Below are 143,431 nucleotides of genomic sequence, written 5' to 3'. Positions count from 1 at the left end.
CAGTATGAAAAGAAAGCGAGCCGGGGGAATGGTTTGGAAAATGTGAGGAACCGTGGGGAAAACTGCAGAACAGAGTTGAGACAAAGGAGCAGGGGGAACAAATTGGAAAAAGTGGGGAACCGTGGGGAACACTGCAGAACAGAGGGGAACCAAGAGGAGAAGGGGCAACGGATTGCAAAAAGTTGGGAACCGTGCAGAACACGGAAGGACAGAGGGGAACAGCGGGAACAGGTTGGAAAAAGTGGTGTCCCCTGGGTAACACTGCAAGGCAGAGGGGAACAATAGGGAGCAGGGGGTACAGTATGTAAAGAAATGTGTAGAATCATGGGGAACACTGTAGAATAGAGGGGAACCAAAGGGAGCAGGGGGAACGGATTGGAAAAAGTGGGGAAGCGTCGGGAACACTGCAGAACAGAGGAGAACCAAAGGGAGCAGGGGGAACAGATTGGAAAAAGTCGGGAACCGATTGGAAAAAGTAGGGAACCGTGTGGAAAAATGCAGAAAGGTGGAGAACCAAAGGGAGCAGGGGGAATGAATTGGAAAAGGTGGAGAACTGTGGGGAACACTGCAGAACAGAGGGGAACCAAAGGGAGCAGAGGGAACGGATTGGAAAAAGTGGGGAACCGTGGGGCACACTGCATGACAGAGGGGAACCAAAGGGATCAGGGGGAACAGATAGGAAAAAATTGGGGAACTGTGAAAACACTGCATGACAGAGGGGAACCAAAGGGAACAGGAGGTACAGGTTGGAAAAAGTGGGGAACCGTGGAGGACACTGCAGAACAGAGGGGAACCAGAGGGAGCAGGGGAAACAGATTGGAAAAAGTGGGGAACTGTGGGAAACACTGCAGAACAGAGGGGCACCAAAGGGAGCAGAGGGAACGCATTGGAAAAAGTGGGGAACCGTTTGGAACACTGCACGACAGAGGTGAAGCAAAGGAAGCAGGGGGAACGGATTGTAAAAAGTGGGGCCCATGGGGAACACTGCAGGACAGAAGGGAATCAAAGGCAGCAGGGGGAACTGATTGGAAAAAGTGGGGAACTGTGGGGAACACTGCAGAACAGAGGGGAAACAAATGGAGCAGGGGGAATGGATTGCAAAATGTGTGGAACCATGGGGAAAACTGCAGAACAGAGTGGAGCCAAAGGAGCAGGGTGAACAGATTGCAAAAAGTGGGGCCCATGGGGAACACTGCAGGACAGAGCGGAATCAAAGGGAGCAGGGGGAACTGATTTGAAAAAGTGGGGAATCGTGCAGAACACTGCGGGACAGAGGGGAACCAAAGGGAGCAGGGGGAACGGATTAGAAAAAGTGGGGAACCATGGGGAATACTGCAGGGCAGAGGGGAGCCAAAGGGAGCAGGGGCTACAGGTTGGAAAAAATGTGGAGAACCGTGAGGAACACTGCAGAACAGTGAGGAACCAAAGGGAGCAGGGGGAACAGATTGGACAAAGTGGGGAACCGTGTGGAAAAATGCAGAACAGTGGGGAAACAAACAGAGCAGGGGGAATGGATTGCAAAAAGTTGGGAAGCGTGGAGGACATTGCAGAACAGCGGGGAACCAAAGGGAGCAGGGCGAACAGATTGTAAAATAGTGGGGAACCATGGGGAACGCTGCAGAACAGTATGAAACCAAAGGGAATAGCGGGAACGGATTAGAAAAAGTGGGGAACCATGGGGAATACTGCAGGGCAGAGGGGAGCCTTAGGGAGCAGGGGCTACAGGTTGGAAAAAATGTGGAGAACCGTGAGGAACACTGCAGAACAGTGAGGAACCAAAGAGAGCAGGGGGAACAGATTAGAAAAAGTGGGGAACCGTGTGGAAAAATGCAGAACAGTGGGGAAACAAACAGAGCAGGGGGAATGGATTGCAAAAAGTTGGTAAGCGTGGAGGACATTGCAGAACAGAGGGGAACCAAAGGGAGCAGGGCGAACAGATTGTAAAATAGTGGGGAACCGTGGGGAACGCTGCAGAACAGAATGAAACCAAAGCGAGCCGGGGGAATCGTTTGGAAAATGTGGGGAACCTTGGGGAAAACTGCAGAACAGAGTGGAGCCAAAGGAGCAGGGGGAACAGATTGGAAAAAGTGGGGAACTGTGGGGAACACTGGAGAACAGAAGAGAACCAAAGGGAGCAGGGGGAACAGATTGGAAAAAGTGGGGAACCGATTGGAATAAGTAGGGAACCGTGTGGAAAAATGCAGAAAGGTGGGGAACCAAAGGGAGCAGGGGGAAAGAATTGGAAAATGTGGAGAACTGTGGGGAACACTGCAGAACAGAGGGGAACCAAAGGGAGCAGAGGGAACGGATTGGAAAAAGTGGGGAACCGTGGGGAACACTGCACGACAGAGGGGAACCAAAGACATCAGGGGGAACAGATAGGAAAAAATTGGGGAACTGTGAAAACACTGCATGACAGAGGGGAACCAAAGGGAGCAGTAGGTACAGGTTGGAAAAAGTGGGGAACCGTGGGGAACACTGCAGAACAGTTTGAAACCAAAGCGAGCAAGGGGAACAGTTTGGAAAATGTGGGGAACCGTAGGGAACACTGCAGAACAGAGGGGAACCAATAAGAGCAGGGGAACGCATTGGAAAAAGTGGGGAATAGTGGGGAACACTGCAGAACAGTGAGGAACCAAAGGGAGCAGGGGGAACAGATTGGAAAAAGTGGGGAACCGTGTGGAAAAATGCAGAACAGTGGGGAAACAAAGGGTGCAGGAGGAACAGATTAGAAGAAGTGGGGTAGCGTGTGGAAAAATGCACAACAGTGGGGAACCAAAGGGAACAGTGGGTATAGGATGGAAAAAAATGTGGAGAATCGTGGGGAACACTGCAGAATAGAGTTGAACCAAAGGGAGCAGGGGGAATGGATTGGAAAAAGTGGGGAAGCGTCGGGAACAATGCAGAACAGAGGCGAACCAAAGGGAACAGGGGGAATTGATTGGAAAAAGTGGGGAACCATGGGGGACACTGCAGGGCAGAGGAGAACCATAGGGAGCAGGAGGTACAGGTTGGAAAAATGTGGAGAACCGTGAGCAAAACTGCAGAACAGTGAGGAACCAAAGGGAGCAGGGGGAACAGTTTTGAAAAAGTGGGGAACCGTGGGCAAAAATGCAGAACAGTGGGGAACAAAAGGGAGCAGGAGGAACAGATTGGAAAAAGTTGAGAACAGTGGGGAAAACTGCAGAACAGAGCGGAACCAAAGGGAGCACGGGGAACAGCTCGGAAAAGTGGGGACCCGTGGGGAACAATGCAGAACAGAGAGGAACCAAAGGGAGCAGGGGGAACAGATTGGAAAAAGTGGGGAACCGAGTCGAAAAATGCAGAACAAAGGGGAACCAAAGGGAGCTGGGGGAACAGATTGGAAAAAGTGGGGATTCGTGGAGAGATCTGCAGAAGAGAGGTGAACCAAACGAAGCAGGGGGAACGGATTGGAAAAAGTGGGGAACTGTGGGGAACACTGCAGAACTGAGGGCAAACAAACGGAGCAGGGGAATGGATTGCAAAAAGTTGGGAACCGTGGAGGACAATGCAGGACAGAGGGGAAACAAACAGAGCAGGGGGAATGGATTGCAAAAAGTTGGTAAGCATGGAGGACACTGCAGAACAGAGGGGAACCAAAGGGAGCAGGGCGAACAGATTGTAAAAAAGTGGGGAACCGTGGGGAATGCTGCAGAACAGTATGAAACCAAAGCGAGCCGGGGGAATCGTTTGGAAAATGTGGGGAACCTTGGGGAAAACTGCAGAACAGAGTGGAGCCAAAGGAGCAGGGGGAACAGATTGGAAAAAGTGGGGAACTGTGGGGAACACTGGAGAACAGAAGAGAACCAAAGGGAGCAGGGGGAACAGATTGGAAAAAGTGGGGAACCGATTGGAATAAGTAGGGAACCGTGTGGAAAAATGCAGAAAGGTGGGGAACCAAAGGGAGCAGGGGGAAAGAATTGGAAAATGTGGAGAACTGTGGGGAACACTGCAGAACAGAGGGGAACCAAAGGGGGCAGAGGGAACGGATTGGAAAAAGTGGGGAACCGTGGGGAACACTGCACGACAGAGGGGAACCAAAGACATCAGGGGGAACAGATAGGAAAAAATTGGGGAACTGTGAAAACACTGCATGACAGAGGGGAACCAAAGGGAGCAGTAGGTACAGGTTGGAAAAAGTGGGGAACCGTGGAGGACACTGCAGGACAGAGGGAAACCAAAGGGAGCAGGGCGAACAGATTGTAAAAAAGTGGGGAACCGTGGGGAACACTGCAGAACAGTTTGAAACCAAAGCGAGCAGGGGGAACAGTTTGGAAAATGTGGGGAACCGTAGGGAACACTGCAGAACAGAGGGGAACCAATAAGAGCAGGGGAACGCATTGGAAAAAGTGGGGAATCGTGGGGAACACTGCAGAACAGTGAGGAACCAAAGGGAGCAGGGGGAACAGATTGGAAAAAGTGGGGAACCGTGGGCAAAAATGCAGAACAGTGGGGAACAAAAGGGAGCAGGAGGAACAGATTGGAAAAAGTTGAGAACAGTGGGGAAAACTGTAGAACAGAGCGGAACCAAAGGGAGCAGGGGGAACAGATTGGAAAAAGTGGGGAACCGAGTCGAAAAATGCAGAACAAAGGGGAACCAAAGGGAGCTGGGGGAACAGATTGGAAAAAGTGGGGATTCGTGGAGAGATCTGCAGAAGAGAGGTGAACCAAACGAAGCAGGGGGAACGGATTGGAAAAAGTGGGGAACTGTGTGAAAAAATGCAGAACAGAGGGGAACCAGAGTTAGCAGGGGAAACAGATTGGAAAAAGTGGAGAAATGTGGGGAACACTGCAGAACAGAGGGCAAACAAACGGAGCAGGGGAATGGATTGCAAAAAGTTGGGAACCGTGGAGGACAATGCAGGACAGAGGGGAAACAAACAGAGCAGGGGGAATGGATTGCAAAAAGTTGGTAAGCGTGGAGGACACTGCAGAACAGAGGGGAACCAAAGGGAGCAGGGCGAACAGATTGTAAAAAAGTGGGGAACCGTGGGGAACGCTGCAGAACAGTATGAAAAGAAAGCGAGCCGGGGGAATGGTTTGGAAAATGTGAGGAACCGTGGGGAAAACTGCAGAACAGAGTTGAGACAAAGGAGCAGGGGGAACAAATTGGAAAAAGTGGGGAACCGTGGGGAACACTGCAGAACAGAGGGGAACCAAGCGGAGCAGGGGCAACGGATTGCAAAAAGTTGGGAACCGTGGACAACACGGAAGGACAGAGGGGAACAGCGGGAACAGGTTGGAAAAAGTGGTGTCCCCTGGGTAACACTGCAAGGCAGAGGGGAACAATAGGGAGCAGGGGGTACAGTATGTAAAGAAATGTGTAGAATCATGGGGAACACTGTAGAATAGAGGGGAACCAAAGGGAGCAGGGGGAACAGATTGGAAAAAGTGGGGAAGCGTCGGGAACACTGCAGAACAGAGGAGAACCAAAGGGAGCAGGGGGAACAGATTGGAAAAAGTCGGGAACCGATTGGAAAAAGTAGGGAACCGTGTGGAAAAATGCAGAAAGGTGGAGAACCAAAGGGAGCAGGGGGAATGAATTGGAAAAGGTGGAGAACTGTGGGGAACACTGCAGAACAGAGGGGAACCAAAGGGAGCAGAGGGAACGGATTGGAAAAAGTGGGGAATCGTGGGGCACACTGCATGACAGAGGGGAACCAAAGGGATCAGGGGGAACAGATAGGAAAAAATTGGGGAACTGTGAAAACACTGCATGACAGAGGGGAACCATAGGGAACAGGAGGTACAGGTTGGAAAAAGTGGGGAACCGTGGAGGACACTGCAGAACAGAGGGGAACCAGAGGGAGCAGGGGAAACAGATTGGAAAAAGTGGGGAACTGTGGGGAACACTGCAGAACAGAGGGGCACCAAAGGGAGCAGAGGGAACGCATTGGAAAAAGTGGGGAACCGTTTGGAACACTGCACGACAGAGGTGAAGCAAAGGAAGCAGGGGGAACGGATTGTAAAAAGTGGGGCCCATGGGGAACACTGCAGGACAGAAGGGAATCAAAGGCAGCAGGGGGAACTGATTGGAAAAAGTGGGGAACTGTGGGGAACACTGCAGAACAGAGGGGAAACAAATGGAGCAGGGGGAATGGATTGCAAAATGTGTGGAACCATGGGGAAAACTGCAGAACAGAGTGGAGCCAAAGGAGCAGGGGGAACAGATTGCAAAAAGTGGGGCCCATGGGGAACACTGCAGGACAGAGCGGAATCAAAGGGAGCAGGGGGAACTGATTTGAAAAAGTGGGGAATCGTGCAGAACACTGCGGGACAGAGGGGAACCAAAGGGAGCAGGGGGAACGGATTAGAAAAAGTGGGGAACCATGGGGAATACTGCAGGGCAGAGGGGAGCCATAGGGAGCAGGGGCTACAGGTTGGAAAAAATGTGGAGAACCGTGAGGAACACTGCAGAACAGTGAGGAACCAAAGGGAGCAGGGGGAACAGATTGGCAAAGTGGGGAACCGTGTGGAAAAATGCAGAACAGTGGGGAAACAAACAGAGCAGGGGGAATGGATTGCAAAAAGTTGGGAAGCGTGGAGGACATTGCAGAACAGCGGGGAACCAAAGGGAGCAGGGCGAACAGATTGTAAAATAGTGGGGAACAATGGGGAACGCTGCAGAACAGTATGAAACCAAAGCGAGCCGGGGGAATGGTTTGGAAAATGTGGGGAACCTTGGGGAAAACTGCAGAACAGAGTGGAGCCAAAGGAGCAGGGGGAACAGATTGGAAAAAGTGGGGAACTGTGGGGAACACTGCAGAACAGAGCAGAACCAAAGGGAGCAGGGGGAACAGATTGGAAAAAGTGGGGAACCGATTGGAAAAAGTAGGGAACCGTGTGGAAAAATGCAGAAAGGTGGGGAACCAAAGGGAGCAGGGGGAAAGAATTGGAAAATGTGGAGAACTGTGGGGAACACTGCAGAACAGAGGGGAACCAAAGGGAGCAGAGGGAACGGATTGGAAAAAGTGGGGAACCGTGGGGAACACTGCACGACAGAGGGGAACCAAAGACATCAGGGGGAACAGATAGGAAAAAATTGGGGAACTGTGAGAACACTGCATGACAGATGGGAACCAAAGGGAGCAGGAGGTACAGGTTGGAAAAAGTGGGGAACCGTGGAGGACACTGCAGGTCAGAGGGGAACCAAAGGGAGCAGGGCCAACAGATTGTAAAAAAGTGGGGAACCGTGGGGAACACTGCAGAACAGTATGAAACCAAAGCGAGCAGGGGGAACAGTTTGGAAAATGTGTGGAACAGTGGGGAACACTGCAGAACAGAGGGGAACCAATAGGAGCAGGGAAACGCATTGGAAAAAGTGGGGAATCGTGGGTAACACTGCAGAACAGTGAGGAACCAAAGGGAGCAGGAGGAACAGATTGGAAAAAGTGGGGAACCGTGTGGAAAAATGCAGAACAGTGGGGAAACAAAGGGTGCAGGAGGAACAGATTAGAAGAAGTGGGGTTCTTTGGCTTGGCTTCGCGGACGAAGATTTATGGAGGCGGTAAAAAGTCCACGTCAGCTGCAGGCTCGTTTGTGGCTGACCAGTCCGATGCGGGACAGGCAGACACGATTGCAGCGGTTGCAAGGGAAAATTGGTTGGTTGGGGTTGGGTTTTTCCTCCTTTGCCTTTTGTCAGTGAGGTGGGCTCTGCGGTCTTCTTCAAAGGAGGCTGCTGCCCGCCAAACTGTGAGGCGCCAAGATGCACGGTTTGAGGCGTTATCAGCCCACTGGCGGTGGTCAATGTGGCAGGCACCAAGAGATTTCTTTAGGCAGTCCTTGTACCTTTTCTTTGGTGCACCTCTGTCACGGTGGCCAGTGGAGAGCTCGCCATATAATACGATCTTGGGAAGGCGATGGTCCTCCATTCTGGAGACGTGACCCATCCAGCGCAGCTGGATCTTCAGCAGCGTGGACTCGATGCTGTCGACCTCTGCCATCTCGAGTACCTCGACGTTAGGGGTGTGAGCACTCCAATGGATGTTGAGGATGGAGCGGAGACAACGCTGGTGGAAGCGTTCTAGGAGCCGTAGGTGGTGCCGGTAGAGGACCCATGATTCGGAGCCGAACAGGAGTGTGGGTATGACAACGGCTCTGTATATGCTTATCTTTGTGAGGTTTTTCAGTTGGTTGTTTTTCCAGACTCTTTTGTGTAGTCTTCCAAAGGCGCTATTTGCCTTGGCGAGTCTGTTGTCTATCTCATTGTCGATCCTTGCATCTGATGAAAGTGGGGTAGCGTGTGGAAAAATGCACAACAGTGGGGAACCAAAGGAAGCAGGGGGTACAGGATGGAAAAAAATGTGGAGAATCGTGGGGAACACTGCAGAATAGAGGGGAACCAAAGGGAGCACGGGGAACGGATTGGAAAAAGTGGGGAAGTGTCGGGAACACTGCAGAAATGAGGCGAACCAAATGGAACAGGGGGAATGGATTGGAAAAAGTGGGGAATCATGGGGGACACTGCAGGGCAGAGGAGAACCATAGGGAGCAGGGGGTACAGGTTGGAAAAATGTGGAGAACCGTGAGGAAAACTGCAGAACAGTGAGGAACCAAAGGGAGCAGGGGGAACAGTTTTGAAAAAGTGGGGAACCGTGTGCAAAAATGCAGAACAGTGGGGAACCAAAGGGAGCAGGAGGAACAGATTGGAAAAAGTTGAGAACAGTGGGGAAAACTGCAGAACAGAGCGGAACCAAAGGGAGCAGGGGGAACAGCTCGGAAAAGTGGGGACCCGTGGGGAACAATGCAGAACAGAGAGGAACCAAAGGGAGCAGGGGGAACAGATTGGAAAAAGTGGGGATTCGTGGAGAGATCTGCAGAACAGAGGTGAACCAAAGGAAGCAGGGGGAACGGATTGGAAAAAGTGGGGAACAGTGTGGAAAAATGCAGAACAGAGGGGAACCAGAGATAGCAGGGGAAACAGATTGGAAAAAGTGGGGAACTGTGGGGAACACTGCAGAACAGAGGGCAAACAAACGGAGCAGGGGAAATGGATTGCAAAAAGTTGGGAACCGTGGAGGACAATGCAGGACAGAGGGGAAACAAACAGAGCAGGGGGAATGGATTGCAAAAAGTTGGTAAGCGTGGAGGACACTGCAGAACAGAGGGGAACCAAAGGGAGCAGGGCAAACAGATTGTAAAAAGAGGGGAACCGTGGGGAACGCTGCAGAACAGTGAGGAACCAAAGGGAGCAGGGGGAACAGATTGGACAAAGTGGGGAACCGTGTGGAAAAATGCAGAACAGTGGGGAAACAAAGGGTGCAGGAGGAACAGATTAGAAGAAGTGGAGTAGCGTGTGGAAAAATGCACAACAGTGGGGAACCAAAGGGAACAGGGGGTATAGGATGGAAAAAAATGTGGAGAATCGTGGGGAACACTGCAGAATAGAGTTGAACCAAAGGGAGCAGGGGGAATGGATTGGAAAAAGTGGGGAAGCGTCGGGAACAATGCAGAACAGAGGCAAACCAAAGGGAACAGGGGGAATTGATTGGAAAAAGAGGGGAACCATGGGGGACACTGCAGGGCAGAGGAGAACCATAGGGAGCAGGGGGTACAGGTTGGAAAAATGTGGAGAACCGTGAGGAAAACTGCAGAACAGTGAGGAACCAAAGGGAGCAGGGGGAACAGTTTTGAAAAAGTGGGGAACCGTGGGCAAAAATGCAGAACAGTGGGGAACCAAAGGGAGCAGGAGGAACAGATTGGAAAAAGTTGAGAACAGTGGGGAAAACTGCAGAACAGAGCGGAACCAAAGGGAGCACGGGGAACAGCTCGGAAAAGTGGGGACCCATGGGGAACAATGCAGAACAGAGAGGAACCAAAGGGAGCAGGGGGAACAGATTGGAAAAAGTGGGGAACCGAGTCGAAAAATGCAGAACAAAGGGGAACCAAAGGGAGCTGGGGGAACAGATTGGAAAAAGTGGGGATTCGTGGAGAGATCTGCAGAACAGAGGTGAACCAAACGAAGCAGGGGGAACGGATTGGAAAAAGTGGGGAACAGTGTGAAAAAATGCAGAACAGAGGGGAACCAGAGTTAGCAGGGGAAACAGATTGGAAAAAGTGGAGAACTGTGGGGAACACTGCAGAACAGAGGGCAAACAAACGGAGCAGGGGAATGGATTGCAAAAAGTTGGGAACCGTGGAGGACAATGCAGGACAGAGGGGAAACAAACAGAGCAGGGGGAATGGATTGCAAAAAGTTGGTAAGCGTGGAGGACACTGCAGAACAGAGGGGAACCAAAGGGAGCAGGGCGAACAGATTGTAAAAAAGTGGGGAACCGTGGGGAACGCTGCAGAACAGTATGAAAAGAAAGCGAGCCGGGGGAATGGTTTGGAAAATGTGAGGAACCGTGGGGAAAACTGCAGAACAGAGTTGAGACAAAGGAGCAGGGGGAACAAATTGGAAAAAGTGGGGAACCGTGGGGAACACTGCAGAACAGAGGGGAACCAAGAGGAGAAGGGGCAACGGATTGCAAAAAGTTGGGAACCGTGCAGAACACGGAAGGACAGAGGGGAACAGCGGGAACAGGTTGGAAAAAGTGGTGTCCCCTGGGTAACACTGCAAGGCAGAGGGGAACAATAGGGAGCAGGGGGTACAGTATGTAAAGAAATGTGTAGAATCATGGGGAACACTGTAGAATAGAGGGGAACCAAAGGGAGCAGGGGGAACGGATTGGAAAAAGTGGGGAAGCGTCGGGAACACTGCAGAACAGAGGAGAACCAAAGGGAGCAGGGGGAACAGATTGGAAAAAGTCGGGAACCGATTGGAAAAAGTAGGGAACCGTGTGGAAAAATGCAGAAAGGTGGAGAACCAAAGGGAGCAGGGGGAATGAATTGGAAAAGGTGGAGAACTGTGGGGAACACTGCAGAACAGAGGGGAACCAAAGGGAGCAGAGGGAACGGATTGGAAAAAGTGGGGAACCGTGGGGCACACTGCATGACAGAGGGGAACCAAAGGGATCAGGGGGAACAGATAGGAAAAAATTGGGGAACTGTGAAAACACTGCATGACAGAGGGGAACCAAAGGGAACAGGAGGTACAGGTTGGAAAAAGTGGGGAACCGTGGAGGACACTGCAGAACAGAGGGGAACCAGAGGGAGCAGGGGAAACAGATTGGAAAAAGTGGGGAACTGTGGGAAACACTGCAGAACAGAGGGGCACCAAAGGGAGCAGAGGGAACGCATTGGAAAAAGTGGGGAACCGTTTGGAACACTGCACGACAGAGGTGAAGCAAAGGAAGCAGGGGGAACGGATTGTAAAAAGTGGGGCCCATGGGGAACACTGCAGGACAGAAGGGAATCAAAGGCAGCAGGGGGAACTGATTGGAAAAAGTGGGGAACTGTGGGGAACACTGCAGAACAGAGGGGAAACAAATGGAGCAGGGGGAATGGATTGCAAAATGTGTGGAACCATGGGGAAAACTGCAGAACAGAGTGGAGCCAAAGGAGCAGGGTGAACAGATTGCAAAAAGTGGGGCCCATGGGGAACACTGCAGGACAGAGCGGAATCAAAGGGAGCAGGGGGAACTGATTTGAAAAAGTGGGGAATCGTGCAGAACACTGCGGGACAGAGGGGAACCAAAGGGAGCAGGGGGAACGGATTAGAAAAAGTGGGGAACCATGGGGAATACTGCAGGGCAGAGGGGAGCCAAAGGGAGCAGGGGCTACAGGTTGGAAAAAATGTGGAGAACCGTGAGGAACACTGCAGAACAGTGAGGAACCAAAGGGAGCAGGGGGAACAGATTGGACAAAGTGGGGAACCGTGTGGAAAAATGCAGAACAGTGGGGAAACAAACAGAGCAGGGGGAATGGATTGCAAAAAGTTGGGAAGCGTGGAGGACATTGCAGAACAGCGGGGAACCAAAGGGAGCAGGGCGAACAGATTGTAAAATAGTGGGGAACCATGGGGAACGCTGCAGAACAGTATGAAACCAAAGGGAATAGCGGGAACGGATTAGAAAAAGTGGGGAACCATGGGGAATACTGCAGGGCAGAGGGGAGCCTTAGGGAGCAGGGGCTACAGGTTGGAAAAAATGTGGAGAACCGTGAGGAACACTGCAGAACAGTGAGGAACCAAAGAGAGCAGGGGGAACAGATTAGAAAAAGTGGGGAACCGTGTGGAAAAATGCAGAACAGTGGGGAAACAAACAGAGCAGGGGGAATGGATTGCAAAAAGTTGGTAAGCGTGGAGGACATTGCAGAACAGAGGGGAACCAAAGGGAGCAGGGCGAACAGATTGTAAAATAGTGGGGAACCGTGGGGAACGCTGCAGAACAGAATGAAACCAAAGCGAGCCGGGGGAATCGTTTGGAAAATGTGGGGAACCTTGGGGAAAACTGCAGAACAGAGTGGAGCCAAAGGAGCAGGGGGAACAGATTGGAAAAAGTGGGGAACTGTGGGGAACACTGGAGAACAGAAGAGAACCAAAGGGAGCAGGGGGAACAGATTGGAAAAAGTGGGGAACCGATTGGAATAAGTAGGGAACCGTGTGGAAAAATGCAGAAAGGTGGGGAACCAAAGGGAGCAGGGGGAAAGAATTGGAAAATGTGGAGAACTGTGGGGAACACTGCAGAACAGAGGGGAACCAAAGGGAGCAGAGGGAACGGATTGGAAAAAGTGGGGAACCGTGGGGAACACTGCACGACAGAGGGGAACCAAAGACATCAGGGGGAACAGATAGGAAAAAATTGGGGAACTGTGAAAACACTGCATGACAGAGGGGAACCAAAGGGAGCAGTAGGTACAGGTTGGAAAAAGTGGGGAACCGTGGGGAACACTGCAGAACAGTTTGAAACCAAAGCGAGCAAGGGGAACAGTTTGGAAAATGTGGGGAACCGTAGGGAACACTGCAGAACAGAGGGGAACCAATAAGAGCAGGGGAACGCATTGGAAAAAGTGGGGAATAGTGGGGAACACTGCAGAACAGTGAGGAACCAAAGGGAGCAGGGGGAACAGATTGGAAAAAGTGGGGAACCGTGTGGAAAAATGCAGAACAGTGGGGAAACAAAGGGTGCAGGAGGAACAGATTAGAAGAAGTGGGGTAGCGTGTGGAAAAATGCACAACAGTGGGGAACCAAAGGGAACAGTGGGTATAGGATGGAAAAAAATGTGGAGAATCGTGGGGAACACTGCAGAATAGAGTTGAACCAAAGGGAGCAGGGGGAATGGATTGGAAAAAGTGGGGAAGCGTCGGGAACAATGCAGAACAGAGGCGAACCAAAGGGAACAGGGGGAATTGATTGGAAAAAGTGGGGAACCATGGGGGACACTGCAGGGCAGAGGAGAACCATAGGGAGCAGGAGGTACAGGTTGGAAAAATGTGGAGAACCGTGAGCAAAACTGCAGAACAGTGAGGAACCAAAGGGAGCAGGGGGAACAGTTTTGAAAAAGTGGGGAACCGTGGGCAAAAATGCAGAACAGTGGGGAACAAAAGGGAGCAGGAGGAACAGATTGGAAAAAGTTGAGAACAGTGGGGAAAACTGCAGAACAGAGCGGAACCAAAGGGAGCACGGGGAACAGCTCGGAAAAGTGGGGACCCGTGGGGAACAATGCAGAACAGAGAGGAACCAAAGGGAGCAGGGGGAACAGATTGGAAAAAGTGGGGAACCGAGTCGAAAAATGCAGAACAAAGGGGAACCAAAGGGAGCTGGGGGAACAGATTGGAAAAAGTGGGGATTCGTGGAGAGATCTGCAGAAGAGAGGTGAACCAAACGAAGCAGGGGGAACGGATTGGAAAAAGTGGGGAACTGTGGGGAACACTGCAGAACTGAGGGCAAACAAACGGAGCAGGGGAATGGATTGCAAAAAGTTGGGAACCGTGGAGGACAATGCAGGACAGAGGGGAAACAAACAGAGCAGGGGGAATGGATTGCAAAAAGTTGGTAAGCATGGAGGACACTGCAGAACAGAGGGGAACCAAAGGGAGCAGGGCGAACAGATTGTAAAAAAGTGGGGAACCGTGGGGAATGCTGCAGAACAGTATGAAACCAAAGCGAGCCGGGGGAATCGTTTGGAAAATGTGGGGAACCTTGGGGAAAACTGCAGAACAGAGTGGAGCCAAAGGAGCAGGGGGAACAGATTGGAAAAAGTGGGGAACTGTGGGGAACACTGGAGAACAGAAGAGAACCAAAGGGAGCAGGGGGAACAGATTGGAAAAAGTGGGGAACCGATTGGAATAAGTAGGGAACCGTGTGGAAAAATGCAGAAAGGTGGGGAACCAAAGGGAGCAGGGGGAAAGAATTGGAAAATGTGGAGAACTGTGGGGAACACTGCAGAACAGAGGGGAACCAAAGGGGGCAGAGGGAACGGATTGGAAAAAGTGGGGAACCGTGGGGAACACTGCACGACAGAGGGGAACCAAAGACATCAGGGGGAACAGATAGGAAAAAATTGGGGAACTGTGAAAACACTGCATGACAGAGGGGAACCAAAGGGAGCAGTAGGTACAGGTTGGAAAAAGTGGGGAACCGTGGAGGACACTGCAGGACAGAGGGAAACCAAAGGGAGCAGGGCGAACAGATTGTAAAAAAGTGGGGAACCGTGGGGAACACTGCAGAACAGTTTGAAACCAAAGCGAGCAGGGGGAACAGTTTGGAAAATGTGGGGAACCGTAGGGAACACTGCAGAACAGAGGGGAACCAATAAGAGCAGGGGAACGCATTGGAAAAAGTGGGGAATCGTGGGGAACACTGCAGAACAGTGAGGAACCAAAGGGAGCAGGGGGAACAGATTGGAAAAAGTGGGGAACCGTGGGCAAAAATGCAGAACAGTGGGGAACAAAAGGGAGCAGGAGGAACAGATTGGAAAAAGTTGAGAACAGTGGGGAAAACTGCAGAACAGAGCGGAACCAAAGGGAGCAGGGGGAACAGATTGGAAAAAGTGGGGAACCGAGTCGAAAAATGCAGAACAAAGGGGAACCAAAGGGAGCTGGGGGAACAGATTGGAAAAAGTGGGGATTCGTGGAGAGATCTGCAGAAGAGAGGTGAACCAAACGAAGCAGGGGGAACGGATTGGAAAAAGTGGGGAACTGTGTGAAAAAATGCAGAACAGAGGGGAACCAGAGTTAGCAGGGGAAACAGATTGGAAAAAGTGGAGAAATGTGGGGAACACTGCAGAACAGAGGGCAAACAAACGGAGCAGGGGAATGGATTGCAAAAAGTTGGGAACCGTGGAGGACAATGCAGGACAGAGGGGAAACAAACAGAGCAGGGGGAATGGATTGCAAAAAGTTGGTAAGCGTGGAGGACACTGCAGAACAGAGGGGAACCAAAGGGAGCAGGGCGAACAGATTGTAAAAAAGTGGGGAACCGTGGGGAACGCTGCAGAACAGTATGAAAAGAAAGCGAGCCGGGGGAATGGTTTGGAAAATGTGAGGAACCGTGGGGAAAACTGCAGAACAGAGTTGAGACAAAGGAGCAGGGGGAACAAATTGGAAAAAGTGGGGAACCGTGGGGAACACTGCAGAACAGAGGGGAACCAAGCGGAGCAGGGGCAACGGATTGCAAAAAGTTGGGAACCGTGGACAACACGGAAGGACAGAGGGGAACAGCGGGAACAGGTTGGAAAAAGTGGTGTCCCCTGGGTAACACTGCAAGGCAGAGGGGAACAATAGGGAGCAGGGGGTACAGTATGTAAAGAAATGTGTAGAATCATGGGGAACACTGTAGAATAGAGGGGAACCAAAGGGAGCAGGGGGAACAGATTGGAAAAAGTGGGGAAGCGTCGGGAACACTGCAGAACAGAGGAGAACCAAAGGGAGCAGGGGGAACAGATTGGAAAAAGTCGGGAACCGATTGGAAAAAGTAGGGAACCGTGTGGAAAAATGCAGAAAGGTGGAGAACCAAAGGGAGCAGGGGGAATGAATTGGAAAAGGTGGAGAACTGTGGGGAACACTGCAGAACAGAGGGGAACCAAAGGGAGCAGAGGGAACGGATTGGAAAAAGTGGGGAATCGTGGGGCACACTGCATGACAGAGGGGAACCAAAGGGATCAGGGGGAACAGATAGGAAAAAATTGGGGAACTGTGAAAACACTGCATGACAGAGGGGAACCATAGGGAACAGGAGGTACAGGTTGGAAAAAGTGGGGAACCGTGGAGGACACTGCAGAACAGAGGGGAACCAGAGGGAGCAGGGGAAACAGATTGGAAAAAGTGGGGAACTGTGGGGAACACTGCAGAACAGAGGGGCACCAAAGGGAGCAGAGGGAACGCATTGGAAAAAGTGGGGAACCGTTTGGAACACTGCACGACAGAGGTGAAGCAAAGGAAGCAGGGGGAACGGATTGTAAAAAGTGGGGCCCATGGGGAACACTGCAGGACAGAAGGGAATCAAAGGCAGCAGGGGGAACTGATTGGAAAAAGTGGGGAACTGTGGGGAACACTGCAGAACAGAGGGGAAACAAATGGAGCAGGGGGAATGGATTGCAAAATGTGTGGAACCATGGGGAAAACTGCAGAACAGAGTGGAGCCAAAGGAGCAGGGGGAACAGATTGCAAAAAGTGGGGCCCATGGGGAACACTGCAGGACAGAGCGGAATCAAAGGGAGCAGGGGGAACTGATTTGAAAAAGTGGGGAATCGTGCAGAACACTGCGGGACAGAGGGGAACCAAAGGGAGCAGGGGGAACGGATTAGAAAAAGTGGGGAACCATGGGGAATACTGCAGGGCAGAGGGGAGCCATAGGGAGCAGGGGCTACAGGTTGGAAAAAATGTGGAGAACCGTGAGGAACACTGCAGAACAGTGAGGAACCAAAGGGAGCAGGGGGAACAGATTGGCAAAGTGGGGAACCGTGTGGAAAAATGCAGAACAGTGGGGAAACAAACAGAGCAGGGGGAATGGATTGCAAAAAGTTGGGAAGCGTGGAGGACATTGCAGAACAGCGGGGAACCAAAGGGAGCAGGGCGAACAGATTGTAAAATAGTGGGGAACAATGGGGAACGCTGCAGAACAGTATGAAACCAAAGCGAGCCGGGGGAATGGTTTGGAAAATGTGGGGAACCTTGGGGAAAACTGCAGAACAGAGTGGAGCCAAAGGAGCAGGGGGAACAGATTGGAAAAAGTGGGGAACTGTGGGGAACACTGCAGAACAGAGCAGAACCAAAGGGAGCAGGGGGAACAGATTGGAAAAAGTGGGGAACCGATTGGAAAAAGTAGGGAACCGTGTGGAAAAATGCAGAAAGGTGGGGAACCAAAGGGAGCAGGGGGAAAGAATTGGAAAATGTGGAGAACTGTGGGGAACACTGCAGAACAGAGGGGAACCAAAGGGAGCAGAGGGAACGGATTGGAAAAAGTGGGGAACCGTGGGGAACACTGCACGACAGAGGGGAACCAAAGACATCAGGGGGAACAGATAGGAAAAAATTGGGGAACTGTGAGAACACTGCATGACAGATGGGAACCAAAGGGAGCAGGAGGTACAGGTTGGAAAAAGTGGGGAACCGTGGAGGACACTGCAGGTCAGAGGGGAACCAAAGGGAGCAGGGCCAACAGATTGTAAAAAAGTGGGGAACCGTGGGGAACACTGCAGAACAGTATGAAACCAAAGCGAGCAGGGGGAACAGTTTGGAAAATGTGTGGAACAGTGGGGAACACTGCAGAACAGAGGGGAACCAATAGGAGCAGGGAAACGCATTGGAAAAAGTGGGGAATCGTGGGTAACACTGCAGAACAGTGAGGAACCAAAGGGAGCAGGAGGAACAGATTGGAAAAAGTGGGGAACCGTGTGGAAAAATGCAGAACAGTGGGGAAACAAAGGGTGCAGGAGGAACAGATTAGAAGAAGTGGGGTTCTTTGGCTTGGCTTCGCGGACGAAGATTTATGGAGGCGGTAAAAAGTCCACGTCAGCTGCAGGCTCGTTTGTGGCTGACCAGTCCGATGCGGGACAGGCAGACACGATTGCAGCGGTTGCAAGGGAAAATTGGTTGGTTGGGGTTGGGTTTTTCCTCCTTTGCCTTTTGTCAGTGAGGTGGGCTCTGCGGTCTTCTTCAAAGGAGGCTGCTGCCCGCCAAACTGTGAGGCGCCAAGATGCACGGTTTGAGGCGTTATCAGCCCACTGGCGGTGGTCAATGTGGCAGGCACCAAGAGATTTCTTTAGGCAGTCCTTGTACCTTTTCTTTGGTGCACCTCTGTCACGGTGGCCAGTGGAGAGCTCGCCATATAATACGATCTTGGGAAGGCGATGGTCCTCCATTCTGGAGACGTGACCCATCCAGCGCAGCTGGATCTTCAGCAGCGTGGACTCGATGCTGTCGACCTCTGCCATCTCGAGTACCTCGACGTTAGGGGTGTGAGCACTCCAATGGATGTTGAGGATGGAGCGGAGACAACGCTGGTGGAAGCGTTCTAGGAGCCGTAGGTGGTGCCGGTAGAGGACCCATGATTCGGAGCCGAACAGGAGTGTGGGTATGACAACGGCTCTGTATATGCTTATCTTTGTGAGGTTTTTCAGTTGGTTGTTTTTCCAGACTCTTTTGTGTAGTCTTCCAAAGGCGCTATTTGCCTTGGCGAGTCTGTTGTCTATCTCATTGTCGATCCTTGCATCTGATGAAAGTGGGGTAGCGTGTGGAAAAATGCACAACAGTGGGGAACCAAAGGAAGCAGGGGGTACAGGATGGAAAAAAATGTGGAGAATCGTGGGGAACACTGCAGAATAGAGGGGAACCAAAGGGAGCACGGGGAACGGATTGGAAAAAGTGGGGAAGTGTCGGGAACACTGCAGAAATGAGGCGAACCAAATGGAACAGGGGGAATGGATTGGAAAAAGTGGGGAATCATGGGGGACACTGCAGGGCAGAGGAGAACCATAGGGAGCAGGGGGTACAGGTTGGAAAAATGTGGAGAACCGTGAGGAAAACTGCAGAACAGTGAGGAACCAAAGGGAGCAGGGGGAACAGTTTTGAAAAAGTGGGGAACCGTGTGCAAAAATGCAGAACAGTGGGGAACCAAAGGGAGCAGGAGGAACAGATTGGAAAAAGTTGAGAACAGTGGGGAAAACTGCAGAACAGAGCGGAACCAAAGGGAGCAGGGGGAACAGCTCGGAAAAGTGGGGACCCGTGGGGAACAATGCAGAACAGAGAGGAACCAAAGGGAGCAGGGGGAACAGATTGGAAAAAGTGGGGATTCGTGGAGAGATCTGCAGAACAGAGGTGAACCAAAGGAAGCAGGGGGAACGGATTGGAAAAAGTGGGGAACAGTGTGGAAAAATGCAGAACAGAGGGGAACCAGAGATAGCAGGGGAAACAGATTGGAAAAAGTGGGGAACTGTGGGGAACACTGCAGAACAGAGGGCAAACAAACGGAGCAGGGGAAATGGATTGCAAAAAGTTGGGAACCGTGGAGGACAATGCAGGACAGAGGGGAAACAAACAGAGCAGGGGGAATGGATTGCAAAAAGTTGGTAAGCGTGGAGGACACTGCAGAACAGAGGGGAACCAAAGGGAGCAGGGCAAACAGATTGTAAAAAGAGGGGAACCGTGGGGAACGCTGCAGAACAGTATGAAAAGAAAGAGAGCCGGGGGAATGGTTTGGAAAATGTGAGGAACCGTGGGGAAAACTGCAGAACAGAGTTGAGAAAAAGGGGCAGGAGGAACAGATTGGAAAAAGTGGGGAACCGTGGGGAACACTGCAGAACAGAGGGGAACCAAGCGGAGCAGGGGCAACGGATTGCAAAAAGTTGGGAACCGTGGAGAACACGGAAGGACAGAGGGGAACCAAAGGGAACAAGGGGAACAGGTTGGAAAAAGTGGTATCCCATGGGTAACACTGCAAGGCAGAGGGGAACCATAGGGAGCAGGGGGCACAGTATGTAAAAAAATGTGGAGAATCGTGGAGAACACTGTAGAATAGAGGGGAACCAAAGGCAGCAGGGGGAACGGATTGGAAAAAGTGGGGGTGTTTCGGGAACACTGCAGAACAGAGGAGAACCAAAGGGAGCAGGGGGAACAGATTGGAAAAAGGGGGGAACCGATTGGAAAAAGTAGGGAACCGTGTGGAAAAATGCAGAAAGGTGGGAAACCAAAGGGAGCAGGGGGAACGAATTGGAAAAGGTGGAGAACTGTGGGGAACACTGCAGAACAGAGGGGAACCAAAGGGAGCAGAGGGAACGGATTGGAAAAAGTGGGGAACCGTGGGGCACACTGCATGACAGAGGGGAACCAAAAGTATCAGGGGGAACAGATAGGAAAAAATTGGGGAACTGTGAAAACACTGCATGACAGAGGGGAACCAAAGGGAACAGGAGGTACAGGTTGGAAAAAGTGGGGAACCATGGAGGACACTGCAGGACAGAGGGGAACCAAAGGGAGCAGGGCGAACAGATTGTAAAAAAGTGAGGAACCGTGGGCAACACTGCAGAACAGTATGAAACCAAAGCGAGCCGGGGGAACAGTTTGGAAAATGTGGGGAACCGTGGAGATCACTGCAGAACAGAGGGGAACCAAAGGGAGCACGGGAACGGATTGGAAAAAGTGGGGAACCGTGGGGAACACTGAACAATAGAGGGGAACCAAAGGGAGCAGGGGAAATGGATTGGAAAAAGTGGGGAACCGTGGGAAACACTGCAGAACCAAAGGGAGCAGGTGGAACAGTTTGGAAAAAATGTGGAGAACAATAGCGAAAACTGCAGAACAGAGTGGAGCGAAAGGAGCAGGGGGAACAGATTGGAAAAAGTGGGGTCCCATGGGGAACACTGCAAGGCAGAGGGGAACCATATGGAGCAGGGAGTACAGGATGGAAAAAAATGTGGAGAAACGTGGGGAACAATGCAGAATAGAGGGGAACAAAAGGGAGCAGGGGGAACGTATTGGAAAATGTGGGGAAGCGTCGGGAACACTGCAGAACAGAGGCAAACAAAAGGGAACAGGGGGAACGGATGGGAAAAAGTGGGGAACCATGGGGGACACTGCAGGGCAGAGGGGAACCATAAGGAGCAGGGGGTGCTGGTTGGAAAAAATGTGGAGAACAGTGAGGAATCAAAGGGAGCAGGGGGAACAGATTGGAAAAAGTGGGGAACCGTGTGGAAAAATGCAGAACAGTGGGGAACCAAAGGGAGCAGGGGGAACAGATTGGAAAAGTGGGGATTCGTGGAGAGATCTGCAGAACAGAGGTGAACCAAAGGAAGCAGGAGGAACGGATTGGAAATAGTGGAGTAGCGTGTGGAAAAATGCACAACAGTGGGGAACCAAAGGGAACAGGGGGTATAGGATGGAAAAAAATGTGGAGAATCGTGGGGAACACTGCAGAATAGAGTTGAACCAAAGGGAGCAGGGGGAATGGATTGGAAAAAGTGGGGAAGCGTCGGGAACAATGCAGAACAGAGGCAAACCAAAGGGAACAGGGGGAATTGATTGGGAAAAGTGGGGAACCATGGGGGACACTGCAGGGCAGAGGAGAACCATAGGGAGCAGGGGGTACAGGTTGGAAAAATGTGGAGAACCGTGAGGAAAACTGCAGAACAGTGAGGAACCAAAGGGAGCAGGGGGAACAGTTTTGAAAAAGTGGGGAACCGTGGGCAAAAATGCAGAACAGTGGGGAACCAAAGGGAGCAGGAGGAACAGATTGGAAAAAGTTGAGAACAGTGGGGAAAACTGCAGAACAGAGCGGAACCAAAGGGAGCATGGGGAACAGCTCGGAAAAGTGGGGACCCATGGGGAACAATGCAGAACAGAGAGGAACCAAAGGGAGCAGGGGGAACAGATTGGAAAAAGTGGGGAACCGAGTCGAAAAATGCAGAACAAAGGGGAACCAAAGGGAGCTGGGGGAACAGATTGGAAAAAGTGGGGATTCGTGGAGAGATCTGCAGAACAGAGGTGAACCAAACGAAGCAGGGGGAACGGATTGGAAAAAGTGGGGAACATTGTGAAAAAATGCAGAACAGAGGGGAACCAGAGTTAGCAGGGGCAACAGATTGGAAAAAGTGGGGAACTGTGGGGAACACTGCAGAACAGAGGGCAAACAAACGGAGCAGGGGAATGGATTGCAAAAAGTTGGGAACCGTGGAGGACAATGCAGGACAGAGGGGAAACAAACAGAGCAGGGGGAATGGATTGCAAAAAGTTGGTAAGCATGGAGGACACTGCAGAACAGAGGGGAACCAAAGGGAGCAGGGCGAACAGATTGTAAAAAAGTGGGGAACCGTGGGGAACGCTGCAGAACAGTATGAAAAGAAAGCGAGCCGGGGGAATGGTTTGGAAAATGTGAGGAACCGTGGGGAAAACTGCAGAACAGAGTTGAGACAAAGGAGCAGGGGGAACAGATTGGAAAAAGTGGGGAACCGTGGGGAACACTGCAGAACAGAGGGGAACCAAGCGGAGCAGGGGCAACGGATTGCAAAAAGTTGGGAACCGTGGAGAACACGGAAGGACAGAGGGGAACCAAAGGGAACAGCGGGAACAGGTTGGAAAAAGTGGTGTCCCATGGGTAACACTGCAAGGCAGAGGGGAACAATAGGGAGCAGGGGGTACAGTATGTAAAGAAATGTGGAGAATCATGGGGAACACTGTAGAATAGAGGGGAACCAAAGGGAGCAGGGGGAACGGATTGGAAAAAGTGGGGAAGCGTCGGGAACACTGCAGAACAGAGGAGAACCAAAGGGAGCAGGGGGAACAGATTGGAAAAAGTCAGGAACCGATTGGAAAAAGTAGGGAACCGTGTGGAAAAATGCAGAAAGGCGGAGAACCAAAGGGAATAGGGGGAATGAATTGGAAAAGGTGGAGAACTGTGGGGAACACTGCAGAACAGAGGGGAACCAAAGGGAGCAGAGGGAACGGATTGGAAAAAGTGGGGAACCGTGGGGCACACTGCATGACAGAGGGGAACCAAAGGGATCAGGGGGAACAGATAGGAAAAAATTGGGGAACTGTGAAAACACTGCATGACAGAGGGGAACCAAAGGGAACAGGAGGTACAGGTTGGAAAAAGTGGGGAACCGTGGAGGACACTGCAGAACAGAGGGGAACCAGAGGGAGCAGGGGAAACAGATTGGAAAAAGTGGGGAACTGTGGGGAACACTGCAGAACAGAGGGGCACCAAAGGGAGCAGAGGGAACGCATTGGAAAAAGTGGGGAACCGTTTGGAACACTACACGACAGAGGTGAAGCAAAGGAAGCAGGGGGAACGGATTGTAAAAAGTGGGGCCCATGGGGAACACTGCAGGACAGAGGGGAATCAAAGGCAGCAGGGGGAACTGATTGGAAAAAGTGGGGAACTGTGGGGAACACTGCAGAACAGAGGGGAAACAAATGGAGCAGGGGGAATGGATTGCAAAATGTGTGGAACCATGGGGAAAACTGCAGAACAGAGTGGAGCCAAAGGAGCAGGGGGAACAGATTGCAAAAAGTGGGGCCCATGGGGAACACTGCAGGACAGAGCGGAATCAAAGGGAGCAGGGGGAACTGATTTGAAAAAGTGGGGAATCGTGCAGAACACTGCGGGACAGAGGGGAACCAAAGGGAGCAGGGGGAACGGATTAGAAAAAGTGGGGAACCATGGGGAATACTGCAGGGCAGAGGAGAGCCATAGGGAGCAGGGGCTACAGGTTGGAAAAAATGTGGAGAACCGTGAGGAACGCTGCAGAACAGTGTGAAAAGAAAGCGAGCCGGGGGAATGGTTTGGAAAATGTGGGGAACCGTGGGGAAAACTGCAGAACAGAGTGGAGCCAAAGGAGCAGGGGCAACAGATTGGAAAAAGTGGGGAACCGTTTGGAACACTGCACGACAAAGGGGAACCAAAGGAAGCAGGGGGAACGGATTGTAAAAAGTGGTGTCCCATGGGTAACACTGCAAGGCAGAGGGGAACAATAGGGAGCAGGGGGTACAGTATGTAAAGAAATGTGGAGAATCATGGGGAACACTGTAGAATAGAGGGGAACCAAAGGGAGCAGGGGGAACGAATTGGAAAAGGTGGAGAACTGTGGGGAACACTGCAGAACAGAGGGGAACCAAAGGGAGCAGAGGGAACGGATTGGAAAAAGTGGGGAACCGTGGGGCACACTGCATGACAGAGGGGAACCAAAAGTATCAGGGGGAACAGATAGGAAAAAATTGGGGAACTGTGAAAACACTGCATGACAGAGGGGAACCAAAGGGAACAGGAGGTACAGGTTGGAAAAAGTGGGGAACCGTGGAGGACACTGCAGGACAGAGGGGAACCAAAGGGAGCAGGGCGAACAGATTGTAAAAAAGTGAGGAACCGTGGGCAACACTGCAGAACAGTATGAAACCAAAGCGAGCCGGGGGAACAGTTTGGAAAATGTGGGGAACCGTGGAGATCACTGCAGAACAGAGGGGAACCAAAGGGAGCACGGGAACGGATTGGAAAAAGTGGGGAACCGTGGGGAACACTGAACAATAGAGGGGAACCAAAGGGAGCAGGGGAAATGGATTGGAAAAAGTGGGGAACCGTGGGAAACACTGCAGAACCAAAGGGAGCAGGTGGAACAGTTTGGAAAAAATGTGGAGAACAATAGCGAAAACTGCAGAACAGAGTGGAGCGAAAGGAGCAGGGGGAACAGATTGGAAAAAGTGGGGTCCCATGGGGAACACTGCAAGGCAGAGGGGAACCATATGGAGCAGGGAGTACAGGATGGAAAAAAATGTGGAGAAACGTGGGGAACAATGCAGAATAGAGGGGAACAAAAGGGAGCAGGGGGAACGTATTGGAAAATGTGGGGAGGCGTCGGGAACACTGCAGAACAGAGGCAAACAAAAGGGAACAGGGGGAACGGATGGGAAAAAGTGGGGAACCATGGGGGACACTGCAGGGCAGAGGGGAACCATAAGGAGCAGGGGGTGCTGGTTGGAAAAAATGTGGAGAACAGTGAGGAATCAAAGGGAGCAGGGGGAACAGATTGGAAAAAGTGGGGAACCGTGTGGAAAAATGCAGAACAGTGGGGAACCAAAGGGAGCAGGGGGAACAGATTGGAAAAGTGGGGATTCGTGGAGAGATCTGCAGAACAGAGGTGAACCAAAGGAAGCAGGAGGAACGGATTGGAAATAGTGGAGTAGCGTGTGGAAAAATGCACAACAGTGGGGAACCAAAGGGAACAGGGGGTATAGGATGGAAAAAAATGTGGAGAATCGTGGGGAACACTGCAGAATAGAGTTGAACCAAAGGGAGCAGGGGGAATGGATTGGAAAAAGTGGGGAAGCGTCGGGAACAATGCAGAACAGAGGCAAACCAAAGGGAACAGGGGGAATTGATTGGGAAAAGTGGGGAACCATGGGGGACACTGCAGGGCAGAGGAGAACCATAGGGAGCAGGGGGTACAGGTTGGAAAAATGTGGAGAACCGTGAGGAAAACTGCAGAACAGTGAGGAACCAAAGGGAGCAGGGGGAACAGTTTTGAAAAAGTGGGGAACCGTGGGCAAAAATGCAGAACAGTGGGGAACCAAAGGGAGCAGGAGGAACAGATTGGAAAAAGTTGAGAACAGTGGGGAAAACTGCAGAACAGAGCGGAACCAAAGGGAGCATGGGGAACAGCTCGGAAAAGTGGGGACCCATGGGGAACAATGCCGAACAGAGAGGAACCAAAGGGAGCAGGGGGAACAGATTGGAAAAAGTGGGGAACCGAGTCGAAAAATGCAGAACAAAGGGGAACCAAAGGGAGCTGGGGGAACAGATTGGAAAAAGTGGGGATTCGTGGAGAGATCTGCAGAACAGAGGTGAACCAAACGAAGCAGGGGGAACGGATTGGAAAAAGTGGGGAACATTGTGAAAAAATGCAGAACAGAGGGGAACCAGAGTTAGCAGGGGAAACAGATTGGAAAAAGTGGGGAACTGTGGGGAACACTGCAGAACAGAGGGCAAACAAACGGAGCAGGGGAATGGATTGCAAAAAGTTGGGAACCGTGGAGGACAATGCAGGACAGAGGGGAAACAAACAGAGCAGGGGGAATGGATTGCAAAAAGTTGGTAAGCATGGAGGACACTGCAGAACAGAGGGGAACCAAAGGGAGCAGGGCGAACAGATTGTAAAAAAGTGGGGAACCGTGGGGAACGCTGCAGAACAGTATGAAAAGAAAGCGAGCCGGGGGAATGGTTTGGAAAATGTGAGGAACCGTGGGGAAAACTGCAGAACAGAGTTGAGACAAAGGAGCAGGGGGAACAGATTGGAAAAAGTGGGGAACCGTGGGGAACACTGCAGAACAGAGGGGAACCAAGCGGAGCAGGGGCAACGGATTGCAAAAAGTTGGGAACCGTGGAGAACACGGAAGGACAGAGGGGAACCAAAGGGAACAGCGGGAACAGGTTGGAAAAAGTGGTGTCCCATGGGTAACACTGCAAGGCAGAGGGGAACAATAGGGAGCAGGGGGTACAGTATGTAAAGAAATGTGGAGAATCATGGGGAACACTGTAGAATAGAGGGGAACCAAAGGGAGCAGGGGGAACGGATTGGAAAAAGTGGGGAAGCGTCGGGAACACTGCAGAACAGAGGAGAACCAAAGGGAGCAGGGGGAACAGATTGGAAAAAGTCAGGAACCGATTGGAAAAAGTAGGGAACCGTGTGGAAAAATGCAGAAAGGTGGAGAACCAAAGGGAATAGGGGGAATGAATTGGAAAAGGTGGAGAACTGTGGGGAACACTGCAGAACAGAGGGGAACCAAAGGGAGCAGAGGGAACGGATTGGAAAAAGTGGGGAACCGTGGGGCACACTGCATGACAGAGGGGAACCAAAGGGATCAGGGGGAACAGATAGGAAAAAATTGGGGAACTGTGAAAACACTGCATGACAGAGGGGAACCAAAGGGAACAGGAGGTACAGGTTGGAAAAAGTGGGGAACCGTGGAGGACACTGCAGAACAGAGGGGAACCAGAGGGAGCAGGGGAAACAGATTGGAAAAAGTGGGGAACTGTGGGGAACACTGCAGAACAGAGGGGCACCAAAGGGAGCAGAGGGAACGCATTGGAAAAAGTGGGGAACCGTTTGGAACACTACACGACAGAGGTGAAGCAAAGGAAGCAGGGGGAACGGATTGTAAAAAGTGGGGCCCATGGGGAACACTGCAGGACAGAGGGGAATCAAAGGCAGCAGGGGGAACTGATTGGAAAAAGTGGGGAACTGTGGGGAACACTGCAGAACAGAGGGGAAACAAATGGAGCAGGGGGAATGGATTGCAAAATGTGTGGAACCATGGGGAAAACTGCAGAACAGAGTGGAGCCAAAGGAGCAGGGGGAACAGATTGCAAAAAGTGGGGCCCATGGGGAACACTGCAGGACAGAGCGGAATCAAAGGGAGCAGGGGGAACTGATTTGAAAAAGTGGGGAATCGTGCAGAACACTGCGGGACAGAGGGGAACCAAAGGGAGCAGGGGGAACGGATTAGAAAAAGTGGGGAACCATGGGGAATACTGCAGGGCAGAGGAGAGCCATAGGGAGCAGGGGCTACAGGTTGGAAAAAATGTGGAGAACCGTGAGGAACACTGCAGAACAGTGTGAAAAGAAAGCGAGCCGGGGGAATGGTTTGGAAAATGTGGGGAACCGTGGGGAAAACTGCAGAACAGAGTGGAGCCAAAGGAGCAGGGGCAACAGATTGGAAAAAGTGGGGAACCGTTTGGAACACTGCACGACAAAGGGGAACCAAAGGAAGCAGGGGGAACGGATTGAAAAAAGTGGTGTCCCATGGGTAACACTGCAAGGCAGAGGGGAACAATAGGGAGCAGGGGGTACAGTATGTAAAGAAATGTGGAGAATCATGGGGAACACTGTAGAATAGAGGGGAACCAAAGGGAGCAGGGGGAACAGATTGGAAAAAGTCGGGAACCGATTGGAAAAAGTAGGGAACCGTGTGGAAAAATGCAGAAAGGTGGAGAACCAAAGGGAGCAGGGGGAATGAATTGGAAAAGGTGGAGAACTGTGGGGAACACTGCAGAACAGAGGGGAACCAAAGGGAGCAGAGGGAACGGATTGGAAAAAGTGGGGAACCGTGGGGCACACTGCATGACAGAGGGGAACCAAAGGGATCAGGGGGAACAGATAGGAAAAAATTGGGGAACTATGAAAACACTGCATGACAGAGGGGAACCAAAGGGAACAGGAGGTACAGGTTGGAAAAAGTGGGGAACCGTGGAGGACACTGCAGAACAGAAGGGAACCAGAGGGAGCAGGGGAAACAGATTGGAAAAAGTGGGGAACTGTGGGGAACACTGCAGAACAGAGGGGCACCAAAGGGAGCAGAGGGAACGCATTGGAAAAAGTGGGGAACCGTTTGGAACACTGCACGACAGAGGTGAAGCAAAGGAAGCAGGGGGAACGGATTGTAAAAAGTGGGGCCCATGGGGAACACTGCAGGACAGAGGGGAATCAAAGGCAGCAGGGGGAACTGATTGGAAAAAGTGGGGAACTGTGGGGAACACTGCAGAACAGAGGGGAAACAAATGGAGCAGGGGGAATGGATTGCAAAATGTGTGGAACCATGGGGAAAACTGCAGAACAGAGTGGAGCCAAAGGAGCAGGGGGAACAGATTGCAAAATGTGGGGCCCATGGGGAACACTGCAGGACAGAGCGGAATCAAAGGGAGCAGGGGGAACTGATTTGAAAAAGTGGGGAATCGTGCAGAACACTGCGGGACAGAGGGGAACCAAAGGGAGCAGGGGGAACGGATTAGAAAAAGTGGGGAACCATGGGGAATACTGCAGGGCAGAGGAGAGCCATAGGGAGCAGGGGCTACAGGTTGGAAAAAATGTGGAGAACCGTGAGGAACACTGCAGAACAGTGAGGAACCAAAGGGAGCAGGGGTAACAGATTGGACAAAGTGGGGAACCGTGTGGAAAAATGCAGAACAGTGGGGAAACAAATAGAGCAGGGGGAATGGATTGCAAAAAGTTGGGAAGCGTGGAGGACATTGCAGAACAGCGGGGAACCAAAGGGAGCAGGGCGAACAGATTGTAAAATAGTGGGGAACCATGGGGAACGCTGCAGAACAGTATGAAACCAAAGCGAGCCGGGGGAATGGTTTGGAAAATGTGGGGAACCTTGGGGAAAACCGCAGAACAGAGTGGAGCCAAAGGAGCAGGGGGAACAGATTGGAAAAAGTGGGGAACTGTGGGGAACACTGCAGAACAGAGCAGAACCAAAGGGAGCAGGGGGAACAGATTGGAAAAAGTGGGGAACCGATTGGAAAAAGTAGGGAACCGTGTGGAAAAATGCAGAAAGGTGGGGAACCAAAGGGAGCAGGGGGAAAGAATTGGAAAATGTGGAGAACTGTGGGGAACACTGCAGAACAGAGGGGAACCAAAGGGAGCAGAGGGAACGGATTGGAAAAAGTGGGGAACCATGGGGAACACTGCACGACGGAGGGGAACCAAAGGGATCGGGGGAACAGATAGGAAAAAATTGGGGAACTGTGAAAACACTGCATGACAGAGGGGAACCATAGGGAGCAGGAGGTACAGGTTGGAAAAAGTGGGGAACCGTGGAGGACACTGCAGGACAGAGGGGAACCAAAGGGAGCAGGGCGAACAGATTGTAAAAAAGTGGGGAACCGTGGGGAACACTGCAGAACAGTATGAAACCAAAGCGAGCAGGGGGAACAGTTTGGAAAATGTGGGGAACCGTGGGGATCACTGCAGAACAGAGGGGAACCAAAGGGAGCAGGGGAACGCATTGGAAAAAGTGGGGAACCGTGGGGAACACTGCAGAACAGTGAGGAACCAAAGGGAGCAGGGGGAACAGATTGGACAAAGTGGGGAACCGTGTGGAAAAATGCAGAACAGTGGGGAAACAAATAGAGCAGGGGGAATGGATTGCAAAAAGTTGGGAAGCGTGGAGGACATTGCAGAACAGCGGGGAACCAAAGGGAGCAGGGCGAACAGATTGTAAAATAGTGGGGAACCATGGGGAACGCTGCAGAACAATATGAAACCAAAGCGAGCCGGGGGAATGGTTTGGAAAATGTGGGGAACCTTGGGGAAAACCGCAGAACAGAGTGGAGCCAAAGGAGCAGGGGGAACAGATTGGAAAAAGTGGGGAACTGTGGGGAACACTGCAGAACAGAGCAGAACCAAAGGGAGCAGGGGGAACAGATTGGAAAAAGTGGGGAACCGATTGGAAAAAGTAGGGAACCGTGTGGAAAAATGCAGAAAGGTGGGGAACCAAAGGGAGCAGGGGGAAAGAATTGGAAAATGTGGAGAACTGTGGGGAACACTGCAGAACAGAGGGGAACCAAAGGGAGCAGAGGGAACGGATTGGAAAAAGTGGGGAACCATGGGGAACACTGCACGACGGAGGGGAACCAAAGGGATCGGGGGAACAGATAGGAAAAAATTGGGGAACTGTGAAAACACTGCATGACAGAGGGGAACCATAGGGAGCAGGAGGTACAGGTTGGAAAAAGTGGGGAACCGTGGAGGACACTGCAGGACAGAGGGGAACCAAAGGGAGCAGGGCGAACAGATTGTAAAAAAGTGGGGAACCGTGGGGAACACTGCAGAACAGTATGAAACCAAAGCGAGCAGGGGGAACAGTTTGGAAAATGTGGGGAACCGTGGGGATCACTGCAGAACAGAGGGGAACCAAAGGGAGCAGGGGAACGCATTGGAAAAAGTGGGGAACCGTGGGGAACACTGCAGAACAGTGAGGAACCAAAGGGAGCAGGGGGAACAGATTGGAAAAAGTGGGGAACCATGTGGTAAAATGCAGAACAGTGGGGAAACAAAGGGTGCAGGAGGAACAGATTAGAAGAAGTGGGGTACCGTGTAGAAAAATGCAGAAGAGTGGGGAACCAAAGGGAGCAGGAGGGACAAATTGGAAAAAGTTGAGAACAGTGGGGAAAACTGCAGAGCAGAGAGGAACCAAAGGGAGCAGAGGGAACAGCTCGGAAAAGTGGAGACCCGTGGGGAACAATGCAGAACAGAGAGGAACCAAAGGGAGCAGGGGGAACAGATTGGAAAAAGTGGGGAACCGTGTGGAAAAATGCAGAACAAAGGGGAACCAAAGGGAGCAGGGGGAACAGATTGGAAAAAGTGGGGATTCGTGGAGAGATCTGCAGAACAGAGGTGAACCAAATGAAGCAGGGGGAACGGATTGGAAAAAGTGGGGAACAGTGTGGAAAAATGCAGAACAGAGGGGAACCAGAGGTAGCAGGGGAAACAGATTGGAAAAAGTGGGGAACTGTGGGGAACACTGCAGAACAGAGGGCAAACAAACGGAGCAGGGGAAATGGATTGCAAAAAGTTGGGAACCGTGGAGGACAATGCATGACAGAGGGGAAACAAACAGAGCAGGGGGTATGGATTGCAAAAAGTTGGTAAGCGTGGAGGACACTGCAGAACAGAGGGGAAACAAAGGGAGCAGGGCGAACAGATTGTAAAAAAAGTGGGGAACCGTGGGGAACTCTGCAGAACAGTATGAAAAGAAAGCGAGCCGGGGGAATGGTTTGGAAAATATGAGGAACCGTGGGGAAAACTGCAGAACAGAGTTGAGACAAAGGAGCAGGGGGAACAGATTGGAAAAAGTGGGGAACCGTGGGGAACACGGAAGGACAGAGGGGAACCAAAGGGAACAAGGGGAACAGGTTGGAAAAAGTGGTGTCCCATGGGTAACACTGCAAGGCAGAGGGGAACCATAGGGAGCAGGGGGTACAGTATGTAAAAAAATGTGGAGAATCGTGGGGAACACTGTAGAATAGAGGGGAACCAAAGGGAGCAGGGGGTACGGATTGGAAAAAGTGGGGAAGCGTCGGGAACACTGCAGAACAGAGGAGAACCAAAGGGAGCAGGGGGAACGAATTGGAAAAAGTTGGGAAGCGTCGGGAACACTGCAGAACAGAGGGGAACCAAAGGGAGCAGAGGGAACGGATTGGAAAAAGTGGGGAACCGTGGGGCTCACTGCATGACAGAGGCGAACCAAAGGGATCAGGGGGAACAGATAGGAAAAAATTGGGGAACTGTGAAAACACTGCATGACAGAGGGGAACCTAAGGGAACAGGAGGTACAGGTTGGAAAAAGTGGGGAACCGTGGGGAACACTGCAGAACAGTATGAAACCAAAGCGAGCCGGGGGAACAGATTGGAAAAAGTGGGGAACCGTGTGGAAAAATGCAGAACAGTGGGGAAACAAAGGGTGCAGGAGGAACAGATTAGAAGAAGTGGGGTAGCGTGTGGAAAAATGCACAACAGTGGGGAACCAAAGGGAGCAGGGGGTACAGGATGGAAAAAAATGTGGAGAATCGTGGGGAACACTGCAGAATAGAGGGGAACCAAAGGGAGCAGGGGGAACGGATTGGAAAAAGTGGGGAAGCGTCGGGAACACTGCAGAACAGTGGCGAACCAAATGGAACAGGGGGACCGGATTGGAAAAAGTGGGGAATCATGGGGGACACTGCAGGGCAGAGGAGAACCATAGGGAGCAGGGGGTACAGGTTCAAAAAAGTGGCATCCCATGGGTAACACTGCAAGGCAGAGGGGAACCATAGGGAGCAGGGGGTACAGTGTGTAAAAAAATGTGGAGAATCGTGGGGAACACTGTAGAATAGAGGGGAACCAAAGGCAGCAGGGGGAACGGATTGCAAAAAGTGGCGGTGTTTCGGGAACACTGCAGAACAGAGGAGAACCAAAGGGAGCAGGGGGAACGAATTGGAAAAAGTAGGGAACCGTGTGGAAAAATGCAGAAAGGTGGGAAACCAAAGGGAGCAGGGGGAACGAATTGGAAAAGGTGGAGAACTGTGGGGAACACTGCATGACAGAGGGGAACCAAAGGGATCAGGTGGAACAGATAGGAAAAAATTGGGGAACTGTGAAAACACTGCATGACAGAGGGGAACCAACGGGAACAGGAGGTACAGGTTGGAAAAAGTGGGGAACCGTGGAGGACACTGCAGGACAGAGGGGAACCAAAGGGAGCAGGGCGAACAGATTGTAAAAAAGTGGGGAACCGTGGCCAAAACTGCAGAACAGTATGAAACCAAAGCGAGCCGGGGGAACAGTTTGGAAAATGTGGGGAACCGTGGAGATCACTGCAGAACAGAGGGGAACCAAAGGGAGCACGGGAACGGATTGGAAAAAGTGGGGAACCGTGGGGAACACTGAACAATAGAGGGGAACCAAAGGGAGCAGGGGAAATGGATTGGAAAAAGTGGGGAACCGTGGGAAACACTGCAGAACCAAAGGGAGCAGGTGGAACAGTTTGGAAAAAATGTGGAGAACCATAGCGAAAACTGCAGAACAGAGTGGAGCGAAAGGAGCAGGGGGAACAGATTGGAAAAAGTGGGGTCCCATGGGGAACACTGCAAGGCAGAGGGGAACCATAGGGAGCAGGGAGTACAGGATGGAAAAAAATGTGGAGAAACGTGGGGAACAATGCAGAATAGAGGGGAACAAAAGGGAGCAGGGGGAACGTATTGGAAAAAGTGGGGAAGCGTCGGGAACACTGCAGAACAGAGGCAAACAAAAGGGAACAGGGGGAACGGATGGGAAAAAGTGGGGAAACATGGGGGACACTGCAGGGCAGAGGGGAACCATAGGGAGCAGGGGGTGCTGGTTGGAGAAAATGTGGAGAACAGTGAGGAATCAAAGGGAGCAGGGGGAACAGATTGGAAAAAGTGGGGAACCGTGTGGAAAAATGCAGAACAGTGGGGAACCAAAGGGAGCAGGGGGAAAAGATTGGAAAAAGTGGGGAATCGTGGGGAGTTCTGCAGAACAGAGGTGAACCAAAGGAAGCAGGGGGAACAGATTGGAAAAAGTGGGGAACAGTGTGGAAAAATGCAGAACAGAGGGGAACCAGAGGTAGTAGGGGAAACAGATTGGAAAAAGTGGGGAACCGTGGGGTACACAGCAGAACAGAGGGGCACCAAAGGGAGCAGAGGGAACACATTGGAATAAGTGGGGAACTGTGGGGAATACTGCACGATAGAGGGGAACCAAAGGAAGCAGGGGGAACGGATTGTAAAAAGTTGGGCCCATGGGGAACACTGTAGGACAGAGGGGAATCAAAGGGAGCAGGGGGAATTGATTGCAAAAAGTTGGGAACCGTGGAAGACAATGCAGGACAGAGGGGAAACAAACAGAGCAGGGGTAATGGATTGCAAAAAGTTGGTAAGCGTGGAGGACACTGCAGAACAGAGGGGAACCAAAGGGAGCAGGGCGAACAGATTGTAAAAAAGTGGGGAACCGTGGGGAACGCTGCAGAACAGTGTGAAAAGAAAGCGAGCCGGGGGAATGGTTTGGAAAATGTGGGGAACCGTGGGGAAAACTGCAGAACAGAGTGGAGCCAAAGGAGCAGGGGCAACAGATTGGAAAAAGTGGGGAACCGTTTGGAACACTGCACGACAAAGGGGAACCAAAGGAAGCAGGGGGAACGGATTGTAAAAAGTGGGGCCCATGGGGAACACTGCAGGACAGAGGGGAAACAAAGGGAGCAGGGGGAATGGATTGCAAAATGTGGGGAACCATGCGGAAAACTGCAGAACAGAGTGGAGCCAAAGGAGCAGGGGGAACGGATTGCAAAAAGTGGGGCCCATGGGGAACACTGCAGGACAGAGCGGAATCAAAGGGAGCAGGGGGAACAGATTGGAAAAAGTGGGGAACCGTGTGGAAAAATGCAGAACAGTGGGGAAACAAACAGAGCAGGGGGAAACAGATTGGAAAAAGTGGGGAACCGTGGGGTACACTGCAGAACAGAGGGGCACCAAAGGGAGCAGGGCGAACAGATTGTAAAATAGTGGGGAACCGTGGGGAACGCTGCAGAACAGTATGAAACCAAAGCGAGCCGGGGGAATGGTTTGGAAAATGTGGGGAACCTTGGGGAAAACTGCAGAACAGAGTGGAGCCAAAAGAGAAGGGGGAACAGATTGGAAAAAGTGGGGAACTGTGGGGAAAACTGCAGAACAGAGCAGAACCAAAGGGAGCAGGGGGAACAGATTGGAAAAAGTGGGGAACCGATTGGAAAAAGTAGGGACACGTGTGGAAAGATGCAGAAAGGTGGGGAACCAAAGGGAGCAGGGGGAAAGAATTGGAAAATGTGGAGAACTGTGGGGAACACTGCAGAACAGAGGGGAACCAAAGGGAGCAGAGGGAACGGATTGGAAAAAGTGGGGAACCGTGGGGAACACTGCACGACAGAGGGGAACCAAAGGGATCGGGGGAACAGATAGGAAAAAATTGGGGAACTGTGAAAACAGTGCATGACAGAGGGGAACCATAGGGAGCAGGAGGTACAGGTTGGAAAAAGTGGGGAACCGTGGAGGACACTGCAGGACAGAGGGGAACCAAAGGGAGCAGGGCGAACAGATTGTAAAAAAGTGGGGAACCATGGGGATCACTGCAGAACAGAGGGGAACCAAAGGGAGCAGGGGAACGCATTGGAAAAAGTGGGGAACCGTGGGGAACACTGCAGAACAGTGAGGAACCAAAGGGAGCAGGGGGAACAGATTGGAAAAAGTGGGGAACCGTGTGGAAAAATGCAGAACAGTGGGAAAACAAAGGGTGCAGGAGGAACAGATTAGAAGAAGTGGGGTACCGTGTGGAAAAATGCAGAAGAGTGGGGAACCAAAGGGAGCAGGAGGAACAGATTGGAAAAAGTTGAGAACAGTGGGGAAAACTGCAGAGCAGAGCGGAACCAAAGGGAGCATGGGGAACAGCTCGGAAAAGTGGAGACCCGTGGGGAACAATGCAGAACAGAGAGGAACCAAAGGGAGCAGGGGGAACAGATTGGAAAAAGTGGGGTCCCATGGGGAACACTGCAAGGCAGAGGGGAACCATAGGGAGCAGGGAGTACAAGATGGAAAAAAATGTGGAGAATCATGGGGAACACTGTAGAATAGAGGGGAACCAAAGGGAGCAGGGGGAACAGATTGGAAAAAGTCGGGAACCGATTGGAAAAAGTAGGGAACCGTGTGGAAAAATGCAGAAAGGTGGAGAACCAAAGGGAGCAGGGGGAATGAATTGGAAAAGGTGGAGAACTGTGGGGAACACTGCAGAACAGAGGGGAACCAAAGGGAGCAGAGGGAACGGATTGGAAAAAGTGGGGAACCGTGGGGCACACTGCATGACAGAGGGGAACCAAAGGGATCAGGGGGAACAGATAGGAAAAAATTGGGGAACTGTGAAAACACTGCATGACAGAGGGGAACCAAAGGGAACAGGAGGTACAGGTTGGAAAAAGTGGGGAACCGTGGAGGACACTGCAGAACAGAAGGGAACCAGAGGGAGCAGGGGAAACAGATTGGAAAAAGTGGGGAACTGTGGGGAACACTGCAGAACAGAGGGGCACCAAAGGGAGCAGAGGGAACGCATTGGAAAAAGTGGGGAACCGTTTGGAACACTGCACGACAGAGGTGAAGCAAAGGAAGCAGGGGGAACGGATTGTAAAAAGTGGGGCCCATGGGGAACACTGCAGGACAGAGGGGAATCAAAGGCAGCAGGGGGAACTGATTGGAAAAAGTGGGGAACTGTGGGGAACACTGCAGAACAGAGGGGAAACAAATGGAGCAGGGGGAATGGATTGCAAAATGTGTGGAACCATGGGGAAAACTGCAGAACAGAGTGGAGCCAAAGGAGCAGGGGGAACAGATTGCAAAAAGTGGGGCCCATGGGGAACACTGCAGGACAGAGCGGAATCAAAGGGAGCAGGGGGAACTGATTTGAAAAAGTGGGGAATCGTGCAGAACACTGCGGAACAGAGGGGAACCAAAGGGAGCAGGGGGAACGGATTAGAAAAAGTGGGGAACCATGGGGAATACTGCAGGGCAGAGGAGAGCCATAGGGAGCAGGGGCTACAGGTTGGAAAAAATGTGGAGAACCGTGAGGAACACTGCAGAACAGTGAGGAACCAAAGGGAGCAGGGGGAACAGATTGGACAAAGTGGGGAACCGTGTGGAAAAATGCAGAACAGTGGGGAAACAAATAGAGCAGGGGAAATGGATTGCAAAAAGTTGGGAAGCGTGGAGGACATTGCAGAACAGCGGGGAACCAAAGGGAGCAGGGCGAACAGGTTGTAAAATAGTGGGGAACCATGGGGAACGCTGCAGAACAGTATGAAACCAAAGCGAGCCGGGGGAATGGTTTGGAAAATGTGGGGAACCTTGGGGAAAACTGCAGAACAGAGTGGAGCCAAAGGAGCAGGGGGAACAGATTGGAAAAAGTGGGGAACTGTGGGGAACACTGCAGAACAGAGCAGAACCAAAGGGAGCAGGGGGAACAGATTGGAAAAAGTGGGGAACCGATTGGAAAAAGTAGGGAACCGTGTGGAAAAATGCAGAAAGGTGGGGAACCAAAGGGAGCAGAGGGAACGGATTGGAAAAAGTGGGGAACCATGGGGAACACTGCACGACGGAGGGGAACCAAAGGGATCGGGGGAACAGATAGGAAAAAATTGGGGAACTGTGAAAACACTTCATGACAGAGGGGAACCATAGGGAGCAGGAGGTACAGGTTGGAAAAAGTGGGGAACCGTGGAGGACACTGCAGGACAGAGGGGAACCAAAGGGAGCAGGGCGAACAGATTGTAAAAAAGTGGGGAACCGTGGGGAGCACTGCAGAACAGTATGAAACCAAAGCGAGCAGGGGGAACAGTTTGGAAAATGTGGGGAACCGTGGGGATCACTGCAGAACAGAGGGGAACCAAAGGGAGCAGGGGAACGCATTGGAAAAAGTGGGGAACCGTGGGGAACACTGCAGAACAGTGAGGAACCAAAGGGAGCAGGGGGAACAGATTGGAAAAAGTGGGGAACCATGTGGTAAAATGCAGAACAGTGGGGAAACAAAGGGTGCAGGAGGAACAGATTAGAAGAAGTGGGGTACCGTGTAGAAAAATGCAGAAGAGTGGGGAACCAAAGGGAGCAGGAGGGACAAATTGGAAAAAGTTGAGAACAGTGGGGAAAACTGCAGAGCAGAGAGGAACCAAAGGGAGCAGGGGGAACAGCTCGGAAAAGTGGAGACCCGTGGGGAACAATGCAGAACAGAGAGGAACCAAAGGGAGCAGGGGGAACAGATTGGAAAAAGTGGGGAACCGTGTGGAAAAATGCAGAACAAAGGGGAACCAAAGGGAGCAGGAGGAACAGATTGGTAAAAGTGGGGATTCGTGGAGAGATCTGCAGAACAGAGGTGAACCAAATGAAGCAGGGGGAACGGATTGGAAAAAGTGGGGAACAGTGTGGAAAAATGCAGAACAGAGGGGAACCAGAGGTAGCAGGGAAAACAGATTGGAAAAAGTGGGGAACTGTGGGGAACACTGCAGAACAGAGGGCAAACAAACGGAGCAGGGGAAATGGATTGCAAAAAGTTGGGAACCGTGGAGGACAATGCATGACAGAGGGGAAACAAACAGAGCAGGGGGAATGGATTGCAAAAAGTTGGTAAGCGTGGAGGACACTGCAGAACAGAGGGGAAACAAAGGGAGCAGGGCGAACAGATTGTAAAAAAAGTGGGGAACCGTGGGGAACTCTGCAGAACAGTATGAAAAGAAAGCGAGCCGGGGGAATGGTTTGGAAAATATGAGGAACCGTGGGGAAAACTGCAGAACAGAGTTGAGACAAAGGAGCAGGGGGAACAGATTGGAAAAAGTGGGGAACCGTGGGGAACACGGAAGGACAGAGGGGAACCAAAGGGAACAAGGGGAACAGGTTGGAAAAAGTGGTGTCCCATGGGTAACACTGCAAGGCAGAGGGGAACCATAGGGAGCAGGGGGTACAGTATGTAAAAAAATGTGGAGAATCGTGGGGAACACTGTAGAATAGAGGGGAACCAAAGGGAGCAGGGGGTACGGATTGGAAAAAGTGGGGAAGCGTCGGGAACACTGCAGAACAGAGGAGAACCAAAGGGAGCAGGGGGAACGAATTGGAAAAAGTTGGGAAGCGTCGGGAACACTGCAGAACAGAGGGGAACCAAAGGGAGCAGAGGGAACGGATTGGAAAAAGTGGGGAACCGTGGGGCTCACTGCATGACAGAGGCGAACCAAAGGGATCAGGGGGAACAGATAGGAAAAAATTGGGGAACTGTGAAAACACTGCATGACAGAGGGGAACCTAAGGGAACAGGAGGTACAGGTTGGAAAAAGTGGGGAACCGTGGGGAACACTGCAGAACAGTATGAAACCAAAGCGAGCCGGGGGAACAGATTGGAAAAAGTGGGGAACCGTGTGGAAAAATGCAGAACAGTGGGGAAACAAAGGGTGCAGGAGGAACAGATTAGAAGAAGTGGGGTAGCGTGTGGAAAAATGCACAACAGTGGGGAACCAAAGGGAGCAGGGGGTACAGGATGGAAAAAAATGTGGAGAATCGTGGGGAACACTGCAGAATAGAGGGGAACCAAAGGGAGCAGGGGGAACGGATTGGAAAAAGTGGGGAAGCGTCGGGAACACTGCAGAACAGTGGCGAACCAAATGGAACAGGGGGACCGGATTGGAAAAAGTGGGGAATCATGGGGGACACTGCAGGGCAGAGGAGAACCATAGGGAGCAGGGGGTACAGGTTCGAAAAAGTGGTATCCCATGGGTAACACTGCAAGGCAGAGGGGAACCATAGGGAGCAGGGGGTACAGTGTGTAAAAAAATGTGGAGAATCGTGGGGAACACTGTAGAATAGAGGGGAACCAAAGGCAGCAGGGGGAACGGATTGCAAAAAGTGGCGGTGTTTCGGGAACACTGCAGAACAGAGGAGAAACAAAGGGAGCAGGGGGAACAGATTGGAAAAAGTAGGGAACCGTGTGGAAAAATGCAGAAAGGTGGGAAACCAAAGGGAGCAGGGGGAACGAATTGGAAAAGGTGGAGAACTGTGGGGAACACTGCATGACAGAGGGGAACCAAAGGGATCAGGTGGAACAGATAGGAAAAAATTGGGGAACTGTGAAAACACTGCATGACAGAGGGGAACCAACGGGAACAGGAGGTACAGGTTGGAAAAAGTGGGGAACCGTGGAGGACACTGCAGGACAGAGGGGAACCAAAGGGAGCAGGGCGAACAGATTGTAAAAAAGTGGGGAACCGTGGCCAAAACTGCAGAACAGTATGAAACCAAAGCGAGCCGGGGGAACAGTTTGGAAAATGTGGGGAACCGTGGAGATCACTGCAGAACAGAGGGGAACCAAAGGGAGCACGGGAACGGATTGGAAAAAGTGGGGAACCGTGGGGAACACTGAACAATAGAGGGGAACCAAAGGGAGCAGGGGAAATGGATTGGAAAAAGTGGGGAACCGTGGGAAACACTGCAGAACCAAAGGGAGCAGGTGGAACAGTTTGGAAAAAATGTGGAGAACCATAGCGAAAACTGCAGAACAGAGTGGAGCGAAAGGAGCAGGGGGAACAGATTGGAAAAAGTGGGGTCCCATGGGGAACACTGCAAGGCAGAGGGGAACCATAGGGAGCAGGGAGTACAGGATGGAAAAAAATGTGGAGAAACGTGGGGAACAATGCAGAATAGAGGGGAACAAAAGGGAGCAGGGGGAACGTATTGGAAAAAGTGGGGAAGCGTCGGGAACACTGCAGAACAGAGGCAAACAAAAGGGAACAGGGGGAACGGATGGGAAAAAGTGGGGAAACATGGGGGACACTGCAGGGCAGAGGGGAACCATAGGGAGCAGGGGGTGCTGGTTGGAGAAAATGTGGAGAACAGTGAGGAATCAAAGGGAGCAGGGGGAACAGATTGGAAAAAGTGGGGAACCGTGTGGAAAAATGCAGAACAGTGGGGAACCAAAGGGAGCAGGGGGAAAAGATTGGAAAAAGTGGGGAATCGTGGGGAGTTCTGCAGAACAGAGGTGAACCAAAGGAAGCAGGGGGAACAGATTGGAAAAAGTGGGGAACAGTGTGGAAAAATGCAGAACAGAGGGGAACCAGAGGTAGTAGGGGAAACAGATTGGAAAAAGTGGGGAACCGTGGGGTACACAGCAGAACAGAGGGGCACCAAAGGGAGCAGAGGGAACACATTGGAATAAGTGGGGAACTGTGGGGAATACTGCACGATAGAGGGGAACCAAAGGAAGCAGGGGGAACGGATTGTAAAAAGTTGGGCCCATGGGGAACACTGTAGGACAGAGGGGAATCAAAGGGAGCAGGGGGAATTGATTGCAAAAAGTTGGGAACCGTGGAAGACAATGCAGGACAGAGGGGAAACAAACAGAGCAGGGGTAATGGATTGCAAAAAGTTGGTAAGCGTGGAGGACACTGCAGAACAGAGGGGAACCAAAGGGAGCAGGGCGAACAGATTGTAAAAAAGTGGGGAACCGTGGGGAACGCTGCAGAACAGTGTGAAAAGAAAGCGAGCCGGGGGAATGGTTTGGAAAATGTGGGGAACCGTGGGGAAAACTGCAGAACAGAGTGGAGCCAAAGGAGCAGGGGCAACAGGTTGGAAAAAGTGGGGAACCGTTTGGAACACTGCACGACAAAGGGGAACCAAAGGAAGCAGGGGGAACGGATTGTAAAAAGTGGGGCCCATGGGGAACACTGCAGGACAGAGGGGAAACAAAGGGAGCAGGGGGAATGGATTGCAAAATGTGGGGAACCATGCGGAAAACTGCAGAACAGAGTGGAGCCAAAGGAGCAGGGGGAACGGATTGCAAAAAGTGGGGCCCATGGGGAACACTGCAGGACAGAGCGGAATCAAAGGGAGCAGGGGGAACAGATTGGAAAAAGTGGGGAACCGTGTGGAAAAATGCAGAACAGTGGGGAAACAAACAGAGCAGGGGGAAACAGATTGGAAAAAGTGGGGAACCGTGGGGTACACTGCAGAACAGAGGGGCACCAAAGGGAGCAGGGTGAACAGATTGTAAAATAGTGGGGAACCGTGGGGAACGCTGCAGAACAGTATGAAACCAAAGCGAGCCGGGGGAATGGTTTGGAAAATGTGGGGAACCTTGGGGAAAACTGCAGAACAGAGTGGAGCCAAAAGAGAAGGGGGAACAGATTGGAAAAAGTGGGGAACTGTGGGGAAAACTGCAGAACAGAGCAGAACCAAAGGGAGCAGGGGGAACAGATTGGAAAAAGTGGGGAACCGATTGGAAAAAGTAGGGACACGTGTGGAAAGATGCAGAAAGGTGGGGAACCAAAGGGAGCAGGGGGAAAGAATTGGAAAATGTGGAGAACTGTGGGGAACACTGCAGAACAGAGGGGAACCAAAGGGAGCAGAGGGAACGGATTGGAAAAAGTGGGGAACCGTGGGGAACACTGCACGACAGAGGGGAACCAAAGGGATCGGGGGAACAGATAGGAAAAAATTGGGGAACTGTGAAAACAGTGCATGACAGAGGGGAACCATAGGGAGCAGGAGGTACAGGTTGGAAAAAGTGGGGAACCGTGGAGGACACTGCAGGACAGAGGGGAACCAAAGGGAGCAGGGCGAACAGATTGTAAAAAAGTGGGGAACCATGGGGATCACTGCAGAACAGAGGGGAACCAAAGGGAGCAGGGGAACGCATTGGAAAAAGTGGGGAACCGTGGGGAACACTGCAGAACAGTGAGGAACCAAAGGGAGCAGGGGGAACAGATTGGAAGAAGTGGGGTACCGTGTGGAAAAATGCAGAAGAGTGGGGAACCAAAGGGAGCAGGAGGAACAGATTGGAAAAAGTTGAGAACAGTGGGGAAAACTGCAGAGCAGAGCGGAACCAAAGGGAGCATGGGGAACAGCTCGGAAAAGTGGAGACCCGTGGGGAACAATGCAGAACAGAGAGGAACCAAAGGGAGCAGGGGGAACAGATTGGAAAAAGTGGGGAACCGTGTGGAAAAATGCAGAACAAAGGGGAACCAAAGGGAGCAGGGGGAACAGATTGGAAAAAGTGGGGATTCGTGGAGAGATCTGCAGAACAGAGGTGAACCAAACGAAGCAGGGGGAACGGATTGGAAAAAGTGGGGAACAGTGTGAAAAAATGCAGAACAGAGGGGAACCAGAGTTAGCAGGGGAAACAGATTGGAAAAAGTGGGGAACTGTGGGGAACACTGCAGAACAGAGGGCAAACAAACGGAGCAGGGGAATGGATTGCAAAAAGTTGGGAACCGTGGAGGACATTGCAGGACAGAGGGGAAACAAACAGAGCAGGGGGAATGGATTGCAAAAAGTTGGTAAGCGTGGAGGACACTGCAGAACAGAGGGGAACCAAAGGGAGCAGGGCGAACAGATTGTAAAAAAGTGCGGAACCGTGGGGAACGCTGCAGAACAGTATGAAAAGAAAGTGAGCTTGGGGAATGGTTTAGAAAATGTGAGGAACCGTGGGGAAAACTGCAGAACAGAGTTGAGACAAAGGAGCAGGGGGAACAGATTGGAAAAAGTGGGGAACCGTGGGGAACACTGCAGAACAGAGGGGAACCAAGCGGAGCAGGGGCAACGGATTGCAAAAAGTTGGGAACCGTGGAGAACACGGAAGGACAGAGGGGAACCAAAGGGAACAGCGGGAACAGGTTGGAAAAAGTGGTGTCCCATGGGTAACACTGCAAGGCAGAGGGGAACCATAGGGAGCAGGGGGTACAGTATGTAAAGAAATGTGGAGAATCATGGGGAACACTGTAGAATAGAGTGGAACCAAAGGGAGCAGGGGGAACGGATTGGAAAAAGTGGGGAACCATGGGGGACACTGCAGGGCAGAGGGGAACCATAGGGAGCAGGGGGTGCTGGTTGGAAAAAATGTGGAGAACAGTGAGGAATCAAAGGGAGCAGGGGGAACAGATTGGAAAAAGTGGGGAACCGTGTGGAAAAATGCAGAACAGTGGGGAACCAAAGGGAGCAGGGGGAAAAGATTGGAAAAAGTGGGGAATCGTGGGGAGTTCTGCAGAACAGAGGTGAACCAAAGGAAGCAGGGGGAACAGATTGGAAAAAGTGGGGAACAGTGTGGAAAAATGCAGAACAGAGGGGAACCAGAGGTAGTAGGGGAAACAGATTGGAAAAAGTGGGGAACCGTGGGGTACACTGCAGAACAGAGGGGCACCAAAGGGAGCAGAGGGAACACATTGGAATAAGTGGGGAACTGTGGGGAATACTGCACGACAGAGGGGAACCAAAGGAAGCAGGGGGAACGGATTGTAAAAAGTTGGGCCCATGGGGAACACCGCAGGACAGAGCGGAATCAAAGGGAGCAGGGGGAACAGATTGGAAAAAGTGGGGAACCGTGTGGAAAAATGCAGAACAGTGGGGAAACAAACAGAGCAGGGGGAATGGATTGCAAAAAGTTGGGAAGCGTGGAGGACACTGCAGAACAGAGGGGAACCAAAGGGAGCAGGGCGAACAGATTGTAAAATAGTGGGGAACCGTGGGGAACGCTGCAGAACAGTATGAAACCAAAGCGAGCCGGGGGAATGGTTTGGAAAATGTGGGGAACCTTGGGGAAAACTGCAGAACAGAGTGGAGCCAAAAGAGCAGGGGGAACAGATTGGAAAAAGTGGGGAACTGTGGGGAAAACTGCAGAACAGAGCAGAACCAAAGGGAGCAGGGGGAACAGATTGGAAAAAGTGGGGAACCGATTGGAAAAAGTAGGGACACATGTGGAAAGATGCAGAAAGGTGGGGAACCAAAGGGAGCAGGGGGAAAGAATTGGAAAATGTGGAGAACTGTGGGGAACACTGCAGAACAGAGGGGAACCAAAGGGAGCAGAGGGAACGGATTGGAAAAAGTGGGGAACCGTGGGGAACACTGCACGACAGAGGGGAACCAAAGGGATCGGGGGAACAGATAGGAAAAAATTGGGGAACTGTGAAAACAGTGCATGACAGAGGGGAACCATAGGGAGCAGGAGGTACAGGTTGGAAAAAGTGGGGAACCGTGGAGGACACTGCAGGACAGAGGGGAACCAAAGGGAGCAGGGCGAACAGATTGTAAAAAAGTGGGGAACCATGGGGATCACTGCAGAACAGAGGGGAACCAAAGGGAGCAGGGGGAACAGATTGGAAAAATTCGGGAACCGATTGGAAAAAGTAGGGAACCATGTGGAAAAATGCAGAAAGGTGGAGAACCAAAGGGAGCAGGGGGAATGAATTGGAAAAGGTGGAGAACTGTGGGGAACACTGCAGAACAGAGGGGAACCAAAGGGAGCAGAGGGAACGGATTGGAAAAAGTGGGGAACCGTGGGGCACACTGCATGACAGAGGGGAACCAAAGGGATCAGGGGGAACAGATAGGAAAAAATTGGGGAACTGTGAAAACACTGCATGACAGAGGGGAACCAAAGGGAACAGGAGGTACAGGTTGGAAAAAGTGGGGAACCGTGGAGGACACTGCAGAACAGAGGGGAACCAGAGGGAGCAGGGGAAACAGATTGGAAAAAGTGGGGAACTGTGGGGAACACTGCAGAACAGAGGGGCACCAAAGAGAGCAGAGGGAACGCATTGGAAAAAGTGGGGAACCGTTTGGAACACTGCACGACAGAGGTGAAGCAAAGGAAGCAGGGGGAACGGATTGTAAAAAGTGGGGCCCATGGGGAACACTGCAGGACAGAGGGGAATCAAAGGCAGCAGGGGGAACTGATTGGAAAAAGTGGGGAACTGTGGGGAACACTGCAGAACAGAGGGGAAACAAATGGAGCAGGGGGAATGGATTGCAAAATGTGTGGAACCATGGGGAATACTGCAGGGCAGAGGGGAGCCATAGGGAGCAGGGGCTACAGGTTGGAAAAAATGTGGAGAACCGTGAGGAACACTGCAGAACAGTGAGGAACCAAAGGGAGCAGGGGGAATGGATTGCAAAAAGTTGGGAAGCGTGGAGGACATTGCAGAACAGCGGGGAACCAAAGGGAGCAGGGCGAACAGATTGTAAAATAGTGGGGAACCATGGGGAACGCTGCAGAACAGTATGAAACCAAAGCGAGCCGGGGGAATGGTTTGGAAAATGTGGGGAACCTTGGGGAAAACTGCAGAACAGAGTGGAGCCAAAGGAGCAGGGGGAACAGATTGGAAAAAGTGGGGAACTGTGGGGAACACTGCAGAACAGAGCAAAACCAAAGGGAGCAGGGGGAACAGATTGGAAAAAGTGGGGAACCGATTGGAAAAGGTAGGGAACCGTGTGGAAAAATGCAGAAAGGTGGGGAACCAAAGGGAGCAGGGGGAAAGAATTGGAAAATGTGGAGAACTGTGGGGAACACTGCAGAACAGAGGGGAACCAAAGGGAGCAGAGGGAACGGATTGGAAAAAGTGGGGAACCGTGGGGAACACTGCACGACAGAGGGGAACCAAAGGGATCAGGGGGAACAGATATGGAAAAATTGAGGAACTGTGAAAACTCTGCATGACAGATGGGAACCAAAGGGAGCAGGAGGTACAGGTTGGAAAAAGTGGGGAACCGTGGAGGGCACTGCAGGTCAGAGGCGAACCAAAGGGATCAGGGGAACGCATTGGAAAAAGTGGGGAACCGTGGGGAACACTGCAGAACAGTATGAAACCAAAGCGAGCAGGGGGAACAGTTTGGAAAATGTGGGGAACCGTGGGGATCACTGCAGAACAGAGGGGAACCAAAGGGATCAGGGGAACGCATTGGAAAAAGTGGGGAACCGTGGGGAACACTGCAGAACAGTGAGGAACCAATAGGAGCAGGGGGAACAGATTGGAAAAAGTGGGGAACCGTGTGGAGAAATGCAGAACAGTGGGGAAACAAAGGGTGCAGGAGGAACAGATTAGAAGAAGTGGGGTACCGTGTAGAAAAATGCAGAAGAGTGGGGAACCAAAGGGAGCAGAAGGGACAAATTGGAAAAAGTTGAGAACAGTGGGGAAAACTGCAGAGCAGAGAGGAACCAAAGGGAGCAGGGGGAACAGATTGGAAAAAGTGGGGAACCGTGTGGAAAAATGCAGAACAAAGGGGAACCAAAGGGAGCAGGGGGAACAGATTGGAAAAAGTGGGGATTCGTGGAGAGATCTGCAGAACAGAGGTGAACCAAAGGAAGCAGGGGGAACGGATTCGAAAAAGTGGGGAACAGTGTGGAAAAATGCAGAACAGAGGGGAACCAGAGGTAGCAGGGGAAACAGATTGGAAAAAGTGGGGAACTGTGGGGAACACTGCAGAACAGAGGGCAAACAAACGGAGCAGGGGAAATGGATTGCAAAAAGTTGGGAACCGTGGAGGACAATGCATGACAGAGGGGAAACAAACAGAGCAGGGGGAATGGATTGCAAAAAGTTGGTAAGCGTGGAGGACACTGCAGAACAGAGGGGAAACAAAGGGAGCAGGGCGAACAGATTGTAAAAAAAGTGGGGAACCGTGGGGAACTCTGCAGAACAGTATGAAAAGAAAGCGAGCCGGGGGAATGGTTTGGAAAATATGAGGAACCGTGGGGAAAACTGCAGAACAGAGTTGAGACAAAGGAGCAGGGGGAACAGATTGGAAAAAGTGGGGAACCGTGGGGAACACGGAAGGACAGAGGGGAACCAAAGGGAACAAGGGGAACAGGTTGGAAAAAGTGGTGTCCCATGGGTAACACTGCAAGGCAGAGATGAACCATAGGGAGCAGGGGGTACAGGATGGAAAAATGTGGAGAACCGTGAGGAAAACTGCAGAACAGTGGGGAACAAAAGGGAGCAGGAGGAACAGATTGGAAAAAGTTGAGAACAGTGGGGAAAACTGCAGAACAGAGCGGAACCAAAGGGAGCACGGGGAACAGCTCGGAAAAGTGGGGACCCGTGGGGAACAATGCAGAACAGAGAGGAACCAAAGGGAGCAGGGGGAACAGATTGGAAAAAGTGGGGAACCGAGTCGAAAAATGCAGAACAAAGGGGAACCAAAGGGAGCTGGGGGAACAGATTGGAAAAAGTGGGGATTCGTGGAGAGATCTGCAGAACAGAGGTGAACCAAAGGAAGCAGGGGGAACGGATTGGAAAAAGTGGGGAACAGTGTGGAAAAATGCAGAACAGAGGGGAACCAGAGTTAGCAGGGAAAACAGATTGGAAAAAGTGGGGAACTGTGGGGAACACTGCAGAACAGAGGGCAAACAAACGGAGCAGGGGAATGGATTGCAAAAAGCTGGGAACCGTGGAGGACAATGCAGGACAGAGGGGAAACAAACAGAGCAGGGGGAATGGATTGCAAAAAGTTGGTAAGCGTGGAGGACACTGCAGAACAGAAGGGAACCAGAGGGAGCAGGGGAAACAGATTGGAAAAAGTGGGGAACTGTGGGGAACACTGCAGAACAGAGGGGCACCAAAGGGAGCAGAGGGAACGCATTGGAAAAAGTGGGGAACCGTTTGGAACACTGCACGACAGAGGTGAAGCAAAGGAAGCAGGGGGAACGGATTGTAAAAAGTGGGGCCCATGGGGAACACTGCAGGACAGAGGGGAATCAAAGGCAGCAGGGGGAACTGATTGGAAAAAGTGGGGAACTGTGGGGAACACTGCAGAACAGAGGGGAAACAAATGGAGCAGGGGGAATGGATTGCAAAATGTGTGGAACCATGGGGAAAACTGCAGAACAGAGTGGAGCCAAAGGAGCAGGGGGAACAGATTGCAAAAAGTGGGGCCCATGGGGAACACTGCAGGACAGAGCGGAATCAAAGGGAGCAGGGGGAACTGATTTGAAAAAGTGGGGAATCGTGCAGAACACTGCGGAACAGAGGGGAACCAAAGGGAGCAGGGGGAACGGATTAGAAAAAGTGGGGAACCATGGGGAATACTGCAGGGCAGAGGAGAGCCATAGGGAGCAGGGGCTACAGGTTGGAAAAAATGTGGAGAACCGTGAGGAACACTGCAGAACAGTGAGGAACCAAAGGGAGCAGGGGGAACAGATTGGACAAAGTGGGGAACCGTGTGGAAAAATGCAGAACAGTGGGGAAACAAATAGAGCAGGGGAAATGGATTGCAAAAAGTTGGGAAGCGTGGAGGACATTGCAGAACAGCGGGGAACCAAAGGGAGCAGGGCGAACAGGTTGTAAAATAGTGGGGAACCATGGGGAACGCTGCAGAACAGTATGAAACCAAAGCGAGCCGGGGGAATGGTTTGGAAAATGTGGGGAACCTTGGGGAAAACTGCAGAACAGAGTGGAGCCAAAGGAGCAGGGGGAACAGATTGGAAAAAGTGGGGAACTGTGGGGAACACTGCAGAACAGAGCAGAACCAAAGGGAGCAGGGGGAACAGATTGGAAAAAGTGGGGAACCGATTGGAAAAAGTAGGGAACCGTGTGGAAAAATGCAGAAAGGTGGGGAACCAAAGGGAGCAGAGGGAACGGATTGGAAAAAGTGGGGAACCATGGGGAACACTGCACGACGGAGGGGAACCAAAGGGATCGGGGGAACAGATAGGAAAAAATTGGGGAACTGTGAAAACACTTCATGACAGAGGGGAACCATAGGGAGCAGGAGGTACAGGTTGGAAAAAGTGGGGAACCGTGGAGGACACTGCAGGACAGAGGGGAACCAAAGGGAGCAGGGCGAACAGATTGTAAAAAAGTGGGGAACCGTGGGGAGCACTGCAGAACAGTATGAAACCAAAGCGAGCAGGGGGAACAGTTTGGAAAATGTGGGGAACCGTGGGGATCACTGCAGAACAGAGGGGAACCAAAGGGAGCAGGGGAACGCATTGGAAAAAGTGGGGAACCGTGGGGAACACTGCAGAACAGTGAGGAACCAAAGGGAGCAGGGGGAACAGATTGGAAAAAGTGGGGAACCATGTGGTAAAATGCAGAACAGTGGGGAAACAAAGGGTGCAGGAGGAACAGATTAGAAGAAGTGGGGTACCGTGTAGAAAAATGCAGAAGAGTGGGGAACCAAAGGGAGCAGGAGGGACAAATTGGAAAAAGTTGAGAACAGTGGGGAAAACTGCAGAGCAGAGAGGAACCAAAGGGAGCAGGGGGAACAGCTCGGAAAAGTGGAGACCCGTGGGGAACAATGCAGAACAGAGAGGAACCAAAGGGAGCAGGGGGAACAGATTGGAAAAAGTGGGGAACCGTGTGGAAAAATGCAGAACAAAGGGGAACCAAAGGGAGCAGGAGGAACAGATTGGTAAAAGTGGGGATTCGTGGAGAGATCTGCAGAACAGAGGTGAACCAAATGAAGCAGGGGGAACGGATTGGAAAAAGTGGGGAACAGTGTGGAAAAATGCAGAACAGAGGGGAACCAGAGGTAGCAGGGAAAACAGATTGGAAAAAGTGGGGAACTGTGGGGAACACTGCAGAACAGAGGGCAAACAAACGGAGCAGGGGAAATGGATTGCAAAAAGTTGGGAACCGTGGAGGACAATGCATGACAGAGGGGAAACAAACAGAGCAGGGGGAATGGATTGCAAAAAGTTGGTAAGCGTGGAGGACACTGCAGAACAGAGGGGAAACAAAGGGAGCAGGGCGAACAGATTGTAAAAAAAGTGGGGAACCGTGGGGAACTCTGCAGAACAGTATGAAAAGAAAGCGAGCCGGGGGAATGGTTTGGAAAATATGAGGAACCGTGGGGAAAACTGCAGAACAGAGTTGAGACAAAGGAGCAGGGGGAACAGATTGGAAAAAGTGGGGAACCGTGGGGAACACGGAAGGACAGAGGGGAACCAAAGGGAACAAGGGGAACAGGTTGGAAAAAGTGGTGTCCCATGGGTAACACTGCAAGGCAGAGGGGAACCATAGGGAGCAGGGGGTACAGTATGTAAAAAAATGTGGAGAATCGTGGGGAACACTGTAGAATAGAGGGGAACCAAAGGGAGCAGGGGGTACGGATTGGAAAAAGTGGGGAAGCGTCGGGAACACTGCAGAACAGAGGAGAACCAAAGGGAGCAGGGGGAACGAATTGGAAAAAGTTGGGAAGCGTCGGGAACACTGCAGAACAGAGGGGAACCAAAGGGAGCAGAGGGAACGGATTGGAAAAAGTGGGGAACCGTGGGGCTCACTGCATGACAGAGGCGAACCAAAGGGATCAGGGGGAACAGATAGGAAAAAATTGGGGAACTGTGAAAACACTGCATGACAGAGGGGAACCTAAGGGAACAGGAGGTACAGGTTGGAAAAAGTGGGGAACCGTGGGGAACACTGCAGAACAGTATGAAACCAAAGCGAGCCGGGGGAACAGATTGGAAAAAGTGGGGAACCGTGTGGAAAAATGCAGAACAGTGGGGAAACAAAGGGTGCAGGAGGAACAGATTAGAAGAAGTGGGGTAGCGTGTGGAAAAATGCACAACAGTGGGGAACCAAAGGGAGCAGGGGGTACAGGATGGAAAAAAATGTGGAGAATCGTGGGGAACACTGCAGAATAGAGGGGAACCAAAGGGAGCAGGGGGAACGGATTGGAAAAAGTGGGGAAGCGTCGGGAACACTGCAGAACAGTGGCGAACCAAATGGAACAGGGGGACCGGATTGGAAAAAGTGGGGAATCATGGGGGACACTGCAGGGCAGAGGAGAACCATAGGGAGCAGGGGGTACAGGTTCGAAAAAGTGGTATCCCATGGGTAACACTGCAAGGCAGAGGGGAACCATAGGGAGCAGGGGGTACAGTGTGTAAAAAAATGTGGAGAATCGTGGGGAACACTGTAGAATAGAGGGGAACCAAAGGCAGCAGGGGGAACGGATTGCAAAAAGTGGCGGTGTTTCGGGAACACTGCAGAACAGAGGAGAACCAAAGGGAGCAGGGGGAACAGATTGGAAAAAGTAGGGAACCGTGTGGAAAAATGCAGAAAGGTGGGAAACCAAAGGGAGCAGGGGGAACGAATTGGAAAAGGTGGAGAACTGTGGGGAACACTGCATGACAGAGGGGAACCAAAGGGATCAGGTGGAACAGATAGGAAAAAATTGGGGAACTGTGAAAACACTGCATGACAGAGGGGAACCAACGGGAACAGGAGGTACAGGTTGGAAAAAGTGGGGAACCGTGGAGGACACTGCAGGACAGAGGGGAACCAAAGGGAGCAGGGCGAACAGATTGTAAAAAAGTGGGGAACCGTGGCCAAAACTGCAGAACAGTATGAAACCAAAGCGAGCCGGGGGAACAGTTTGGAAAATGTGGGGAACCGTGGAGATCACTGCAGAACAGAGGGGAACCAAAGGGAGCACGGGAACGGATTGGAAAAAGTGGGGAACCGTGGGGAACACTGAACAATAGAGGGGAACCAAAGGGAGCAGGGGAAATGGATTGGAAAAAGTGGGGAACCGTGGGAAACACTGCAGAACCAAAGGGAGCAGGTGGAACAGTTTGGAAAAAATGTGGAGAACCATAGCGAAAACTGCAGAACAGAGTGGAGCGAAAGGAGCAGGGGGAACAGATTGGAAAAAGTGGGGTCCCATGGGGAACACTGCAAGGCAGAGGGGAACCATAGGGAGCAGGGAGTACAGGATGGAAAAAAATGTGGAGAAACGTGGGGAACAATGCAGAATAGAGGGGAACAAAAGGTAGCAGGGGGAACGTATTGGAAAAAGTGGGGAAGCGTCGGGAACACTGCAGAACAGAGGCAAACAAAAGGGAACAGGGGGAACGGATGGGAAAAAGTGGGGAAACATGGGGGACACTGCAGGGCAGAGGGGAACCATAGGGAGCAGGGGGTGCTGGTTGGAGAAAATGTGGAGAACAGTGAGGAATCAAAGGGAGCAGGGGGAACAGATTGGAAAAAGTGGGGAACCGTGTGGAAAAATGCAGAACAGTGGGGAACCAAAGGGAGCAGGGGGAAAAGATTGGAAAAAGTGGGGAATCGTGGGGAGTTCTGCAGAACAGAGGTGAACCAAAGGAAGCAGGGGGAACAGATTGGAAAAAGTGGGGAACAGTGTGGAAAAATGCAGAACAGAGGGGAACCAGAGGTAGTAGGGGAAACAGATTGGAAAAAGTGGGGAACCGTGGGGTACACAGCAGAACAGAGGGGCACCAAAGGGAGCAGAGGGAACACATTGGAATAAGTGGGGAACTGTGGGGAATACTGCACGATAGAGGGGAACCAAAGGAAGCAGGGGGAACGGATTGTAAAAAGTTGGGCCCATGGGGAACACTGTAGGACAGAGGGGAATCAAAGGGAGCAGGGGGAATTGATTGCAAAAAGTTGGGAACCGTGGAAGACAATGCAGGACAGAGGGGAAACAAACAGAGCAGGGGTAATGGATTGCAAAAAGTTGGTAAGCGTGGAGGACACTGCAGAACAGAGGGGAACCAAAGGGAGCAGGGCGAACAGATTGTAAAAAAGTGGGGAACCGTGGGGAACGCTGCAGAACAGTGTGAAAAGAAAGCGAGCCGGGGGAATGGTTTGGAAAATGTGGGGAACCGTGGGGAAAACTGCAGAACAGAGTGGAGCCAAAGGAGCAGGGGCAACAGGTTGGAAAAAGTGGGGAACCGTTTGGAACACTGCACGACAAAGGGGAACCAAAGGAAGCAGGGGGAACGGATTGTAAAAAGTGGGGCCCATGGGGAACACTGCAGGACAGAGGGGAAACAAAGGGAGCAGGGGGAATGGATTGCAAAATGTGGGGAACCATGCGGAAAACTGCAGAACAGAGTGGAGCCAAAGGAGCAGGGGGAACGGATTGCAAAAAGTGGGGCCCATGGGGAACACTGCAGGACAGAGCGGAATCAAAGGGAGCAGGGGGAACAGATTGGAAAAAGTGGGGAACCGTGTGGAAAAATGCAGAACAGTGGGGAAACAAACAGAGCAGGGGGAAACAGATTGGAAAAAGTGGGGAACCGTGGGGTACACTGCAGAACAGAGGGGCACCAAAGGGAGCAGGGCGAACAGATTGTAAAATAGTGGGGAACCGTGGGGAACGCTGCAGAACAGTATGAAACCAAAGCGAGCCGGGGGAATGGTTTGGAAAATGTGGGGAACCTTGGGGAAAACTGCAGAACAGAGTGGAGCCAAAAGAGAAGGGGGAACAGATTGGAAAAAGTGGGGAACTGTGGGGAAAACTGCAGAACAGAGCAGAACCAAAGGGAGCAGGGGGAACAGATTGGAAAAAGTGGGGAACCGATTGGAAAAAGTAGGGACACGTGTGGAAAGATGCAGAAAGGTGGGGAACCAAAGGGAGCAGGGGGAAAGAATTGGAAAATGTGGAGAACTGTGGGGAACACTGCAGAACAGAGGGGAACCAAAGGGAGCAGAGGGAACGGATTGGAAAAAGTGGGGAACCGTGGGGAACACTGCACGACAGAGGGGAACCAAAGGGATCGGGGGAACAGATAGGAAAAAATTGGGGAACTGTGAAAACAGTGCATGACAGAGGGGAACCATAGGGAGCAGGAGGTACAGGTTGGAAAAAGTGGGGAACCGTGGAGGACACTGCAGGACAGAGGGGAACCAAAGGGAGCAGGGCGAACAGATTGTAAAAAAGTGGGGAACCATGGGGATCACTGCAGAACAGAGGGGAACCAAAGGGAGCAGGGGAACGCATTGGAAAAAGTGGGGAACCGTGGGGAACACTGCAGAACAGTGAGGAACCAAAGGGAGCAGGGGGAACAGATTGGAAAAAGTGGGGAACCGTGTGGAAAAATGCAGAACAGTGGGAAAACAAAGGGTGCAGGAGGAACAGATTAGAAGAAGTGGGGTACCGTGTGGAAAAATGCAGAAGAGTGGGGAACCAAAGGGAGCAGGAGGAACAGATTGGAAAAAGTTGAGAACAGTGGGGAAAACTGCAGAGCAGAGCGGAACCAAAGGGAGCATGGGGAACAGCTCGGAAAAGTGGAGACCCGTGGGGAACAATGCAGAACAGAGAGGAACCAAAGGGAGCAGGGGGAACAGATTGGAAAAAGTGGGGAACCGTGTGGAAAAATGCAGAACAAAGGGGAACCAAAGGGAGCAGGGGGAACAGATTGGAAAAAGTGGGGATTCGTGGAGAGATCTGCAGAACAGAGGTGAACCAAACGAAGCAGGGGGAACGGATTGGAAAAAGTGGGGAACAGTGTGAAAAAATGCAGAACAGAGGGGAACCAGAGTTAGCAGGGGAAACAGATTGGAAAAAGTGGGGAACTGTGGGGAACACTGCAGAACAGAGGGCAAACAAACGGAGCAGGGGAATGGATTGCAAAAAGTTGGGAACCGTGGAGGACAATGCAGGACAGAGGGGAAACAAACAGAGCAGGGGGAATGGATTGCAAAAAGTTGGTAAGCGTGGAGGACACTGCAGAACAGAGGGGAACCAAAGGGAGCAGGGCGAACAGATTGTAAAAAAGTGCGGAACCGTGGGGAACGCTGCAGAACAGTATGAAAAGAAAGTGAGCTTGGGGAATGGTTTAGAAAATGTGAGGAACCGTGGGGAAAACTGCAGAACAGAGTTGAGACAAAGGAGCAGGGGGAACAGATTGGAAAAAGTGGGGAACCGTGGGGAACACTGCAGAACAGAGGGGAACCAAGCGGAGCAGGGGCAACGGATTGCAAAAAGTTGGGAACCGTGGAGAACACGGAAGGACAGAGGGGAACCAAAGGGAACAGCGGGAACAGGTTGGAAAAAGTGGTGTCCCATGGGTAACACTGCAAGGCAGAGGGGAACCATAGGGAGCAGGGGGTACAGTATGTAAAGAAATGTGGAGAATCATGGGGAACACTGTAGAATAGAGTGGAACCAAAGGGAGCAGGGGGAACGGATTGGAAAAAGTGGGGAACCATGGGGGACACTGCAGGGCAGAGGGGAACCATAGGGAGCAGGGGGTGCTGGTTGGAAAAAATGTGGAGAACAGTGAGGAATCAAAGGGAGCAGGGGGAACAGATTGGAAAAAGTGGGGAACCGTGTGGAAAAATGCAGAACAGTGGGGAACCAAAGGGAGCAGGGGGAAAAGATTGGAAAAAGTGGGGAATCGTGGGGAGTTCTGCAGAACAGAGGTGAACCAAAGGAAGCTGGGGGAACAGATTGGAAGAAGTGGGGAACAGTGTGGAAAAATGCAGAACAGAGGGGAACCAGAGGTAGTAGGGGAAACAGATTGGAAAAAGTGGGGAACCGTGGGGTACACTGCAGAACAGAGGGGCACCAAAGGGAGCAGAGGGAACACATTGGAATAAGTGGGGAACTGTGGGGAATACTGCAAGACAGAGGGGAACCAAAGGAAGCAGGGGGAACGGATTGTAAAAAGTTGGGCCCATGGGGAACACCGCAGGACAGAGCGGAATCAAAGGGAGCAGGGGGAACAGATTGGAAAAAGTGGGGAACCGTGTGGAAAAATGCAGAACAGTGGGGAAACAAACAGAGCAGGGGGAATGGATTGCAAAAAGTTGGGAAGCGTGGAGGACACTGCAGAACAGAGGGGAACCAAAGGGAGCAGGGCGAACAGATTGTAAAATAGTGGGGAACCGTGGGGAACGCTGCAGAACAGTATGAAACCAAAGCGAGCCGGGGGAATGGTTTGGAAAATGTGGGGAACCTTGGGGAAAACTGCAGAACAGAGTGGAGCCAAAAGAGCAGGGGGAACAGATTGGAAAAAGTGGGGAACTGTGGGGAAAACTGCAGAACAGAGCAGAACCAAAGGGAGCAGGGGGAACAGATTGGAAAAAGTGGGGAACTGATTGGAAAAAGTAGGGACACGTGTGGAAAGATGCAGAAAGGTGGGGAACCAAAGGGAGCAGGGGGAAAGAATTGGAAAATGTGGAGAACTGTGGGGAACACTGCAGAACAGAGGGGAACCAAAGGGAGCAGAGGGAACGGATTGGAAAAAGTGGGGAACCGTGGGGAACACTGCACGACAGAGGGGAACCAAAGGGATCGGGGGAACAGATAGGAAAAAATTGGGGAACTGTGAAAACAGTGCATGACAGAGGGGAACCATAGGGAGCAGGAGGTACAGGTTGGAAAAAGTGGGGAACCGTGGAGGACACTGCAGGACAGAGGGGAACCAAAGGGAGCAGGGCGAACAGATTGTAAAAAAGTGGGGAACCATGGGGATCACTGCAGAACAGAGGGGAACCAAAGGGAGCAGGGGGAACAGATTGGAAAAATTCGGGAACCGATTGGAAAAAGTAGGGAACCATGTGGAAAAATGCAGAAAGGTGGAGAACCAAAGGGAGCAGGGGGAATGAATTGGAAAAGGTGGAGAACTGTGGGGAACACTGCAGAACAGAGGGGAACCAAAGGGAGCAGAGGGAACGGATTGGAAAAAGTGGGGAACCGTGGGGCACACTGCATGACAGAGGGGAACCAAAGGGATCAGGGGGAACAGATAGGAAAAAATTGGGGAACTGTGAAAACACTGCATGACAGAGGGGAACCAAAGGGAACAGGAGGTACAGGTTGGAAAAAGTGGGGAACCGTGGAGGACACTGCAGAACAGAGGGGAACCAGAGGGAGCAGGGGAAACAGATTGGAAAAAGTGGGGAACTGTGGGGAACACTGCAGAACAGAGGGGCACCAAAGAGAGCAGAGGGAACGCATTGGAAAAAGTGGGGAACCGTTTGGAACACTGCACGACAGAGGTGAAGCAAAGGAAGCAGGGGGAACGGATTGTAAAAAGTGGGGCCCATGGGGAACACTGCAGGACAGAGGGGAATCAAAGGCAGCAGGGGGAACTGATTGGAAAAAGTGGGGAACTGTGGGGAACACTGCAGAACAGAGGGGAAACAAATGGAGCAGGGGGAATGGATTGCAAAATGTGTGGAACCATGGGGAATACTGCAGGGCAGAGGGGAGCCATAGGGAGCAGGGGCTACAGGTTGGAAAAAATGTGGAGAACCGTGAGGAACACTGCAGAACAGTGAGGAACCAAAGGGAGCAGGGGGAATGGATTGCAAAAAGTTGGGAAGCGTGGAGGACATTGCAGAACAGCGGGGAACCAAAGGGAGCAGGGCGAACAGATTGTAAAATAGTGGGGAACCATGGGGAACGCTGCAGAACAGTATGAAACCAAAGCGAGCCGGGGGAATGGTTTGGAAAATGTGGGGAACCTTGGGGAAAACTGCAGAACAGAGTGGAGCCAAAGGAGCAGGGGGAACAGATTGGAAAAAGTGGGGAACTGTGGGGAACACTGCAGAACAGAGCAAAACCAAAGGGAGCAGGGGGAACAGATTGGAAAAAGTGGGGAACCGATTGGAAAAGGTAGGGAACCGTGTGGAAAAATGCAGAAAGGTGGGGAACCAAAGGGAGCAGGGGGAAAGAATTGGAAAATGTGGAGAACTGTGGGGAACACTGCAGAACAGAGGGGAACCAAAGGGAGCAGAGGGAACGGATTGGAAAAAGTGGGGAACCGTGGGGAACACTGCACGACAGAGGGGAACCAAAGGGATCAGGGGGAACAGATATGGAAAAATTGAGGAACTGTGAAAACACTGCATGACAGATGGGAACCAAAGGGAGCAGGAGGTACAGGTTGGAAAAAGTGGGGAACCGTGGAGGGCACTGCAGGTCAGAGGCGAACCAAAGGGATCAGGGGAACGCATTGGAAAAAGTGGGGAACCGTGGGGAACACTGCAGAACAGTATGAAACCAAAGCGAGCAGGGGGAACAGTTTGGAAAATGTGGGGAACCGTGGGGATCACTGCAGAACAGAGGGGAACCAAAGGGATCAGGGGAACGCATTGGAAAAAGTGGGGAACCGTGGGGAACACTGCAGAACAGTGAGGAACCAATAGGAGCAGGGGGAACAGATTGGAAAAAGTGGGGAACCGTGTGGAGAAATGCAGAACAGTGGGGAAACAAAGGGTGCAGGAGGAACAGATTAGAAGAAGTGGGGTACCGTGTAGAAAAATGCAGAAGAGTGGGGAACCAAAGGGAGCAGAAGGGACAAATTGGAAAAAGTTGAGAACAGTGGGGAAAACTGCAGAGCAGAGAGGAACCAAAGGGAGCAGGGGGAACAGATTGGAAAAAGTGGGGAACCGTGTGGAAAAATGCAGAACAAAGGGGAACCAAAGGGAGCAGGGGGAACAGATTGGAAAAAGTGGGGATTCGTGGAGAGAACTGCAGAACAGAGGTGAACCAAAGGAAGCAGGGGGAACGGATTCGAAAAAGTGGGGAACAGTGTGGAAAAATGCAGAACAGAGGGGAACCAGAGGTAGCAGGGGAAACAGATTGGAAAAAGTGGGGAACTGTGGGGAACACTGCAGAACAGAGGGCAAACAAACGGAGCAGGGGAAATGGATTGCAAAAAGTTGGGAACCGTGGAGGACAATGCATGACAGAGGGGAAACAAACAGAGCAGGGGGAATGGATTGCAAAAAGTTGGTAAGCGTGGAGGACACTGCAGAACAGAGGGGAAACAAAGGGAGCAGGGCGAACAGATTGTAAAAAAAGTGGGGAACCGTGGGGAACTCTGCAGAACAGTATGAAAAGAAAGCGAGCCGGGGGAATGGTTTGGAAAATATGAGGAACCGTGGGGAAAACTGCAGAACAGAGTTGAGACAAAGGAGCAGGGGGAACAGATTGGAAAAAGTGGGGAACCGTGGGGAACACGGAAGGACAGAGGGGAACCAAAGGGAACAAGGGGAACAGGTTGGAAAAAGTGGTGTCCCATGGGTAACACTGCAAGGCAGAGATGAACCATAGGGAGCAGGGGGTACAGGATGGAAAAATGTGGAGAACCGTGAGGAAAACTGCAGAACAGTGGGGAACAAAAGGGAGCAGGAGGAACAGATTGGAAAAAGTTGAGAACAGTGGGGAAAACTGCAGAACAGAGCGGAACCAAAGGGAGCACGGGGAACAGCTCGGAAAAGTGGGGACCCGTGGGGAACAATGCAGAACAGAGAGGAACCAAAGGGAGCAGGGGGAACAGATTGGAAAAAGTGGGGAACCGAGTCGAAAAATGCAGAACAAAGGGGAACCAAAGGGAGCTGGGGGAACAGATTGGAAAAAGTGGGGATTCGTGGAGAGATCTGCAGAACAGAGGTGAACCAAAGGAAGCAGGGGGAACGGATTGGAAAAAGTGGGGAACAGTGTGGAAAAATGCAGAACAGAGGGGAACCAGAGTTAGCAGGGAAAACAGATTGGAAAAAGTGGGGAACTGTGGGGAACACTGCAGAACAGAGGGCAAACAAACGGAGCAGGGGAATGGATTGCAAAAAGCTGGGAACCGTGGAGGACAATGCAGGACAGAGGGGAAACAAACAGAGCAGGGGGAATGGATTGCAAAAAGTTGGTAAGCGTGGAGGACACTGCAGAACAGAGGGGAACCAAAGGGAGCAGGGCGAACAGATTGTAAAAAAGTGGGGAACCGTGGGGAACGCTGCAGAAGAGTATGAAAAGAAAGCGAGCCGGGGGAATGGTTTGGAAAATGTGAGGAACCGTGCGGAAAACTGCAGAACAGAGTGGAGCCAAAGGAGCAGGTGGAACAGATTGGAAAAAGTGGGGAACCGTGGGGAACACTGCAGAACAGAGGGGAACCAAGCGGAGCAGGGGCAACGGATTGCAAAAAGTTGGGAACCGTGGAGAACACGGAAGGAAAAAGGGGAACCAAAGGGAACAGCGGGAACAGGTTGGAAAAGGTGGTGTCCCATGGGTAACACTGCAAGGCAGAGGGGAACCATAGGGAGCAGGGGGTACAGTATGTAAAGGAATGTGGAGAATCATGGGGAACACTGTAGAATAGAGGGGAACCAAAGGGAGCAGGGGGAACGGATTGGAAAAAGTGGGGAAGCGTCGGGAACACTGCAGAACAGAGGAGAACCAAAGGGAGCAGGGGGAACAGATTGGAAAAAGTCGGGAACCGATTGGAAAAAGTAGGGAACCGTGTGGAAAAATGCAGAAAGGTGGGGAACAAAAGGGAGCAGGGGGAATGAATTGGAAATGGTGGAGAACTGTGGGGAACACTGCAGAACAGAGGGGAACCAAAGGGATCAGGGGGAACAGATAGGAAAAAATTGGGGAACTGTGAAAACACTGCATGACAGAGGGGAACCAAAGGGAACAGGAGGTACAGGTTGGAAAAAGTGGGGAACCGTGGAGGACACTGCAGAACAGAGGGGAACCAGAGGGAGCAGGGGAAACAGATTGGAAAAAGTGGGGAACTGTGGGGAACACTGCAGAACAGAGGGGCACCAAAGGGAGCAGAGGGAACGCATTGGAAAAAGTGGGGAACCGTTTGGAACACTGCACGACAGAGGTGAAGCAAAGGAAGCAGGGGGAACGGATTGTAAAAAGTGGGGCCCATGGGGAACACTGCACGACAGAGGGGAATCAAAGGCAGCAGGGGGAACTGATTGGAAAAAGTGGGGAACTGTGGAGAACACTGCAGAACAGAGGGGAAACAAATGGAGCAGGGGGAATGGATTGCAAAATGTGTGGAACCATGGGGAAAACTGCAGAACAAAAGGGAGCAGGGGGAACAAATTGGAAAAAGTTGAGAACAGTGGGGAAAACTGCAGAGCAGAACGGAACCAAAGGGAGCAGGGGGAACAGCTCGGAAAAGTGGAGACCCGTGGGGAACAATGCAGAACAGAGAGGAACCAAAGGGAGCAGGGGGAACACATTGGAAAAAGTGGGGAACCGTGTGGAAAAATGCAGAACAAAGGGGAACCAAAGGGAGCAGGGGGAACAGATTGGAAAAAGTGGGGAACCGTGGGAAACACTGCAGAACCAAAGGGAGCAGGGGGAACAGATTGGAAAAAGTGGGGATTCGTGGAGAGATCTGCAGAACAGAGGTGAACCAAAGGAAGCAGGGGGAACGGATTGGAAAAAGTGGGGAACAGTGTGGAAAAATGCAGAACAGAGGGGAACCAGAGATAGCAGGGGAAACAGATTGGAAAAAGTGGGGAACTGTGGGGAACACTGCAGAACAGAGGGCAAACAAACGGAGCAGGGGAAATGGATTGCAAAAAGTTGGGAACCGTGGAGGACAATGCAGGACAGAGGGGAAACAAACAGAGCAGGGGGAATGGATTGCAAAAAGTTGGTAAGCGTGGAGGACTCTGCAGAACAGAGGGGAACCAAATGGAGCAGGGCGAACAGATTGTAAAAAAGTGGGGAACCGTGGGGAACGCTGCAGAACAGTATGAAAAGAAAGCGAGCCGGGGGAATGGCTTGGAAAATGTGAGGAACCGTGCGGAAAACTGCAGAACAGAGTGGAGCCAAAGGAGCAGGGGGAACAGATTGGAAAAAGTGGGGAACCGTGGGGAACACTGCAGAACAGAGGGGAACCAAGTGGAGCAGGGGCAACGGATTGCAAAAAGTTGGGAACCGTGGAGAACATGGAAGGACAGAGGGGAACCAAAGGGAACAGCGGGAACAGGTTGGAAAAGGTGGTGTCCCATGGGTAACACTGCAAGGCAGAGGGGAACCATAGGGAGCAGGGGGTACAGTATGTAAAGAAATGTGGAGAATCATGGGGAACACTGTAGAATAGAGGGGAACCAAAGGGAGCAGGGGGAACGGATTGTAAAAAGTGGGGAAGCGTCGGGAACACTGCAGAACAGAGGAGAACCAAAGGGAGCAGGGGGAACAGATTGGAAAAAGTCGGGAACCGATTGGAAAAAGTAGGGAACCGTGTGGAAAAATGCATAAAGGTGGGGAACCAAAGGGAGCAGGGGGAATGAATTGGAAAAGGTGGAGAACTGTGGGGAACACTGCAGAACAGAGGGGAACCAAAGTGATCAGGGGGAACAGATAGGAAAAAATTGGGGAACTGTGAAAACACTGCATGACAGAGGGGAACCAAAGGGAACAGGAGGTACAGGTTGGAAAAAGTGGGGAACCGTGGAGGACACTGCAGAACAGAGGGGAACCAGAGGGAGCAGGGGAAACAGATTGGAAAAAGTGGGGAACTGTGGGGAACACTGCAGAACAGAGGGGCACCAAAGGGAGCAGAGGGAACGCATTGGAAAAAGTGGGGAACCGTTTGGAACACTGCACGACAGAGGTGAAGCAAAGGAAGCAGGGGGAACGGATTGTAAAAAGTGGGGCCCATGGGGAACACTGCACGACAGAGGGGAATCAAAGGCAGCAGGGGGAACTGATTGGAAAAAGTGGGGAACTGTGGGGAACACTGCAGAACAGAGGGGAAACAAATGGAGCAGGGGGAATGGATTGCAAAATGTGTGGAACCATGGGGAAAACTGCAGAACAAAAGGGAGCAGGGGGAACAAATTGGAAAAAGTTGAGAACAGTGGGGAAAACTGCAGAGCAGAACGGAACCAAAGGGAGCAGGGGGAACAGCTCGGAAAAGTGGAGACCCTTGGGGAACAATGTAGAACAGAGAGGAACCAAAGGGAGCAGGGGGAACAGATTGGAAAAAGTGGGGAACCGTGTGGAAAAATGCAGAACAAAGGGGAACCAAAGGGAGCAGGGGGAACAGATTGGAAAAAGTGGGGAACCGTGGGAAACACTGCAGAACCAAAGGGAGCAGGGGGAACAGATTGGAAAAAGTGGGGATTCGTGGAGAGATCTGCAGAACAGAGGTGAACCAAAGTAAGCAGGGGGAACAGCTCGGAAAAGTGGAGACCCGTGGGGAACAATGCAGAACAGAGAGGAACCAAAGGGAGCAGGGGGAACAGATTGGAAAAAGTGGGGAACCGTGTGGAAAAATGCAGAACAAAGGAGAACCAAAGGGAGCAGGGGGAACAGATTGGAAAATGTGGGGATTCGTGGAGAGATCTGCAGAACAGAGGTGAACCAAAGGAAGCAGGGGGAACGGATTGGAAAAAGTGGGGAACAGTGTGGAAAAATGCAGAACAGAGGGGAACCAGAGGTAGCAGGGGAAACAGATTGGAAAAAGTGGGGAACTGTGGGGAACACTGCAGAACAGAGGGCAAACAAACGGAGCAGGGGAAATGGATTGCAAAAAGTTGGGAACCGTGGAGGACAATGCAGGACAGAGGGGAAACAAACAGAGCAGGGGGAATGGATTGCAAAAAGTTGGTAAGCGTGGAGGACACTGCAGAACAGAGGGGAACCAAAGGGAGCAGGGCGAACAGATTGTAAAAAAGAGGGGAACCGTGGGGAACGCTGCAGAACAGTATGAAAAGAAAGAGAGCCGGGGGAATGGTTTGGAAAATGTGAGGAACCGTGGGGAAAACTGCAGAACAGAGTTGAGACAAAGGAGCAGGAGGAACAGATTGGAAAAAGTGGGGAACCGTGGGGAACACTGCAGAACAGAGGGGAACCAAGCGGAGCAGGGGCAACGGATTGCAAAAAGTTCGGAACCGTGGAGAACACGGAAGGACAGAGGGGAACCAAAGGGAACAAGGGGAACAGGTTGGAAAAAAGTGGTATCCCATGGGTAACACTGCAAGGCAGAGGGGAACCATAGGGAGCAGGGGGTACAGTATGTAAAAAAATGTGGAGAATCGTGGGGAACACTGTAGAATAGAGGGGAACCAAAGGCAGCAGGAGGAACGGATTGGAAAAAGTGGGGGTGTTTCGGGAACACTGCAGAACAGAGGAGAACCAAAGGGAGCAGGGGAAACAGATTGGAAAAAGGGGGGAACCGATTGGAAAAAGTAGGGAACCGTGTGGAAAAATGCAGAAAGGTGGGAAACCAAAGGGAGCAGGGGGAACGAATTGGAAAAGGTGGAGAACTGTGGGGAACACTGCAGAACAGAGGGGAACCAAAGGGAGCAGAGGGAACGGATTGGAAAAAGTGGGGAACCGTGGGGCACACTGCATGACAGAGGGGAACCAAAGGGATCAGGGGGAACAGATAGGAAAAAATTGGGGAACTGTGAAAACACTGCATGACAGAGGGGAACCAAAGGGAACAGGAGGTACAGGTTGGAAAAAGTGGGGAACCGTGGAGGACACTGCAGGACAGAGGGGAACCAAAGGGAGCAGGGCGAACAGATTGTAAAAAAGTGAGGAAACGTGGGCAACACTGCAGAACAGTATGAAACCAAAGCGAGCCGGGGGAACAGTTTGGAAAATGTGGGGAACCGTGGAGATCACTGCAGAACAGAGGGGAACCAAAGGGAGCACGGGAACGGATTGGACAAAGTGGGGAACCGTGGGGAACACTGAACAATAGAGGGGAACCAAAGGGAGCAGGGGAAATGGATTGGAAAAAGTGGGGAACCGTGGGAAACACTGCAGAACCAAAGGGAGCAGGTGGAACAGTTTGGAAAAAATGTGGAGAACAATAGCGAAAACTGCAGAACAGAGTGGAGCGAAAGGAGCAGGGGGAACAGATTGGAAAAAGTGGGGTCCCATGGGGAACACTGCAAGGCAGAGGGGAACCATATGGAGCAGGGAGTACAGGATGGAAAAAAATGTGGAGAAACGTGGGGAACAATGCAGAATAGAGGGGAACAAAAGGGAGCAGGGGGAACGTATTGGAAAATGTGGGGAAGCGTCGGGAACACTGCAGAACAGAGGCAAACAAAAGGGAACAGGGGGAACGGATGGGAAAAAGTGGGGAACCATGGGGGACACTGCAGGGCAGAGGGGAACCATAAGGAGCAGTGGGTGCTGGTTGGAAAAAATGTGGAGAACAGTGAGGAATCAAAGGGAGCAGGGGGAACAGATTGGAAAAAGTGGGGAACCGTGTGAAAAAATGCAGAACAGTGGGGAACCAAAGGGAGCAGGGGGAAAAGATTGGAAAAAGTGGGGAATCGTGGGGAGTTCTGCAGAACAGAGGTGAACCAAAGGAAGCAGGGGGAACAGATTGGAAAAAGTGGGGAACAGTGTGGAAAAATGCAGAACAGAGGGAAACCAGAGGTAGTAGGGGAAACAGATTGGAAAAAGTGGGGAACCGTGGGGAACACTGCAGAACAGAGGGGCACCAAAGGGAGCAGAGGGAACACATTGGAATAAGTGGGGAACTGTAGGGAATACTGCACGACAGAGGGGAACCAAAGGAAGCAGGGGGAACGGATTGTAAAAAGTTGGGCCCATGGGGAACACTGTAGGACAGAGGGGAATCCAAGGGAGCACGGGGAACTGATTGCAAAAAGTTGGGAACCGTGGAAGACAATGCAGGACAGAGGGGAAACAAACAGAGCAGGGGTAATGGATTGCAAAAAGTTGGTAAGCGTGGAGGACACTGCAGAACAGAGGGGAACCAAAGGGAGCAGGGCGAACAGATTGTAAAAAAGTGGGGAACCGTGGGGAACGCTGCAGAACAGTGTGAAAAGAAAGCGAGCCGGGGGAATGGTTTGGAAAATGTGGGGAACCGTGGGGAAAACTGCAGAACAGAGTGGAGCCAAAGGAGCAGGGGCAACAGATTGGAAAAAGTGGGGAACCGTTTGGAACACTGCACGACAAAGGGGAACCAAAGGAAGCAGGGGGAACGGATTGTAAAAAGTGGGGCCCATGGGGAACACTGCAGGACAGAGGGGAATCAAAGGGAGCAGGGGGAACTGATTGGAAAAAGTGGGGAACTGTGGGGAACACTGCAGAACAGAGGGGAAACAAAGGAAGCAGGGGGTATGGATTGCAAAATGTGGGGAACCATGCGGAAAACTGCAGAACAGAGTGGAGCCAAAGGAGCAGGGGGAACGGATTGCAAAAAGTGGGGCCCATGGGGAACACTGCAGGACAGAGCGGAATCAAAGGGAGCAGGGGGAACTGATTGGAAAAAGTGGGGAATCGTGCGGAACACTGCGGGACAGAGGGGAACCAAAGGGAATAGGGGGAACGGATTAGAAAAAGTGGGGAACCCTGGGGAATACTGCAGGGCAGAGGGGAGCCATAGGCAGCAGGGGCTACAGGTTGGAAAAAATGTGGAGAACCGTGAGGAACACTGCAGAACAGTGAGGAACCAAAGGGAGCAGGGGGAACAGATTGGAAAAAGTGGGGAACCGTGTGGAAAAATGCAGAACAGTGGGGAAACAAACAGAGCAGGGGGAATGGATTGCAAAAAGTTGGGAAGCGTGGAGGACACTGCAGAACAGAGGGGAACCAAAGGGAGCAGGGGGAACAGATTGGAAAAAGTGGGGAACCGTGGGAAACACTGCAAGGCAGAGGGGAACCATAGGGAGCAAGGGGTACAGTATGTAAAAAAATGTGGAGAATCGTGGGGAACACTGTAGAATAGAGGGGAACCAAAGGCAGCAGGAGGAACGGATTGGAAAAAGTGGGGGTGTTTCGGGAACACTGCAGAACAGAGGAGAACCAAAGGGAGCAGGGGAAACAGATTGGAAAAAGGGGGGAACCGATTGGAAAAAGTAGGGAACCGTGTGGAAAAATGCAGAAAGGTGGGAAACCAAAGGGAGCAGGGGGAACGAATTGGAAAAGGTGGAGAACTGTGGGGAACACTGCAGAACAGAGGGGAACCAAAGGGAGCAGAGGGAACGGATTGGAAAAAGTGGGGAACCGTGGGGCACACTGCATGACAGAGGGGAACCAAAGGGATCAGGGGGAACAGATAGGAAAAAATTGGGGAACTGTGAAAACACTGCATGACAGAGGGGAACCAAAGGGAACAGGAGGTACAGGTTGGAAAAAGTGGGGAACCGTGGAGGACACTGCAGGACAGAGGGGAACCAAAGGGAGCAGGGCGAACAGATTGTAAAAAAGTGGGGAAACGTGGGCAACACTGCAGAACAGTATGAAACCAAAGCGAGCCGGGGGAACAGTTTGGAAAATGTGGGGAACCGTGGAGATCACTGCAGAACAGAGGGGAACCAAAGGGAGCACGGGAACGGATTGGACAAAGTGGGGAACCGTGGGGATCACTGAACAATAGAGGGGAACCAAAGGGAGCAGGGGAAATGGATTGGAAAAAGTGGGGAACCGTGGGAAACACTGCAGAACCAAAGGGAGCAGGTGGAACAGTTTGGAAAAAATGTGGAGAACAATAGCGAAAACTGCAGAACAGAGTGGAGCGAAAGGAGCAGGGGGAACAGATTGGAAAAAGTGGGGTCCCATGGGGAACACTGCAAGGCAGAGGGGAACCATATGGAGCAGGGAGTACAGGATGGAAAAAAATGTGGAGAAACGTGGGGAACAATGCAGAATAGAGGGGAACAAAAGGGAGCAGGGGGAACGTATTGGAAAATGTGGGGAAGCGTCGGGAACACTGCAGAACAGAGGCAAACAAAAGGGAACAGGGGGAACGGATGGGAAAAAGTGGGGAACCATGGGGGACACTGCAGGGCAGAGGGGAACCATAAGGAGCAGTGGGTGCTGGTTGGAAAAAATGTGGAGAACAGTGAGGAATCAAAGGGAGCAGGGGGAACAGATTGGAAAAAGTGGGGAACCGTGTGAAAAAATGCAGAACAGTGGGGAACCAAAGGGAGCAGGGGGAAAAGATTGGAAAAAGTGGGGAATCGTGGGGAGTTCTGCAGAATAGAGGTGAACCAAAGGAAGCAGGGGGAACAGATTGGAAAAAGTGGGGAACAGTGTGGAAAAATGCAGAACAGAGGGAAACCAGAGGTAGTAGGGGAAACAGATTGGAAAAAGTGGGGAACCGTGGGGAACACTGCAGAACAGAGGGGCACCAAAGGGAGCAGAGGGAACACATTGGAATAAGTGGGGAACTGTAGGGAATACTGCACGACAGAGGGGAACCAAAGGAAGCAGGGGGAACGGATTGTAAAAAGTTGGGCCCATGGGGAACACTGTAGGACAGAGGGGAATCCAAGGGAGCAGGGGGAACTGATTGCAAAAAGTTGGGAACCGTGGAAGACAATGCAGGACAGAGGGGAAACAAACAGAGCAGGGGTAATGGATTGCAAAAAGTTGGTAAGCGTGGAGGACACTGCAGAACAGAGGGGAACCAAAGGGAGCAGGGCGAACAGATTGTAAAAAAGTGGGGAACCGTGGGGAACGCTGCAGAACAGTGTGAAAAGAAAGCGAGCCGGGGGAATGGTTTGGAAAATGTGGGGAACCGTGGGGAAAACTGCAAAACAGAGTGGAGCCAAAGGAGCAGGGGCAACAGATTGGAAAAAGTGGGGAACCGTTTGGAACACTGCACGACAAAGGGGAACCAAAGGAAGCAGGGGGAACGGATTGTAAAAAGTGGGGCCCATGGGGAACACTGCAGGACAGAGGGGAATCAAAGGGAGCAGGGGGAACTGATTGGAAAAAGTGGGGAACTGTGGGGAACACTGCAGAACAGAGGGGAAACAAAGGAAGCAGGGGGTATGGATTGCAAAATGTGGGGAACCATGCGGAAAACTGCAGAACAGAGTGGAGCCAAAGGAGCAGGGGGAACGGATTGCAAAAAGTGGGGCCCATGGGGAACACTGCAGGACAGAGCGGAATCAAAGGGAGCAGGGGGAACTGATTGGAAAAAGTGGGGAATCGTGCGGAACACTGCGGGACAGAGGGGAACCAAAGGGAATAGGGGGAACGGATTAGAAAAAGTGGGGAACCCTGGGGAATACTGCAGGGCAGAGGGGAGCCATAGGCAGCAGGGGCTACAGGTTGGAAAAAATGTGGAGAACCGTGAGGAACACTGCAGAACAGTGAGGAACCAAAGGGAGCAGGGGGAACAGATTGGAAAAAGTGGGGAACCGTGTGGAAAAATGCAGAACAGTGGGGAAACAAACAGAGCAGGGGGAATGGATTGCAAAAAGTTGGGAAGCGTGGAGGACACTGCAGAACAGAGGGGAACCAAAGGGAGCAGGGCGAACAGATTGTAAAATAGTGGGGAACCGTGGGGAACGCTGCAGAACAGTATGAAACCAAAGAGAGCCGGGGGAATGGTTTGGAAAATGTGGGGAACCTTGGGGAAAACTGCAGAACAGAGTGGAGCCAAAAGAGAAGGGGGAACAGATTGGAAAAAGTGGGGAACTGTGGGGAAAACTGCAGAACAGAGCAGAACCAAAGGGAGCAGGGGGAACAGATTGGAAAAAGTGGGGAACCGATTGGAAAAATTAGGGACACGTGTGGAAAGATGCAGAAAGGTGGGGAACCATAGGGAGCAGGGGGAAAGAATTGGAAAATGTGGAGAACTGTGGGGAACACTGCAGAACAGAGGGGAACCAAAGGGAGCAGAGGGAACGGATTGGAAAAAGTGGGGAACCGTGGGGAACACTGCACGACAGAGGGGAACCAAAGGGATCGGGGGAACAGATAGGAAAACATTGGGGAACTGTGAAAACACTGATTGACAGAGGGGAACCATAGGGAGCAGGAGGTACAGGTTGGAAAAAGTGGGGAACCGTGGAGGACACTGCAGGACAGAGGGGAACCAAAGGGAGCAGGGCGAACAGATTGTAAAAAAGTGGGGAACCGTGGGGAACACTGCAGAACAGTATAAAACCAAAGCGAGCAGGGGGAACAGTTTGGAAAATGTGGGGAACCGTGGGGATCACTGCAGAACAGAGGGGAACCAAAGGGAGCAGGGGAACGCATTGGAAAAAGTGGGGAACCGTGGGGAACACTGCAGAACAGTGAGGAACCAAAGGGAGCAGGGGGAACAGATTGGAAAAAGTGGGGAACCGTGTGGAAAAAAGCAGAACAGTGGGGAAACAAAGGGTGCAGGAGGAACAGATGAGAAGAAGTGGGGTACCGTGTAGAAAAATACAGAAGAGTGGGGAAGGAAAGGGAGCAGGAGGGACAAATTGGAAAAAGTTGAGAACAGTGGGGAAAACTGCAGAGCAGAACGGAACCAAAGGGAGCAGGGGGAACAGCTCGGAAAAGTGGAGACCCGTGGGGAACAATGCAGAACAGAGAGAAACCAACGGGAGCAGGGGGAACAGATTGGAAAAAGTGGGGAACCGTGTGGAAAAATGCAGAACAAAGGGGAACCAAAGGGAGCAGGGGGAACAGATTGGAAAAAGTGGGGATTCGTGGAGAGATCTGCAGAACAGAGGTGAACCAAAGGAAGCAGGGGGAACGGATTGGAAAAAGTGGGGAACAGTGTGGAAAAATGCAGAACAGAGGGGAACCAGAGGTAGCAGGGGAAACAGATTGGAAAAAGTGGGGAACTGTGGGGAACACTGCAGAACAGAGGGCAAACAAACGGAGCAGGGGAAATGGATTGCAAAAAGTTGGGAACCGTGGAGGACAATGCATGACAGAGGGGAAACAAACAGAGCAGGGGGAATGGATTGCAAAAAGTTGGTAAGCGTGGAGGACACTGCAGAACAGAGGGGAAACAAAGGGAGCAGGGCGAACAGATTGAAAAAAAAGTGGGGAACCGTGGGGAACTCTGCAGAACAGTATGAAAAGAAAGCGAGCCGGGGAATGGTTTGGAAAATATGAGGAACCGTGGGGAAAACTGCAGAACAGAGTTGAGACTTAGGAGCAGGGGGAACAGATTGGAAAAAGTGGGGAACCGTGGGGAACACAGAAGTACAGAGGGGAACCAAAGGGAACAAGGGGAACAGGTTGGAAAAAGTGGTGTCCCATGGGTAACACTGCAAGGCAGAGGGGAACCATAGGGAGCAGGGGGTACAGTATGTAAAAAAATGTGGAGAATCGTGGGGAACACTGTAGACTAGAGGGGAACCAAAGGGAGCAGGGGGTACGGATTGGAAAAAGTGGGGAAGCGTCGGGAACACTGCAGAACAGAGGAGAACCAAAGGGAGCAGGGGGAACGAATTGGAAAAAGTGGGGAAGCGTCGGGAACACTGCAGAACAGAGGGGAACCAAAGGGAGCAGAGGGAACGGATTGGAAAAAGTGGGGAACCGTGGGGCACACTGCATGACAGAGGGGAACCAAAGGGATCAGGGGGAACAGATAGGAAAAAATTGGGGAACTGTGAAAACACTGCATGACAGAGGGGAACCAAAGGGAACAGGAGGTACAGGTTGGAAAAAGTGGGGAACCGTGGGGAACACTGCAGAACAGTATGAAACCAAAGCGAGCCGGGGGAACAGATTGGAAAAAGTGGGGAACCGTGTGAAAAAATGCAGAACAGTGGGGAAACAAAGGGTGCAGGAGGAACAGATTAGAAGAAGTGGGGTAGCGTATGGAAAAATGCATAACAGTGGGGAACCAAAGGGAGCAGGGGGTACAGGATGGAAAAAAATGTGGAGAATCGTGGGGAACACTGCAGAATAGAGGGGAACCAAAGGGAGCAGGGGGAACGGATTGGAAAAAGTGGGGAAGCGTCGGGAACACTGCAGAACAGAGGCGAACCAAATGGAACAGGGGGAACGGATTGGAAAAAGTGGGGAATCATGGGGGACACTGCAGGGCAGAGGAGAACCATAGGGAGCAGGGGGTACAGGTTGGAAAAAATGGTATCCCATGGGTAACACTGCAAGGCAGAGGGGAACCATAGGGAGCAGGGGGTACAGTGTGTAAAAAAATGTGGAGAATCGTGGGGAACACTGTAGAATAGAGGGGAACCAAAGGCAGCAGGGGGAACGGATTGCAAAAAGTGGGGGTGTTTCGGGAACACTGCAGAACAGAGGAGAACCAAAGGGAGCAGGGCGAACAGATTGTAAAAAAGTGGGGAACCGTGGGCAACACTGCAGAACAGTATGAAACCAAAGCGAGCCGGGGGAACAGTTTGGAAAATGTGGGGAACCGTGGAGATCACTGCAGAACAGAGGGGAACCAAAGGGAGCACGGGAACGGATTGGAAAAAGTGGGGAACCGTGGGGAACACTGAACAATAGAGGGGAACCAAAGGGAGCAGGGGAAATGGATTGGAAAAAGTGGGGAACCGTGGGAAACACTGCAGAACCAAAGGGAGCAGGTGGAACAGTTTGGAAAAAATGTGGAGAACCATAGCGAAAACTGCAGAACAGAGTGGAGCGAAAGGAGCAGGGGGAACAGATTGGAAAAAGTGGGGTCCCATGGGGAACACTGCAAGGCAGAGGGGAACCATAGGGAGCAGGGAGTACAGGATGGAAAAAAATGTGGAGAAACGTGGGGAACAATGCAGAATAGAGGGGAACAAAAGGGAGCAGGGGGAACGTATTGGAAAAAGTGGGGAAGCGTCGGGAACACTGCAGAACAGAGGCAAACAAAAGGGAACAGCGGGAACGGATGGGAAAAAGTGGGGAACCATGGGGGACACTGCAGGGCAGAGGGGAACCATAGAGAGCAGGGGGTGCTGGTTGGAAAAAATGTGGAGAACAGTGAGGAATCAAAGGGAGCAGGGGGAACAGATTGGAAAAAGTGGGGAACCGTGTGGAAAAATGCAGAATAGTGGGGAACCAAAGGGAGAAGGGGGAAAAGATTGGAAAAAGTGGGGAATCGTGGGGAGTTCTGCAGAACAGAGGTGAACCAAAGGAAGCAGGGGGAACAGATTGGAAAAGTGGGGAATAATGTGGAAAAATGCAGAACAGAGGGGAACCAGAGGTAGTAGGGGAAACAGATTGGAAAAAGTGGGGAACCGTGGGGAACACTGCAGAACAGAGGGGCACCAAAGGGAGCAGAGGGAACACATTGGAATAAGTGGGGAACTGTGGGGAATACTGCACGACAGAGGGGAACCAAAGGAAGCAGGGGGTACGGATTGTAAAAAGTTGGGCCCATGGGGAACACTGTAGGACAGAGGGGAATCAAAGGGAGCAGGGGGAACTGATTGCAAAAAGTTGGGAACCGTGGAAGACAATGCAGGACAGAGGGGAAACAAACAGAGCAGGGGTAATGGATTGCAAAAAGTTGGTAAGCGTGGAGGACACTGCAGAACAGAGGGCAACCAAAGGGAGCAGGGCGAACAGATTGTAAAAAAGTGGGGAACCGTGGGGAACACTGCAGAACAGTGTGAAAAGAAAGCGAGCCGGGGGAATGGTTTGGAAAATGTGGGGAACCGTGGGGAAAACTGCAGAACAGAGTGGAGCCAAAGGAGCAGGGGCAACAGATTGGAAAAAGTGGGGAACCGTTTGGAACACTGCACGACAAAGGGGAACCAAAGGAAGCAGGGGGAACGGATTGTAAAAAGTGGGGCCCATGGGGAACACTGCAGGACAGAGGGGAATCAAAGGGAGCAGGGGGAACTGATTGGAAAAAGTGGGGAACTGTGGGGAACACTGCAGAACAGAGAGGAAACAAAGGGAGCAGGGGGAATGGATTGCAAAATGTGGGGAACCATGCGGAAAACTGCAGAACAGAGTGGAGCCAAAGGAGCAGGGGGAACGGATTGCAAAAAGTGGGGCCCATGGGGAACACTGCAGGACAGAGCGGAATCAAAGGGAGCAGGGGGAACTGATTGGAAAAAGTGGGGAATCGTGCGGAACACTGCGGGACAGAGGGGAACCAAAGGGAATAGGGGGAACGGATTAGAAAAAGTGGGGAACCATGGGGAATACTGCAGGGCAGAGGGGAGCCATAGGCAGCAGGGGCTACAGGTTGGAAAAAATGTGGAGAACCGTGAGGAACACTGCAGAACAGTGAGGAAGCAAAGGGAGCAAGGGGAACAGATTGGAAAAAGTGGGGAACCGTGTGGAAAAATGCAGAACAGTGGGGAAACAAACAGAGCAGGGGGAATGGATTGCAAAAAGTTGGGAAGCGTGGAGGACAGTGCAGAACAGAGGGGAACCAAAGGGAGCAGGGCGAACAGATTGTAAAATAGTGGGGAACCGTGGGGAACGCTGCAGAACAGTATGAAACCAAAGCGAGCCGGGGGAATGGTTTGGAAAATGTGGGGAACATTTGGGAAAACTGCAGAACAGAGTGGAGCCAAAAGAGCAGGGGGAACAGATTGGAAAAAGTGGGGAACTGTGGGGAAGACTGCAGAACAGAGCAGAACCAAAGGGAGCAGGGGGAACAGATTGGAAAAAGTGGGGAACCGATTGGAAAAAGTAGGGACACGTGTTGAAAGATGCAGAAAGGTGGGGAACCAAAGGGAGCAGGGGGAAAGAATTGGAAAATGTGGAGAACTGTGGGGAACACTGCAGAACAGAGGGGAACCAAAGGGAGCAGAGGGAACGGATTGGAAAAAGTGGGGAACCGTGGGGAACACTGCCCGACAGAGGGGAACCAAAGGGATCGGGGGAACAGATAGGAAAAAATTGGGGAACTGTGAAAACACTGCATGACAGAGGGGAACCATAGGGAGCAGGAGGTACAGGTTGGAAAAAGTGGGGAACCGTGGAGGACACTGCAGGACAGAGGGGAACCAAAGGGAGCAGGGCGAACAGATTGTAAAAAAGTGGGGAACCATGGGGATCACTGCAGAACAGAGGGGAACCAAAGGCAGCAGGGGAACGCATTGGAAAAAGTGGGGAACAGTGGGGAACACTGCAGAACAGTGAGGAACCAAAGGGAGCAGGGGGAACAGATTGGAAAAAGTGGGGAACCGTGTGGAAAAATGCAGAACAGTGGGGAAACAAAGGGTGCAGGAGGAACAGATTAGAAGAAGTGGGGTACCGTGTGGAAAAATGCAGAAGAGTGGGGAACAAAAGGGAGCAGGAGGAACAGATTGGAAAAAGTTGAGTACAGTGGGGAAAACTGCAGAGCAGAGCGGAACCAAAGGGAGCAGGGGGGAACAGCTCGGAAAAGTGGAGACCCGTGGGGAACAATGCAGAACAGAGAGGAACCAAAGGGAGCAGGGGGAACAGATTGGAAAAAGTGGGGATTCGTGGAGAGATCTGCAGAACAGAGGTGAACCAAAGGAATCAGGGGGAACGGATTGGAAAAAGTGGGGAACAGTGTGGAAAAATGCAGAACAGAGGGGAACCAGAGGTAGCAGGGGAAACAGATTGGAAAAAGTGGGGAACTGTGGGGAACACTGCAGAACAGAGGGCAAACAAACGGAGCAGGGGAAATGGATTGCAAAAAGTTGGGAACCGTGGAGGACAATGCATGACAGAAGGGAAACAAACAGAGCAGGGGGAATGGATTGCAAAGAGTTGGTAAGCGTGGAGGACACAGCAGAACAGAGGGGAAACAAAGGGAGCAGGGCGAACAGATTGTAAAAAAAGTGGGGAACCGTGGGAAACTCTGCAGAACAGTATGAAAAGAAAGCGAGCCGGGGGAATGGTTTGGAAAATATGAGGAACCGTGGCGAAAACTGCAGAACAGAGTTGAGACAAAGGAGCAGGGGGAACAGATTGGAAAAAGTGGGGAACCGTGGGAAACACGGAAGGACAGAGGGGAACCAAAGGGAACAAGGGGAACAGGTTGGAAAAAGTGGTGTCCCATGGGTAACACTGCAAGGCAGAGGGGAACCATAGGGAGCAGGGGGTACAGTATGTAAAAAAATGTGGAGAATCGTGAGGAACACTGTAGAATAGAGGGGAACCAAAGGGAGCAGGGGGTACGGATTGGAAAAAGTGGGGAAGCGTCGGGAACACTGCATGACAGAGGGGAAACAAAGGGATCAGGGGGAACAGATAGGAAAAAATTGGGGAACTGTGAAAACACTGCATGACAGAGGGGAACCAAAGGGAACAGGAGGTACAGGTTGGAAAAAGTGGGGAACCGTGGGGAACACTGCAGAACAGTGTGAAACCAAAGCGAGCCGGGGGTACAGTTTGGAAAATTTTGGGAACCGTGGAGATCACTGCAGAACAGAGGGGAACCAAAGGGAGCACGGGAACGGATTGGAAAAAGTGGGGAACCGTGGGGAACACTGAACAATAGAGGGAAACCAAAGGGAGCAGGGGAAATGGATTGGAAAAAGAGGGGAACCGTGGGAAACACTGCAGAACCAAAGGGAGCAGGTGGAACAGTTTTGAAAAAATGTGGAGAACCATGGCGAAAACTGCAGAACAGAGTGGAGCGAAAGGTGCAGGGGGAACAGATTGGAAAAAGTGGGGTCCCATGGGGAACACTGCAAGGCAGAGGGGAACCATAGGGAACAGGGAGTACAGGATGGAAAAAATGTGGAGAAACGTGGGGAACAATGCAGAATAGAGGGGAACCAAAGGGAGCAGGGGGAACGGATTGGAAAAAGTCGGGAAGCGTCGGGAACACTGCAAAACAGAGGCAAACAAAAGGGAACAGGGGGAACTGATTGGAAAAAGTGGGGAATCATGAAGGGATACTGCAGGGCAGAGGGGAACCATAGGGAGCAGGGGGTGCTGTTTGGAAAAAAATGTGGAGAACAGTGAGGAATCAAAGGGAGCAGGGGGAACAGATTGGAAAATGTGGGGAACCGTGTGGAAAAATGCTGAACAGTGGGGAACCAAAGGGAGCAGGGGGAAAAGATTGGAAAAAGTGGGGAATCGTGGGGAGTTCTGCAGAACAGAGGTGAACCAAAGGAAGCAGGGGGAACAGATTGGAAAAAGTGGGGAACAGTGTGGAAAAATGCAGAACAGAGGGGAACCAGAGGTAGTAGGGGAAACAGAATGGAAAAAGTGGGGAACCGTGGGTATAACTGCAGAACAGAGGGGCACCAAAGGGAGCAGAGGGAACGTATTGGAAAAAGTGGGGAACCGTGGGGAACACTGCACGACAGAAGGGAACCAAAGGAGGCAGGGGGAACGGATTGTAAAAAGTTGGGCTGATGGGGAACACTGTAGGACAGAGGGGAACCAAAGGGAGCAGGGGAAACAGATTGCAAAAAGTAGGGCCCATGGCGAACACTGCATGACAGAGGGTAATCAAAGGGAACAGGGGGAACCGATTGGAAAAAGTGGGGAACTGTGGGGAACATTGCTGAACAGAGGGGAACCAAAGGTAGCAGGGGGAACGGATTGGAAAAAGTGGGGAACCATGGGGGACACTGCAGGGCAGAGGGGAACCAAAGGGAGCATGGGAACAGATTAGAAAAAATTTGGAGAACCGTGGGGAAAACTGCAGAACAGAGCGGAACCAAACGGAGCAGGGGGAACAGCTCGGAAAAGTGGGGACCCGTGGGGAACAATGCAGAACAGAGAGGAACCAAAGGGAGAAGGGGGAACAGATTGGAAAAAGTGGGGAATCGTGGGGAGTTCTGCAGAACAGTGGGGACCCAAAGGAAGCAGGGGGAAAGGATTTGAAAAAGTGGACGGTGGGGTACTCTGCAGAAAAGAGGTGGACCAAAGGAAGCAGGAGGAACGGATTGGAAAAAGTGGGGAACCGTGTGGAAAAATGTTGAACAGAGGCGAACCAGAGGGAGAAGGGGGAACAGATTAGAAAAAGTGGGGAACCGTGAGGAACACTGCAGAACATAGGGGAAACAAAGAGAGCAGGGGAACGCATTGGAAAAAGTGGGGAACCGTGGGGAACACTGCAGAACAGAGTGGAGCAAAAGGAGCAGGGGGAACAGATTGGAAAAAGTGGGGTCCCATGGGGAACACTGCAAGGCAGAGGGGAACCATATGGAGCAGGGGGTGCAGGTTGGAAAAAGTGGGGAACTGTGGGGAACACTGCAGAACAGAGGGCAAACAAACGGAGCAGGGGGAATGGATTGCAAAAAGTTGGGAACAGTGAAGGACAATGCAGGACAGAGGGGAACCAAAGGGAGCAGGACGAACAGATTGTAAAAAAGTGGGGCCCGTGGGGAACGCTGCAGAACAGTATGAAAACAGAGCGAGCTGGGGGAATGGTTTGGAAAATGTGGGGAAACGTTGGGAAATCTGCAGGACAGAGTGGAGCCAAAGGGAGCAGGGGAAACTGATTGGAAAAATTGGGGAACTGTGGGGAACACTGCAGAACAGAGGGAAAACAAACGGAACAGGGGGAATGGATTGCAAAAAGTTGGGAACCGTGGAGGACAATGCAGGACAGAGGGGAAACAAAAGGAGCAGGGCAAACAGTTTGCAAAAATGTGGCGAACCGTGGGGAACGCTGCAGAACAGTATGAAACCAAAGCGAGCCACGGGAATGGTTTGGAAAATGTGGGGAACCGTGGGGAAAACTGCAGAACAGAGTGGAGACAAAGGAGCAGGGGGAACAGATTGGAAAAAGTGGGGAACCGTGGGGAACACTGCAGGGCAGAGGGGAACCAAACGGAGCAGGGGCAACGGATTGCAAAAAGTTGGGAACCGTGGAGAACACGGAAGGACAGAGGGGAACCAAAGGGAACAAGGGGAACAGGTTGGAAAAAGTGGTGTCCCATGGGTAACACTGCAAGGCAGAGGGGAACCATAGGGAGCAGGGGGTACAGTATGTAAAAAAATGTGGAGAATCGTGGGGAACACTGTAGAATAGAGGGGAACCAAAGGGAGCAAGGGGAACATATTGGAAAAAATGGGGCCCATTGCGAACACTGCATGACAGAGGGTAATCAAACGGAGCAGGGGGAACCGATTGGAAAAAGTGGGGAACTGTGGGGAACACTGCAGAACAGAGGGGAACCAAAGGTAGCAGGGGGAACGGATTGGAAAAAGTGGGGAACCATGGGGGACACTGCAGGGCAGAGGGGAACCAAAGGGAGCATGGGAACAGATTAGAAAAAATTTGGAGAACCGTGGGGAAAACTGCAGAACAGAGCGGAACCAAAGGGAGCAGGGGGAACAGCTCGGAAAAGTGCGGACCCGTGGGGAACAATGCAGAACAGAGAGGAACCAAAGGGAAAAGGGGGAACAGATGGAAAAAGTGGGGAATCGTGGGGAGTTCTGCAGAACAGTGGGGACCCAAAGGGAGCAGGGCGAAAGGATTCGAAAAAGTGGACCGTGGGGAACTCTGCAGAAAAGAGGTGGACCAAAGGAAGCAGGGGGAACGGATTGGAAAATGTGGGGAACCGTGTGGAAAAATGTAGAACAGAGGCGAACCAGAGGGAGAAGGGGGAACAGATTAGAAAAATTTTAGAGAACCGTGGGGAACACTGCAGAACAGTGAGGAACCAAAGGGAGCAGGTGGAACAGATTGGAAAATGTGGGGAACCGTGGGGATCACTGAAGAACAGAGAGAATCCAAAGGGAGCAGGGGAACGCATTGGAAAAAGTGGGGAACCGTGGGGAACAATGCAGAACAGAGTGGAGCAAAAGGAGCAGGGGGAACAGATTGGAAAAAGTGGGGTCCCATGGGGAACACTGCAATGCAGAGGGGAACCATAGGGAGCAGGGGGTGCAGGTTAGAAAAAATGTGGAGAACAGTGAGGAATCAAAGGGAGCAGGGGGAACCAATTGGAAAAAGTAGGGAATCGTGTGGAAAAATGCAGAAAGGTGGGGAACCAAAGGGAGCAGGTGGAACGAATTGGAAAAGGTGGAGAAGTGTGGGGAACAATGCAGAACAGAGGGGAACCAAAGGGAGCAGAGGAAACAGATTTGAAAAAGTGGGGAACCTTGGGGAACACTGCACGACAGAGGGGAACCAAAGGGATCAGGGGGAACAGAGAGGAAAAATTGGGGAACTGTGAAAACACTGCATGACAGAGGGGAACCAAAGGGAGCAGGAGGTACAGGTTGGAAAAAGTGGGGAACCGTGGAGGACACTGCAGGACAGAGGGGAACCAAAGGGAGCAGGGCGAACAGATTGTAAAAAAGTGGGGAACCGTGGGGAACACTGCATGACAGAGGGGAACCAAAGGTAGCAGGAGGTACAGGTTGGAAAAAGTGGGGAACCGTGGAGAACACTGCAGCACAGAGGGGAACAAAAGTGAGCAGTGGAAACGGATTGCAAAAAGTGGGGCCCATGGCGAACACTGCATGACAGAGGGTAATCAAAGGGAGCAGGGGGAACCGATTGGAAAAAGTGGGGAACTGTGGGGAACACTGCAGACCAGAGCGGAACCAAAGGTAGCAGGGTGAACGGATTGGAAAAAGTGAGGAACCATGGGGGACACTGCAGGGCAGAGTGGAACCAAAGGGAGCATGGGAACAGATTTGAAAAAATTTGGAGAACCGTGGGGAAAACTGCAGAAGAGAGCGGAACCAAAGGGAGCAGGGGGAACAGATCGGAAAAGTGCGGACCAATGGGGAACAATGCAGAACAGAGAGGAACCAAAGGGAGAAGGGTGAACAGATTGGAAAAAGTGGGGAATCGTGGGGAGTTCTGCAGAGCAGTGGGGATCCAAAGGGAGCAGGGGGAAAGGATTCGAAAAAGTGGACCGTGGGGAACTCTACAGAAAAGAGGTGGACCAAAGGAAGCAGAGGGAACGGATTTGAAAAAATGGGGAACCGTGTGGAAAAATGTAGAACAGACGCGAACCAGAGGGAGAAGGGGGAACAGATTAGAAAAAATTTGGAGAACAGTGGGGAACACTGCAGAACAGTGAGGAACCAAAGGGAGCAGGGGGAATGGATTGGAAAAATAGAGAACTCTGGGGAACACTGCAGAACAGAGGGGAAGCAAAGGGAGCAGGGGGAACGGATTGCAAAAAGTGGGGCCCATGGGGAACACTGGAGGACAGAGCGGAATCAAAGGGAGCAGGGGGAACTGATTGGAAAAAGTGGGGAATCGTGCAGAACACTGCGGGACAGAGGGGAACCAAAGGGAACAGGGGGAACGGATCGGAAAAAGTGGGGAAGCATGGGGAATACTGCAGGGCAGAGGGGAACCATAGGTAGCAGGGGCTACAGGTTGGAAAAAATGTGGAGAACCGTGAGGAACACTGCAGAACAGTGAGGAACCAAAGCAAGCCGGGGGAATGGATTGGAAAATGTGGGGAACCGTCGGGAAAACTGCAGAACAGAGTGGAGACAAAGGAGCAGGGGGAACAGATTGGAAAAAGTGGGGAACCGTGGGGAACACTGCAGAACAGAGGGGAACCAAACGGAGCAGGGGCAACGGATTGCAAAAATTTTGGAACCGAGGAGAACACGGAAGGACAGAGGGGAACCAAAGGGAACAAGGGGAACAGGTTGGAAAAAGTGGTGTCCCATGGGTAACACTGCAAGGCAGAGGGAAACCATAGGGAGCAGGGGTACAGTATGTAAAAAAATGTGGAGAATCGTGGGGAACACTGTAGAATAGAGGGGAACCAAAGGGAGCAGGGGGAACGGATTGGAAAAAGTGGTGAAGCATCGGAAACACTGCAGAACAGAGGAGAAACAAAGGGAGCGGGGGGAACAGATTGGAAAAAGTGGGGAACAGTGTGGAAAAATGCAGAACAGAGGAGAACCAGAGTTAGTAGGGGCAACAGATTGGAAAAAGTGGGGAACCGAGGGGAACACTGCAGAACAGAGGGGCACCAAAGGGAGCAGAGGGAACACATTGGAATAAGTGGGGAACTGTGGGGAATACTGCACGACAGAGGGGAACCAAAGGAAGCAGGGGGAACAGATTGTAAAAAGTTGGGCCCATGGGGAACACTGTAGGACAGAGGGGAATCAAAGGGAGCAGTGGAAACTGATTGCAAAAAGTTGGGAACCGTGGAAGACAATGCAGGACAGAGGGGAAACAAACAGAGCAGGGGTAATGGATTGCAAAAAGTTGGTAAGCGTGGAGGACACTGCAGAACAGAGGGGAACCAAAGGGAGCAGGGCGAACAGATTGTAAAAAAGTGGGGAACCGTGGGGAACGCTGCAGAACAGTGTGAAAAGAAAGCGAGCCGGGGGAATGGTTAGGAAAATGTGGGGAACCGTGGGGAAAACTGCAGAACAGAGTGGAGCCAAAGGAGCAGGGGCAACAGATTGGAAAAAGTGGGGAATCGTTTGGAACACTGCACGACAGAGGGGAACCAAAGGAACCAGGGGAAACGGATTGTAAAACGTGGGGCCCATGGGGAACACTGCAGGACAGAGGGGAATCAAAGGGAGCAGGGGGAACTGATTGGAAAAAGTGGGGAACTGTGGGGAACACTGCAGAACAGAGGGGAAACAAATGGAGCAAGGGGAATGGATTGCAAAATGTGGGGAACCATGCGGAAAACTGCAGAACAGAGTGGAGCCAAAGGAGCAGGGGGAACGGATTGCAAAAAGTGGGGCCCATGGGGAACACTGCAGGACAGAGCGGAATCAAAGGGAGCAGGGGGAACTGATTGGAAAAAGTGGGGAAACGTGCGGAACACTGCGGGACAGAGGGGAACCAAAGGGAATAGGGGGAACGGATTAGAAAAAGTGGGGAACCATGGGGAATACTGCAGGGCAGAGGGGAGCCATAGGCAGCAGGGGCTACAGGTTGGAAAAAATGTGGAGAACTGTGAGGAACACTGCAGAACAGTGAGGAACCAAAGGGAGCAGGGGGAACAGATTGGAAAAAGTGGGGAACCGTGTGGAAAAATGCAGAACAGAGGGGAAACAAACAGAGCAGGAGGAATGGATTGCAAAAAGTTGGTAAGCGTGGAGGGCACTGCAGAACAGAGGGGAACCAAAGGACGAACAGATTATAAAAAAGTGGGGTACCGTGGGGAACCCTGCAGAACTCTATGAAAACAAAGCGAGCCAGGGGAATGGTTTGGAAAATGTGGGGAAACGTGTGGAAAACTGCAGAACAGAGTGGAGCCAAAGGAGCAGGGGGAACAGATTGCAAAAAGTGGGGAACCGTGGGGAACACTGCAGAACAGAGGGAATCAAACGGAGCAGGGGGAACGGATTGCAAGAAGTTGATAACAGTGGAGAACACAGCAGGACAGAGGGGAACCAAAGGGAACAAGTGCAGCAGGTTGGAAAAAGTGTAGGTCCCATGGGTAACACTGCAATGCAGAGGGGAACCATAGGGAACCGGGGGTTACAGGATGGAAAAAATGTGGAGAATCGTGGGGAACACTGCAGAATAGAGGGGAACCAAAGGGAGCAGGGGGAATGGATTGGAAAAAGTGGGGAAGCGTCGGGAACACTGCAGAACAGAGGAGAACCAAAGGGAGCAGGGGGAACAGATTGGAAAGAGTGGGGAACCGATTTGAAAAAGCAGGGAAACGTGTGGAAAAATGCAGAAAGGTGGGGAACCAAAGGGAGCAGGGGGAACGAATTGGAAAAGGTGGAGAACTGTGGGGAAGACTGCAGAACAGAGGGGAACCAAAGGGAGCAGAGGGAACGGATAGGAAAAAGTGGGGAACCGTGGGGAACACTGCATGACAGAGGGGAACCAAAGGGAGCAGGAGGTACAGGTTGGAAAAAGTGGGGAACCGTGGAGAACACTGCTGAACAGAGGGGAACCAAAGGGAGCAGGGGGAACGGATTGGAAAAAGTGGGGAACCATGGGGGACACTGCAGGGCAGAGGGGAACCAAAGGGAGCATGGGAATAGATTAGAAAAAATTTGGAGAACCGTGGGGAAAACTGCAGAACAGAGCGGAACCAAACGGAGCAGGGGGAAAAGCTCGGAAAAGTGGGGACCCGTGGGGAACAATGCAGAACAGAGAGGAACCAAAGGGAGAAGGAGGAACAGATTGGAAAAAGTGGGGAATCGTGGGGAGTTCTGCAGAACAGTGGGGACCCAAAGGGAGCAGGGGGAAAGGATTTGAAAAAGTGGACGGTGGGGAACTCTGCAGAAAAGAGGTGGACCAAAGGAAGCAGGAGCAACGGATTGGAAAAAGTGGGGAACCGTGTGGAAAAATGTTGAACAGAGGCGAACCAGAGGGAGAAGGGGGAACAGATTAGAAAATGTGGGGAACCGTGAGGAACACTGCAGAACAGAGGGGAACCAAAGAGAGCAGGGGGTACAGTTTGGAGAATTGGAGAACCGTGGGGAACAATGCAGAACAGAGGGGAACCAAAGGGAGCAGGGGGAACGGATTGTAAAAAGTTGGGCCCATGGGGAACACTGTAGGACAGAGGGGAATCAAAGGGAGCAGGGGGAACTGATTGGAAAAAGTAGGGAACTGTGGGGAACACTGCAGAACAGAGGGCAAACAAACGGAGCAGGGGGAATGGATTGCAAAAAGTTGGGAACAGTGAAGGACAATGCAGGACAGAGGGGAACCAAAGGGAGCTGGACGAACAGATTGTAAAAAAGTGGGGCCCGTGGGGAACGCTGCAGAACAGTATGAAAAAAAAGCGAGCTGGGGGAATGGTTTGGAAAATGTTGGGAAACGTGGGGAAAGCTGCAGAACAGAGTGGAGCCAAAGGGAACAGGGGGAACTGATTGGAAAAAGTGGGGAACTGTGGGGAACACTGCAGAACAGAGGGCAAACAAACGGAACAGGGGGAATCGATTGGAAAAACTGGGGAACTGTGGGGAACACTGCAGAACAGAGGGGAACCAAAGGTAGTAGGGGGAACGGATTGGAAAAAGTGAGGAACCATGGGGGACACTGCAGGGCAGAGGGGAACCAAAGGGAGCATGGGAACAGATTAGAAAAAATTTGGAGAACCGTGGGGAAAACTGCAGAACAGAGGGGAATCAAACGGAGCAGGGGAATATGATTGTAAAAAGTTGGGAACCGTGGAGGACAATGCAGGACAGAGGGGAAACAAACAGAGCAGGGGGAATGGATTGCAAAAAGTTGGTAAGCGTGGAGGACACTGCAGAACAGAGGGGAACCAAAGGGAGCAGGGCGAACAGATTGTAAAAAAAGTGGGGAACCGTGGGGAACGCTGCAGAACAGTGTGAAAAGAAAGCGAGCCGGGGGAATGGTTTGGAAAATGTGGGGAACCGTGGAGAAAACTGCAGAACAGAGTGGAGCCAAGGAGCAGGGTGAACAGATTGTAAAAAGTGGGGAACCGTGGGGAACACTGCAGAACAGAGGGGAAACAAACGGAGCAGGGGGAACGGATTGCAAAAAGTTTATAACTGTGGAGAACACGGCAGGACAGAGGGGAACCAAAGGGAACAAGGGGAACAGGTTGGAAAAAGTGGTGTCCCATGGGTAACACTGCAAGGCAGAGGGGAACCATAGGGAGCAGGGGGTACAGGATGGAAAAAAATGTGGAGAATCGTGGGGAACACTGCAGAATGGAGGGGACCCAAAGGGAGCAGGGGGAATGGATTGGAAAAAGTGGGGTAGCGTCGGGAACACTGCAGAAGAGAGGAGAACCAAAGGTAGCAGGGGGAACAGATTGCAAAAAGTGGGGAACCGATTGGAAAAAGTAGGGAACCGTGTGGAAAAATGCAGAAAGGTGGGGAACCAAAGGGAGCAGGGGGAACGAATTGGAAAAGGTGGGCAGAGGGGAACCAAAGGGAGCATGGGAACAGATTAGAAAAAATTTGGATAACCGTGGGGAAAACTGCAGAACAGAGCGGAACCAAAGGGAGCAGGGGGAACAGATCGGAATAGTGCGGACCCGTGGGGAACAATCCAGAACAGAGAGGAACCAAAGGGAGAAGGGTGAACAGATTGGAAAAAGTGGGGAATCGTGGGGAGTTCTGCAGAACAGTGGGGACCCAAAGGGAGCAGGGGGAAAGGATTCGAAAAAGTGGACCGTGGGGAACTCTGCAGAAAAGAGGTGGACCAAAGGAAGCAGAGGGAACGGATTTGAAAAAATGGGGAACCGTGTGGAAAAATGTAGAACAGAGGCGAACCAGAGGGAGAAGGGGGAACAGATTAGAAAAAATTTGGAGAACCGTGGGGAACACTGCAGAACAGTGAGGAACCAAAGGGAGCAGGAGGAATGGATTGGAAAAATAGAGAACTCTGGGGAACACTGCAGAACAGAGGGGAAGCAAAGGGAGCAGGGGGAACGGATTGCAAAAAGTGGGGCCCATGGGGAACACTGGAGGACAGAGCGGAATCAAAGGGAGCAGTGGGAACTGATTGGAAAAAGTGGGGAATTGTGCAGAACACTGCGGGACAGAGGGGAAGCAAAAGGAACAGGGGGAACGGATTGGAAAAAGTGGGGAAGCATGGGGAATACTGCAGGGCAGAGGGAACCATAGGTAGCAGGGGCTACAGGTTGGAAAAAATGTGGAGAACCATGAGGAGCACTGCAGAACAGTGAGGAACCAAAGGGAGCAGGGGGAACAGATTGGAAAAAGTGGGGAACCGTGTGGAAAAATGCAGAACAGTGGGGATACAAACAGAGCAGGGGGAATGGATTGCAAAAAGTTGGGAAGTGTGGAGGACATTGCAGAACAGAGGGGAACCAAAGGGAGCAGGGCGAACAGATTGGAAAATAGTGGGGAACCGTGGGGAACACTGCAGAACAGTATCAAACCAAAGCGAGCCGGGGGAATGGTTTGGAAAATGTGGGAAACCTTGGGGAAAACTGCAGAACAGAGTGGAGCCAAAGGAGCAGGGGGAACAGATTGGAAAAAGTGGAGAACTGTGGGGAAAACTGCAGAACAGAGCAGAACCAAAGGGAGCAGGGGGAACAGATTGGAAAAAGTGGGGAACTGTGGGGAACACTGCAGAACAGAGCAAAACCAAAGGGAGCAGGGGGAACAGATTGGAAAAAGTGGGGAACCGATTGGAAAAGGTAGGGAACCGTGTGGAAAAATGCAGAAAGGTGGGGAACCAAAGGGAGCAGGGGGAAAGAATTGGAAAATGTGGAGAACTGTGGGGAACACTGCAGAACAGAGGGGAACCAAAGGGAGCAGAGGGAACGGATTGGAAAAAGTGGGGAACCGTGGGGAACACTGCACGACAGAGGGGAACCAAAGGGATCAGGGGGAACAGATATGGAAAAATTGAGGAACTGTGAAAACACTGCATGACAGATGGGAACCAAAGGGAGCAGGAGGTACAGGTTGGAAAAAGTGGGGAACCGTGGAGGGCACTGCAGGTCAGAGGCGAACCAAAGGGATCAGGGGAACGCATTGGAAAAAGTGGGGAACCGTGGGGAACACTGCAGAACAGTATGAAACCAAAGCGAGCAGGGGGAACAGTTTGGAAAATGTGGGGAACCGTGGGGATCACTGCAGAACAGAGGGGAACCAAAGGGATCAGGGGAACGCATTGGAAAAAGTGGGGAACCGTGGGGAACACTGCAGAACAGTGAGGAACCAATAGGAGCAGGGGGAACAGATTGGAAAAAGTGGGGAACCGTGTGGAGAAATGCAGAACAGTGGGGAAACAAAGGGTGCAGGAGGAACAGATTAGAAGAAGTGGGGTACCGTGTAGAAAAATGCAGAAGAGTGGGGAACCAAAGGGAGCAGAAGGGACAAATTGGAAAAAGTTGAGAACAGTGGGGAAAACTGCAGAGCAGAGAGGAACCAAAGGGAGCAGGGGGAACAGATTGGAAAAAGTGGGGAACCGTGTGGAAAAATGCAGAACAAAGGGGAACCAAAGGGAGCAGGGGGAACAGATTGGAAAAAGTGGGGATTCGTGGAGAGATCTGCAGAACAGAGGTGAACCAAAGGAAGCAGGGGGAACGGATTCGAAAAAGTGGGGAACAGTGTGGAAAAATGCAGAACAGAGGGGAACCAGAGGTAGCAGGGGAAACAGATTGGAAAAAGTGGGGAACTGTGGGGAACACTGCAGAACAGAGGGCAAACAAACGGAGCAGGGGAAATGGATTGCAAAAAGTTGGGAACCGTGGAGGACAATGCATGACAGAGGGGAAACAAACAGAGCAGGGGGAATGGATTGCAAAAAGTTGGTAAGCGTGGAGGACACTGCAAGGCAGAGGGGAAACAAAGGGAGCAGGGGGTACAGTATGTAAAAAAATGTGGAGAATCGTGGGGAACACTGTAGAATAGAGGGGAACCAAAGGGAGCAGGGGGAACATATTGGAAAAATTGGGGAGGCGTCGGGAACACTGCAGAACAGAGGAGAACCAAAGGGAGCAGGGGGAACAGATTTGAAAAAGTGGGCAACTGTGGAGAACACTGCAGCACAGAAGGGAACCAAAGGAGGCAGGGGGAACGGATTGTAAAAAGTTGGGCTGATGGGGAACACTGTAGGACAGAGGGGAACCAAAGGGAGCAGGGGAAACAGATTGCAAAAAGTAGGGCCCATGGCGAACACTGCATGACAGAGGGTAATCAAAGGGAACAGGGGGAACCGATTGGAAAAAGTGGGGAACTGTGGGGAACACTGCTGAACAGAGGGGAACCAAAGGTAGCAGGGGGAACGGATTGGAAAAAGTGGGGAACCATGGGGGACACTGCAGGGCAGAGGGGAACCAAAGGGAGCATGGGAACAGATTAGAAAAAATTTGGAGAACCGTGGGGAAAACTGCAGAACAGAGCGGAACCAAACGGAGCAGGGGGAACAGCTCGGAAAAGTGGGGACCCGTGGGGAACAATGCAGAACAGAGAGGAACCAAAGGAAGAAGGGGGAACAGATTGGAAAAAGTGGGGAATCGTGGGGAGTTCTGCAGAACAGTGGGGACCCAAAGGAAGCAGGGGGAAAGGATTTGAAAAAGTGGACGGTGGGGAACTCTGCAGAAAAGAGGTGGACCAAAGGAAGCAGGAGGAACGGATTGGAAAAAGTGGGGAACCGTGTGGAAAAATGTTGAACAGAGGCGAACCAGAGGGAGAAGGGGGAACAGATTAGAAAAAGTGGGGAACCGTGAGGAACACTGCAGAACATAGGGGAACCAAAGAGAGCAGGGGAACGCATTGGAATAAGTGGGGAACCGTGGGGAACACTGCAGAACAGAGTGGAGCAAAAGGAGCAGGGGGAACAGATTGGAAAAAGTGGGGTCCCATGGGGAACACTGCAAGGCAGAGGGGAACCATATGGAGCAGGGGGTGCAGGTTGGAAAAAGTGGGGAACTGTGGGGAACACTGCAGAACAGAGGGCAAACAAACGGAGCAGGGGGAATGGATTGCAAAAAGTTGGGAACAGTGAAGGACAATGCAGGACAGAGGGGAACCAAAAGGAGCAGGACGAACAGATTGTAAAAAAGTGGGGCCCGTGGGGAACGCTGCAGAACAGTATGAAAACAGAGCGAGCTGGGGGAATGGTTTGGAAAATGTGGGGAAACGTTGGGAAAGCTGCAGGACAGAGTGGAGCCAAAGGGAGCAGGGGAAACTGATTGGAAAAATTGGGGAACTGTGGGGAACACTGCAGAACAGAGGGAAAACAAACGGAACAGGGGGAATGGATTGCAAAAAGTTGGGAACCGTGGAGGACAATGCAGGACAGAGGGGAAACAAAAGGAGCAGGGCAAACAGTTTGCAAAAATGTGGCGAACCGTGGGGAACGCTGCAGAACAGTATGAAACCAAAGCGAGCCACGGGAATGGTTTGGAAAATGTGGGGAACCGTGGGGAAAACTGCAGAACAGAGTGGAGACAAAGGAGCAGGGGGAACAGATTGGAAAAAGTGGGGAACCGTGGGGAACACTGCAGGGCAGAGGGGAACCAAACGGAGCAGGGGCAACGGATTGCAAAAAGTTGGGAACCGTGGAGAACACGGAAGGACAGAGGGGAACCAAAGGGAACAAGGGGAACAGGTTGGAAAAAGTGGTGTCCCATGGGTAACACTGCAAGGCAGAGGGGAACCATAGGGAGCAGGGGGTACAGTATGTAAAAAAATGTGGAGAATCGTGGGGAACACTGTAGAATAGAGGGGAACCAAAGGGAGCAGGGGGAACATATTGGAAAAATTGGGGAGGCGTCGGGAACACTGCAGAACAGAGGAGAACCAAAGGGAGCAGGGGGAACAGATTTGAAAAAGTGGGCAACTGTGGAGAACACTGCAGCACAGAGGGGAAACAAAGGGAGCAGGGGACACGGATTGCAAAAAATGGGGCCCATTGCGAACACTGCATGACAGAGGGTAATCAAACGGAGCAGGGGGAACCGATTGGAAAAAGTGGGGAACTGTGGGGAACACTGCAGAACAGAGGGGAACCAAAGGTAGCAGGGGGAACGGATTGGAAAAAGTGGGGAACCATGGGGGACACTGCAGGGCAGAGGGGAACCAAAGGGAGCATGGGAACAGATTAGAAAAAATTTGGAGAACCGTGGGGAAAACTGCAGAACAGAGCGGAACCAAAGGGAGCAGGGGGAACAGCTCGGAAAAGTGCGGACCCGTGGGGAACAATGCAGAACAGAGAGGAACCAAAGGGAAAAGGGGAACAGATGGAAAAAGTGGGGAATCGTGGGGAGTTCTGCAGAACAGTGGGGACCCAAAGGGAGCAGGGCGAAAGGATTCGAAAAAGTGGACCGTGGGGAACTCTGCAGAAAAGAGGTGGACCAAAGGAAGCAGGGGGAACGGATTGGAAAATGTGGGGAACCGTGTGGAAAAATGTAGAACAGAGGCGAACCAGAGGGAGAAGGGGGAACAGATTAGAAAAATTTTAGAGAACCGTGGGGAACACTGCAGAACAGTGAGGAACCAAAGGGAGCAGGTGGAACAGATTGGAAAATGTGGGGAACCGTGGGGATCACTGAAGAACAGAGAGAATCCAAAGGGAGCAGGGGAACGCATTGGAAAAAGTGGGGAACCGTGGGGAACACTGCAGAACAGAGTGGAGCAAAAGGAGCAGGGGGAACAGATTGGAAAAAGTGGGGTCCCATGGGGAACACTGCAATGCAGAGGGGAACCATAGGGAGCAGGGGGTGCAGGTTGGAAAAAATGTGGAGAACAGTGAGGAATCAAAGGGAGCAGGGGGAACCAATTGGAAAAAGTAGGGAATCGTGTGGAAAAATGCAGAAAGGTGGGGAACCAAAGGGAGCAGGTGGAACGAATTGGAAAAGGTGGAGAAGTGTGGGGAACAATGCAGAACAGAGGGGAACCAAAGGGAGCAGAGGAAACAGATTTGAAAAAGTGGGGAACCTTGGGGAACACTGCACGACAGAGGGGAACCAAAGGGATCAGGGGGAACAGAGAGGAAAAATTGGGGAACTGTGAAAACACTGCATGACAGAGGGGAACCAAAGGGAGCAGGAGGTACAGGTTGGAAAAAGTGGGGAACCGTGGAGGACACTGCAGGACAGAGGGGAACCAAAGGGAGCAGGGCGAACAGATTGTAAAAAAGTGGGGAACCGTGGGGAACACTGCATGACAGAGGGGAACCAAAGGTAGCAGGAGGTACAGGTTGGAAAAAGTGGGGAACCGTGGAGAACACTGCAGCACAGAGGGGAACAAAAGTGAGCAGTGGAAACGGATTGCTAAAAGTGGGGCCCATGGCGAACACTGCATGACAGAGGGTAATCAAAGGGAGCAGGGGGAACCGATTGGAAAAAGTGGGGAACTGTGGGGAACACTGCAGACCAGAGCGGAACCAAAGGTAGCAGGGTGAACGGATTGGAAAAAGTGAGGAACCATGGGGGACACTGCAGGGCAGAGTGGAACCAAAGGGAGCATGGGAACAGATTTGAAAAAATTTGGAGAACCGTGGGGAAAACTGCAGAAGAGAGCGGAACCAAAGGGAGCAGGGGGAACAGATCGGAAAAGTGCAGACCAATGGGGAACAATGCAGAACAGAGAGGAACCAAAGGGAGAAGGGTGAACAGATTGGAAAAAGTGGGGAATCGTGGGGAGTTCTGCAGAGCAGTGGGGATCCAAAGGGAGCAGGGGGAAAGGATTCGAAAAAGTGGACCGTGGGGAACTCTACAGAAAAGAGGTGGACCAAAGGAAGCAGAGGGAACGGATTTGAAAAAATGGGGAACCGTGTGGAAAAATGTAGAACAGAGGCGAACCAGAGGGAGAAGGGGGAACAGATTAGAAAAAATTTGGAGAACAGTGGGGAACACTGCAGAACAGTGAGGAACCAAAGGGAGCAGGGGGAATGGATTGGAAAAATAGAGAACTCTGGGGAACACTGCAGAACAGAGGGGAAGCAAAGGGAGCAGGGGGAACGGATTGCAAAAAGTGGGGCCCATGGGGAACACTGGAGGACAGAGCGGAATCAAAGGGAGCAGGGGGAACTGATTGGAAAAAGTGGGGAATCGTGCAGAACACTGCGGGACAGAGGGGAACCAAAGGGAACAGGGGGAACGGATCGGAAAAAGTGGGGAAGCATGGGGAATACTGCAGGGCAGAGGGGAACCATAGGTAGCAGGGGCTACAGGTTGGAAAAAATGTGGAGAACCGTGAGGAACACTGCAGAACAGTGAGGAACCAAAGCAAGCCGGGGGAATGGATTGGAAAATGTGGGGAACCGTCGGGAAAACTGCAGAACAGAGTGGAGACAAAGGAGCAGGGGGAACAGATTGGAAAAAGTGGGGAACCGTGGGGAACACTGCAGAACAGAGGGGAACCAAACGGAGCAGGGGCAACGGATTGCAAAAATTTTGGAACCGAGGAGAACACGGAAGGACAGAGGGGAACCAAAGGGAACAAGGGGAACAGGTTGGAAAAAGTGGTGTCCCATGGGTAACACTGCAAGGCAGAGGGAAACCATAGGGAGCAGGGGGTACAGTATGTAAAAAAATGTGGAGAATCGTGGGGAACACTGTAGAATAGAGGGGAACCAAAGGGAGCAGGGGGAACGGATTGGAAAAAGTGGGGAAGCATCGGAAACACTGCAGAACAGAGGAGAAACAAAGGGAGCGGGGGGAACAGATTGGAAAAAGTGGGGAACAGTGTGGAAAAATGCAGAACAGAGGAGAACCAGAGGTAGTAGGGGCAACAGATTGGAAAAAGTGGGGAACCGAGGGGAACACTGCAGAACAGAGGGGCACCAAAGGGAGCAGAGGGAACACATTGGAATAAGTGGGGAACTGTGGGGAATACTGCATGACAGAGGGGAACCAAAGGAAGCAGGGGGAACAGATTGTAAAAAGTTGGGCCCATGGGGAACACTGTAGGACAGAGGGGAATCAAAGGGAGCAGTGGAAACTGATTGCAAAAAGTTGGGAACCGTGGAAGACAATGCAGGACAGAGGGGAAACAAACAGAGCAGGGGTAATGGATTGCAAAAAGTTGGTAAGCGTGGAGGACACTGCAGAACAGAGGGGAACCAAAGGGAGCAGGGCGAACAGATTGTAAAAAAGTGGGGAACCGTGGGGAACGCTGCACGACAGAGGGGAACCAAAGGAACCAGGGGAAACGGATTGTAAAACGTGGGGCCCATGGGGAACACTGCAGGACAGAGGGGAATCAAAGGGAGCAGGGGGAACTGATTGGAAAAAGTGGGGAACTGTGGGGAACACTGCAGAACAGAGGGAATCAAACGGAGCAGGGGGAACGGATTGCAAGAAGTTGATAACAGTGGAGAACACAGCAGGACAGAGGGGAACCAAAGGGAACAAGTGCAGCAGGTTGGAAAAAGTGTAGGTCCCATGGGTAACACTGCAATGCAGAGGGGAACCACAGGGAACCGGGGGTTACAGGATGGAAAAAAATGTGGAGAATCGTGGGGAACACTGCAGAATAGAGGGGAACCAAAGGGAGCAGGGGAAATGGATTGGAAAAAGTGGGGAAGCGTCGGGAACACTGCAGAACAGAGGAGAACCAAAGGGAGCAGGGGGAACAGATTGGAAAGAGTGGGGAACCGATTTGAAAAAGCAGGGAAACGTGTGGAAAAATGCAGAAAGGTGGGGAACCAAAGGGAGCAGGGGGAACGAATTGGAAAAGGTGGAGAACTGTGGGGAAGACTGCAGAACAGAGGGGAACCAAAGGAGCAGGGGGAACGGATTGCAAAAAGTGGGGCCCATGGGGAACACTGCAGGACAGAGCGGAATCAAAGGGAGCAGGGGGAACTGATTGGAAAAAGTGGGGAAACGTGCGGAACACTGCGGGACAGAGGGGAACCAAAGGGAATAGGGGGAACGGATTAGAAAAAGTGGGGAACCATGGGGAATACTGCAGGGCAGAGGGGAGCCATAGGCAGCAGGGGCTACAGGTTGGAAAAAATGTGGAGAACTGTGAGGAACACTGCAGAACAGTGAGGAACCAAAGGGAGCAGGGGGAACAGATTGGAAAAAGTGGGGAACCGTGTGGAAAAATGCAGAACAGAGGGGAAACAAACAGAGCAGGAGGAATGGATTGCAAAAAGTTGGTAAGCGTGGAGGGCACTGCAGAACAGAGGGGAACCAAAGGACGAACAGATTATAAAAAAGTGGGGAACCGTGGGGAACCCTGCAGAACTCTATGAAAACAAAGCGAGCCAGGGGAATGGTTTGGAAAATGTGGGGAAACGTGTGGAAAACTGCAGAACAGAGTGGAGCCAAAGGAGCAGGGGGAACAGATTTCAAAAAGTGGGGAACCGTGGGGAACACTGCAGAACAGAGGGAATCAAACGGAGCAGGGGGAACGGATTGCAAGAAGTTGATAACAGTGGAGAACACAGCAGGACAGAGGGGAACCAAAGGGAACAAGTGCAGCAGGTTGGAAAAAGTGTAGGTCCCATGGGTAACACTGCAATGCAGAGGGGAACCACAGGGAACCGGGGGTTACAGGATGGAAAAAAATGTGGAGAATCGTGGGGAACACTGCAGAATAGAGGGGAACCAAAGGGAGCAGGGGAAATGGATTGGAAAAAGTGGGGAAGCGTCGGGAACACTGCAGAACAGAGGAGAACCAAAGGGAGCAGGGGGAACAGATTGGAAAGAGTGGGGAACCGATTTGAAAAAGCAGGGAAACGTGTGGAAAAATGCAGAAAGGTGGGGAACCAAAGGGAGCAGGGGGAACGAATTGGAAAAGGTGGAGAACTGTGGGGAAGACTGCAGAACAGAGGGGAACCAAAGGGAGCAGAGGGAACGGATAGGAAAAAGTGGGGAACCGTGGGGAACACTGCATGACAGAGGGGAACCAAAGGGAGCAGGAGGTACAGGTTGGAAAAAGTGGGGAACCGTGGAGAACACTGCAGCACAGAGGGGAAACAAAGGGAGCAGGGGAAACAGATTGCAAAAAGTAGGGCCCATGGCGAACACTGCATGACAGAGGGTAATCAAAGGGAACAGGCGGAACCGATTGGAAAAAGTGGGGAACTGTGGGGAACACTGCTGAACAGAGGGGAACCAAAGGTAGCAGGGGGAACGGATTGGAAAAAGTGGGGAACCATGGGGGACACTGCAGGGCAGAGGGGAACCAAAGGGAGCATGGGAATAGATTAGAAAAAATTTGGAGAACCGTGGGGAAAACTGCAGAACAGAGCGGAACCAAACGGAGCAGGGGGAAAAGCTCGGAAAAGTGGGGACCCGTGGGGAACAATGCAGAACAGAGAGGAACCAAAGGGAGAAGGAGGAACAGATTGGAAAAAGTGGGGAATCGTGGGGAGTTCTGCAGAACAGTGGGGACCCAAAGGGAGCAGGGGGAAAGGATTTGAAAAAGTGGACGGTGGGGAACTCTGCAGAAAAGAGGTGGACCAAAGGAAGCAGGAGCAACGGATTGGAAAAAGTGGGGAACCGTGTGGAAAAATGTTGAACAGAGGCGAACCAGAGGGAGAAGGGGGAACAGATTAGAAAAAGTGGGGAACCGTGAGGAACACTGCAGAACAGAGGGGAACCAAAGAGAGCAGGGGGTACAGTTTGGAGAATTGGAGAACCGTGGGGAACAATGCAGAACAGAGGGGAACCAAAGGGAGCAGGGGGAACGGATTGTAAAAAGTTGGGCCCATGGGGAACACTGTAGGACAGAGGGGAATCAAAGGGAGCAGGGAGAACTGATTGGAAAAAGTAGGGAACTGTGGGGAACACTGCAGAACAGAGGGCAAACAAACGGAGCAGGGGGAATGGATTGCAAAAAGTTGGGAACAGTGAAGGACAATGCAGGACAGAGGGGAACCAAAGGGAGCAGGACGAACAAATTGTAAAAAAGTGGGGCCCGTGGGGAACGCTGCAGAACAGTATGAAAAAAAAGCGAGCTGGGGGAATGGTTTGGAAAATGTTGGGAAACGTGGGGAAAGCTGCAGAACAGAGTGGAGCCAAAGGGAACAGGGGGAACTGATTGGAAAAAGTGGGGAACTGTGGGGAACACTGCAGAACAGAGGGCAAACAAACGGAACAGGGGGAATCGATTGGAAAAACTGGGGAACTGTGGGGAACACTGCAGAACAGAGGGGAACCAAAGGTAGTAGGGGGAACGGATTGGAAAAAGTGAGGAACCATGGGGGACACTGCAGGGCAGAGGGGAACCAAAGGGAGCATGGGAACAGATTAGAAAAAATTTGGAGAACCGTGGGGAAAACTGCAGAACAGAGGGGAATCAAACGGAGCAGGGGGAATGGATTGCAAAAAGTTGGTAAGCGTGGAGGACACTGCAGAACAGAGGGGAACCAAAGGGAGCAGGGCGAACAGATTGTAAAAAAAGTGGGGAACCGTGGGGAACGCTGCAGAACAGTGTGAAAAGAAAGCGAGCCGGGGGAATGGTTTGGAAAATGTGGGGAACCGTGGGGAAAACTGCAGAACAGAGTGGAGCCAAAGGAGCAGGGTGAACAGATTGCAAAAAGTTTATAACTGTGGAGAACACGGCAGGACAGAGGGGAACCAAAGGGAACAAGGGGAACAGGTTGGAAAAAGTGGTGTCCCACGGGTAACACTGCAAGGCAGAGGGGAACCATAGGGAGCAGGGGGTACAGGATGGAAAAAAATGTGGAGAATCGTGGGGAACACTGCAGAATAGAGGGGACCCAAAGGGAGCAGGGGGAATGGATTGGAAAAAGTGGGGTAGCGTCGGGAACACTGCAGAAGAGAGGAGAACCAAAGGTAGCAGGGGGAACAGATTGCAAAAAGTGGGGAACCGATTGGAAAAAGTAGGGAACCGTGTGGAAAAATGCAGAAAGGTGGGGAACCAAAGGGAGCAGGGGGAACGAATTGGAAAAGGTGAAGAACTGTGGGGAACACAGCAGAACGGAGGGGAACCAAAGGGAGCAGAGGGAACGGATTGGAAAAAGTGAGGAACCGTGGGGAACACTGCATGACAGAGGGGAACCAAAGGTAGTAGGAGGTACAGGTTGGAAAAAGTGGGGAACCGTGGAGAACACTGCAGCACAGAGGGGAACAAAAGTGAGCAGGGGAAACGGATTGCAAAAAGTGGGGCCCATGGCGAACACTGCATGACAGAGGGTAATCAAAGGGAGCAGGGGTAACCGATTGGAAAAAGTGGGGAACTGTGGGGAACACTGCAGAACAGAGGGGAACCAAAGGTAGCAGGGGGAACGGATTGGAAAAAGTGAGGAACCATGGGGGACACTGCAGGGCAGAGGGGAACCAAAGGGAGCATGGGAACAGATTAGAAAAAATTTGGAGAACCGTGGGGAAAACTGCAGAACAGAGCGGAACCAAAGGGAGCAGGGGGAACAGATCGGAAAAGTGCGGACCCGTGGGGAACAATGCAGAACAGAGAGGAACCAAAGGGAGAAGGGTGAACAGATTGGAAAAAGTGGGGAATCGTGGGGAGTTCTGCAGAACAGTGGGGACCCAAAGGGAGCAGGGGGAAAGGATTCGAAAAAGTGGACCGTGGGGAACTCTGCAGAAAAGAGGTGGACCAAAGGAAACAGAGGGAACGGATTTGAAAAAATGGGGAACCGTGTGGAAAAATGTAGAACAGAGGCGAACCAGAGGGAGAAGGGGGAACAGATTAGAAAAAATTTGGAGAACCGTGGGGAACACTGCAGAACAGTGAGGAACCAAAGGGAGCAGGGGGAATGGATTGGAAAAATAGAGAACTCTGGGGAACACTGCAGAACAGAGGTGAAGCAAAGGGAGCAGGGGGAACGGATTGCAAAAAGTGGGTCCCATGGGGAACACTGGAGGACAGAGCGGAATCAAAGGGAGCAGGGGGAACTGATTGGAAAAAGTGGGGAATCGTGCAGAACACTGCGGGACAGAGGGGAACCAAAGGGAACAGGGGCAACGGATTGGAAAAAGTGGGGAAGCATGGGGAATACAGCAGGGCAGAGGGGAACCATAGGTAGCAGGGGCTACAGGTTGGAAAAAATGTGGAGAACCGTGAGGAACACTGCAGAACAGTGAGAAACCAAAGGGAGCAGGGGGAACAGATTGGAAAAAGTGGGGAACCGTGTGGAAAACTGCAGAACAGAGTGGAGCCATAGGGGGAACAGATTGGAAAAAGTGGGGAACTGTGGGGAACACTGCAGAACAGAGCAGAACCAAAGGGAGCAGGGGGAACAGATTGAAAAAAGTGGGGAACCGATTGGAAAAAGTAGGGAACCGTGTGGAAAAATGCAGAAAGGTGGGGAACCAAAGGGAGCAGGGGGAACAAATTGGAAAAGGTGGAGAACTGTGGGGAACAATGCAGAACAGAGGTGAACCAAAGGGAGCAGAGGGAACGGATTGGAAAAAGTGGGTAACCGTGGGGAACAATGCAGAACAGAGAGGAACCAAAGCGAGCAGGGGGAACAGATTGGAAAAATTGGGGAACCGTGTGAAAAATGCAGAACAAAGGGGAACCAAAGGGAGCAGGGGGAACAGATTGGAAAAAGTGGGGAACTGTGGGGAACACTGCAGAACAGAGGGCAAACAAACGGAGCAGGGGGAATGGATTGCAAAAAGTTGGGAACCGTGGAGGACAATGCAGGACAGAGGGGAAACAAACAGAGAAGGGGGAATGGATTGCAAAAAGTTGGTAAGCGTGGAGGACACTGCAGAACAGAGGGGAACCAAAGGGAGCAGGGCGAACAGATTATAAAAAAGTGGGGAACCGTGGGGAACGCTGCAGAACAGTGTGAAAAGAAAGCGATCCGGGGGAATGGTTTGGTAAATGTGGGGAACCGTGGGGAAAACTTCAGAACAGAGTGGGGCCAAAGGAGCAGGGGGAACAGATAGGAAAAAGTGGGGAACCGTGGGGAACACTGCAGAACAGAGGGGAAACAAACGGAGCAGGGGGAACGGATTGCAAAAAGTTGATAACTGTGGAGAACACGGCAGGACAGAGGGGAACCAAAGGGAACAAGGGGAACAGGTTGGAAAAAGTGGTGTCCCATGGGTAACACTGCAAGGCAGAGGGGAACCATAGGGAGCAGGGGGTACAGGATGGAAAAAAATGTGGAGAATCGTGGGGAACACTGCAGAATAGAGGGGAACCAAAGGGAGCAGGGGGAATGGATTGGAAAAAGTGGGGAAGCGTCGGGAACACTGCAGAACAGAGGAGAACCAAAGGGAGCAGGGGGAACAGATTGCAAGAAGTGGGGAACCGATTGGAAAAAGTACGGAACCGTGTGGAAAAATGCAGAAAGGTGGGGAACCAAAGAGAGCAGGGGGAACGAATTGGAAAAGGTGGAGAACTGTGGGGAACACAGCAGAACAGAGGGGAACCAAAGGGAGCAGAGGGAACGGATTGAAAAAAGTGGGGAACCGTGGGGAACACTGCATGACAGAGGGGAACCAAAGGGAGCAGGAGGTACAGGTTGGAAAAAGTGGGGAACAGTGGAGAACACTGCAGCACAGAGGGGAACAAAAGTGAGCTGGGGAAATGGATTGCAAAAAGTGGGGCCCATGGCGAACACTGCATGACAGACGGTAATCAAAGGGAGCAGGGAGAACCGATTGGAAAAAGTGGGGAACTGTGGGGAACACTGCAGAACAGAGGGGAACCAAAGGTAGCAGGGGGAATGGATTGGAAAAAGTGAGGAACCATGGGGGACACTGCAGGGCAGAGGGGAACCAAAGGGAGCATGGGAACAGATTAGAAAAAATTTGGAGAACCGTGGGGAAAACTGCAGAACAGAGCGGAACCAAACGGAGCAGGGGGAACAGATCGGAAAAGTGCGGACCCGTGGGAAACAATCCAGAACAGAGAGGAACCAAAGGGAGAAGGGTGAACAGATTGGAAAAAGTGGGGAATCGTGGGGAGTTCTGCAGAACAGTGGGGACCCAAAGGGAGCAGGGGGAAAGGATTCGAAAAAGTGGACCGTGGGGAACTCTGCAGAAAAGAGGTGGACCAAAGGAAGCAGAGGGAACGGATTTGAAAAAATGGGGAACCGTGTGGAAAAATGTAGAACAGAGGCGAACCAGAGGGAGAAGGGGGAACAGATTAGAAAAAATTTGGAGAACCGTGGGGAACACTGCAGAACAGTGAGGAACCAAAGGGAGCAGGAGGAATGGATTGGAAAAATAGAGAACTCTGGGGAACACTGCAGAACAGAGGGGAAGCAAAGGGAGCAGGGGGAACGGATTGCAAAAAGTGGGGCCCATGGGGAACACTGCAGGACAGAGCGGAATCAAAGGGAGCAGTGGGAACTGATTGGAAAAAGTGGGGAATTGTGCAGAACACTGCGGGACAGAGGGGAACCAAAAGGAACAGGGGGAACGGATTGGAAAAAGTGGGGAAGCATGGGGAATACTGCAGGGCAGAGGGAACCATAGGTAGCAGGGGCTACAGGTTTGAAAAAATGTGGAGAACCATGAGGAGCACTGCAGAACAGTGAGGAACCAAAGGGAGCAGGGGGAACAGATTGGAAAAAGTGGGGAACCGTGTGGAAAAATGCAGAACAGTGGGGATACAAACAGAGCAGGGGGAATGGATTGCAAAAAGTTGGGAAGTGTGGAGGACATTGCAGAACAGAGGGGAACCAAAGGGAGCAGGGCGAACAGATTGTAAAATAGTGGGGAACCGTGGGGAACACTGCAGAACAGTATCAAACCAAAGCGAGCCGGGGGAATGGTTTGGAAAATGTGGGAAACCTTGGGGAAAACTGCAGAACAGAGTGGAGCCAAAGGAGCAGGGGGAACAGATTGGAAAAAGTGGGGAACTGTGGGGAAAACTGCAGAACAGAGCAGAACCAAAGGGAGCAGGGGGAACAGATTGGAAAAAGTGGGGAACTGTGGGGAACACTGCAGAACAGAGCAGAACCAAAGGGAGCAGGGGGAACAGATTGGAAAAAGTGGGGAACCGATTGGAAAAAGTAGGGAACCGTGTGGAAAAATGCACGAACACTGCACGACAGAGGAGAACCAAACGGATCAGGGGGTACAGGTTGGAAAAAGTGGGGAACCGTGTGGAAAATGCAGAAGAGTGGGGAACCAAAGGGAGCTGGAGGAACAGATTGGAAAAAGTTGAGAACAGTGGGCAACACTGCAGAACAGAGGGGAATCAAAGGGTGCAGGGGGAACACATTGGAAAAAGTGGGGAACCGTGAGGAACACTGCAGAACAGAGGTGAACCAAAGGGAGCAGGGGGTACAGTTCGGAAAAGTGGGGAACCGTGGGGATCAATGCAGAACAGAGGGGATCCAAAGGGAGCAGTGGGAACAGATTGGAAAAAGTGGGGAATCGTGGGGAGTTCTGCAGAACAGAGGTGAACCAAAGGATGTAGGGGGATCAGATTGGAAAAAGTGGGGAACAGTGTGGAAAAATGCAGAACAGAGGGGAACCAGAGGTAGCAGGGGAAACAGATTGGAAAAAGTGGGGAACCGTGGGGAACACTGCTGAACAGAGGGGCACCAAAGGGAGTAGAGGGAATGCATTGAAAAAAGTGGGGAACCGTGGGGAACACTGCATGACAGAGGGGAACCAAAGGGAGCAGGAGGTACAGGTTGGAAAAAGTGGGGAACAGTGGAGAACACTGCAGCACAGAGGGGAACAAAAGTGAGCTGGGGAAATGGATTGCAAAAAGTGGGGCCCATGGCGAACACTGCATGACAGACGGTAATCAAAGGGAGCAGGGAGAACCGATTGGAAAAAGTGGGGAACTGTGGGGAACACTGCAGAACAGAGGGGAACCAAAGGTAGCAGGGGGAATGGATTGGAAAAAGTGAGGAACCATGGGGGACACTGCAGGGCAGAGGGGAACCAAAGGGAGCATGGGAACAGATTAGAAAAAATTTGGAGAACCGTGGGGAAAACTGCAGAACAGAGCGGAACCAAAGGGAGCAGGGGGAACAGATCGGAAAAGTGCGGACCCGTGGGAAACAATCCAGAACAGAGAGGAACCAAAGGGAGAAGGGTGAACAGATTGGAAAAAGTGGGGAATCGTGGGGAGTTCTGCAGAACAGTGGGGACCCAAAGGGAGCAGGGGGAAAACATTCGAAAAAGTGGACCGTGGGGAACTCTGCAGAAAAGAGGTGGACCAAAGGAAGCAGAGGGAACGGATTTGAAAAAATGGGGAACCGTGTGGAAAAATGTAGAACAGAGGCGAACCAGAGGGAGAAGGGGGAACAGATTAGAAAAAATTTGGAGAACCGTGGGGAACACTGCAGAACAGTGAGGAACCAAAGGGAGCAGGAGGAATGGATTGGAAAAATAGAGAACTCTGGGGAACACTGCAGAACAGAGGGGAAGCAAAGGGAGCAGGGGGAACGGATTGCAAAAAGTGGGGCCCATGGGGAACACTGCAGGACAGAGCGGAATCAAAGGGAGCAGTGGGAACTGATTGGAAAAAGTGGGGAATTGTGCAGAACACTGCGGGACAGAGGGGAACCAAAAGGAACAGGGGGAACGGATTGGAAAAAGTGGGGAAGCATGGGGAATACTGCAGGGCAGAGGGAACCATAGGTAGCAGGGGCTACAGGTTTGAAAAAATGTGGAGAACCATGAGGAGCACTGCAGAACAGTGAGGAACCAAAGGGAGCAGGGGGAACAGATTGGAAAAAGTGGGGAACCGTGTGGAAAAATGCAGAACAGTGGGGATACAAACAGAGCAGGGGGAATGGATTGCAAAAAGTTGGGAAGTGTGGAGGACATTGCAGAACAGAGGGGAACCAAAGGGAGCAGGGCGAACAGATTGTAAAATAGTGGGGAACCGTGGGGAACACTGCAGAACAGTATCAAACCAAAGCGAGCCGGGGGAATGGTTTGGAAAATGTGGGAAACCTTGGGGAAAACTGCAGAACAGAGTGGAGCCAAAGGAGCAGGGGGAACAGATTGGAAAAAGTGGGGAACTGTGGGGAAAACTGCAGAACAGAGCAGAACCAAAGGGAGCAGGGGGAACAGATTGGAAAAAGTGGGGAACTGTGGGGAACACTGCAGAACAGAGCAGAACCAAAGGGAGCAGGGGGAACAGATTGGAAAAAGTGGGGAACCGATTGGAAAAAGTAGGGAACCGTGTGGAAAAATGCACGAACACTGCACGACAGAGGAGAACCAAACGGATCAGGGGGTACAGGTTGGAAAAAGTGGGGAACCGTGTGGAAAATGCAGAAGAGTGGGGAACCAAAGGGAGCTGGAGGAACAGATTGGAAAAAGTTGAGAACAGTGGGCAACACTGCAGAACAGAGGGGAATCAAAGGGTGCAGGGGGAACACATTGGAAAAAGTGGGGAACCGTGAGGAACACTGCAGAACAGAGGTGAACCAAAGGGAGCAGGGGGTACAGTTCGGAAAAGTGGGGAACCGTGGGGATCAATGCAGAACAGAGGGGATCCAAAGGGAGCAGTGGGAACAGATTGGAAAAAGTGGGGAATCGTGGGGAGTTCTGCAGAACAGAGGTGAACCAAAGGATGTAGGGGGATCAGATTGGAAAAAGTGGGGAACAGTGTGGAAAAATGCAGAACAGAGGGGAACCAGAGGTAGCAGGGGAAACAGATTGGAAAAAGTGGGGAACCGTGGGGAACACTGCTGAACAGAGGGGCACCAAAGGGAGTAGAGGGAATGCATTGGAAAAAGTGGGGAACCGTGGGGAATACTGCACGACAGAGTGAACCAAAGGAAGCAGGGGGAACGTATTGTAAAAAGTTGGGCCGATGGGGAACACTGGAGGACAGAGGGGAATCAAAGGGAGCAGGGGGAACTGATTGGAAAAAGTGGTGAACTGTGGGGAACACTGCAAAACAGAGGGCAAACAAATGGAGCAGGGGGAATGGATTGCAAAAAGTTGGGAACCGTGGAAGACAATGCAGGACAGAGGGGAAACAAACAGAGCAGGGGTAATGGATTGCAAAAAGTTGGTAAGCGTGGAGGACACTGCAGAACAGAGGGGAACCAAAGGGAGCAGGAGGTACAGGTTGGAAAAATTGGGGAACCGTGGGAAACACTGCAGAACCAAAGGGAGCAGGTGGAACAGTTTGGAAAAAATGTGGAGAACCATAGCGAAAACTGCAGAACAGAGTGGAGCGAAAGGAGCAGGGGGAACAGATTGGAAAAAGTGGGGTCCCATGGGGAACACTGCAAGGCAGAGGGGAACCATAGGGAGCAGGGAGTACAGGATGGAAAAAAATGTGGAGAAACGTGGGGAACAATGCAGAATAGAGGGGAACAAAAGGGAGCAGGGGGAACGTATTGGAAAAAGTGGGGAAGCGTCGGGAACACTGCAGAACAGAGGCAAACAAAAGGGAACAGCGGGAACGGATGGGAAAAAGTGGGGAACCATGGGGGACACTGCAGGGCAGAGGAGAACCATAGAGAGCAGGGGGTGCTGGTTGGAAAAAATGTGGAGAACAGTGAGGAATCAAAGGGAGCAGGGGGAACAGATTGGAAAAAGTGGGGAACCGTGTGGAAAAATGCAGAACAGTGGGGAACCAAAGGGAGAAGGGGGAAAAGATTGGAAAAAGTGGGGAATCGTGGGGAGTTCTGCAGAACAGAGGTGAACCAAAGGAAGCAGGGGGAACAGATTGGAAAAGTGGGGAATAGTGTGGAAAAATGCAGAACAGAGGGGAACCAGAGGTAGTAGGGGAAACAGATTGGAAAAAGTGGGGAACCGTGGGGAACACTGCAGAACAGAGGGGCACCAAAGGGAGCAGAGGGAACACATTGGAATAAGTGGGGAACTGTGGGGAATACTGCACGACAGAGGGGAACCAAAGGAAGCAGGGGGAACGGATTGTAAAAAGTTGGGCCCATGGGGAACACTGTAGGACAGAGGGGAATCAAAGGGAGCAGGGGGAACTGATTGCAAAAAGTTGGGAACCGTGGAAGACAATGCAGGACAGAGGGGAAACAAACAGAGCAGGGGTAATGGATTGCAAAAAGTTGGTAAGCGTGGAGGACACTGCAGAACAGAGGGGAACCAAAGGGAGCAGGGCGAACAGATTGTAAAAAAGTGGGGAACCGTGGGGAACACTGCAGAACAGTGTGAAAAGAAAGCGAGCCGGGGGAATGGTTTGGAAAATGTGGGGAACCGTGGGGAAAACTGCAGAACAGAGTGGAGCCAAAGGAGCAGGGGCAACAGATTGGAAAAAGTGGGGAACCGTTTGGAACACTGCACGACAAAGGGGAACCAAAGGAAGCAGGGGGAACGGATTGTAAAAAGTGGGGCCCATGGGGAACACTGCAGGACAGAGGGGAATCAAAGGGAGCAGGGGGAACTGATTGGAAAAAGTGGGGAACTGTGGGGAACACTGCAGAACAGAGGGGAAACAAAGGGAGCAGGGGGAGTGGATTGCAAAATGTGGGGAACCATGCGGAAAACTGCAGAACAGAGTGGAGCCAAAGGAGCAGGGGGAACGGATTGCAAAAAGTGGGGCCCATGGGGAACAGTGCAGGACAGAGCGGAATCAAAGGGAGCAGGGGGAACTGATTGGAAAAAGTGGGGAATCGTGCGGAACACTGCGGGACAGAGGGGAACCAAAGGGAATAGGGGGAACGGATTAGAAAAAGTGGGGAACCATGGGGAATACTGCAGGGCAGAGGGGAGCCATAGGCAGCAGGGGCTACAGGTTCGAAAAAATGTGGAGAACCGTGAGGAACACTGCAGAACAGTGAGGAACCAAAGGGAGCAGGGGGAACAGATTGGACAAAGTGGGGAACCGTGTGGAAAAATGCAGAACAGTGGGGAAACAAACAGAGCAGGGGGAATGGATTGCAAAAAGTTGGGAAGCGTGGAGGACAGTGCAGAACAGAGGGGAACCAAAGGGAGCAGGGCGAACAGATTGTAAAATAGTGGGGAACCGTGGGGAACGCTGCAGAACAGTATGAAACCAAAGCGAGCCGGGGGAATGGTTTGGAAAATGTGGGGAACCTTTGGGAAAACTGCAGAACAGAGTGGAGCCAAAAGAGCAGGGGGAACAGATTGGAAAAAGTGGGGAACTGTGGGGAAGACTGCAGAACAGAGCAGAACCAAAGGGAGCAGGGGGAACAGATTGGAAAAAGTGGGGAACCGATTGGAAAAAGTAGGGACACGTGTTGAAAGATGCAGAAAGGTGGGGAACCAAAGGGAGCAAGGGGAAAGAATTGGAAAATGTGGAGAACTGTGGGGAACACTGCAGAACAGAGGGGAACCAAAGGGAGCAGAGGGAACGGATTGGAAAAAGTGGGGAACCGTGGGGAACACTGCACGACAGAGGGGAACCAAAGGGATTGGGGGAACAGATAGGAAAAAATTGGGGAACTGTGAAAACACTGCATGACAGAGGGGAACCATAGGGAGCAGGAGGTACAGGTTGGAAAAATTGGGGAACCGTGGAGGACACTGCAGGACAGAGGGGAACCAAAGGGAGCAGGGCGAACAGATTGTAAAAAAGTAGGGAACCATGGGGATCACTGCAGAACAGAGGGGAACCAAAGGGAGCAGGGGGAACAGATTGGAAAAAGTGGGGAACCGTGTGGAAAAATGCAGAACAGTGGGGAAACAAAGGGTGCAGGAGGAACAGATTAGAAGAAGTGGGGTACCGTGTGGAAAAATGCAGAAGAGTGGGGAACAAAAGGGAGCAGGAGGAACAGATTGGAAAAAGTTGAGTACAGTGGGGAAAACTGCAGAGCAGAGCGGAACCAAAGGGAGCAGGGGGGAACAGCTCGGAAAAGTGGAGACCCGTGGGGAACAATGCAGAACAGAGAGGAACCAAAGGGAGCAGGGGGAACAGATTGGAAAAAGTGGGGATTCGTGGAGAGATCTGCAGAACAGAGGTGAACCAAAGGAAGCAGGGGGAACGGATTGGAAAAAGTGGGGAACAGTGTGGAAAAATGCAGAACAGAGGGGAACCAGAGGTAGCAGGGGAAACAGATTGGAAAAAGTGGGGAACTGTGGGGAACACTGCAGAACAGAGGGCAAACAAACGGAGCAGGGGAAATGGATTGTAAAAAGTTGGGAACCGTGGAGGACAATGCATGACAGAGGGGAAACAAACAGAGCAGGGGGAATGGATTGCAAAGAGTTGGTAAGCGTGGAGGACACAGCAGAACAGAGGGGAAACAAAGGGAGCAGGGCGAACAGATTGTAAAAAAAGTGGGGAACCATGGGAAACTCTGCAGAACAGTATGAAAAGAAAGCGAGCCGGGGGAATGGTTTGGAAAATATGAGGAACCGTGGCGAAAACTGCAGAACAGAGTTGAGACAAAGGAGCAGGGGGAACAGATTGGAAAAAGTGGGGAACCGTGGGGAACACGGAAGGACAGAGGGGAACCAAAGGGAACAAGGGGAACAGGTTGGAAAAAGTGGTGTCCCATGGGTAACACTGCAAGGCAGAGGGGAACCATAGGGAGCAGGGGGTACAGTATGTAAAAAAATGTGGAGAATCGTGAGGAACACTGTAGAATAGAGGGGAACCAAAGGGAGCAGGGGGAACGGATTGGAAAAAGTGGGGAAGCGTCGGGAACACTGCAGAACAGAGGGGAACCAAAGGGAGCAGAGGGAACGGATTGGAAAAAGTGGGGAACCGTGGGGCACACTGCATGACAGAGGGGAAACAAAGGGATCAGGGGGAACAGATAGGAAAAAATTGGGGAACTGTGAAAACACTGCATGACAGAGGGGAACCAAAGGGAACAGGAGGTACAGGTTGGAAAAAGTGGGGAACCGTGGGGAACACTGCAGAACAGTATGAAACCAAAGCGAGCCGGGGGTACAGTTTGGAAAATTTTGGGAACCGTGGAGATCACTGCAGAACAGAGGGGAACCAAAGGGAGCACGGGAACGGATTGGAAAAAGTGGGGAAGCGTGGGGAACACTGAACAATAGAGGGAAACCAAAGGGAGCAGGGGAAATGGATTGGAAAAGGAGGGGAACCGTGGGAAACACTGCAGAACCAAAGGGAGCAGGTGGAACAGTTTTGAAAAAATGTGGAGAACCATGGCGAAAACTGCAGAACAGAGTGGAGCGAAAGGTGCAGGGGGAACAGATTGGAAAAAGTGGGGTCCCATGGGGAACACTGCAAGGCAGAGGGGAACCATAGGGAACAGGGAGTACAGGATGGAAAAAATGTGGAGAAACGTGGGGAACAATGCAGAATAGAGGGGAACCAAAGGGAGCAGGGGGAACGGATTGGAAAAAGTCGGGAAGCGTCGGGAACACTGCAGAACAGAGGCAAACAAAAGGGAACAGGGGGAACGGATTGGAAAAAGTGGGGAACCATGAAGGGATACTGCAGGGCAGAGGGGAACCATAGGGAGCAGGGGGTGCTGTTTGGAAAAAAATGTGGAGAACAGTGAGGAATCAAAGGGAGCAGGGGGAACAGATTGGAAAAAGTGGGGAACCGTGTGGAAAAATGCTGAACAGTGGGGAACCAAAGGGAGCAGGGGGAAAAGATTGGAAAAAGTGGGGAATCGTGGGGAGTTCTGCAGAACAGAGGTGAACCAAAGGAAGCAGGGGGAACAGATTGGAAAAAGTGGGGAACAGTGTGGAAAAATGCAGAACAGAGGGGAACCAGAGGTAGTAGGGGAAACAGATTGGAAAAAGTGGGGAACCGTGGGTATAACTGCAGAACAGAGGGGCACCAAAGGGAGCAGAGGGAACGTATTGGAAAAAGTGGGGAACCGTGGGGAACACTGCACGACAGAAGGGAACCAAAGGAGGCAGGGGGAACGGATTGTAAAAAGTTGGGCTGATGGGGAACACTGTAGGACAGAGGGGAACCAAAGGGAGCAGGGGAAACAGATTGCAAAAAGTAGGGCCCATGGCGAACACTGCATGACAGAGGGTAATCAAAGGGAACAGGGGGAACCGATTGGAAAAAGTGGGGAACTGTGGGGAACACTGCTGAACAGAGGGGAACCAAAGGTAGCAGGGGGAACGGATTGGAAAAAGTGGGGAACCATGGGGGACACTGCAGGGCAGAGGGGAACCAAAGGGAGCATGGGAACAGATTAGAAAAAATTTGGAGAACCGTGGGGAAAACTGCAGAACAGAGCGGAACCAAACGGAGCAGGGGGAACAGCTCGGAAAAGTGGGGACCCGTGGGGAACAATGCAGAACAGAGAGGAACCAAAGGGAGAAGGGGGAACAGATTGGAAAAAGTGGGGAATCGTGGGGAGTTCTGCAGAACAGTGGGGACCCAAAGGAAGCAGGGGGAAAGGATTTGAAAAAGTGGACGGTGGGGAACTCTGCAGAAAAGAGGTGGACCAAAGGAAGCAGGAGGAACGGATTGGAAAAAGTGGGGAACCGTGTGGAAAAATGTTGAACAGAGGCGAACCAGAGGGAGAAGGGGGAACAGATTAGAAAAAGTGGGGAACCGTGAGGAACACTGCAGAACATAGGGGAACCAAAGAGAGCAGGGGAACGCATTGGAAAAAGTGGGGAACCGTGGGGAACACTGCAGAACAGAGTGGAGCAAAAGGAGCAGGGGGAACAGATTGGAAAAAGTGGGGTCCCATGGGGAACACTGCAAGGCAGAGGGGAACCATATGGAGCAGGGGGTGCAGGTTGGAAAAAGTGGGGAACTGTGGGGAACACTGCAGAACAGAGGGCAAACAAACGGAGCAGGGGGAATGGATTGCAAAAAGTTGGGAACAGTGAAGGACAATGCAGGACAGAGGGGAACCAAAGGGAGCAGGACGAACAGAGTGGAAAAAAGTGGGGCCCGTGGGGAACGCTGCAGAACAGTATGAAAACAAAGCGAGCTGGGGGAATGGTTTGGAAAATGTGGGGAAACGTGGGGAAAGCTGCAGGACAGAGTGGAGCCAAAGGGAGCAGGGGAAACTGATTGGAAAAATTGGGGAACTGTGGGGAACACTGCAGAACAAAGGGAAAACAAACGGAACAGTGGGAATGGATTGCAAAAAGTTGGGAACCGTGGAGGACAATGCAGGACAGAGGGGAAACAAAAGGAGCAGGGCAAACAGTTTGCAAAAATGTGGCGAACCGTGGGGAACGCTGCAGAACAGTATGAAACCAAAGCGAGCCACGGGAATGGTTTGGAAAATGTGGGGAACCGTGGGGAAAACTGCAGAACAGAGTGGAGACAAAGGAGCAGGGGGAACAGATTGGAAAAAGTGGGGAATCGTGGGGAACACTGCAGGGCAGAGGGGAACCAAACGGAGCAGGGGCAACGGATTGCAAAAAGTTGGGAACCGTGGAGAACACGGAAGGACAGAGGGGAACCAAAGGGAACAAGGGGAACAGGTTGGAAAAAGTGGTGTCCCATGGGTAACACTGCAAGGCAGAGGGGAACCATAGGGAGGAGGGGGTACAGTATGTAAAAAAATGTGGAGAATCGTGGGGAACACTGTAGAATAGAGGGGAACCAAAGGGAACAGGGGGAACGGATTGGAAAAATTGGGGAGGCGTCGGGAACACTGCAGAACAGAGGAGAACCAAAGGGAGCAGGGGGAACAGATTTGAAAAAGTGGGCAACTGTGGAGAACACTGCAGCACAGAGGGGAAACAAAGGGAGCAGGAGAAAAGGATTGCAAAAAATGGGGCCCATTGCGAACACTGCATGACAGAGGGTAATCAAACGGAGCAGGGGGAACCGATTGGAAAAAGTGGGGAACTGTGGGGAACACTGCAGAACAGAGGGGAACCAAAGGTAGCAGGGGGAACGGATTGGAAAAAGTGGGGAACCATGGGGGACACTGCAGGGCAGAGGGGAACCAAAGGGAGCATGGGAACAGATTAGAAAAAATTTGGAGAACCGTGGGGAAAACTGCAGAACAGAGCGGAACCAAAGGGAGCAGGGGGAACAGCTCGGAAAAGTGCGGACCCGTGGGGAACAATGCAGAACAGAGAGGAACCAAAGGGAAAAGGGGGAACAGATGGAAAAAGTGGGGAATCGTGGGGAGTTCTGCAGAACAGTGGGGATCCAAAGGGAGCAGGGCGAAAGGATTCGAAAAAGTGGACCGTGGGGAACTCTGCAGAAAAGAGGTGGACCAAAGGAAGCAGGGGGAACGGATTGGAAAATGTGGGGAACCGTGTGGAAAAATGTAGAACAGAGGCGAACCAGAGGGAGAAGGGGGAACAGATTAGAAAAATTTTGGAGAACCGTGGGGAACACTGCAGAACAGTGAGGAACCAAAGGGAGCAGGTGGAACAGATTGGAAAATGAGGGGAACCGTGGGGATCACTGAAGAACAGAGAGAATCCAAAGGGAGCAGGGGAACGCATTGGAAAAAGTGGGGAACCGTGGGGAACACTGCAGAACAGAGTGGAGCAAAAGGAGCAGGGGGAACAGATTGGAAAAAGTGGGGTCCCATGGGGAACACTGCAATGCAGAGGGGAACCATAGGGAGCAGGGGGTGCAGGTTGGAAAAAATGTGGAGAACAGTGAGGAATCAAAGGGAGCAGGGGGAACCAATTGGAAAAAGTAGGGAATCGTGTGGAAAAATGCAGAAAGGTGGGGAACCAAAGGGAGCAGGTGGAACGAATTGGAAAAGGTGGAGAAGTGTGGGGAACAATGCAGAACAGACGGGAACCAAAGGGAGCAGAGGAAACAGATTTGAAAAAGTGGGGAACCTTGGGGAACACTGCACGACAGAGGGGAACCAAAGGGATCAGGGGGAACAGAGAGGAAAAATTGGGGAACTGTGAAAACACTGCATGACAGAGGGGAACCAAAGGGAGCAGGAGGTACAGGTTGGAAAAAGTGGGGAACCGTGGAGGACACTGCAGGACAGAGGGGAACCAAAGGGAGCAGGTGGAACAGATTGGAAAATGAGGGGAACCGTGGGGATCACTGAAGAACAGAGAGAATCCAAAGGGAGCAGGGGAACGCATTGGAAAAAGTGGGGAACCGTGTGGAAAAATGCAGAACAGAGGGGAAACAAACAGAGCAGGAGGAATGGATTGCAAAAAGTTGGTAAGCGTGGAGGGCACTGCAGAACAGAGGGGAACCAAAGGACGAACAGATTATAAAAAAGTGGGGAACCGTGGGGAACGCTGCAGAACTCTATCAAAACAAAGCGAGCCAGGGGAATGGTTTGGAAAATGTGGGGAAACGTGTGGAAAACTGCAGAACAGAGTGGAGCCAAAGGAGCAGGGGGAACAGATTGCAAAAAGTGGGGAACCGTGGGGAACACTGCAGAACAGAGGGAATCAAACGGAGCAGGGGGAACGGATTGCAAGAAGTTGATAACAGTGGAGAACACAGCAGGACAGAGGGGAACCAAAGGGAACAAGTGCAGCAGGTTGGAAAAAGTGTAGGTCCCATGGGTAACACTGCAATGCAGAGGGGAACCATAGGGAACCGGGGGTTACAGGATGGAAAAAAATGTGGAGAATCGTGGGGAACACTGCAGAATAGAGGGGAACCAAAGGGAGCAGGGGGAATGGATTGGAAAAAGTGGGGAAGCGTCGGGAACACTGCAGAACAGAGGAGAACCAAAGGGAGCAGGGGGAACAGATTGGAAAGAGTGGGGAACCGATTTGAAAAAGCAGGGAAACGTGTGGAAAAATGCAGAAAGGTGGGGAACCAAAGGGAGCAGGGGGAACGAATTGGAAAAGGTGGAGAACTGTGGGGAACACTGCAGAACAGAGGGGAACCAAAGGGAGCAGAGGGAACGGATAGGAAAAAGTGGGGAACCGTGGGGAACACTGCATGACAGAGGGGAACCAAAGGGAGCAGGAGGTACAGGTTGGAAAAAGTGGGGAACCGTGGAGAACACTGCAGCACAGAGGGGAAACAAAGGGAGCAGGGGAAACAGATTGCAAAAAGTAGGGCCCATGGCGAACACTGCATGACAGAGGGTAATCAAAGGGAACAGGCGGAACCGATTGGAAAAAGTGGGGAACTGTGGGGAACACTGCTGAACAGAGGGGAACCAAAGGTAGCAGGGGGAACGGATTGGAAAAAGTGGGGAATCGTGGGGAGTTCTGCAGAACAGTGGGGATCCAAAGGGAGCAGGGGGAAAGGATTCGAAAAAGTGGACCGTGGGGAACTCTACAGAAAAGAGGTGGACCAAAGGAAGCAGAGGGAACGGATTTGAAAAAATGGGGAACCGTGTGGAAAAATGTAGAACAGACGCGAACCAGAGGGAGAAGGGGGAACAGATTAGAAAAAAATTTGGAGAACAGTGGGGAACACTGCAGAACAGTGAGGAACCAAAGGGAGCAGGGGGAACGGATTGCAAAAAGTGGGGCCCATGGGGAACACTGGAGGACAGAGCGGAATCAAAGGGAGCAGGGGGAACTGATTGGAAAAAGTGGGGAATCGTGCAGAACACTGCGGGACAGAGGGGAACCAAAGGGAACAGGGGGAACGGATCGGAAAAAGTGGGGAAGCATGGGGAATACTGCAGGGCAGAGGGGAACCATAGGTAGCAGGGGCTACAGGTTGGAAAAAATGTGGAGAACCGTGAGGAACACTGCAGAACAGTGAGGAACCAAAGCAAGCCGGGGGAATGGATTGGAAAATGTGGGGAACCGTCGGGAAAACTGCAGAACAGAGTGGAGACAAAGGAGCAGGGGGAACAGATTGGAAAAAGTGGGGAACCGTGGGGAACACTGCAGAACAGAGGGGAACCAAACGGAGCAGGGGCAACGGATTGCAAAAATTTTGGAACCGAGGAGAACACGGAAGGACAGAGGGGAACCAAAGGGAACAAGGGGAACAGGTTGGAAAAAGTGGTGTCCCATGGGTAACACTGCAAGGCAGAGGGAAACCATAGGGAGCAGGGGGTACAGTATGTAAAAAAATGTGGAGAATCGTGGGGAACACTGTAGAATAGAGGGGAACCAAAGGGAGCAGGGGGAACGGATTGGAAAAAGTGGGGAAGCATCGGAAACACTGCAGAACAGAGGAGAAACAAAGGGAGCGGGGGGAACAGATTGGAAAAAGTGGGGAACAGTGTGGAAAAATGCAGAACAGAGGAGAACCAGAGGTAGTAGGGGCAACAGATTGGAAAAAGTGGGGAACCGAGGGGAACACTGCAGAACAGAGGGGCACCAAAGGGAGCAGAGGGAACACATTGGAATAAGTGGGGAACTGTGGGGAATACTGCACGACAGAGGGGAACCAAAGGAAGCAGGGGGAACAGATTGTAAAAAGTTGGGCCCATGGGGAACACTGTAGGACAGAGGGGAATCAAAGGGAGCAGTGGAAACTGATTGCAAAAAGTTGGGAACCGTGGAAGACAATGCAGGACAGAGGGGAAACAAACAGAGCAGGGGTAATGGATTGCAAAAAGTTGGTAAGCGTGGAGGACACTGCAGAACAGAGGGGAACCAAAGGGAGCAGGGCGAACAGATTGTAAAAAAGTGGGGAACCGTGGGGAACGCTGCAGAACAGTGTGAAAAGAAAGCGAGCCGGGGGAATGGTTAGGAAAATGTGGGGAACCGTGGGGAAAACTGCAGAACAGAGTGGAGCCAAAGGAGCAGGGGCAACAGATTGGAAAAAGTGGGGAATCGTTTGGAACACTGCACGACAGAGGGGAACCAAAGGAACCAGGGGAAACGGATTGTAAAACGTGGGGCCCATGGGGAACACTGCAGGACAGAGGGGAATCAAAGGGAGCAGGGGGAACTGATTGGAAAAAGTGGGGAACTGTGGGGAACACTGCAGAACAGAGGGGAAACAAATGGAGCAAGGGGAATGGATTGCAAAATGTGGGGAACCATGCGGAAAACTGCAGAACAGAGTGGAGCCAAAGGAGCAGGGGGAACGGATTGCAAAAAGTGGGGCCCATGGGGAACACTGCAGGACAGAGCGGAATCAAAGGGAGCAGGGGGAACTGATTGGAAAAAGTGGGGAAACGTGCGGAACACTGCGGGACAGAGGGGAACCAAAGGGAATAGGGGGAACGGATTAGAAAAAGTGGGGAACCATGGGGAATACTGCAGGGCAGAGGGGAGCCATAGGCAGCAGGGGCTACAGGTTGGAAAAAATGTGGAGAACTGTGAGGAACACTGCAGAACAGTGAGGAACCAAAGGGAGCAGGGGGAACAGATTGGAAAAAGTGGGGAACCGTGTGGAAAAATGCAGAACAGAGGGGAAACAAACAGAGCAGGAGGAATGGATTGCAAAAAGTTGGTAAGCGTGGAGGGCACTGCAGAACAGAGGGGAACCAAAGGACGAACAGATTATAAAAAAGTGGGGAACCGTGGGGAACGCTGCAGAACTCTATGAAAACAAAGCGAGCCAGGGGAATGGTTTGGAAAATGTGGGGAAACGTGTGGTAAACTGCAGAACAGAGTGGAGCCAAAGGAGCAGGGGGAACAGATTGCAAAAAGTGGGGAACCGTGGGGAACACTGCAGAACAGAGGGAATCAAACGGAGCAGGGGGAACGGATTGCAAGAAGTTGATAACAGTGGAGAACACAGCAGGACAGAGGGGAACCAAAGGGAACAAGTGCAGCAGGTTGGAAAAAGTGTAGGTCCCATGGGTAACACTGCAATGCAGAGGGGAACCATAGGGAACCGGGGGTTACAGGATGGAAAAAAATGTGGAGAATCGTGGGGAACACTGCAGAATAGAGGGGAACCAAAGGGAGCAGGGGGAAAGGATTGGAAAAAGTGGGGAAGCGTCGGGAACACTGCAGAACAGAGGAGAACCAAAGGGAGCAGGGGGAACAGATTGGAAAGAGTGGGGAACCGATTTGAAAAAGCAGGGAAACGTGTGGAAAAATGCAGAAAGGTGGGGAACCAAAGGGAGCAGGGGGAACGAATTGGAAAAGGTGGAGAACTGTGGGGAACACTGCAGAACAGAGGGGAACCAAAGGGAGCAGAGGGAACGGATAGGAAAAAATGGGGAACCGTGGGGAACACTGCATGACAGAGGGGAACCAAAGGGAGCAGGAGGTACAGGTTGGAAAAAGTGGGGAACCGTGGAGAACACTGCAGCACAGAGGGGAAACAAAGGGAGCAGGGGAAACAGATTGCAAAAAGTAGGGCCCATGGCGAACACTGCATGACAGAGGGTAATCAAAGGGAACAGGCGGAACCGATTGGAAAAAGTGGGGAACTGTGGGGAACACTGCTGAACAGAGGGGAACCAAAGGTAGCAGGGGGAACGGATTGGAAAAAGTGGGGAACCATGGGGGACACTGCAGGGCAGAGGGGAACCAAAGGGAGCATGGGAATAGATTAGAAAAAATTTGGAGAACCGTGGGGAAAACTGCAGAACAGAGCGGAACCAAACGGAGCAGGGGGAACAGCTCGGAAAAGTGGGGACCCGTGGGGAACAATGCAGATCAGAGAGGAACCAAAGGGAGAAGGAGGAACAGATTGGAAAAAGTGGGGAATCGTGGGGAGTTCTGCAGAACAGTGGGGACCCAAAGGGAGCAGGGGGAAAGGATTTGAAAAAGTGGACGGTGGGGAACTCTGCAGAAAAGAGGTGGACCAAAGGAAGCAGGAGCAACGGATTGGAAAAAGTGGGGAACCGTGTGGAAAAATGTTGAACAGAGGCGAACCAGAGGGAGAAGGGGGAACAGATTAGAAAAAGTGGGGAACCGTGAGGAACACTGCAGAACAGAGGGGAACCAAAGAGAGCAGGGGGTACAGTTTGGAGAATTGGAGAACCGTGGGGAACAATGCAGAACAGAGGGGAACCAAAGGGAGCAGGGGGAACGGATTGTAAAAAGTTGGGCCCATGGGGAACACTGTAGGACAGAGGGGAATCAAAGGGAGCAGGGGGAACTGATTGGAAAAAGTAGGGAACTGTGGGGAACACTGCAGAACAGAGGGCAAACAAACGGAGCAGGGGGAATGGATTGCAAAAAGTTGGGAACAGTGAAGGACAATGCAGGACAGAGGGGAACCAAAGGGAGCAGGACGAACAGATTGTAAAAAAGTGGGGCCCGTGGGGAACGCTGCAGAACAGTATGAAAAAAAAGCGAGCTGGGGGAATGGTTTGGAAAATGTTGGGAAACGTGGGGAAAGCTGCAGAACAGAGTGGAGCCAAAGGGAACAGGGGGAACTGATTGGAAAAAGTGGGGAACTGTGGGGAACACTGCAGAACAGAGGGCAAACAAACGGAACAGGGGGAATGGATTGGAAAAACTGGGGAACTGTGGGGAACACTGCAGAACAGAGGGGAACCAAAGGTAGTAGGGGGAACGGATTGGAAAAAGTGAGGAACCATGGGGAACACTGGAGGGCAGAGGGGAACCAAAGGGAGCATGGGAACAGATTAGAAAAAATTTGGAGAACCGTGGGAAAACTGCAGAACAGAGGGGAGTCAAACGGAGCAGGGGAATATGATTGTAAAAAGTTGGTAACCGTGGAGGACAATGCAGGACAGAGGGGAAACAAACAGAGCAGGGGGAATGGATTGCAAAAAGTTGGTGAGCGTGGAGGACACTGCAGAACAGAGGGGAACCAAAGGGAGCAGGGCGAACAGATTGTAAAAAAAGTGGGGAACCGTGGGGAACGCTGCAGAACAGTGTGAAAAGAAAGCGAGCCGGGGGAATGGTTTGGAAAATGTGGGGAACCGTGGGGAAAACTGCAGAACAGAGTGGAGCCAAAGGAGCAGGGTGAACAGATTGGAAAAAGTGGGGAACCGTGGGGAACACTGCAGAACAGAGGGGAAACAAACGGAGCAGGGGGAACGGATTGCAAAAAGTTTATAACTGTGGAGAACACGGCAGGACAGAGGGGAACCAAAGGGAACAAGGGGAACAGGTTGGAAAAAGTGGTGTCCCATGGGTAACACTGCAAGGCAGAGGGGAACCATAGGGAGCAGGGGGTACAGGATGGAAAAAAATGTGGAGAATCGTGGGGAACACTGCAGAATAGAGGGGAACCAAAGGGAGCAGGGGGAATGGATTGGAAAAAGTGGGGTAGCGTCGGGAACACTGCAGAAGAGAGGAGAACCAAAGGTAACAGGGGGAACAGATTGCAAAAAGTGGGGAACCGATTGGAAAAAGTAGGGAACCGTGTGGAAAAATGCAGAAAGGTGGGGAACCAAAGGGAGCAGGGGGAACGAATTGGAAAAGGTGAAGAACTGTGGGGAACACAGCAGAACAGAGGGGAACCAAAGGGAGCAGAGGGAACGGATTGGAAAAAGTGAGGAACCGTGGGGAACACTGCATGACAGAGGGGAACCAAAGGTAGTAGGAGGTACAGGTTGGAAAAAGTGGGGAACCGTGGAGAACACTGCAGCACAGAGGGGAACCAAAGGTAGCAGGGGGAACGGATTGGAAAAAGTGAGGAACCATGGGGGACACTGCAGGGCAGAGGGGAACCAAAGGGAGCATGGGAACAGATTAGAAAAAATTTGGAGAACCGTGGGGAAAACTGCAGAACAGAGCTGAACCAAAGGGAGCAGGGGGAACAGATCGGAAAAGTGCGGACCCGTGGGGAACAATGCAGAACAGAGAGGAACCAAAGGGAGAAGGGTGAACAGATTGGAAAAAGTGGGGAATCGTGGGGAGTTCTGCAGAACAGTGGGGACCCAAAGGGAGCAGGGGGAAAGGATTCGAAAAAGTGGACCGTGGGGAACTCTGCAGAAAAGAGGTGGACCAAAAGAAACAGAGGGAACGGATTTGAAAAAATGGGGAACCGTGTGGAAAAATGTAGAACAGAGGCGAACCAGAGGGAGAAGGGGGAACAGATTAGAAAAAATTTGGAGAACCGTGGGGAACACTGCAGAACAGTGAGGAACCAAAGGGAGCAGGGGGAATGGATTGGAAAAATAGAGAACTCTGGGGAACACTGCAGAACAGAGGTGAAGCAAAGGGAGCAGGGGGAACGGATTGCAAAAAGTGGGTCCCATGGGGAACACTGGAGGACAGAGCGGAATCAAAGGGAGCAGGGGGAACTGATTGGAAAAAGTGGGGAATCGTGCAGAACACTGCGGGACAGAGGGGAACCAAAGGGAACAGGGGGAACGGATTGGAAAAAGTGGGGAAGCATGGGGAATACAGCAGGGCAGAGGGGAACCATAGGTAGCAGGGGCTACAGGTTGGAAAAAATGTGGAGAACCGTGAGGAACACTGCAGAACAGTGAGGAACCAAAGGGAGCAGGGGGAACAGATTGGAAAAAGTGGGGAACCGTGTGGAAAACTGCAGAACAGAGTGGAGCCAAAGGAGTAGGGGGAACAGATTGGAAAAAGTGGGGAACTGTGGGGAACACTGCAGAACAGAGCAGAACCAAAGGGAGCAGGGGGAACAGATTGAAAAAAGTGGGGAACCGATTGGAAAAAGTAGGGAACCGTGTGGAAAAATGCAGAAAGGTGGGGAACCAAAGGGAGCAGGGGGAACAAATTGGAAAAGGTGGAGAACTGTGGGGAACAATGCAGAACAGAGGTGAACCAAAGGGAGCAAAGGGAACGGATTGGAAAAAGTGGGGAACCGTGGGGAACAATGCAGAACAGAGAGGAACCAAAGCGAGCAGGGGGAACAGATTGGAAAAATTGGGGAACCGTGTGAAAAATGCAGAACAAAGGGGAACCAAAGGGAGCAGGGGGAACAGATTGGAAAAAGTGGGGAACTGTGGGGAACACTGCAGAACAGAGGGCAAACAAACGGAGCAGGGGGAACGGATTGGAAAAAGTGGGGAACAGTGTGGAAAAATGCAGAACAGAGGGGAACCAGAGGTAGCAGGGGAAACAGATTGGAAAAAGTTGGGAACTGTGGGGAACACTACAGAACAGAGGGCAAACAAACGGAGCAGGGGGAATGAATTGCAAAAAGTTGGGAACCGTGGAGGACGATGCAGGACAGAGGGGAAACAAACAGAGAAGGAAGAATGGATTGCAAAAAGTTGGTAAGCGTGGAGGACACTGCAGAACAGAGGGGAACCAAAGGGAGCAGGGCGAACAGATTGTAAAAAAGTGGGGCCCGTGGGGAACGCTGCAGAACAGTATGAAAAAAAAGCGAGCTGGGGGAATGGTTTGGAAAATGTTGGGAAACGTGGGGAAAGCTGCAGAACAGAGTGGAGCCAAAGGGAACAGGGGGAACTGATTGGAAAAAGTGGGGAACTGTGGGGAAAACTGCAGAACAGAGGGCAAACAAACGGAACAGGGGGAATGGATTGGAAAAACTGGGGAACTGTGGGGAACACTGCAGAACAGAGGGGAACCAAAGGTAGTAGGGGGAACGGATTGGAAAAAGTGAGGAACCATGGGGGACACTGCAGGGCAGAGGGGAACCAAAGGGAGCATGGGAACAGATTAGAAAAAATTTGGAGAACCGTGGGGAAAACTGCAGAACAGAGGGGAATCAAACGGAGCAGGGGAATATGATTGTAAAAAGTTGGTAACCGTGGAGGACAATGCAGGACAGAGGGGAAACAAACAGAGCAGGGGGAATGGATTGCAAAAAGTTGGTAAGCGTGGAGGACACTGCAGAACAGAGGGGAACCAAAGGGAGCAGGGCGACCAGATTGTAAAAAAAGTGGGGAACCGTGGGGAACGCTGCAGAACAGTGTGAAAAGAAAGCGAGCCGGGGGAATGGTTTGGAAAATGTGGGGAACCGTGGGGAAAACTGCAGAATAGAGTGGAGCCAAAGGAGCAGGGTGAACAGATTGGAAAAAGTGGGGAACCGTGGGGAACACTGCAGAACAGAGGGGAAACAAACGGAGCAGGGGGAACGGATTGCAAAAAGTTTATAACTGTGGAGAACACGGCAGGACAGAGGGGAACCAAAGGGAACAAGGGGAACAGGTTGGAAAAAGTGGTGTCCCATGGGTAACACTGCAAGGCAGAGGGGAACCATAGGGAGCAGGGGGTACAGGATGGAAAAAAATGTGGAGAATCGTGGGGAACACTGCAGAATAGAGGGGAACCAAAGGGAGCAGGGGGAATGGATTGGAAAAAGTGGGGTAGCGTCGGGAACACTGCAGAAGAGAGGAGAACCAAAGGTAGCAGGGGGAACAGATTGCAAAAAGTGGGGAACCGATTGGAAAAAGTAGGGAACCGTGTGGAAAAATGCAGAAAGGTGGGGAACCAAAGGGAGCAGGGGGAACGAATTGGAAAAGGTGAAGAACTGTGGTGAACACAGCAGAACAGAGGGGAACCAAAGGAAGCAGAGGGAACGGATTGGAAAAAGTGAGGAACCGTGGGGAATACTGCATGACAGAGGGGAACCAAAGGTAGTAGGAGGTACAGGTTGGAAAAAGTGGGAACCGTGGAGAACACTGCAGCACAGAGGGGAACAAAAGTGAGCAGGGGAAACGGATTGCAAAAAGTGGGGCCCATGGCGAACACTGCATGACAGAGGGTAATCAAAGGGAGCAGGGGTAACCGATTGGAAAAAGTGGGGAACTGTGGGGAACACTGCAGAACAGAGGGGAACCAAAGGTAGCAGGGGGAACGGATTGGAAAAAGTGAGGAACCATGGGGGACACTGCAGGGCAGAGGGGAACCAAAGGGAGCATGGGAACAGATTAGAAAAAATTTGGAGAACCGTGGCGAAAACTGCAGAACAGAGCTGAACCAAAGGGAGCAGGGGGAACAGATCGGAAAAGTGCGGACCCGTGGGGAACAATGCAGAACAGAGAGGAACCAAAGGGAGAAGGGTGAACAGATTGGAAAAAGTGGGGAATCGTGGGGAGTTCTGCAGAACAGTGGGGACCCAAAGGGAGCAGGGGGAAAGGATTCGAAAAAGTGGACCGTGGGGAACTCTGCAGAAAAGAGGTGGACCAAAGGAAACAGAGGGAACGGATTTGAAAAAATGGGGAACCGTGTGGAAAAATGTAGAACAGAGGCGAACCAGAGGGAGAAGGGGGAACAGATTAGAAAAAATTTGGAGAACCGTGGGGAACACTGCAGAACAGTGAGGAACCAAAGGGAGCAGGGGGAATGGATTGGAAAAATAGAGAACTCTGGGGAACACTGCAGAACAGAGGTGAAGCAAAGGGAGCAGGGGGAACGGATTGCAAAAAGTGGGTCCCATGGGGAACACTGGAGGACAGAGCGGAATCAAAGGGAGCAGGGGGAACTGATTGGAAAAAGTGGGGAATCGTGCAGAACACTGCGGGACAGAGGGGAACCAAAGGGAACAGGGGGAACGGATTGGAAAAAGTGGGGAAGCATGGGGAATACAGCAGGGCAGAGGGGAACCATAGGTAGCAGGGGCTACAGGTTGGAAAAAATGTGGAGAACCGTGAGGAACACTGCAGAACAGTGAGGAACCAAAGGGAGCAGGGGGAACAGATTGGAAAAAGTGGGGAACCGTGTGGAAAACTGCAGAACAGAGTGGAGCCAAAGGAGTAGGGGGAACAGATTGGAAAAAGTGGGGAACTGTGGGGAACACTGCAGAACAGAGCAGAACCAAAGGGAGCAGGGGGAACAGATTGAAAAAAGTGGGGAACCGATTGGAAAAAGTAGGGAACCGTGTGGAAAAATGCAGAAAGGTGGGGAACCAAAGGGAGCAGGGGGAACAAATTGGAAAAGGTGGAGAACTGTGGGGAACAATGCAGAACAGAGGTGAACCAAAGGGAGCAGAGGGAACGGATTGGAAAAAGTGGGTAACCGTGGGGAACAATGCAGAACAGAGAGGAACCAAAGCGAGCAGGGGGAACAGATTGGAAAAATTGGGGAACCGTGTGAAAAATGCAGAACAAAGGGGAACCAAAGGGAGCAGGGGGAACAGATTGGAAAAAGTGGGGAACTGTGGGGAACACTGCAGAACAGAGGGCAAACAAACGGAGCAGGGGGAATGGATTGCAAAAAGTTGGGAACCGTGAAGGACAATGCAGGACAGAGGGGAAACAAACAGAGAAGGGGGAATGGATTGCAAAAAGTTGGTAAGCGTGGAGGACACTGCAGAACAGAGGGGAACCAAAGGGAGCAGGGCGAACAGATTATAAAAAAGTGGGGAACCGTGGGGAACGCTGCAGAACAGTGTGAAAAGAAAGCGAGCCGGGGGAATGGTTTGGTAAATGTGGGGAACCGTGGGGAAAACTTCAGAACAGAGTGGGGCCAAAGGAGCAGGGGGAACAGATAGGAAAAAGTGGGGAACCGTGGGGAACACTGCAGAACAGAGGGGAAACAAACGGAGCAGGGGGAACGGATTGCAAAAAGTTGATAACTGTGGAGAACACGGCAGGACAGAGGGGAACCAAAGGGAACAAGGGGAACAGGTTGGAAAAAGTGGTGTCCCATGGGTAACACTGCAAGGCAGAGGGGAACCATAGGGAGCAGGGGGTACAGGATGGAAAAAAATGTGGAGAATCGTGGGGAACACTGCAGAATAGAGGGGAACCAAAGGGAGCAGGGGGAATGGATTGGAAAAAGTGGGGAAGCGTCGGGAACACTGCAGAAGAGAGGAGAACCAAAGGGAGCAGGGGGAACAGATTGCAAGAAGTGGGGAACCGATTGGAAAAAGTACGGAAAAATGCAGAAAGGTGGGGAACCAAAGAGAGCAGGGGGAACGAATTGGAAAAGGTGGAGAACCGTGTGGAAAAATGCAGAAAGGTGGGGAACCAAAGAGAGCAGGGGGAACGAATTGGAAAAGGTGGAGAACTGTGGGGAACACAGCAGAACAGAGGGGAACCAAAGGGAGCAGAGGGAACGGATTGGAAAAAGTGGGGAACCGTGGGGAACACTGCATGACAGAGGGGAACCAAAGGGAGCAGGAGGTACAGGTTGGAAAAAGTGGGGAACAGTGGAGAACACTGCAGCACAGAGGGGAACAAAAGTGAGCAGGGGAAATGGATTGCAAAAAGTGGGGCCCATGGCGAACACTGCATGACAGACGGTAATCAAAGGGAGCAGGGAGAACCGATTGGAAAAAGTGGGGAACTGTGGGGAACACTGCAGAACAGAGGGGAACCAAAGGTAGCAGGGGGAATGGATTGGAAAAAGTGAGGAACCATGGGGGACACTGCAGGGCAGAGGGGAACCAAAGGGAGCATGGGAACAGATTAGAAAAAATTTGGAGAACCGTGGGGAAAACTGCAGAACAGAGCGGAACCAAAGGGAGCAGGGGGAACAGATCGGAAAAGTGCGGACCCGTGGGGAACAATGCAGAACAGAGAGGAACCAAAGGGAGAAGGGTGAACAGATTGAAAAAAGTGGGGAATCGTGGGGAGTTCTGCAGAACAGTGGGGACCCAAAGGGAGCAGGGGGAAAGGATTCGAAAAAGTGGACCGTGGGGAACTCTGCAGAAAAGAGGTGGACCAAAGGAAGCAGAGGGAACGGATTTGAAAAAATGGGGAACCGTGTGGAAAAATGTAGAACAGAGGCGAACCAGAGGGAGAAGGGGGAACAGATTAGAAAAAATTTGGAGAACCGTGGGGAACACTGCAGAACAGTGAGGAACCAAAGGGAGCAGGAGGAATGGATTGGAAAAATAGAGAACTCTGGGGAACACTGCAGAACAGAGGGGAAGCAAAGGGAGCAGGGGGAACGGATTGCAAAAAGTGGGGCCCATGGGGAACACTGGAGGACAGAGCGGAATCAAAGGGAGCAGTGGGAACTGATTGGAAAAAGTGGGGAATTGTGCAGAACACTGCGGGACAGAGGGGAACCAAAAGGAACAGGGGGAACGGATTGGAAAAAGTGGGGAAGCATGGGGAATACTGCAGGGCAGAGGGAACCATAGGTAGCAGGGGCTACAGGTTGGAAAAAATGTGGAGAACCATGAGGAGCACTGCAGAACAGTGAGGAACCAAAGGGAGCAGGGGGAACAGATTGGAAAAAGTGGGGAACCGTGTGGAAAAATGCAGAACAGTGGGGATACAAACAGAGCAGGGGGAATGGATTGCAAAAAGTTGGGAAGCGTGGAGGACATTGCAGAACAGAGGGGAACCAAAGGGAGCAGGGCGAACAGATTGTAAAATAGTGGGGAACCGTGGGGAACACTGCAGAACAGTATCAAACCAAAGCGAGCCGGGGGAATGGTTTGGAAAATGTGGGGAACCTTGGGGAAAACTGCAGAACAGAGTGGAGCCAAAGGAGCAGGGGGAACAGATTGGAAAAAGTGGGGAACTGTGGGGAACACTGCAGAACAGAGCAGAACCAAAGGGAGCAGGGGGAACAGATTGGAAAAAGTGGGGAACCGATTGGAAAAAGTACGGAACCGTGTGGAAAAATGCAGTAAGGTGGGGAACCAAAGGGAGCAGGGGGAACGAATTGGAAAAGGTGGAGAACTGTGGGGAACAATGCAGAACAGAGGGGAACCAAAGGGAGCAGACGGAACGGATTGGAAAAAGTGGGGAACCGTGGGGAACACTGCACGACAGAGGAGAACCAAACAGATCAGGGGGTACAGGTTGGAAAAAGTGGGGAACCGTGTGGAAAAATGCAGAACAGTGGGGAACCAAAGGGAGCTGGAGGAACAGATTGGAAAAAGTTGAGAACAGTGGGCAACACTGCAGAACAGAGGTGAATCAAAGGGTGCAGGGGGAACAGATTGGAAAAAGTGGGGAACCGTGAGGAAAAACTGCAGAACAGAGGTGAACCAAAGGGAGAAGGGGGTACAGTTCGGAAAAGTGGGGAACCGTGGGGAACAATGCAGAACAGAGGGGAACCAAAGGGAGCAGGGGGAACAGATTGGAAAAAGTGGGGAATCATGGGGAGTTCTGCAGAACAGAGGTGAACCAAAGGATGCAGGGGGATCGGATTGGAAAAAGTGGGGAACAGTGTGGAAAAATGCAGAACAGAGGGGAACCAGAGGTAGCAGGGGAAACAGATTGGAAAAAGTGGGGAACCGTGGTTAACACTGCAGAACAGAGGGGCACCAAAGGGAGTAGAGGGAATGCATTGGAAAAAGTGGGGAACCGTGGGGAACACTGCACGACAGAGAGAACCAAAGGAAGCAGGGGGAACGTATTGTAAAAAGTTGGGCCGATGGGGAACACTGTAGGACAGAGGGGAATCAAAGGGAGCAGGGGGAACTGATTGGAAAAAGTGGGGAACCGTGGGGAACACTGCATGACAGAGGGGAACCAAAGGTAGCAGGAGGTACAGGTTGGAAAAAGTGGGGAACCGTGGAGAACACTGCAGCACAGAGGGGAACCGGATTGGAAAAAGTGGGGAACTGTGGGGAACACTGCAGAACAGAGGGGAACCAAAGGTAGCAGGGGGAACGGATTGGAAAAAGTGAGGAACCATGGGGGACACTGCAGGGCAGAGGGGAACCAAAGGGAGCATGGGAACAGATTAGAAAAAATTTGGAGAACCGTGGGGAAAACTGCAGAACAGAGCGGAACCAAAGGGAGCAGGGGGAACAGATCGGAAAAGTGCGGACACGTGGGGAACAATGCAGAACAGAGAGGAACCAAAGGGAGAAGGGTGAACAGATTGGAAAAAGTGGGGAATCGTGGGGAGTTCTGCAGAACAGTGGGGACCCAAAGGGAGCAGGGGGAAAGGATTCGAAAAAGTGGACCGTGGGGAACTCTGCAGAAAAGAGGTGGACCAAAGGAAGCAGAGGGAACGGATTTGAAAAAATGGGGAACCGTGTGGAAAAATGTAGAACAGAGGCGAACCAGAGGGAGAAGGGGGAACAGATTAGAAAAAATTTGGAGAACCGTGGGGAACACTGCAGAACAGTGAGGAACCAAAGGGAGCAGGGGGAATGGATTGGAAAAATAGAGAACTCTGGGGAACACTGCAGAACAGAGGGGAAGCAAAGGGAGCAGGGGGAACGGATTGCAAAAAGTGGGTTGCATGGGGAACACTGGAGGACAGAGCGGAATCAAAGGGAGCAGGGGGAACTGATTGGAAAAAGTGGGGAATCGTGCAGAACACTGCGGGACAGAGGGGAACCAAAGGGAACAGGGGGAACGGATTGGAAAAAGTGGGGAAGCATGGGGAATACTGCAGGGCAGAGGGGAACCATAGGTAGCAGGGGCTACAGGTTGGAAAAAATGTGGAGAACCGTGAGGAACACTGCAGAACAGTGAGGAACCAAAGGGAGCAGGGGGAACAGACTGGAAAAAGTGGGGAACCGTGTGGAAAACTGCAGAACAGAGTGGAGCCAAAGGAGTAGGGGGAACAGATTGGAAAAAGTGGGGAACTGTGGGGAACACTGTAGAACAGAGCAGAACCAAAGGGAGCAGGGGGAACAGATTGAAAAAACTGGGGAACCGATTGGAAAAAGTAGGGAACCGTGTGGAAAAATGCAGAAAGGTAGGGAACCAAAGGGAGCAGGGGGAACGAATTGGAAAAGGTGGAGAAGTGTGGGGAACAATGCAGAACAGAGGGGAACCAAAGGGAGCAGAGGGAACGGATTTGAAAAAGTGGGGAACCTTGGGGAACACTACACGACAGAGGGGAACCAAAGGGATCAGGGGGAACAGAGAGGAAAAATTGGGGAACTGTGAAAACACTGCATGACAGAGGGGAACCAAAGGGAGCAGGAGGTACAGGTTGGGAAAAGTGGGGAACCGTGGAGGACACTGCAGGACAGAGGGGAACCAAAGGGAGCAGGGCGAACAGATTGTAAAAAAGTGGGGAACCGTGGGGAACACTGCAGAACAGTATGAAACAAAAGGGAGCCGGGGGAACAGTTTGGAAAATGTGGGGAACCGTGGGGATCACTGCAGAACAGAGGGGTCCAAAGGGAGCAGGGGAACGCATTGGAAAAAGTGGGGAACCGTGGGGAATACTGCAGAACAGTGAGGAACCAAAGGGAGCAGGGGGAACAGATTGGAAAAAGTGGGGAACCGTCTGGAACAATGCAGAACGGAGAGGAACCAAAGGGAGCAGGGGGAACAGCTCGGAAAAGTGGGGACCCGTGGGGAACAATGCAGAACAGAGAGGAACCAAAGGGAGCAGGGGGAACAGATTGGAATAAGTGGGGAACCGTGTGGAAAAATGCAGAACAAAGGGGAACAAAAGGGAGCAGGGGGAACAGATTGGAAAAAGTGGGGATTCGTGGAGAGATCTGCAGAACAGAGGTGAACCAAAGGAAGCAGGGGGAACGGATTGGAAAAAGTGGGGAACAGTGTGGAAAAATGCAGAACAGAGGGGAACCAGAGGTAGCAGGGGAAACAAATTGGAAGAACTGGGGAACCGTGGGCAAAACTGCAGAACAGAGGGGCACCAAAGGGAGCAGAGGGAATGCATTGGAAAAACTGGGGAACCGTGGGGAACATTGCACGACAGAGGGGAACCAAAGGAAGCAGGGGAAACGGATTGTAAAAAGTTGGGCCGATGGGGAACACTGTAGGACAGAGGGGAATCAAAGGGAGCAGGGGGAACAGATCGGAAAAGTGCGGACCCGTGGGGAACAATGCAGAACAGAGAGGAACCAAAGGGAGAAGGGGGAACAGATTGGAAGAAGTGGGGAATCGTGGGGAGTTCTGTAGAACAGTGGGGACCCAAAGGGAGCAGGGGGAAAGGATTCGAAAAAGTGGACCGTGGGGAACTCTGCAGAAAAGAGGTGGACCAAAGGAAGCAGAGGGAACGGATTTGAAAAAATGGGGAACCGTGTGGAAAAATGTAGAACAGAGGCGAACCAGAGGGAGAAGGGGGAACAGATTAGAAAAAATTTGGAGAACCGTGGGGAACACTGCAGAACAGTGAGGAACCAAAGGGAGCAGGAGGAATGGATTGGAAAAATAGAGAACTCTGGGGAACACTGCAGAACAGAGGTGAAGCAAAGGGAGCAGGGGGAACGGATTGCAAAAAGTGGGGCCCATGGGGAAAACTGGAAGACAGAGCGGAATCAAAGGGAGCAGTGGGAACTGATTGGAAAAAGTGGGGAATCGTGCAGAACACTGCGGGACAGAGGGGAACCAAAGGGAACAGGGGGAACGGATTGGAAAAAGTGGGGAAGCATGGGGAATACTGCAGGGCAGAGGGAACCATAGGTAGCAGGGGCTACAGGTTGGAAAAAATGTGGAGAACCATGAGGAACACTGCAGAACAGTGAGGAACCAAAGGGAGCAGGGGGAACAGATTGGAAAAAGTGGGGAACCGTGTGGATAAATGCAGAACAGTGGGGAAACAAACAGAGCAGGGGGAATGGATTTCAAAAAGTTGGGAAGTGTGGAGGACATTGCAGAACAGAGGGGAACCAAAGGGAGCAGGGCGAACAGATTGTAAAATAGTGGGGAACCGTGGGGAACGCTGCAGAACAGTATCAAACCAAAGCGAGCCGGGGGAATGGTTTGGAAAATGTGGGAAACCTTGGGGAAAACTGCAGAACAGAGTGGAGCCAAAGGAGCAGGGGGAACAGATTGGAAAAAATGGGGAACTGTGGGGAAAACTGCAGAACAGAGCAGAACCAAAGGGAGCAGGGGGAACAGATTGGAAAAAGTGGGGAACTGTGGGGAACACTGCAGAACAGAGCAGAACCAAAGGGAGCAGGGGGAACAGATTGGAAAAAGTGGGGAACCGATTGGAAAAAGTAGGGAACCGTGTGGAAAAATGCACGAACACTGCACGACAGAGGAGAACCAAACGGATCAGGGGGTACAGGTTGTAAAAAGTGGGGAACCGTGTGGAAAAATGCAGAAGAGTGGGGAACCAAAGGGAGCTGGAGGAACAGATTGGAAAAAGTTGAGAACAGTGGGCAACACTGCAGAACAGAGGGGAATCAAAGGGTGCAGGGGGAACACATTGGAAAAAGTGGGGAACCGTGAGGAACACTGCAGAACAGAGGTGAACCAAAGGGAGCAGGGGGTACAGTTCGGAAAAGTGGGGAACCGTGGGGAACAATGCAGAACAGAGGGGAACCAAAGGGAGCAGGGGGAACAGATTGGAAAAAGTGGGGAATCGTGGGGAGTTCTGCAGAACAGAGGTGAACCAAAGGATGTAGGGGGATCGGATTGGAAAAAGTGGGGAACAGTGTGGAAAAATGCAGAACAGAGGGGAACCAGAGGTAGCAGGGGAAACAGATTGGAAAAAGTTGGGAACCGTGGGGAACACTGCAGAACAGAGGGGCACCAAAGGGAGTAGAGGGAATGCATTGGAAAAAGTGGGGAACCGTGGGGAATACTGCACGACAGAGTGAACCAAAGGAAGCAGGGGGAACGTATTGTAAAAAGTTGGGCCGATGGGGAACACTGTAGGACAGAGGGGAATCAAAGGGAGCAGGGGGAACTGATTGGAAAAAGTGGGGAACTGTGGGGAACACTGCAAAACAGAGGGCAAACAAATGGAGCAGGGGGAATGGATTGCAAAAAGTTGGTAACCGTGGAGGACAATGCAGGACAGAGGGGAAACAAACAGAGCAGGGGGAATGGATTGCAAAAAGTTGGTAAGCGTGGAGGACACTGCAGAACAGAGGGGAACCAAAGGGAGCAGGGCGAACAGATAGGAAAAAATTGGGGAACTGTGAAAACACTGCATGACAGAGGGGAACCAAAGGGAGCAGGAGGTACAGGTTGGAAAAAGTGGGGAACCATGGAGGACACTGCAGGACAGAGGGGAACCAAAGGGAGCAGGGCGAACAGATTGTAAAAAAGTGGTGAACCGTGGGGAACACTGCAGAACAGTATGAAACCAAAGCGAGCAGGGGGAACAGTTTGGAAAATGTGGGGAACCGTGTGGATCACTGCAGAACAGAGGGGAACCAAAGGGAGCAGGGGAACGCATTGGAAAATGTGGGGAACCGTGGGGAACACTGCAGAACAGAGGGGAAGAAAAGGGAGCAGGGGGAACGGATTGCAAAAAGTGGGGCCCATGGGGAACACTGGAGGACAGAGTGGAATCAAAGGGAGCAGGGGGAACTGATTGAAAAAAGTGGGGAATCGTACAGAACACTGCGGGACAGAGGGGAACCAAAGGGAACAGGGGGAACAGATCGGAAAAAGTGGGGAAGCATGGGGAATACAGCAGGGCAGAGGGGAAACATAGGTAGCAGGGGCTACAGGTTGCAAAAAATGTGGAGAACCGTGAGGAACACTGCAGAACAGTGAGGAACCAAAGGGAGCAGGGGGAACAGATTGGAAAAAGTGGGGAACCGTGTGGAAAAATGCAGAACAGTGGGGAAACAAACAGAGCAGGGGGAATGGATTGCAAAAAGTTGGGAAGCGTGGAGGACATTGCAGAACAGAGGGGAACCAAAGGGAGCAGGGCGAACAGATTGTAAAAAAGTGGGGAACCGTGGGGAACACTGCAGAACAGTATGAAACCAAAGCGAGCAGGGGGAACAGTTTGGAAAATGTGGGGAACCGTGTGGATCACTGCAGAACAGAGGGGAACCAAAGGGAGCAGGGGAACGCATTGGAAAATGTGGGGAACCGTGGGGAACACTGCAGAACAGAGGGGAAGAAAAGGGAGCAGGGGGAACGGATTGCAAAAAGTGGGGCCCATGGGGAACACTGGAGGACAGAGTGGAATCAAAGGGAGCAGGGGGAACTGATTGAAAAAAGTGGGGAATCGTACAGAACACTGCGGGACAGAGGGGAACCAAAGGGAACAGGGGGAACAGATCGGAAAAAGTGGGGAAGCATGGGGAATACAGCAGGGCAGAGGGGAAACATAGGTAGCAGGGGCTACAGGTTGCAAAAAATGTGGAGAACCGTGAGGAACACTGCAGAACAGTGAGGAACCAAAGGGAGCAGGGGGAACAGATTGGAAAAAGTGGGGAACCGTGTGGAAAAATGCAGAACAGTGGGGAAACAAACAGAGCAGGGTGAATGGATTGCAAAAAGTTGGGAAGCGTGGAGGACATTGCAGAACAGAGGGGAACCAAAGGGAGCAGGGCGAACAGATTGTAAAAAAGTGGGGAACCGTGGGGAACACTGCAGAACAGTATGAAACCAAAGCGAGCAGGGGGAACAGTTTGGAAAATGTGGGGAACCGTGTGGATCACTGCAGAACAGAGGGGAACAAAAGGGAGCAGGGGAACGCATTGGAAAATGTGGGGAAACGTGGGGAACACTGCAGAACAGAGGGGAAGAAAATGGAGCAGGGGGAACGGATTGCAAAAAGTGGGGCCCATGGGGAACACTGGAGGACAGAGTGGAATCAAAGGGAGCAGGGGGAACTGATTGGAAAAAGTGGCGAATCGTGCAGAACACTGCGGGACAGAGGGGAACCAAAGGGAACAGGGGGAACAGATCGGAAAAAGTGGGGAAGCATGGGGAATACAGCAGGGCAGAGGGGAAACATAGGTAGCAGGAGCTACAGGTTGCAAAAAATGTATAGAACCGTGAGGAACACTGCAGAACAGTGAGGAACCAAAGGGAGCAGGGGGAACAGATTGGAAAAAGTGGGGAACCGTATGGAAAAATACAGAACAGTGGGGAAACAAACAGAGCAGGGGGTATGGATTGCAAAAAGTTGTGAAGCGTGGAGGACATTGCAGAACAGAGGGGAACCAAAGGGAGCAGGGCGAACAGATTGTAAAATAGTGGGGAACCGTGGGGAACGCTGCAGAACAGTATGAAACCAAAGCGATCCGGGGGAATGGTTTGGAAAATGTGGGGAACCTTGGGGAAAACTGCAGAACAGAGTGGAGCCAAAGGAGCAGGGGGAACAGATTGGAAAAAGTGGGGAACTGTGGGGAAAACTGCAGAACAGAGCAGAACCAAAGGGAGCAGGGGGAACAGATTGGAAAAAGTGGGGAACTGTGGGGAACACTGCAGAACAGTATGAAACAAAAGGGAGCCGGGGGAACAGTTTGGAAAATGTGGGGAACCGTGGGGAATACTGCAGAACAGTGAGGAACCAAAGGGAGCAGGGGGAACAGATTGGAAAAAGTGGGGAACCGTGTGGAACAATGCAGAACGGAGAGGAACCAAAGGGAGCAGGGGGAACAGCTCGGAAAAGTGGGGACCCGTGGGGAACAATGCAGAACAGAGAGGAACCAAAGGGAGCAGGGGGAACAGATTGGAAAAAGTGGGGAACCGTGTGGAAAAATGCAGAACAAAGGGGAACAAAAGGGAGCAGGGGGAACAGATTGGAAAAAGTGGGGATTCGTGGAGAGATCTGCAGAACAGAGGTGAACCAAAGGAAGCAGGGGGAACGGATTGGAAAAAGTGGGGAACAGTGTGGAAAAATGCAGAACAGAGGGGAACCAGAGGTAGCAGGGGAAACAAATTGGAAGAACTGGGGAACCGTGGGCAAAACTGCAGAACAGAGGGGCACCAAAGGGAGCAGAGGGAATGCATTGGAAAAACTGGGGAACCGTGGGGAACATTGCACGACAGAGGGGAACCAAAGGAAGCAGGGGAAACGGATTGTAAAAAGTTGGGCCGATGGGGAACACTGTAGGACAGAGGGGAATCAAAGGGAGCAGGGGGAACTGATTGGAAAAAGTGGGGAACTGTGGGGAACACTGCAGTACAGAGGGCAAACAAACGGAGCAGAGGGAATGGATTGCAAAAAGTTGGAAACCGTGGAGGACAATGCAGGACAGAGGGGAAACAAACAGAGCAGGGGGAATGGATTGCAAAAAGTTGGTAAGCGTGGAGGACACTGCAGAACAGAGGGGAACCAAAGGGAGCAGGGCGAACAGATTGTAAAAAAAGTGGGGAACCGTGGGGAACGCTGCAGAACAGTGTGAAAAGAAAGCGAGCAGGGTGAACAGATTGGAAAAAGTGGGGAACCGTGGGGAACACTGCAGAACAGAGGGGAAACAAACGGAGCAGGGGGAACGGATTGGAAAAAGTGGTGTCCCATGGGTAACACTGCAAGGCAGAGGGGAACCATAGGGAGCAGGGGGTACAGGATGGAAAAAAATGTGGAGAATCGTGGGGAACACTGCAGAATAGAGGGGAACCAAAGGGAGCAGTGGGAATGGATTGGAAAAAGTGGGGTAGCGTCGGGAACACTGCAGAAGAGAGGAGAACCAAAGGTAGCAGGGGGAACAGATTGCAAAAAGTGGGGAACCGATTGGAAAAAGTAGGGAACCGTGTGGAAAAATGCAGAAAGGTGGGGAACCAAAGGGAGCAGGGGGAATGAATTGGAAAAGGTGAAGAACTGTGGGGAACACAGCAGAACAGAGGGGAACCAAAGGGAGCAGAGGGAACGGATTGGAAAAAGTGGGGAACCGTGGGGAACACTGCATGACAGAGGGGAACCAAAGGTAGTAGGAGGTACAGGTTGGAAAAAGTGGGGAACCGTGGAGAACACTGCAGCACAGAGGGGAACAAAAGTGAGCAGGGGAAACGGATTGCAAAAAGTGGGGCCCATGGCGAACACTGCATGACAGAGGGTAATCAAAGGGAGCAGGGGTAACCGATTGGAAAAAGTGGGGAACTGTGGGGAACACTGCAGAACAGAGGGGAACCAAAGGTAGCAGGGGGAACGGATTGGAAAAAGTGAGGAACCATGGGGGACACTGCAGGGCAGAGGGGAACCAAAGGGAGCATGGGAACAGATTAGAAAAAATTTGGAGAACCGTGGGGAAAACTGCAGAACAGAGCGGAACCAAAGGGAGCAGGGGGAACAGATCGGAAAAGTGCGGACCCGTGGGGAACAATGCAGAAAAGAGAGGAACCAAAGGGAGCAGGGGGAACGGATTGCAAAAAGTGGGTCCCATGGGGAACACTGGAGGACAGAGCGGAATCAAAGGGAGCAGGGGGAACTGATTGGAAAAAGTGGGGAATCGTGCAGAACACTGCGGGACAGAGGGGAACCAAAGGGAACAGGGGGAACGGATTGGAAAAAGTGGGGAAGCATGGGGAATACTGCAGGGCAGAGGGGAACCATAGGTAGCAGGGCCTACAGGTTGGAAAAAATGTGGAGAACCGTGAGGAACACTGCAGAACAGTGAGGAACCAAAGGGAGCAGGGGGAACAGATTGGAAAAAGTGGGGAACCGTGTGGAAAACTGCAGAACAGAGTGGAGCCAAAGGAGTAGGGGGAACAGATTGGAAAAAGTGGGGAACTGTGGGGAACACTGCAGAACAGAGCAGAACCAAAGGGAGCAGGGGGAAAAGATTGAAAAAAGTGGGGAACCGATTGGAAAAAGTAGGGAACCGTGTGGAAAAATGCAGAAAGGTGGGGAACCAAAGGGAGCAGGGGGAACAAATTGGAAAAGGTGGAGAACTGTGGGGAACAATGCAGAACAGAGGTGAACCAAAGGGAGCAGAGGGAACGGATTGGAAAAAGTGGGGAACCGTGGGGTACAATGCAGAACAGAGAGGAACCAAAGGGAGCAGGGGGAACAGATTGGAAAAAGTGGGGAACCGTGTGAAAAATGCAGAACAAAGGGGAACCAAAGGGAGCAGGGGGAACAGATTGGAAAAAGTGGGGATTCGTGGAGAGATCTACAGAACAGAGGTGAACCAAAGGAAGCAGGGGGAACGGATTGGAAAAAGTGGGGAACAGTGTGGAAAAATGCAGAACAGAGGGGAACCAGAGGTAGCAGGGGAAACAGATTGGAAAAAGTTGGGAACTGTGGGGAACACTGCAGAACAGAGGGCAAACAAACGGAGCAGGGGGAATGGATTGCAAAAAGTTGGGAACCGTGGAGGACAATGCAGGACAGAGGGGAAACAAACAGAGAAGGGGGAATGGATTGCAAAAAGTTGGTAAGCGTGGAGGACACTGCAGAACAGAGGGGAACCAAAGGGAGCAGGGCGAACAGATTGTAAAAAAGTGGGGAACCGTGGGGAACGCTGCAGAACAGTGTGAAAAGAAAGCGAGCCGGGGGAATGGTTTGGTAAATGTGGGGAACCGTGGGGAAAACTACAGAACAGAGTGGAGCCAAAGGAGCAGGGGGAACAGATTGGAAAAAGTGGGGAACCGTGGGGAACACTGCAGAACAGAGGGGAAACAAACGGAGCAGGGGGAACGGATTGCAAAAAGTTGATAACTGTGGAGAACACGGCAGGACAGAGGGGAACCAAAGGGAACAAGGGGAACAGGTTGGAAAAAGTGGTGTCCCATGGGTAACACTGCAAGGCAGAGGGGAACCATAGGGAGCAGGGGGTACAGGATGGAAAAAAATGTGGAGAATCGTGGGGAACACTGCAGAATAGAGGGGAACCAAAGGGAGCAGGGGGAATGGATTGGAAAAAGTGGGGAAGCGTCGGGAACACTGCAGAAGAGAGGAGAACCAAAGGTAGCAGGGGGAACAGATTGCAAGAAGTGGGGAACCGATTGGAAAAAGTACGGAACCGTGTGGAAAAATGCAGAAAGGTGGGGAACCAAAGAGAGCAGGGGGAACGAATTGGAAAAGGTGGAGAACTGTGGGGAACACAGCAGAACAGAGGGGAACCAAAGGGAGCAGAGGGAATGGATTGGAAAAAGTGGGGAACCGTGGGGAACACTGCATGACAGAGGGGAACCAAAGGGAGCAGGAGGTACAGGTTGGAAAAAGTGGGGAACAGTGGAGAACACTGCAGCACAGAGGGGAACAAAAGTGAGCAGGGGAAATGGATTGCAAAAAGTGGGGCCCATGGCGAACACTGCATGACAGACGGTAATCAAAGGGAGCAGGGGGAACCGATTGGAAAAAGTGGGGAACTGTGGGGAACACTGCAGAACAGAGTGGAACCAAAGGTAGCAGGGGGAACGGATTGGAAAAAGTGAGGAACCATGGGGGACACTGCAGGGCAGAGGGGAACCAAGGGGAGCATGGGAACAGATTAGAAAAAATTTGGAGAACCGTGGGGAAAACTGCAGAACAGAGCGGAACCAAAGGGAGCAGGGGGAACAGATCGGAAAAGTGCGGACCCGTGGGGAACAATGCAGAACAGAGAGGAACCAAAGGGAGAAGGGGGAACAGATTGGAAGAAGTGGGGAATCGTGGGGAGTTCTGTAGAACAGTGGGGACCCAAAGGGAGCAGGGGGAAAGGATTCGAAAAAGTGGACCGTGGGGAACTCTGCAGAAAAGAGGTGGACCAAAGGAAGCAGAGGGAACGGATTTGAAAAAATGGGGAACCGTGTGGAAAAATGTAGAACAGAGGCGAACCAGAGGGAGAAGGGGGAACAGATTAGAAAAAATTTGGAGAACCGTGGGGAACACTGCAGAACAGTGAGGAACCAAAGGGAGCAGGAGGAATGGATTGGAAAAATAGAGAACTCTGGGGAACACTGCAGAACAGAGGTGAAGCAAAGGGAGCAGGGGGAACGGATTGCAAAAAGTGGGGCCCATGGGGAAAACTGGAAGACAGAGCGGAATCAAAGGGAGCAGTGGGAACTGATTGGAAAAAGTGGGGAATCGTGCAGAACACTGCGGGACAGAGGGGAACCAAAGGGAACAGGGGGAACGGATTGGAAAAAGTGGGGAAGCATGGGGAATACTGCAGGGCAGAGGGAACCATAGGTAGCAGGGGCTACAGGTTGGAAAAAATGTGGAGAACCATGAGGAACACTGCAGAACAGTGAGGAACCAAAGGGAGCAGGGGGAACAGATTGGAAAAAGTGGGGAACCGTGTGGAAAAATGCAGAACAGTGGGGAAACAAACAGAGCAGGGGGAATGGATTGCAAAAAGTTGGGAAGTGTGGAGGACATTGCAGAACAGAGGGGAACCAAAGGGAGCAGGGCGAACAGATTGTAAAATAGCGGGGAACCGTGGGGAACGCTGCAGAACAGTATCAAACCAAAGCGAGCCGGGGGAATGGTTTGGAAAATGTGGGAAACCTTGGGGAAAACTGCAGAACAGAGTGGAGCCAAAGGAGCAGGGGGAACAGATTGGAAAAAATGGGGAACTGTGGGGAAAACTGCAGAACAGAGCAGAACCAAAGGGAGCAGGGGGAACAGATTGGAAAAAGTGGGGAACTGTGGGGAACACTGCAGAACAGAGCAGAACCAAAGGGAGCAGGGGGAACAGATTGGAAAAAGTGGGGAACCGATTGGAAAAAGTAGGGAACCGTGTGGAAAAATGCACGAACACTGCACGACAGAGGAGAACCAAACGGATCAGGGGGTACAGGTTGTAAAAAGTGGGGAACCGTGTGGAAAAATGCAGAAGAGTGGGGAACCAAAGGGAGCTGGAGGAACAGATTGGAAAAAGTTGAGAACAGTGGGCAACACTGCAGAACAGAGGGGAATCAAAGGGTGCAGGGGGAACACATTGGAAAAAGTGGGGAACCGTGAGGAACACTGCAGAACAGAGGTGAACCAAAGGGAGCAGGGGGTACAGTTCGGAAAAGTGGGGAACCGTGGGGAACAATGCAGAACAGAGGGGAACCAAAGGGAGCAGGGGGAACAGATTGGAAAAAGTGGGGAATCGTGGGGAGTTCTGCAGAACAGAGGTGAACCAAAGGATGTAGGGGGATCGGATTGGAAAAAGTGGGGAACAGTGTGGAAAAATGCAGAACAGAGGGGAACCAGAGGTAGCAGGGGAAACAGATTGGAAAAAGTTGGGAACCGTGGGGAACACTGCAGAACAGAGGGGCACCAAAGGGAGTAGAGGGAATGCATTGGAAAAAGTGGGGAACCGTGGGGAATAATGCACGACAGAGTGAACCAAAGGAAGCAGGGGGAACGTATTGTAAAAAGTTGGGCCGATGGGGAACACTGTAGGACAGAGGGGAATCAAAGGGAGCAGGGGGAACTGATTGGAAAAAGTGGGGAACTGTGGGGAACACTGCAAAACAGAGGGCAAACAAATGGAGCAGGGGGAATGGATTGCAAAAAGTTGGTAACCGTGGAGGACAATGCAGGACAGAGGGGAAACAAACAGAGCAAGGGTAATGGATTGCAAAAAGTTGGTAAGCGTGGAGGACACTGCAGAACAGAGGGGAACCAAAGGGAGCAGGGCGAACAGATAGGAAAAAATTGGGGAACTGTGAAAACACTGCATGACAGAGGGGAACCAAAGGGAGCAGGAGGTACAGGTTGGAAAAAGTGGGGAACCGTGGAGGACACTGCAGGACAGAGGGGAACCAAAGGGAGCAGGGCGAACAGATTGTAAAAAAGTGGTGAACCGTGGGGAACACTGCAGAACAGTATAAAACCAAAGCGAGCAGGGGGAACAGTTTGGAAAATGTGGGGAACCGTGTGGATCACTGCAGAACAGAGGGGAACCAAAGGGAGCAGGGGAACGCATTGGAAAATGTGGGGAACCGTGGGGAACACTGCAGAACAGAGGGGAAGAAAAGGGAGCAGGGGGAACGGATTGCAAAAAGTGGGGCCCATGGGGAAAACTGGAAGACAGAGCGGAATCAAAGGGAGCAGTGGGAACTGATTGGAAAAAGTGGGGAATCGTGCAGAACACTGCGGGACAGAGGGGAACCAAAGGGAACAGGGGGAACGGATTGGAAAAAGTGGGGAAGCATGGGGAATACTGCAGGGCAGAGGGAACCATAGGTAGCAGGGGCTACAGGTTGGAAAAAATGTGGAGAACCATGAGGAACACTGCAGAACAGTGAGGAACCAAAGGGAGCAGGGGGAACAGATTGGAAAAAGTGGGGAACCGTGTGGAAAAATGCAGAACAGTGGGGAAACAAACAGAGCAGGGGGAATGGATTGCAAAAAGTTGGGAAGTGTGGAGGACATTGCAGAACAGAGGGGAACCAAAGGGAGCAGGGCGAACAGATTGTAAAATAGCGGGGAACCGTGGGGAACGCTGCAGAACAGTATCAAACCAAAGCGAGCCGGGGGAATGGTTTGGAAAATGTGGGAAACCTTGGGGAAAACTGCAGAACAGAGTGGAGCCAAAGGAGCAGGGGGAACAGATTGGAAAAAATGGGGAACTGTGGGGAAAACTGCAGAACAGAGCAGAACCAAAGGGAGCAGGGGGAACAGATTGGAAAAAGTGGGGAACTGTGGGGAACACTGCAGAACAGAGCAGAACCAAAGGGAGCAGGGGGAACAGATTGGAAAAAGTGGGGAACCGATTGGAAAAAGTAGGGAACCGTGTGGAAAAATGCACGAACACTGCACGACAGAGGAGAACCAAACGGATCAGGGGGTACAGGTTGTAAAAAGTGGGGAACCGTGTGGAAAAATGCAGAAGAGTGGGGAACCAAAGGGAGCTGGAGGAACAGATTGGAAAAAGTTGAGAACAGTGGGCAACACTGCAGAACAGAGGGGAATCAAAGGGTGCAGGGGGAACACATTGGAAAAAGTGGGGAACCGTGAGGAACACTGCAGAACAGAGGTGAACCAAAGGGAGCAGGGGGTACAGTTCGGAAAAGTGGGGAACCGTGGGGAACAATGCAGAACAGAGGGGAACCAAAGGGAGCAGGGGGAACAGATTGGAAAAAGTGGGGAATCGTGGGGAGTTCTGCAGAACAGAGGTGAACCAAAGGATGTAGGGGGATCGGATTGGAAAAAGTGGGGAACAGTGTGGAAAAATGCAGAACAGAGGGGAACCAGAGGTAGCAGGGGAAACAGATTGGAAAAAGTTGGGAACAGTGGGGAACACTGCAGAACAGAGGGGCACCAAAGGGAGTAGAGGGAATGCATTGGAAAAAGTGGGGAACCGTGGGGAATAATGCACGACAGAGTGAACCAAAGGAAGCAGGGGGAACGTATTGTAAAAAGTTGGGCCGATGGGGAACACTGTAGGACAGAGGGGAATCAAAGGGAGCAGGGGGAACTGATTGGAAAAAGTGGGGAACTGTGGGGAACACTGCAAAACAGAGGGCAAACAAATGGAGCAGGGGGAATGGATTGCAAAAAGTTGGTAACCGTGGAGGACAATGCAGGACAGAGGGGAAACAAACAGAGCAAGGGGAATGGATTGCAAAAAGTTGGTAAGCGTGGAGGACACTGCAGAACAGAGGGGAACCAAAGGGAGCAGGGCGAACAGATAGGAAAAAATTGGGGAACTGTGAAAACACTGCATGACAGAGGGGAACCAAAGGGAGCAGGAGGTACAGGTTGGAAAAAGTGGGGAACCGTGGAGGACACTGCAGGACAGAGGGGAACCAAAGGGAGCAGGGCGAACAGATTGTAAAAAAGTGGTGAACCGTGGGGAACACTGCAGAACAGTATAAAACCAAAGCGAGCAGGGGGAACAGTTTGGAAAATGTGGGGAACCGTGTGGATCACTGCAGAACAGAGGGGAACCAAAGGGAGCAGGGGAACGCATTGGAAAATGTGGGGAACCGTGGGGAACACTGCAGAACAGAGGGGAAGAAAAGGGAGCAGGGGGAACGGATTGCAAAAAGTGGGGCCCATGGGGAACACTGGAGGACAGAGTGGAATCAAAGGGAGCAGGGGGAACTGATTGGAAAAAGTGGGGAATCGTACAGAACACTGCGGGACAGAGGGGAACCAAAGGGAACAGGGGGAACAGATCGGAAAAAGTGGGGAAGCATGGGGAATACAGCAGGGCAGAGGGGAAACATAGGTAGCAGGGGCTACAGGTTGCAAAAAATGTGGAGAACCGTGAGGAACACTGCAGAACAGTGAGGAACCAAAGGGAGCAGGGGGAACAGATTGGAAAAAGTGGGGAACCGTGTGGAAAAATGCAGAACAGTGGGGAAACAAACAGAGCAGGGGGAATGGATTGCAAAAAGTTGGGAAGCGTGGAGGACATTGCAGAACAGAGGGGAACCAAAGGGAGCAGGGCGAACAGATTGTAAAATAGTGGGGAACCGTGGGGAACGCTGCAGAACAGTATGAAACCAAAGCGAGCCGGGGGAATGGTTTGGAAAATGTGGGGAACCTTGGGGAAAACTGCAGAACAGAGTGGAGCCAAAGGAGCAGGGGGAACAGATTGGAAAAAGTGGGGAACTGTGGGGAAAACTGCAGAACAGAGCAGAACCAAAGGGAGCAGGGGTAACAGATTGGAAAAAGTGGGGAACTGTGGGGAACACTGCAGAACAGAGCAGAACCAAAGGGAGCAGGGGGAACAGATTGGAAAAAGTGGGGAACCGATTGGAAAAAGTACGGAACCGTGTGGAAAAATGCAGAAAGGTGGGGAACCAAAGGGAGCAGGGGGAACGAATTGGAAAAGGTGGAGAACTGTGGGGAACAATGCAGAACAGAGGGGAACCAAAGGGAGCAGACGGAACGGATTGGAAAAAGTGGGGAACCGTGGGGAACACTGCACGACAGAGGAGAACCAAACAGATCAGGGGGTACAGGTTGGAAAAAGTGGGGAACCGTGTGGAAAAATGCAGAACAGTGGGGAACCAAAGGGAGCTGGAGGAACAGATTGGAAAAAGTTGAGAACAGTGGGCAACACTGCAGAACAGAGGGGAATCAAAGGGTGCAGGGGGAACAGATTGGAAAAAGTGGGGAACCGTGAGGAAAAACTGCAGAGCAGAGGTGAACCAAAGGGAGTAGGGGGTACAGTTCGGAAAAGTGGGGAACCGTGGGGAACAATGCAGAACAGAGGGGAACCAAAGGGAGCAGGGGAAACAGATTGGAAAAAGTGGGGAACCGTGGGGAACACTGCAGAACAGAGGGGCACCAAAGGGAGTAGAGGGAATGCATTGGAAAAAGTGGGGAACCGTGGGGAACACTGCACAACAGAGGGAACCAAAGGAAGCAGGGGGAACGTATTGTAAAAAGTTGGGCCGATGGGGAACACTGTAGGACAGAGGGGAATCAAAGGGAGCAGGGGGAACTGATTGGAAAAAGTGGGGAACTGTGGGGAACACTGCAAAACTGAGGGCAAACAAATGGAGCAGGGGGAATGGATTGCAAAAAGTTGGTAACCGTGGAGGACAATGCAGGACAGAGGGGAAACAAACAGAGCAGGGGGAATGGATTGCAAAAAGTTGGTAAGCGTGGAGGACACTGCAGAACAGAGGGGAACCAAAGGGAGCAGGGGGAACAGGTAGGAAAAAATTGGGGAACTGTGAAAACACTGCATGACAGAGGGGAACCAAAGGGAGCAGGAGGTACAGGTTGGAAAAAGTGGGGAACCGTGGAGGACACTGCAGGACAGAGGGGAACCAAAGGGAGCAGGGCGAACAGATTGTAAAAAAGTGGGGAACCGTGGGGAACACTGCAGAACAGTATGAAACCAAAGACAGCAGGGGGAACAGTTTGGAAAATGTGGGGAACCGTGTGGATCACTGCAGAACAGAGGGGAACCAAAGGGAGCAGGGGAACGCATTGGAAAATGTGGGGAACCGTGGGGAACACTGCAGAACAGTGAGGAACCAAAGGGAGCAGGGGGAACAGATTGGAAAAAGTGGGGAACAGTGTGGAAAAATGCAGAACAGTGGGGAAACAAAGGGAGCAGGAGGAACAGATTAGAAGAAGTGGGGTACCGTGTGCAAAAATGCACAACAGTGGGGAACCAAAGGCAACAGGAGGTACAGGATGGAAAAAAATGTGGAGAATCGTGGGGAACACTGCAGAATAGAGGGGAACCAAAGGGAGCAGGGGGAACGGATTGGAAAAAGTGGGGAAGCGTCGGGAACACTGCAGAACAGAGGCGAACCAAAGGGAACAGTGGGAACGGATTGGAAAAAGTGGGGAAGCATGGGGGACACTGCAGGGCAGAGGGGAACCACAGGGAGTAGGGGGTACAGGTTGGAAAAAAGTGGAGAACCGTGAGGAAAAGTGCAGAACAGTGAGGAACCAAAGGGAGCAGGGGAAACAGTTTTGAAAAAGTGGGGAACCGTGTGCAAAAATGCAGAACAGTGGGGAACCAAAGGGAGCAGGAGGAACAGATTGGAAAAAGTTGAGAACAGTGGGCAACACTGCAGAACAGAGGGGAATCAAAGGGTGCAGGGGGAACAGATTGGAAAAAGTGGGGAACCGTGAGGAACAATGCAGAACAGAGGTGAACCAAAGGGAGCAGGGGGTACAGTTCGGAAAATTGGGGAACCGTGGGGAACAATGCAGAACAGAGGGGAACCAAAGGGAGCAGGG

The sequence above is a fragment of the Narcine bancroftii genome, unplaced genomic scaffold, assembly GCF_036971445.1.
Source record: "Narcine bancroftii isolate sNarBan1 unplaced genomic scaffold, sNarBan1.hap1 Scaffold_113, whole genome shotgun sequence".
Lineage (NCBI taxonomy): Eukaryota > Metazoa > Chordata > Chondrichthyes > Torpediniformes > Narcinidae > Narcine > Narcine bancroftii.
This window is presented reverse-complemented; position numbering follows the sequence as displayed.